Below are 116,669 nucleotides of genomic sequence, written 5' to 3'. Positions count from 1 at the left end.
GCTACCCAAAAGGGCACCCAAATCAGCAGCATGGTTGCGAAAAAAAAAAGGGTTCAGCACGCATAAAGGAAGTGCATCGCGTCTGAAAAGGGGCGTCTGCGACACGTGCACTTGTGCCGTTCGCAAGCAATTCACCCCGGTGTGGCGCGTTTGCAAGAACAATCGCGCAAAAGGGTGGACAGTATCTACGCAAGACGCGCCTTAAATTAAGCATCAATGAAACGGCGGGAAAACCCCACCCGAAGGAGGGTGGCGTCGAAAAATCAAACAAAAGAAACAAGACGGGAGAGGGAAATAAAAACAACCTAACGCAAACTGCAGGCGGTTGGAAGATACAAACAGCAAAAATCCTTAGAAAATGGTGACGTCCCACCCGTAAAACACACACACACACATGCACATGCCCAGGACAAGAGGAAATACGATAACATCACGCCCCGAATCGAAGGGGATCGGTGTCGGTGAGTATGGCCTCGAAGGACGTGCGTGGATTTAAAATCCACTCCCCAGGAAGCGTTTTAATCATGCTCGCGATTGGGCAAAAGGGTTGTGGCAATTTTTTTTTTGGGGGGTGAATAAAAAGAAAAACCACCCCCCAAGAACCGCCAGAGAGGGTAAATGCCATCTCGAGCCTCAGTTTGGTGGCAAGCGTGCAAGGGCTTCTCCACTAGCTTCTACTAATGAACAAAACAAAACAACGTCGCGCGCTCGAGATTAGGCACGCAATCAGCGTCATCCCGCGCGTAATGTCGTCCCACCGTCGGCACCTTCGTTGTAACGTTGTAATTTAGCACAAGACACGCCACAACCGGCCGCAACCGATGAGACAGACGGGTTTTAGGTACAGTTATTGACGCGTTACCGTTGGATGTTTGGCATAGTTGCGCTCGTCTAAACCCCTGGGGGGGAAAGAAGAAATGTTCTTGTTTTAAGCGGCCAGCGATCTTGCCACGCAACCGGTACCAGGGGGCTTTTCCCAGCGCAAAAATCCACCCCGTACGGAATGGTGCCGCCCGAACCGGAATCCGTTAATGTGTGTACCGCGGGTCCGTGGGCATGGCTTTATGCGTTCGTTTTATGCAACAATGCAATGTTCCTGTGCCGGCAGTTGGCATACCCCGGGATCTAGCTGTGGAAGATTGTTCGTCACACAACCGTACGCCGGAAGCTGGCCACCGGAATGTCGTCTTTCTTGCGATCGAACGCAACTTTGGGCTTGATGATCGCGCGCTTCGATCGAAGGATGTCATTGGCGTTTGATGGCGTTCGGTCAGGAACCCAATACGCTGGAGGTTCGATTTCCGTTACGTCGCCCTCGGTTGCCCTCGGTTGCCCTTGTGCTAAGGTTCGATGAAAGATGTGCGAACCCACCCCCAGAATCGGATGGGCTAGCAAAGGGGGTTCGCTAAGTGCGTTGGAGGCTGCAACGGTTGTTTTTATTATCTGCAGATGTAGAAACAGGTTCCATCGTACGGCTGGTAACGGCGTGGGGGAATAAATTTTAAGCTCTCTATCGAGCGGATCAGCGACGGATGACCGAAGCCCTGCCGGAGCCCTGTTATTGCCCGCCATTTATCAGCCTTTTTCCCATCCGGGATTCGTTGATCATTTCTCGATTTCCACGGCGCGGTTGGCGTGTGTTTGGCGTCTTTGGGGCTTAGAGACAGATCGCCCTAATGGTCGTAAGCAAGGGCTGTTGGTTATTAGCGATTTAGGGAAAGGACTCAATGAGAGGGTGTATCGGTGAAGAACAAGACGTAGAAAACATTGCCATTCACCAGCGCCAACGAGCTATAAACGCAGATTTTGATTAAGAGCAAATAAACGCCTAGATGATAAGCTTTTAAATTCAATTTCAATCATGCATTTAAGTGCCGTTTGGTACGGTTTATCACATGGGCAATAATTTCTGCATTCAAGAGATAATTACATATAGCATGAAGCATTGAATAAGGAGCTGATTAAAGAAAAAACTCTTCCAGAATTGAGACATAGCCAGCCGCTGCAAACGTTTATGACGCGTTTAATCACTGAGAGCCCCTCTTTCGACGTGCATTCTCAGGGAGTTCGGTTTTTCTTCGCCCTCTGCGGATAACTTTTCCTTTGAAGTTTGAAGTCCGTTGGTACGCTGACCCGTTCTTAGATACTTTGTGTCGGACATGATCATCACGGAGAGTTCAATTTCTTCGCACTCACAAGAACTGGTTTCGCGAGGACGCGAGAGCATTGCGACACGCCCGGTCTAACCTTAGCTCCCGGACTTCCCAACCGGACGCCCCAATACGGACCTCGAGCCCTTAGAATGTTGCCCGCGGGATGGCAAAAAAAGCGGCCCGATCGATCGATCGATTGACCGCACTCGCTGGTATGCACGCGCACTCGCGCCAGTTGGTGCAATTGCTGCCCAAAGGAAAACGACGACATGTATTATTTATGGTAGGTCCCGCTGGCCAGCGCCCGATATGGGCAGGAATCTGCTATCCTGGCCCTGGTTCGGGACGAGATTTCGCGTATGGCACACCGGTCCCGCCGAGGCAAACTTCTCGGAAGGCAACGCCGCGTGTCGGTCCCGATCGGTCGGGAGCCTGAAATGGCGATTAATTAAAATTATTCCTTATAAATCATCGTCTCCCGTCCGATCGGTGGCTATCGCCCGATCGAAGGCCGCATTGACGCGCGCGCGCGCGCTCGTCCATCAAGGATGCGTCCGTTCGGTTCGCCTTGTGACGACGAGTTGTTTCGAGCCCCGTTCTTGTCCGTGTCGAACGTGTCGGATGAGAAGTACGGGATGCCACCGGGCCGGGGATGTGTCGATTACAAGTGTCCTTCTTCGATCGCACTTGAAGGGCGGCTCGTCGGAGAATGTCACCATCAATGTCGGTTGGGTTGGGGTTTCTTTATCGCATCACATCCATCGGGCGGTCCGATCGGGTCGACGTCGATAAGCTGCGTACGAACCCTTCGTGGAAAGGGTTGCCTGCAGGTGGCATGCAAAAGGACAACCAACCAACCGCTGTCACGCACTTCCGATGCTACCGATTTTGCTACCGTTGATGGTGCAGATAGCGCATGTAAGACATGCTGCAAGCGGCACAAAATGGGCAACGACCGATGTGCGATAAGTTGATGGTGATCGAACTCATTTTCTACCCCCTCCTCTTGGGAAATGACCCCTATTCGCTCTATTTTCATGCCGGGCTGTTCGGGCCCTAGTTTGGAATGGCTTTCCACCGACGGTCACGGGGCATAAATCGGGCAGGTCGTTTGAAAGTCAGACGACCCACGCTCGTTAAGTGGACGAGCGTTTTCAATTAGCTCCGTCAACCGTCGCAGCATCCTTCGGGGTTCGTCGAAAAAGAAATGTACTCACAACCGCGCCAATTCCCATCCGCGTGTTCTGGCCGCAGGTTAGTCAATCGCCATAAATAAGTGAGTGTAAATAATGGCCCAACCGCGGTGGAGCGATCCGTCAGCGGTTGGTTCTTTGCCGGTGTTTTTTTGTTTTCTCCCACTTTCCGAGCATCCTTAGCATAAATGGCTCCACTCCAAACCAGGACGCGGCGACGACGTGCTGCAGCTGCAAGTTCGCTCGGTCCGGCGGTCAATCGTCACCGAGCGCCACGCATTTTCCGACTGACATGGCAATCGTTGTGGCGTGGCGAAGGGCCGGTTAATAGTTTTCACCATTCCACCAGCACCGGTTGGCAGTATTCCTGCTCGTACGCGAGAAGGACAGGCCAGATCGTGAGTACCATGGGGCGAGTTGCGTTCATTAAATAGGCATCATAATTCATTTTCGCCCGGCAGCCTGCACCCGGCCCGGGACTTCTATAATTTAATTTTAATTACACCTAACAAGTGTTTGTATTCGGGACGCTGCATCCACGGGAAGGAACCCGTTGGAGACGGTTGATGACCGTCGGTTGGTTTCAGGAGCTTGCGGTTTGTTCCTGCGATCCACGCGACTGGACGCGACCCTATGAGGGCAATTCGAACGATTGTGATTTTCTCGTTTCATTCCACCAGACGGCAGATGGCTTAGGCGGGATGTTGATCCATTCTAAGTGGATATGATCGGCAGCTTATCGTTTTAAGGCTGGGTTGAGTAACGGCTTCGAAACAGCGAAACAGCGATTGCACTCACATTTACGACCAAGCGCCATAAAATCGCGTTCTATTTATTGCGATTGCAAATCTGCACATACGTGCACCTCAACCACAGGTGGACAGGCATTTTGTGAGGTGAAAGAAAAAAGAAGCTTGTGCTTAGCTTCAACCCACAGCACATCCCCGGTAACGCTGAAAACCTTCCCTAAAGCCCTTCCCAAAGGATGTGCACAGGATTCTTTCGCAGGCCCGCGGGCACCGGGCAGCAACCTGTTCGCGTTCGACCTGGTGAATTTAATAATGAACCATAATGACAGTGCGCCGTTAAGCATTAACGTGCAGCAAAATCGGGCCCTTGCGCGAAGCCGGTTACCCAAGCCGCAACGACACCGCAATCAGTGCACTTATGTTCCGTTCGCACTACGCCGGCCACAGTTGGGTTGGCGAAAAAACTGGTTCCACGGGGCTAAAATTGCCGGTGCTCTCGACCCGGCCCACCGCGGTGGATCATTTTCGCCGTGTTCGCACAACCCGTCACTGAGGACCAGCTCGTCAGTGGCCTGATGCAACATCCCCAGGGAAATGCTTTGGCAGACCGAAGATGGGCAACATCGGACAGCTAAGTGCGGAATACGATCGAATAAATCACTCGCAGAACAATCTGCGAGGCAGTGTTCGTTGAGACTAGGAATGCCATTGCACGGGATGCTTGATGGGTACGGGTTTTTAAAAGGTTTTTTCTTTCTCGAGAAAAGCAGAATCCTGTAGCAAAGAGATGTACTTACCCGCAAGCCAGACGCAAGGCTCCATGTTGCTGCAAACGTGAAACAATCAATTGAATGATGCTGTTATAAAACTTTTAATTCAATACCGATAATTACTTCCACGGGCATACGGCTAAAAGCTCGATCCGTCATCATCATGACCATCGTTGCGCGGGTCGATTAAAGGGCTCGCGCGCGCGCGCGTGAGACAGCGCACAAATTTGAGCCATTTAAAAAGCACCTTTATAAAAACGCTTGTCAACCGGGGTGTGCATAAACCTTCGACCGAACGATGGCGAGGTACATTTATTGTAAAATTGCAACCACTTCAGGGACCGCGTGTTGATAAACGAGCAATTTAATTATCCACCAAACCGGCCGCGAGCGACTGTCACAGGTGTCGGTTGGTTGGGTGGTGACGGCGCTTTTCTCGCAAAAAAAAAGCCCTCTGCTCTGGAAAAAGGCGCTCCGGTCGCTAATTCAAGGTTCTACCAATCAAGGCTTCGCAGGGCTTTTCGTTTCCAACCCCGGGGGGCCTAAAGGGCGCCCCGTTTTGGAGCCTGAAGGGCTGGCGAAGGTCTTCTCGCGCCCGCCTGCTCAAGACCAGTAGCAAGCCGTCCGTCAGCGGGATCTGTCAGCGTTTCTTCGTTCTCTTCTTCTGCTGCTTCCATTTCCATTGGTCGCATGAAAAACTGCCCCGGAATTCTGTCCCCGACACAGCCACGCAAGCACGCACGCAACCACGGCCAACCTGCTGCCCGGCCGAGGTCCTTTCCACCACGGAGGGTTCCTTGGCGTGGTTTCAGGGTTGCGCACACGATCGATCGACTTTCAACAGGCCAGCCCGGGAAGCCCTGGAGCCTGAGCTGAAGCCCGTTACGATGGGGTGACAATTCTTTTTTTTTTTTGCTCCTGCCATTCCGGCCCAGCGACCCGAAGGAAAAGAAAGAAGGACCGTCAAAAGAGCCGTTCGCCGTGCCCGTTCGCCAATCATCGCGGCATGTATTATTAATCAAATCAGTGACGAAGCGGACCGGCAGGAACTGCACCGGTGCAATCGAGTTCTGGAGTCCGCGCACGCTTGGTCCTAGATCTCGGGCCGCATGTTCGATTAATTAAAAGTTCAGTGAATTTATTACCTTTCGCCTGATGTCGATGGTGCTTGGGAAGGATGTTGCGGTGGGAACGGAAGCTGGCGGGAGATTTGTTATCCTGGGCCCACCCCCTGACCCACCCACTCACCCACTCACACACTGCCATGCACACGGGGCGGGAAAACAATTCCATCCCCTACGAAGGCCGCGGTCGAGATGCAGCAGCTCATAATTAAAGCGTATGTACGCGTTGCGTTGCGATGCGTTGAATAATTCATAACCGCCAGCCGGTCGCGGGGAGTAGCGAAAGAAGGAGGCGAATAAAAAAAATGGTGTGCCCCGGGCCAACCTTGCCAAGGGCGTATCCCGTACGTTGGGTGGAAAACATGGCCCGGCATGAGTCTGCAGCAAGCTCAAGTGGCAACCACGGGGAGCATCTATTTATGGTGATGATAATGTTCACTCTGATTACGATCGGCTCTCTCCGGGGGCTCTACAGGAGTCCTGTTTCTGCTATCAGCGCTAGAATCGGTCCGGCACGGTTAAAACGTGCGTTCTTCCTGCTTTGGTGGTGGGTCCCAGCTAATTGCATCACCCAACGTCGTCCGGTCGGTGGAATGATGAGATTCAGCTCCAACAGGATGAAGGCGCGTATCCTGGACCTAATTTAGTTACACCCATTATGTGGGGTTTTGTTTTGAGACCCGAAACGCATCTGGCGGTTGCATTATGAGCCGCGTGCAACCAAGCGATTGCAATTGCACACGATAAATCGTTGTTCATAATGTGTCACCATGCCAGAGCCGTGGGTGGAAAGTGTAATTAAAATACCGCCCGCCACGCGTTGTGGTGATCATTTGCCACCGCTGGGAAAAATAGGCCCAGAATTAGACGCATCCATTCGAGGGGACGAATGCTGACCAATGATTTAGTTTAGGGCCGGGCTTAGCTGCATGAAGCCACTAAACTGAGCTTAGCACCTCGCCGCTGTGGGATGTTAATGAGATTTTCGGATTATTTTCAGATTACACCCATTTCGCGATCCATGAGCTTTTCAATTATTTCCGGGTAAAAGCGCGTCACGATTGATAATCGATTATGTCCAGCAGGCTGGAAATTTGCATCAGTTGCATTGTTAATTTATGTAGCTTGGGTGCAAAATGCATGATTTTTTGGTGCATTTCAATTGTCCTGTTTTCATTTCGCCTATCAGCCAGCCCCATGGCATCCTTCGATGGGTGAACTGTCAATTACGTGAGTAGGTTTCAAAATGTCGGAAAAATAACCCCCATGCACCAGTTTTCCGATTTCTCAACAAATCCGCCATCCACACATTAAGCATCGACTCTCGGACACGGCTCTGTTCAACGGATGCGACGTTTGTCGTAGGAAAGTTTATTTGTGGTTTGTTTTGTTTTGTATGGCTTTAATATAGTTTTGTAATTTGGAAATCACTTTCACTTATAATCGTTACACTCCGTCGCTCTATGTGCCATGCTAGGGTAAAAGAGTCGGTGTTATCTTTGGACTTTTTCACTCTCTCAAACCTTCGTCCTATCTCTCTGCGGTGGTGCCTTGCGATCGAAACACACTCGTAGGGGCTTAAATCCTATTGCTTCCCCGTTGCAGTTAGTGCCGTGCGATGGTACCGATGCTACGCGAACATTCACGCATTCGTTCACCGCCAACCGATGCCGGGATGTGGTTTAGTTTGATTTAAAAGTACTACCAAATACAAATGACGTTACCTTATGACATACGAGGAATAACACATTTAGCAAAAGATGGCTACTGGCTTGCTGAAGTGAAACCAAATGAGAGACTCACTTGTAGATGCGTGTTTAAATTATTGTTTTAGATAAATTTGTGTTTGAAATTTTGAGCTAGATGTGGAACCATCTCGGTACCATTCTTGAAATTATTGATTGAAACTGAGCCTAGATTGCTTATTGGTCTAATGTCTATTTGAAGAGTTAAAAAATTAAAAAAAAAATCAACAACTCACAGCAATGCCCCGTTTCCATCTGTTGCTAAATTAGTTAAACTAAAGCTATAGAAGTTTGGTTTTCTGGTTTTTTTTTCGTTTAACGCAATTCCTCACTCTCGCTTGCTTTTGCTTAATTTCGTTCGCGCTACTTCGCTAGCTCCTTCATCTATCGTATAGTTCATAGAATTGTTTGTAACCGTTGATTTGGCTGAACCTGAATCGGATCATTCGAGTTGGTCTTGAGGCGATCAGGGCTCAGCAATGTTTTGCTATGCTTGCTACTAGGTATGCGATTATATCCACCTCCGTGTTCTTCGGCTGTCCCCCACGCCGGTTCGATAATTGGCAAAGTTAGAGTTCTATTTACCATTTCTTATCATACTTATAGATCCGCCTACGCCTAGGGTTTTGTTCTGTTCTGTTCTGCTGCGTTCGTGTGACGTTTGGGCCTAGTTGCCGCTCTCGGAACTTACGCGTAGGTACAAAAGAAAGCTTAATCTCGACGATAGAACGGAGGGAGCAACAAGGAAAAAGAAAATGTACATTCGGCCACACACACACACACACACACACAGAATTTTCCTCCGCTAGAGTAAACGATGCTACCTTCCTCGTGGGAGCTGTTGGGTTTGGGCAGGCATGGGCGAATAGTATCTAATGTTTCGAACTTCGTGCATGCGTTCGCGTACGAAGCGCCATCTCCCGCTAGAATTCGTAACGTTTCTTCCTTTCAATCCTAATCTACCGTGGATAGTACAGTTGGTCGTTTGGTTCTCGTGTGGTGAAGTTATGTTACTTTCCTCGCGTCTTACTGCAAGCGCAGCCTACTGCAATGTAACCGTTTGATGCTGCATGAGACGCACGGTAACGCTTCGCAAATGCGTTACACGATCGGCTATAGCGTTAGGGGGGGGGGAGGGGGCTTGGCTCAAGAGCGCTGATGTCCGTAAAGTGAGCAGGATGTGATCCGTGGCAGCTCGGACACGGGTACTCGCGTTGGGAACTTGGAAATGAGGCACCTCAGGGCACACGCGAACCGGAAGTGCCCGGTAGTGAATGCTCGCTCACCGGTTAATTATAGCTACTGCTAAAGTAAAACCTAAACCTACAACGGGTCCTACGCTACGGAAATGGCGAACAAAAGGTAAGGTAGCTCGGCGCTCTTTTGCTCGGGACGGTGGCTGAGTGCTGGATGCTTTGTGCTAGAAACGTTCGTCTGTACGACGCCACGAGGTGGAGTGTGGAACAATGGCTACTGCAGCCTCAGGATGCGACGAATCGTCAAACGTCAAACGTCAGACGTTAGGCCGCAGCGTTACTTTGGACGGGAATGGGTACGTGGCTGTCATCGCTTAACGATCGCTAACGGAACCTGTCGGTGTCTGTTCGAGCGCACGTCCTGGACTAACGACCCGGGGGGTAAAGCCGGCCCTTGGGGAGGATCCGAGGGGGCCTCAAAGGACGCTGCGTCCTGTCTTTACCGCCCCACTCGATCACAACGACCTTGGTGATGCTCGTGAACATGCACACCTCACAGTGGAGCCTTAATTCTCAGAGCCGGTCTTTGTCGCGATCGAAGCTCATGGCCTTGAAGATGCCGCCTCGCGAGCGGGAGGCAGATGGGGTTGGTCCTGCCGTGGACGGTGCCCCTCCATTACCCGCCATCCGGCCTCCGAAACGTCGCTGCTGGTTGTGCTGGTCGAGACTGGATGCGCGAGGTCGCCCGAACGCGTCCCGATCCGTGACGTCACTTCCGTCCGTATCCGTGTCGCTGCGCTTCCGGTGGCTACGACGTCGCACCAACCCATCCCCACTCTCCAGCTCGCTCGGAAAATCGGTGCTGATGCTTTCGCGCTTTTTCAGCTCCGCGCGCAACATCCGCACCTCCCAGTCGTTGTGGTGCAGTTCCTCTTCGTCTTCTTCTTCTGCTTCTTCCTCCTCCTCCTCAGCAGCCTCCTCTTCCTCCGCCAACTCTTCCTCTTCCTGCTCCTCCTCCACTTGTTCCTCTTCACCGCGTTCCTCCTCTTCCTGCTCCTCACCGAAGTCCATCCCGTCGTCATCGTCCTCGTCATCATCGTCGTCGATGGCGGCGGGTTTGGAAGTGCGAGAGGAACCGGCTGGTCGCATGAGTCGCCTGGCTTCGTCCTCGTCGTCCTCATCGTCCTCCCCATCCTCACCATCCTCCCCGAACGGATGGTCACTCTCGGATTGGGACCCTGACTGCGAACTAGACGTTGCCTCAATGTTCACGATCACACTGTCTGAGACGATGTTGCCCGTGAGCTCGGAAAAGACGAGATCTCGATACGGACTGCGGATACGATCCGTCGTCGTCGACAAGGACACTGCGGTCGTTGTTGTCGTCGTCGTCGAGAGACGTCGAGGTGGTACTGGGGGTGGAGGTCCACCCGTGGTTGGCAGCATGCGTGGAGGTGAATCCTTGTGATCGAAGCTGTCCTGATCGGTTGATTCGTCCCAGGTCGGGCGATTTCGAAGCTGTCGGTGGCGTGGTGATGTTCGAGGCTTTCGACTGCGTGCCTTCGGTTGTCGTGGCGTGTCCGAGTCGGAGTGTGGTGAGGAGGCAAAGATCGTGTCCAACGAATCACCACGCTGCAGGGAAAAGCATCAAAGTCTTTGCGATCAGTCACTGGGGAGCAAAGAACCATGCACTCAGTCAGCAACTTACCATGAAGGGCAGTTCGTTTGAGGAAGAACCGCTGCTGCCGGATCCAGACGAGCCGGGCTGGTGTTCCTGTTCCGGGGGAAGCTGCACCTGCAGCCCAACCAGACCCTGCTGCTCCGCCTCCAGCTCGAGGATGCGACACTGCAGTTTTGATATGATGTCGTCCCGTTTCTTCACTTCCTGCTCGAGCGTGAAGAACTCGTCCTGAAACTTCACCTGTATCTCCTTCATATGCGTCTGGATGACCTGCTTGATGCCGAGCAGCACCTCGCCAAAGAACTCCTGCTCCTCCAGCGAACCTGCACACCGGGGGTGACATTTACCGGAAGTGGACAACAGCGCCGTGTGTAACGGTCGCAGCAGAAGCAGCGTCCCGAGCGTTTCGCGTGGCCGCAGCGGACGCGTTACGGGCGATTCGAAAGGGTGGAAGGATTAGAGTAGTGGATGACAGAAAGCGGATGGCAGAAATGAAACAAGAAACACTTAATTAGTGCTGGCGCTTCCGTCGATCCGCAAATGGCGGCTAAAGAGCATCCCGTCCGCAAGTAGATCGGGCCATGCTGGATGTCCGCTAGCCGCAGGCCCTCGTCCTGGGCGCCCACCTCAACGGGGTAGTAGCGATAGCACAGGAGGAAGTCTACTTGTGTGGGTGTGCGTGTAAGTGTGTATGCGCGGGTGTGTAGTTGGGTTGCGGTTAGCTTGCGTTACCAGTAGAAACACATTCTTTATCGGGTACTGCGCACCGAAAGAGCCTGTGAGGTTATCGATGGTGTCCTTGCTGGTTGGTGTTCGAGCATGGGGGACCGGAAATCGGTATAATCGAAAGCACAACTGGACCGGATGTTCTCGTGTGCTTCGGGCTAACGAAGTCCTTCGGTTCGGCGGCGCTTGCACTTACTTATCAAAGTGCCAAACTGCAAACAGGCACTCTCTCAGGATGTCGCTTCGCTTCGTCCTTTCGTTCGCTGTCCTCCCTCGTCCGGGTTAAGCCAATCAACGGGCGCTCGGACTCGGTTCGAGTGCGATTGCTTTTGTGCGGAAATTACTCCGTGTCGGTGTGAGCGTTTATGTGTGTGTCTGTGTGTTTGATAGAGTGATAGAACTTGGTGCTAGGGCGAGGCGGGGAGGCTGACGTGCCACCGTGAACGAACATATTTCCGGTGAAACGACACCGATGCGTTACACAAGCACTTGCCACAAGCTCAGTACGGAGGAACGCTGGGAATTGATCTGTTGGGAGCATGCAAATATGGCCATCTATAAAGTGTGCCTTTTTTTCTTCGTAACAAGGCGGTTGCCTGATGCTCGGATCGATTGCGCCACCTCAAGAAGCGCCCGGAAGGTAGGCTTCGAGTAGGCTCATCAATCCGTTGCGAAATGGGAGCAATCCCAGGGAAGCATTTTACGGATGCCAGTATGCACCGGAGCCTGCGGTGCTAATGGGCTGCAACAGCTGGAGTGCCACAAATCTTCACCGGCATCATCACTGAGAGTGGACGATGAGCATAATCACAGACGCAAGCAAAATGGTGCCTAGGCTAATGGCAACAGCATGATTGGCTCGTTTCACAAGTGCCGACGTTGATGGGTCGGAATGTTGGAGATGAAGGAGCGATTTATTGAATGAAATTTCGTGTTGAGAGGCGTACATTCCTGATATTTGCATTAGCATGGGCGAATAGTGTATGCATGCTTTCAATTATGCTTCAGTTGAAAGAATCTCGTAATTGTGTGAACATGTGCAGCGTATTTTCGCTGCGAAATGGGGGTTAGTTTTGTGTATTTTGCTGAATTACACGAGCAAACAAAAGAAAGAAGCTTCCAAAACATTACAGTGCGAGTGTGGCGAAATGAAAACAAACGAAAATCCGAAAAACTGTTGGAAAACTGCTAATCGCTCTGCAGGTGCTCTGCGTGTTGCATACGTTTTAGGCGCAAACGCGATGACCGTTGCTGGGGCGAGCGTTACAAGACGTAACACTCGCGACCGCTCGTTTGCAAGCTTGCACGCAACGTTGCTACCAAACAAGGAAGGATGCTTGGAAGGATGTTTTCAAGATGCCGAAGCGACAATATCCAGTCATCAGAGAGCGTTATTTCACAGACCGCACAGCCCAGCACAACAGTGGGCACAAATGGGATGGTGTAACACAGGACACAACACAAAAGCCACAACAGTAAGGAACGATAGCATTAGGTAACGTACAGACGCAAGGACGCAGGGAAGCCTCCGAACACATGCTGCGGATCGGTTTACGCGCAAAAATCGTCGCCAAACCTACCTTTGATCAGCCTACGCTGGCCAGCCAGTGCCGAAAGGGAGGTCGTCCGGGCAGCCGGATCAGGTTGCTCGTCCACGGGGTCAAGCTCAAGGTCACCGTCAGTGCGCGGATCGTACGGAAAGCCCCGATGCGCGTCACCATTGCTGAGCACGGCCAACGCGTGACAGGACGCCGATGTCCCCGAGGACACCCGGTGCTGTCGGTGCTCCTCATGATGGCGCTCCTCACGATGGAGCACCCGATAGTACCGCTCGTGCTCCTGCTCGACGGTGACGCTGGCGGCACTCGCCAAGTCGGCAAGCATCGGTGGCGGCTGTGGCGTTGGCGACGACGGCGACAAACCCGCCGACGACGCCGGGGACACTGGGCGCGGCACACCCGCAGACCCAGCGTCCGTTTGTGCGCTAAGAAGGGGAAAAAGACTACGTTCTTCAATAGAGTCACACGGGGCGGCACTGCCGGGCGGGCTAGAGAGGGTGTTCCTATGGAAGGTGACGCTCTTGGTGAATTTGCTGTGTCTGGCAACGTACCCTTCGACCGTTTGGGCGCGCATCAGCTTCTTGAGGTCGCGGGTCGGGCGCTGTTCTAGCGCCGCCTTGTCCTCGGACAGCTTCTTCAGTATGCTCTTCAGCTGGCGCCGTTCGAGCGTCTCGTTTGACTCGGGACTAAGCGGAAGCAGACCATGGGAATCGGCCCGACGCCCAGTAGCAGGGTCTTGGCTTCCCTTTGGCCGACCGGCCGTATGCGCCATGCCAGAACCTTCGCTCTGGCTGCGCGTCAGCTGATCGAGCAGGTCGTGCGCGCTGGCGCCACTCGCGGTCGAGTCGGTGCAGTCGAGACTGAGGCTACGCGTTTGAATGGCCGACTCCAGCTCGGCCAGCTTCTGGCGTTCGTTCAGGATCTTCAGCTTCTTGACGAAGGGCAACCCGCAGTACTCGGGCGATAGGTCGTCGATCGAGAGGTAGCGTTTCGGTTCGCTCACCAACCGGATCGGGCGTGGCTTTAGGCGCACCCGGGCCGGAATTCCACTGACGCCGGGCGTCGCCGTCGTTGCCGCCGCCGACGGTCCGGGTTTGCGTGGAAGGCGGCTCCCGCTCGCCACCTCGCTGTCGCTGACCGAAGCCGCTTCACCGGCCGCACAGGATAGTGGCCGGGCTGGTAGGAAGGGCGCTGGCGGTGCACTCGTCGTCGGCGGTGCCGACGAGATCGGTGGCGGCGTCAGCGCGACGAGCGAGCTCAGGTTTAGGTCGGCCGGGATCGATGTCTTGAGCCGGGCGCGTTTCGATTGCTTCAGGATCGGTGACTCCTCCGAGGCGGCATTACTCAGGCTGGTGTAACTTCCGCCCAAACTCACGACTGTGGCCAGTTTCAGCTTCGACCATGGTTTCAGCTGATCGTCTGCCTTCAGGTGACCTAGTGAGCGGATCTTATCCTTCAGTGTTTGCGCCGTCGAAGGACGGGATGACCCGTGGCCAGTCGAGTGTGGTGCTGCTCGGCCCTGCAACAACGCCTGCTTCATGTCGGCAAACTCACGAATCGTCCCAGGAACGGAGGGCGTTTTAGCTTCCGATCCGTGATGCTTCGAGTCCTGATGGTGCAGACTACGGATGCGCTCCTTAAAGGACACTCGCATCGACGGTTTCGCGTGGTGACCCGCTACACCAGACGTGTTGAGGATTGGACTCGGTGGTGCTTTGACCGTGGGTGACGTCGGACTCAGACTCTGCACGATCGACGGTGAACTCGAGGTTTGGTTCGATGTCACTTGCAGCTGTACATCGGCATCGGATCGGATCACAGGACGTGGTGAAGCACAGAGAAGAAAGAAAGCACAGAGTTCGGAGAGTTCGTTATTCGCGGGCTCACATGCCTCGCGCAGTACGTTCGAGTCGCGAATGGGTCGAGTGCGTGCTAGTGGCCTAGAGAGAGAGGGTTAATCTAAGGGACGTCAGGGCGATCAGCAGACTCGATGCACTAATGGCTCGCATTCCCTACGTTGCATTCGGTGCACTTGACTCGCTGGTTTCGAGCCGGAAAGGTGCAGAAAACCTACAGCTTATCAGCGGACGGTGCAGATGTACAGTGCCAAAGGCAAACAGCGTGTTAACGCTCAACTCCTTTCCCAATCAGGAGGAACTCGAGGAGCCACTCGATGAAAACAAAATGTAGAAAAGCCGGCTCCGGCTCCTCACGCGTACGGGATCGTGCAGATGGTCGATGGATGCATACAGAATGGACATCGAAGGGAATTCACACGGGAAGTGTACGCGAGGATACCGGCGCATATCCTTCTTTCTACAAGCTATACAATGGTCTTCCCAGTGACCGACGGCTCGCATGCAATCGAGCTCTAACCGTACACACGTTGTTCTAGTGGGTGTTGGTGTGTGTGGGGGTGTTTTTTTTTACAGCCTGTAGGGATTTACTGTCTAATGTTATTGCAACGGACCATGGGTGCATAGAGCATGCAATTTCCGCCCAGCAACAGGGCCGTTCGTACTACTCGATGTGACCAGGCATGCTAATCCCGTCCCATCGTGCCGGGAATGCATTGTTCTCGACCAGCGGTTCTCTCCCACTCATGGGTGGGTGGGGATTAATCTGCTTCGAGATTGTGAATTGAATGACTAATTTATCCGACGCGACATCGGTGCTGACAAACGAACGATACGTCAACCCGATGCCAGCAATCAAGGGCGAGTTGACTGCAGCTGGTTTGGTAAAGAGTAGTACACATTTAGATACTGCTAAGGGTGGCTTTTCCCTCCCCCAACCCACCCGAGTAAAAGCCACACGAAAGTCATTCAAATCAAGCTTGTGTGAGCCGGGCGAGTAATTGAATTTAGCACAGAGCAACACAGCGCTGGGATGCATTTCCATGACGGCTCAATTGCAGCGTAGCTCGGAGCTTTCCTCTTTGGGGTTTGGGAATCGTTGTGGAATAACAATTTGTACTGAATGCCAATTGAATGCCATTGTTTTGTGCGTGGAGTGAGATGTAAAAACTGGCACTTCAATGGTTCATCAAAACCAAAAACCCCCTCTAAGCTTATCCTTTCTGCCGTCGGACGTAAAACATGAAAGATTAGCTTTTTAAGCTTTCAATTATTCCTTGAGCAACATACACTGGAAAAGTGATCATTTGAAATAAACATAAAATGCACCTTTTAAAATGGCGAAGGTGAGTCCACCCAAACATTGTGCATCCCTCATCATCATGGGCGATCACGTGGAATAGTTATCGTCCTTTTCCATGACCATGTGAGAAGAGAGCTTTCGATGAAAGCTCGTCACAGGTTTGAGAAACAACCGCCCAAAATCGAAATGGGAATAATTATCTTATTAACAAATAGTCACCGTTGCATGTGTGAATGATTCAAAATTATGTAAACACTGCGACACATTTAAAAAATTGAGCTTTTAAAAAGCTTTTGAAAGAGCTTTACGAGCTATTCCTCGACCTATAAGATGCCGCTGCCACTGCCATTCCGCCGGGTGTGAGGGTGTGCTTCCTCTCCTGTGCACCCCTCCTCGCCATCCCTCTCTCATCTTCTGCCCCTCCGGTCCCACTCCGCGCGGCGACATTACCTTCGATTGGCTTTCCTTCGCCAGCCGATCCTCTTTCGCTTTGAGCAATTTCAGTCTTTGCATCAGCGGCAATCCGGCGCCGATCACTTCCGGTTCCGGTTCTTCCTGTATCGATTCCTGTGGTGATATGGCAGAGGTTACGTGAGTATGCGGCGGTGAAATGATTTGTGCAGTCGCCTTCGAGGCTCGTTCTTCGCGATCCTGATTTTTGCGTGTGTTGTTGCAGGGTTGCAGGGTGCGGTCGGATTCGGGTGCAGTTTTTATTGTTGTTGTTGTTGTTGTTGGCAGGATTGTCGTTTCATGTATTGTAGTCGTATATGGCATATTTTTGAATTTATTTTTGCAACATATTTTTGTGAGTTTCGATCGAGTGACAAATTGAGGTGTTGATTCCGTGTGCACAACATCGTGGCCGCGGTGCATTAGCGGATGCATTTTTTATGGTTTTTGTTTATTGCGTTCGTTTGTTCATACGAGGTGGTCATTGCAGTGGGGGTGTTGTATTTTTTTATTTGGTTAAAAACATTTTTTTGTTGGTTTTTTTTTTCGGCAAGGTATACGTGCACATTACACACATAAACAGACACACAAATATATGTATATTTATATAGACATAGACACACACACAACACACAAATCGAGTAAACACATTAAAATTACAAACGTGTACAAACGTGGTACGCGGGTACGTGGAAATAAAAAAGAGAGAAAAGAAGAGAAAAAAAACAACGTTCTAAAAATGCGCTAGTTAAAGGTCGGCAGAGCTAAAGAGGGATATATCATTTGGTTCGGCACTGTACAGCGATGGATCGTGACGTCGTGTCAGAGGATGAATGAGCTGATGAGTCGGATGTAAGGCGCGTGTGTGTATGCGTGTGTGGTTATGCGTGGTGTGGTGACGCGAAACGGGAGCCTCGACATGGCCGCCAAACTACAGCCAAAGGACGCGTGGCCGTGTCCTGTGGCCTGGGCGATCGCGTGTCCACCAAACGCACGGGACAAACAGTGAACAGGGTGGCACACAGCTAGCGAAGCGAACACAACGGGTGAGTGAGTGGGTGGGTTTGGGGCTACGGTAAAGGTACAGCGGGTCCAACAGGACGTACGACAACGGCTCACTACACCGGCCTGGGTTCCGGTGGGTCGGGATGGAACGCTTTCCAAAGAAAGGAAGGAAGAAAGGACGTACGCACGCGCAAAATGGGGGGCTCTAAACGACAATGGAAAAGGTGCGATGGATACCACGGAAGGTGGCTCGAAAAGGCTCGCTAAGCACTAACACACAGCTGCGGGGGAAAACAGGACACGAACTCCTAACGTGGTGATGCCGGGACAACCCAATGATGGCGTCTAGTCAATGCTACCGGATGTGAGAGGCGGATGTGAGACGGCAACTTCAGTGCACGGCCTGCAGCGTGTTGGGTGTGTGTGTGGGGGTGTATGTGAGATAAGGCACGTGAGTCGTGAGCCTCGCGTGAGGCAGTTGTCGATGTTGCTGTTGTTGTTGTTGGTGATGATGATGATGATGATGATGATGAAGTTGATGAGCGTGTTGATGGTACGGATGATGCTAGTGGTGTGGGTGACGATGAAGCCCTGCCAATGGGGGTGAGTTCGTGTGGCACCAAAACGGCACAATCCACTGACTTGTTTCTCCTTGAGCATCCGGAGCCGCTGTAACAATGGCAGGCCGGCACCGATCGGGCTCGGGACCTTGTCGTTGTCCTTGCCCTCGTCTTCCGTGTGGATGTCGTCCGATTTGACACGTGGCATGCGCTTCAGCATCGTCTTGGAGGTTTTGCTGCCCACGCTGCCCCCACTGCCACCGCTACCTCCACCACCCGACCCACCTGGGCCACCGGGGACACTCGCGTTTCCATGCAGCGGTTGCATCTCGATCGACTCGTTGCTGCGCCTAGTCGTGCCCGTCCTACCCGTCGTGAACGGTGAAGAGTGATCAGTGATCAAGCTCATAGTGAGAGAAAGAGAGAGAGAGAGTTTGTGCGTGTACGTACCTGGACTTGCGCAGCACGTTCTTCAGTCCCTTAACATCACTCCTTAGCTTATCTACGATACGTTTTGAGGCACTATTATCACTACTATCACCTTGGGTATTGTGGGTATTTGAGCTACGATCACCGGCGTGTTCCTTCGCGGCGTGCTTGTTGGCGTGCTTCTTGTTGACGCAGCGCACCTCCATCAGTCTTTTCCGACCCAGCGTCTGCAGGATCTCTTGTGCTTCCGGGTAGTCCTTCATCGCGGTCAGCACGTCCTCGCGCGATAGCGAAAACAGCTCCGAGTAGCCGACCGACCGCACGTCGGCCGTCCGTCTGTGTGAAGGAAAATCGTGAAAAACAAACAAATGCAACAGTCAGTCAGAACTCTTGCACTCTGCGCCATCCCGGTGGCCCTCTGTTTCTCACTCACTTGTTCAGTCCGTCTAGGTTGAGGATACCGATCTCACCGAAGAAATCGCCCGCCTTCATCGTGGTCAGCACCTTGCCAGTTTCGCTCAGCACCTCCAGGATGCCGTCCGCGATGATGAACATCTCGCGCGCGACCTCACCCTTCCGACAGATCGAGTCGCCCGGCGTGAAGATGTAGGCCTTCATTTTCAGCACGAGATCGTGCAAAAACTCCGGCTGGCACTCTTGAAATATTGTCACCTTTTTCAGCACGCTCAAATTGACATGTAAGGCCAGTTCGGTTTTCAGCTTGTCCGGCAGCAGCCCGAGTGCGGTGTTGATGTCACCACCGCCCTGTATCCGGCCACGTGACCAGCTGTAATCGTACCACCGGAGCACGCGCCGTTTCATACCGCCGGGGACCTGCGAAGCAGCGCAAAAAAATGTGCCCTCAGTATCGGTTACTTCCCGTACCGGAGTCCTGTTTGTGGGTGTCCTGAAGATTCTCACCTTGTGGTGTCGCATGTACGTCTTTGCCCCGTCCAACAGCCGCTCGAACTCGAGCCGGTTGGCGTTCCGGTTCGTGATGACGTTGCCCACTTGACCGACGATGGTGGCGAAGATGAACACACCGATCAGGTAGCTGACGATGGTGAACACATATCTGAGAGAACCGGGAGAAGGTGAAGCGTTAATCGCGACAAAAGGATCGATGCGAGACCCATTTGGGCGTGTGCAATCAAAGTTTTCGAATATAATCCTCAAACCGCTCGCCATTTTGATTGATATGTCCTGTCGGGGAGTTATGGGTGTTTGCACGAGATCTGAAGGCTGTCAGTGAATCCGCAGAAAAGGGCAGAAATGAAGCAGAACGCAACTCATCGTGATGTAGGTTTGGTTTCGATCTTAGAGCAGACAGTGCTGCGAGAGACAGAGTCCTTCGTTTGACAGCTCACTGGGGTGCGGTGTTTGCTTTGCCGGTGGATTGATATTCGAAAACTTTGATTACCAGTGCGCTCGTAAGGGTCGAATGGTGGAAAATGGCCCCATTACGGCACGGTGTAGGAGCGTCGTGGCTTCTCTCTTTAGTTCTGACAAACTCATCGCGGTTTGCACAAACTTTAACTGCCACTACCGTCGCCAGAAGCGCTCGCGGGATGTTACGGATTCATCAATCAAGGAAACCTTCCCGCCTGCGTTCGCTAATGTCAGATAGAGGAATGCCGGGGTCAGGGATACGGAACAAATCGACGGACAGCCTCCAGAAAACTTTTCAAACGTGTGAACCCATCAACGTGTGAGCGACGACGAATGACGTTGAGTTAGATTCGTGAAACGGTACACGTTGTGGCCACCGCCACGCGAGTCACTGTCACGGTTTGGATTATATTCGAAAACTTGGCGAACGCCCCAAAAGGACGAGCATTGCACAGCCGGGACCAACGAATATGGGGTGTGAAAGAAAAATCCACCCGACAGGCACAAGCGCTCTCGGGGTTAGAGTGGCGTACCCTCGGGCCGAGTTGAACTGCAGCAGTCTGGATTTGAGGCCACGCCTGGGAAGTGATCTTGGGCCGTCCGCCGATTGTGACGGTCTAGGAGTCACGCGAGAGCGAGTTCCACACCGACGAAGGAAGGCAATGAAACGATAGGGATTAAAGAACGGAAAACGGCCTGCGAGGCTGCGGACGGCTGCTCCGAGCCCTTTACTACTCACTCGGCGTTCGTCTCTGGCGTCGGAAGATCACCGATCGTGGTGAGAGTCAGTGTCGACCAGTACAAGCTGCCCAGGTACTTGCGCGTCAGCGTAGCGTAGTCTCCCGGCCGGTACGGATACACCCAGTCACCCTGTGTGAAGAGAACCAGCGTCTTAAATTAGCACCGGGTGCCTTTTTTAACTTGAGCCGCTATGGTCTCCTACCTGAAAGCCTTCCGCCTCGGACAGCAGGAAGTAGAAGCACCCGAACCAGTGCGCTAGGATGAGCAGGATGTGGATGAGGTTGACCACACGCCACAGGTTAGGCCACACGGTGCGGCTCTCCACGATGTAGTAGTACTTGACCGCTCGATACACCTGCCAATGGAGATCGCCCATTGAGGATCACATCCCATCTGGCTGGGGGAGGATGACTTACCTTAAAGAACCTTGGGAATCGCAGCATCGGCTGGCTACCCAACCGAAACTGGAGGATGTCCAGCGGCACTAACGCCGCCAGATCTAGCAGGAACGCGCGCGATCGTAGATAGTGCCCGGCCAGCTTCTTCGAGTCGTACACCTGGAGGGGAGCAAAAACAATTCGCCTGTTAGCTCACGATCGTCGGCCTGAACCCCTTCGCTGTCTAGTGACTCACCATCAGACCTTGCTCCAGGTACCCCGTTCGCAGCTGCACGGCCACGTCGAAGATGAATACTATGTCGGTGAGGCAATCACAGGACAGCCAGAAGCGGCTCGCATTGCTCTGCAGCTCCGGGAAGCTCTGGCGCACGATCAGCGTCCAGAGGTTGTACAGTATGCTGATCGTGACGATCATGAGCCAGTAGAAGTAGAAGTTCTCGTCCGGGTTGACCACGGTGCGAGGGATTTTGGCGAATCGCCGACGCCTCCGGACGGTCTTCTCGGCGTCGGTCGCTCCCTCAGAGCCAGTGTCCTCTACGGTTTCCTGTGGAGGAGCAGAAAAAGGCTCACTGCCGCGAAGGATCCAGCACATGCTGCAAGGCGTTCCTACCTGTGCCTCCGGTATCTGGCGGGTGGAGAAGCGCTTCAGGAAGGAGTCCTCTCGCTTGAGGGGCGGTTTCTTCTGCATGGCAGAGGAAATTTGTACCGTCGTGCGTAGCTTCATCCATCGCTGGTTCGATTTCGTCCTGAAGGGCGATAGGGTTAGGTTTGATTCGTCCACGAGCCACAGAACAGGCCGATGGAGCAGCGCAATGGAAAAGAACGAAAAGGATTCCGAAAGTTAAAACACACTCTGGCAACCGGTTCATGCTCGTCTGCTACAGTAATTTACGCGTTTCATTAGCACACCAACAATACGACGAAAGAAAGAGTAAAAATAGAGAGAGAGAGAGACAGGCAGAAAGAGAAATTGACAGAGAGATAGAGAGAGTCTCGTAACGGTGGATTAATGTGAGGTTCAAATTTCGAGCACACAGGACGACTTAGTTTTCCAATCAGGAATCAGATTGCTTTGTTTTTTTTTTGTTAATTTGGTTGGGTGTAACGATGCAATACGTAGAACTGCAAAAGCTAAACAAACACTCGGAACATAGTGGGTTGGGAAAATGGAAAGAAACAAACGCTAAAGGACACGAGAGACAATGCAAAACGGGGAACGGGCATTTGAGTTGGTTGCTGTTGGTAGTAGTGTTGATGAATCAAGAACATCGAGATCGGAAAGAAGTATAGAATTGCAGGATTGGCTAGCTATGCTGCTACGGAGGTTGCTATTATCTTTAAATTTCTTCTTTTTGTTTTGTTTCTTTTTTGGAGCCGCTAACCAATCTGGAACTCCACAAAGACTACGCTACGGAGGTATGCGAACTGACTGGGAAGGTTGCTGCAACGCCCATCGACAACACAACACAACGTGGGATTCAGGTTGCAGTTGCGGTGCTCACGAGACGATGCACAACACGATAGAGATCAGAACATTCAGGAAGGATAGGCAGGTGAAAGAGAGTGTAGAGAAGATGCTGAGTTGAGGCAAGGATCAAGGATCCAGGCACGTTTGAGTTTTCAACCACTTCCGGCTTGGAGCCCACGCGGTGCATTCTCGATCGGGCTTGTGTTACTGTTTTCCCGCGCCTGAGCGTGTTTGTGAGTGAAAATTTTCGGGTGCTTGTTCTGGATGGCCACAATACGTCCATGTTGGAAGGACGCTTATTTCCACTTGGTTCAACCTATATAACTGCGAGTGTGTTTGTGGTTAAGATGTGTGCTGCAGGCGAGCTAAAAAAACACCGGTTTTCATCACAACACACAGTTGCCGTGAACGGACATCGCACAACATAACAAACATAGTCACAGACACACACACACTGGACAAAAAGGCACAGAGTTGAAGGATAGAACAAGAAGTACGAGTGGACAGCTTAAGAGATTAAGAGCAGTTACTAGGAGTTAGGGAAAAGGTTAGTACGGAAGAACAACGTTTGAAAGGTGAGTAGTTTGTTGAGCAGAACAGAGACGAAACAGAGACGAACGAACGAACGCCAACAAATATAAACGCACAACTTTCCAATCGCAGTCAGGTTGCGCCAATGTGTATTGTTTTATTTTGTGTATATTTGAATGGAACATTGCTAGAGAGAAGACAAATATGGACGTAGAAAATTGTGACTAGTGAAAGCTGCAACAACGCCCGTCGGGCCTGGTAATTTAGCGCCCATTTTAATCGGTTGGCCATTGTTGTAGCTTTCATGAATGCTAGAAAACAGGGTAAAAAACATCACATTGAGTTATTGAATGCTATTCTATCATCTAAAAAAACACACTTGAAGATAACAAATTCTGTATCGAGACTCAATCGGTCCATGGGGGAGAGAGATTTTTGTTTGTCGAATTGTGTTGGTTAAAAGAAGAAAGTAAAGGAAAAAATAAACAACACGTTGGTATTGACGATCTGAATCCGGTGCTTTTGAAGAGAAAAATGTATCACACGATCACTAGCTTTCCTTCCAGCGCAGGTATTTCATCTTCCACCAGCATGGGATGGAAAGAAATATAAAAGAAATAATAAAACTAATATTGCTTGACAAATTGAATTCGAAGTCCAGATTCCTTCATCACCAGCACCTTCAGCGAAGGGCGTGTTTAATGATTAATTAGTTTCCCCTTTAACGACCCGAAAAAAGGGGCACCATTTTTGCAGAAATACGTACGGTACAGAACTCATTCGCCCTTTTGGAAGATCCATGGCAACGAGTTAATGTCAGACACCGGGCTCGCTATCAACCGCATCTGTGATCTCGGCGAGTAGCTCAATGAAATCGGAGGAACCGGTTGATGAACTCGTAATGAGCGGATCAGGTGGCGATGAAGATTTTCTTCTCGTTGCAAACATACCCCCACTCAAGGGTCCGGAGTCCGTCTGATAAAACAATTATCTTTCGCTACGCTTTGGACTGATTGCGACATCGTTAATGAATAATTAAAGTGAACCGGCGGGCAGGCTGGCGTTCCCTTTTGATTGCGGCTCGCCCAAAGTTGACGCTTGCCATTCATTCGTAATGAAGCGTCTTGCTAATAGGCTGAAGTGCTGCCGAACAGTGGCTAGTAGCGATCTGTGCCGATAACACACCACTGTCGGAAGGATTCCGTTCGGTTTAATCAACGAGTTAAATAAATGCCATCACCAGTTCATTCATTAGCAGTTTGAATCGGTTTGAATTTGTCTAAAGTTGAAACCCTAACGCTTCCCTGGATGGCCGTGTGTAGGCGCGCCCTCAGAACCGAGCCAAGTGGCAACGTCCTTGTTTGGATCAAATTAGTCGGAAAAGCCCAAACGTTTCGAGACCACCGGGCACGCAAAAGGTAAAGAAACCGCCCATTCTCTGGGGGATGATTTATTAACGAGCTGCAGATTGCGGTTAACCTTAGCCGCAACCATCCGCATGGCCCTTTGGGGCTTCCTTGAGTTCTCAACTTTAGTTTGAGCGCCCCCAGGCCCGGGTAACGGTGCTGCCCTAGGGCAAGAAAATTAATCTTAAAGTTTGCTCAATGCAACAACGCACCCCGTGGCATCAAAGGAATGGCTTGCGAGGTTTTTTAATCACCGTTAGCGGGCAGCTCGCATTTCTGACACTATTCTCTCGTGATCCAAGAAAGAAAACCCAAATATAACCGATAAGACCAGCCTAGCGGGCGAACGGTAATAGCTTCCACAGCAAAGCGTTCAGTGCCTCAAGCGACGTGAGCTTAATTTCGTACCTTAATGCACGATCTCCAGCGTCCACCGTGGCGCAAAGTGACTTAAACGGTCGCTCGTTCAGCTCGCCAAACGACAAAAATGGCTACAAACCCCAAACATCTTCCTTACACGGGAACAAACCGCAAAAAGAGGAGAAACAAAAAAAAAGCTTGCCACCTCGCGAAACCAGTGGCATATTGAAATTTAATTGCCTCCCCATTCGCTCCTTTTCGCGGTCGAAATTTTGCATGCCGTTATTATGGACGAGCGCGAAAGCGGCCGCGTTCGTGCCCGCGCCAAGACAAATTGGAAAACTTTTCCAATCAGCCAACCAGCGCTATCGGTCGCCATTGTAGCTGGGGCTGCCGTTCGTCACCAGCCGTCGTCCATGTGGTTGGGGTTTTGCACGTTAAATGTCGCACCACATTCGTCAGGGTGGCTGTGGAATTTGACGCGCACTCGATCTTGGCTGGCCCCGGGCGGGATAAATGGTGACATCGATTATTTTAACGTCACTTTCGCGAGCGGAGTTTTTTTAGGATTTGCTTTTCCCAAGCGTTTGTTTAACGAGGCGTGATACATTTTTCTCTTCCGATCGATTCGGCGGTAACGATCGCACCGAATACTGATGATGAGCTCCGGGAAGCGCACAAAGCCGTCAACCGTCACGATCGACTGCGGGTCCTTTGCCGTTCCGAACGTCCTGTGACGCAACCGTCATGCGATCTGCCACCGATAGCCAGATGCCAACCTGCTCGTAACAACCTTTGACCTGGTGAGGACCTGGGTGGAGGATAGGATACGGATAAAGGACGACTGGTGCCGGGTGATGGGACCTGTTCCGGTGTCCGCGTGCGGTGTCGTGGCATTGCGCGATTTCGGTTCAGTCTCGGTCGACGCCGTTAACAGGATCATAAGTTTGAGTTACCACCGGCTAAGCCTATTAGCGCGGCCCACCGGGTACTTAGCAGCTGCGACAGAATGCAGCCACCGGCAGGCGTTTTGCGTAATCCCGAAGGGTTCGAAGGAAGGAAGGCGCGTTGAAGGGACATTTGAGTCACCATGCAGGGTTCGTACCGAGGTTTTTGCCGTTGGCATTCGCTCCCGAGTAGGTCAACCATCCCCGACTGGACCAGCCGGTGTGGTGGTGAGAAAATTCGCGCGTTTCAGGAAAACCGTGGAAATGGGGGGGACGCAAACTGAGGGGATTGGAATTGGTTCGCATATCTCGTTTTGCTTTTGCCGTTAACGCCACGCCACTTCCTTCACAAAAGGATTGTGTCCAACTATTCGTTTGTCGTCCTGTGGTGGTCTACCGCCAAGGTGGTCTAGCGAGGTCTGTTGCAGCTCACGAAAAAGTGCATCTCGTATCAACATACTTACACACTCGCACACACACACACATCTAAACGTACACATACATTCATTCGTACCCACACACACACATAAACGGTGCAGCGATGGCGTGCGTGGTAACTACTCAGGCGTGGAAAGTCGGTTGGTACGAGCCGGGCTAGTTGACTATCGGTGGCGCTACTGCGGGCTAGGTTTCTAGTTCGACTGGAGGTGTTGCTATTGGCCTGGCGTTTGGCGAACCCCGCGGAGCTCGCTCACCATCCTCTTGCGATACGCTATAACATGGTTCAGCACTAAAATGCCGTCGGGTGGTTCTAAGAGAGTGATCAACGTTTATTTATAAGGCGTACAGTTTGAGATTTTATATGCTAATGTTAAAAAAGTATAAAAGTAAATTTGACGTAGCAGTTATACCTCATTTTGCTTCTGATAAACAATATATCGTCTGTATTTTTAAATGATAGAAGAATAAATGAAGAAAGAAAGCTAAACATAACAAAATGTGTGTCCTATAAATAAAACCCAAAACTTGCTCCCTTGATGGGATAGAGAGCTGGTAGATATTTTAAATGAAAAATGCATTTTCTTAAAGCACATATCCTTTGGATTGTAAAAGACCCTGCAGCTGTGTATTAGACAAAGTAAAACAAATTTGCAAACCTGCATTAGCGTATGCATAAATGATGAAAAACTTAACTCAGTTTTGAGAAAATTTAATTGTACGTGTGCGTGTGCATTTTCTCCAACAACGCCATGGAACGCGGGTCGGTTATTAAAGCTAACGATACGAACAGGTACGCAAGGAAGAGACTAAGTAGTATCGGTTAATGGCGCAAGGCAAACCCGAGCAGTCCGGGCAGGTGAAAGACTCCGAGATATAAGAAAAAAAAAAGCAAAAACGAACAATGAAAAAGAAGGTTATGTTTGGCACCGTTCCTCTTAATTTTCCGCAGTGAACAGTAGTAGGCCATGACGGCACGCAGGTTCTTCCAGCTTTGGGCGCCTCGCGTCGTGCCGTTGGAGATGGATTTGTTGAGCTGCTGCTGCTGCTGTTGCTGCTGCTGATGTTGCGAGTGTTGTTGGCTCGACTCCGGACCCATCCCGGCGGGCTCGAACGGATCGAGCGATGAGGACGCCACAGACGGTTGAGACACGCGATGGCGCGTAAGCAACCCACCACCAGAACCGCGCTCTCCAACACTATCGAACGACACCATGCGGTTCAGGCCGCTCGACATGGCGTCGTCATCCCGCAGCGAATAACGCCGACGTTGGCCACGGACGCCCGTGCGGCTACCGGTGCGAGACAACGGATGACGTTGCTGATGGTACTGGTACCAACGGGCCATGGCGTCGTGATCGTGGTCGTTGAAGCTGTGGCTACGGTCAATTGATTGATAGTGGCCTGAAGCGACACCGGCTCCCGAACGCCGGGTTAGGCTGGTGCGGCTGCTGCAACGCTCCGTCGATTGATAGCCGGCTCGCTGGCCGCCGATGACGCTACCATCCGCGCTGCCAGTGCGGGACACCAGAGACGTGCGCACTTCCGGTGGCGAACGCGACACGGCACGGTTGTAACCGACCCGGCTAAGGGCGGGGGTTTGGTTCGGTTTGTGCCAGGATTCGGTTACGATTTGGTCACGTGAAGAGACGGAAGAGGGCAAGATAAAGGGGGTCTATTTACAATAGCGCGCTTTGGGGTGGTTGACAACAACACCGTTTCCGGTTCACATATACAGAGAGAGAGAGAGAGAGGGTGAGAGGGAAAGACAGAGAAGAAGCAACCCAGAGAGACAGAATACAGAAGAGACAGAGAGAGAGGAACAGACACACAAGGGGACAAGGACGCTCCGATGATGAAAGGTCCTTGGTGGAACGCGTGATCGAGCAGGGGGAAACAACAATTAGAACACCCACAATCGAAGGAGGCTCTGGTGGTGTTGCCTTATCGAGGAAGTTGCGCCTGAAGCGCCCTCTACCGGTAGGTGATTCGAATTAATCTTCGTCCTGAAACAGCGCAGACGAAGTAGTCGGCTTCTGGGGGAGAAGGCTTGGTGGTGGTGAAAAAGGACTCGGACGCTGATTCATCATTCGCAAAAGGACCAATTAATTACAACCGGATCGGTGCACGTTTGCTCGACCGAACCATGGTGCGTGTGGAGCTGTGCGTCACCTGTGACCAAATTGGCGAGTCACGTGTTTCGGCTTTACCCGGAGAGGGTAATTTCGTTGCGGGCACAAAATTGGGTCGTTTCGTTTCGATCTCTTCCTCACAGACCAGCTAATAATGACACCGAGGGGCTCGCGATGGGTTCGCTAATGAAGTCATTTGGTGGCTTCAGTGCTGGTCGTATTCGACTCCAATTGGGCCGTGTGTGCGTCGGGTTGTTTGCTGGGTGCATTTTGGGTGGTGCGTATTGTGCCGCTGAAGCATGAGGATAAAAACAAAAAATACGCCACCAAAAGGACGAAATTTGACCGACACTCGCCAGCGGTTCGCGTCGATGCGATGATGACAACACGAGGAACTCCATTCGAACGCTCTGAATACAGTCACACAGTGCTTTTTACCGATCAAGGATTCGGGGCAAGGACTCGCGGAAGTTTGACGAACCTCCAGCTAAGGAGGAGGGGTACGCAGCTTCGGATGAAGGTGTATTGTTTAAATTGGACAATTTCCGCCCTATTCGCGATGGAACCTGGTAGGATGGACGGGCTGGTCGGGCACATCGAAACCGGGACAGCGCGCATCCTGTCCCGAGCCAATCGCAGCGAGGCACTTACCGCTGGCCGGAACCCTTGCTGCCGGATGAAGCCTGGTTGCTCGAATCGTCCTCCTCGTCGCGTGAGGTTGCAATCGAGGCCGTACCGGTGTTGGTCCCCGGGGAAAGTAGCGTCGGGCTGAGCAGGCTGGACGCGTGCTCTCCACCGGGGCCTCCGACGCCACCGCCGGCGGATCCACTTCCGGTGGCACCGTGTCCGGATGTTCCCCCTCCGATCGCACCGAAGGCCGGATTCGGGTGCATCTGCGAGCTGGCGGACGATATGGTCGAACATGTCGGTAGAATAGCCCCTCCGGATGCGGTCCCTGCTGCACTCGGATTCGCCGGGTCCATCTGCCGAAGCGCGCACGTGGGAAAGAAAGAATCAAACAAAATGGCACCGGTTAGATGGGGTGGAATATGCAAAACCGCGTGGATGGCCGGCACCCAGCATCCTGCGCTTGGGCCGGGTTTTAGTGTGACCGCATGTATGCAAAACAGGGCCGGTCTCCATCGTGCGCACGTGACTACTAACTACAACCTGCTGTGGTAAGCGGGACTTAGAATTTTGTGTGTTTTGTGGGTGTATGTGTGTGTGTGTTTTTGTGGCGTTTTTCCGCTCGGATTTATTACCACCAGCAGGCGGTGCCGTGCACATTTCATTCCGAAGCTGAGGGCTGGACCGAAACGGACTCGCGATTCGGCCGTTCATTAGGGAATGCATACAGGGCTGTTAGCGCAGGGATAAGGAATTCGCGTGAAGTTGTAAACGAGCCAAACGAGGGCGGGAAACAAGAAAAAAAAATACCAGCATTTTCTTTCGCGCTAGTTACGAAGCTAGAGTACAATGTTGCGGGAGCACCAAATTCCGTCCGCCTACTGAATGTGCTAACTACGCGGGCGCGTTCACTAGGATAACATAACACAATGGAAAAAGGTTGTTGCGTTTTCGGATAGCTTTTATGTACAGTTTTTTTTTCTCTGGCAGATGCAAATTGGGAAGTGCAGGATGTTTTCAATCGCTACCGGTTCGCGATTGCATGGTGAGGGAGCATTATTTGAAGCATAAACCTTGTGCCGTGTTGTGCAAGAGATACGAGTGGAAAGAATAATGCAACTGTTTAGAAATGTGACTTATAAAACTATCAACATGTTTGCTGTAAAACTACTACATGAAAGCTAGCATTGACAAAAAAGTAACATTAGTTTCAACTCATCGTTTTAGCCATATAAATTCCAGTTAACGGCTCCTATCTGGCAATGGTTTCTTTGATCTCAGTGCCGTTGCTAATGGTAACCGACGCTGAGTATAAGTCGATTAATATTTTCGCCTCAACACCAAAGCACAAAAAGGAACCGCTTTCTGCCGCGAGGAAGACATCATACGATTTTGCTTTGGCCGTGGAAAACCTCGTGGGTGTAGATTTTTATTTATTTTCCCAGGGCTCTCTCACTCTCTCGTGGGTGAACGTTCGCAAAGAATGTGCCCTACCATTCCGCGCACGTTCGTGTCCGTGGGCCCCAAATGTGTGGCAAATCCCTTTTCGCTTGATCCTGCCCAGCGCATCCTTTCTACGGCATGTCCTGGAAAGGGCGGGTGAGTCGGTGGTGGTTCGATTGATTCTATTATTTTCGAATCTTCGGATGCCACTCGAGCCAAACCGATCGATCACTGGGGATTGTCGCCGGGTGGAACAAACAGATGGATGTGAGCATGAATTTCTCGTCTGGACGGGCAGGGACTTAGCCTGTCGGGATTAAATTCCTGCCTGCGGGAATGGATAGGGGAAATCGATTCGAGCAACGGCTTCGCAGGGGTTCATTGAATCCTCGAGTACCGTTTGGTTTGGGCTGGAACCATTATTGCTCGTTCTCGTGGAACCTCTTACAGGGTCGTGCTCGTGGAGCCTGCGAGGTGGCAATGCTTCGCCAACCGTCCTACCCTGAGGACTGCAATGTGCCCGTGCTGGGCGAGGTGAAGCGAAACCGATCACAACCCACGATTTGATGGATGGGAAATCAAATGTCTGCGTATCGGAGGACTGTTCTTTTGGATCGATGATTAAGAGCCAATAGATGGGTTTCGAACACTCGACGTGCTGCGGCAGCACGCATCGGTTGATAATATTATTGGGCTGTTCATCACCACGTGTAGATAGATTTATAAGGTTCTTTTCAACACCCACTAAATGGATGTACTTATTTATGAGCAGAACAAGACTTCGGTTTCAAAATGTTATCATTTGATGAGTGAAAAAGGTTGCTCTTGGATGATGATTACGAAAACATCATAATTTTTCTCTTGTATCGGGCTCGATGCTTGACTATCTTTTGCATATTAGCTGTAACATAAAGAAAGCATTGGAAAAAAAACTGGACAAGCACCTGTTCATGAGAATGCATGCGATTTTAGTAGCGGAATTATGTTAAGCAAAACAGAGTGGCAAATCACCCCGGTTTGTGGCTAGAAGTCCGTTGATGCATTTGTACAATATTAATGTAGATTTTTACAAACGAGATATAACATAAAGCAAAATGAAAGTAGGTGAACGCAATTGAAAATTCAGAGTTGCGAAAGCGAGTGTATTAACAGCGGAGAGATAACAAAAATAAATAAAACATTAAAAATAATCATTCCGAGGAAAGTTTTTGCCCAACTTGCAGCAGTAACGGTTAGGGCAAGAGCATTTGTCACAGAAAAATGATTGCGGAAAGACGAAACAAAGCGCAGTAAGAAGGAAAGCCACCGAGCGGCGTCAGCGGAAGTAAAGAGATTCGTTTTAACGGGAATAAAACGCAAACTGTTGCGAACGCCAAGCAAATACAATATTGAAACGCGATGGAAAGCCACAAGAAAATGGGTTTTATTTGGCATCTCGCATCCCATGCAATTGATGCTGTGCTAACGTACCGTCGTACCGTTTGCCCAAGGAATCCCGTTCAAGATGACCGTCGAGCCTAACACCAGACGGTTACCAACAAACAACACCTCAATGTCAACATTTATCCTGCTGAAGAAATAGAGAAAAAGAAAGTAATGATGAATGCTGTGGGGTTGAATACGGTGAAACGCGAACACGAGTTAAAGTACGTCCCTTAAAAAAGGGGCGAAAACCCGTTGTAGATGATATTGTTGATAAATGTGAGGAAGAAATTCAAACGTTAAAATAACTTTCACTAGAAATCTCGCGAACGAATTGGGTATTTCATTTTCATTAGGATGCCAGTCCTCGAATTTATTTTACCATCGCATTGTTGATATGAAGATGGTAATGGAAATGCTACGAAATGGTAATACACATACGGATAAAATTTTCGAAGATAATAATGCTGTATCGACTATAACAAAATGTTCGAGGGGTTTCAACAACATGCTCTTATCAAGGCAAAATACACGCAAATAGACCTACAAAAGGATACCTTACACAACAAGATCCACTGAAAGTGTGCACATGAGTTAGGAAGCGCTATTAAATTTATTCACCTTACCGAGAAGAGGTGGAAGGATTTAAAAAAAATGCAGAGAACACGTAACCACGCATGCAATAATGTAATTGTGGCAACGCAGATCAATTGAAAAGCTTACCACACGAAGCCAATCACTCGAGTTTTGTCACTTTTCGTTAAATTTTGAAGCAAAATGGGGAACGGAACACAGGTTTGAAGAGCGAGAAAGTTAAGCTTCAGCTGTCGTAAAAATATGGAAGAAAATGTTCCCCAGAAAAATATCCAATCAACGTTCGCCGAAACGAGTAGCGTTGGCGCGCCTAACTTTCATACCAATAGGGAAAAGATAACGAATTTAATAAATCTTTCAAATATTATGCAATTTTGTGGAAGCAAAATTTTTGATTTGTTTGTTCCACTCCTGCAAGAGTATCGCAATTTGTGGCAGAACTTTTCGTTTCATCGCGGCAATTTATTTACTACTTGTTCATATGATTTCCTTCAGCAAGCAACGGGTCTTGAAATATGCATGCGTCTTATCAAAATGTTTGATTTATAATGAATTCCTGGAAATAGAGCCTCACGAAGTAAATCCTGCTAAAGTGGTGTTTCTTTCGCAACTCAAAATGCTCGCTGCCACGAACATGCTACGCTGTTCCTGTTGCAGTTTTCAAGAAGTTATCAGCAGCTAGTGCACGTTTGGGTAAGCTTGACAGGAGAAGTTTTGCTTCCACCTGCTACATTTTGCTGGTGTAGCTGAGCGTTGCGAGTAGCCTCTTATTGGACCGACATAACAGTATCGTTTACACGAAGAGCTCCATTCCGTTCAGCAGGAAGAGTGCAAGAATGGCGCCGCCCGTCAGGTAGTAGCGAGTAGATCATTAACATGATTTCTTGGGGGAATAATTTATGTGGCTCAGTTTTTCTTCCTTCACCCGCGCAAGAAGCGACTCGACATGCTCCGATCGTCAATTTCTATGATATTTTATTCAACGAAGCACCAAACTAAGCTTCGTAACACGGTTCCGTGGAGTACGAGCGTTCGTCTGTATGATACAACTACAGCAACTAATAGAGCAGTTTTCTCCCATGAAACAGCCGCGTGATTGGGAGGAATGCTAGAATAGCAGCCGGGTTTGAAAAAACGCAGCAAATGGCATCCTCTGTTGGGGCCACTGAACGGAGAGGGTCCTCGTGGATCCAATGTCACTTCATATTCTCCCACTAACGAAACGAGCACTCTGGAAGGTGGTTGGAATGGAAAACGAGAAACCTTGAACCTTGGAACGTCGTACTGCAGCAAGGACCATGCCAAAGGTCGTTTCATTCAGGAGCCATATTCAAAGGACGATTGCAACGAATTGTGATTTATTAGCAACGTAAATGGGAACGCATAAGCTACCGAACGAATCCCACGCAGCGAAGAATTCGTCTTACTTGCGGAAATTGTGGTTCAACTTTCCTTTGCATTGATGTCAAGGACATTGTTACGTCACTTGCATCGATAAGCACATCTGGACACAGGTTTGTTGGTAGGAAAAAATGTCTACATAAAGCATTCGTTGCGTGCCTCGGAGGTATGCTCACAGTTTCCCCTTTAATGTGGCAGGATGTGTCCTTTAATAATCAGCTATTTGTTTGTAGACAAATGAAAATCAAAACCTAGATTTATCCACAGCATCGTTTTCATACAATACCCGTCGAATTCGTTCGGACATTGATCTCTGACAGCATGCCAAAGAAAGCTTGAAAGAGAGAGAGAGAGAGATAGAGTGATGTCGGACTGCTTCCTTACGCAGTGCACAAGGAGTGTGTAATCCACTTAACGAATTGTCGGAACGAATTCACCCTCACCAGGACGAGCGGCTCGCAAATGCAGGCGAACTGATGCGGTTCGCACATCGGACAACGACTTTGTCAACATTCGTCGTCCCTTGGCGACGTCCGCCAGTCACAAGTGGATCGTTAGGATTTGGTATTTCCCTCTGCACATTATCGTTTTTCAAGGGCTCCACGGTCCAGCGTTGGACCTTGGCTAGCCGGATGTCGGCACGCGGCGTCACGCAGCTGTCCAGCGTAACGATAAAGCATAGCTCTCGGAGATGATTTGATGGTATCCTTTTTTTGTTGTTCCCGCATCGGGAGAAAAAGCCTCGAGGCTGGATGGGCCGAGGAGGGCTTGTTTGTACGGGGCTGTGGTTTTGTTTTACTCTTTCACCGCTTGCATCAGATTGGCCATAGCAGGAGATGACATGGCATGTGTGTGTTACCATAAAACGTTATGGCATGTATATTGGGAGCTTTTTTGGCCATTCGTCATTTTGCCTTTTTGTGACCTTTCATTATGCGAGGCTCGCTAAGCCGGGTGGATTGGATTTTGTTTACCAATCTGTTCCTCGCAGGCACACTGCTGGGTGCTGCTTTTGGCGAGAAATTCACACCAGACGCACGATAAAAGAACCCGCAAACTGTGGCAGCTTCAATCGTTTTATTTTCTGCTTTCGTGGCCCAAAACCTGTACGTTTTTCAGCGAACAAGCTTGATTGATAAGCCAGCCAACAAGCGGTCTCAGATTTATGGATCTCCCCAACATCCGGTTCAGCTGTTACAATCTATGAATGTTTAATATTCATCACAAAACGAAACCTGTGTTTCCGGATACTAACGAGTGGATGGTTTTGTTGCTAGCAATAAATTTCCATCGGGGGCGGGAAATTTTGGGCTTGTTTAACTACCGTATTAATGGGATTTTCATCCTACAGCAAAAACCTACTTTCCAACGCCTTTCTGGTATGAGTTCATGTAGTTTTAACATTACCTTTTGTTTGGGTTACTTTGGAGCTAAGTAAAATATAGAAACAGCCATTCATCATGAGCGTAATAAGAAAATAGACTCTGGTAACAATATAGAATTTGTGATAAGAAAGAAGGGTGAGGTTCTTATATTGCCAGACCACAGCATGGTACAATGGCGACAAAAATCATGCCTTGTTAAAAGCACGTCGTCGCGGAAAAGGACGGATGCAGTCTGCATCGTCGAGCTAATGACTACTGCAGATCCTGCTGCGCAAGCGTTCAGTTAGCAGATTCTTCTCTCCAGCAACGCTACGGCGCTGATCAAGAAGCTCTTGTAAGTGGAAACCCACGAAAACCGACGTGCATCCGTGGTATCCGTTGGCTGGAGAGTGCTGCCCGCTGTGACCGTGCTAATGCTGACGGCTAGCCAGCGGCGCTAGTCACCGTGTTACTGTTGGTGCGATCATTATTGGCATGATTTATGGCACCGTTGAATCACTCGTGAGACATTGCAGTGGTGTGCTGGCGAAAAGTGTCAGCGGTTACCGGAGAACCGGTGCTAGCGAGCCACTGGCAGATACCTCATATTTAATGTTTCGCGATGGCTAAACTAGACTTTTCTTCTTTGTGCGGGTTGTTGCCATCGTGAAAAGTTTGTGTACGCTCAGCAACGAACGTGTGATAGCAAGGGCTTTATTTTTTATATTGTCATGAACTTCACGAGCTGCTAGTGACAACGGATTGAGCCATTCAATGATTAAACTTGTGCATTGTGGAATCTCCACGCGTTGGATATGCTTCCCTTCGCCGCATGGTTTAGAACATGTTTTCGATAAAATCGAAATAAGCTTCTACGGGTATGGCGTGCTTGTGTCCATGTTAAAGCCTTACTTTCAACTCCCACGAGCGGGCCATGTTGGTGTTGGACAAGTTGAAAAACAAAAACGCAACAGAAGGCCCGGGTGAAGCGAAACTGCGAAAGGCAAATTTATTCCATTTCGGTAAACAGTTGCCCGTGTGAGATGGAAATGGGATCCGAATCATACCGCGGCCGAGTGATCGTTCGACGAAACGTTGTATGGGCAGTACGCTATACGATGTAAGACAAAAGGACTTTGCAAAGAATGCGTTTGTTTGAAGTCTGTAGAAAAACCATGTTCTGTTTGCGATAGACAGCGGATGGGGCCACCAAGTGAGCCATTATTGGGAACACGCTGGTTCATAGCTATTGCGAAGCTATACAGGCAAAATGGCTTTAAAGCCATGTCACACGATACGAAAAATTGAAAAAAGAGAAAGAGAGAGAGAGCTAGAGAAAGAACAAGTAAATATTGATATATATAAAAAGAAGGAGAGGAAGAGTAGAACATGTTTATTCAAGATGGAAGGTTACATCCACGCTGTCATGTCCTTAGAAATAGTAGACACAATGCGTAACCTCGCTCCTGCCATGACAAACCTACCATACCGCTAAATGAAAGGACATACATTGAAGGGTTATGTATCACTCTTGGATAATCTGAAGCAACAAAAAAGTCAGATTGTCATACATGTGGGAGAAAATATTTCACTGAGCCGTTATATTTGCGAAAATATTTCAGCCGTGGCATCTTCCATTTCCTACCGACAGTGCCGAAGCGACATAACAAAACTCGTTCATACGGTTGAGTGCATGAGCCTAACTCATGCAAGCAAATAAGCCGGCGAAACTAAACTCGTCCATGCGCCACGGCACAGCGCGAGTGTGAAGTTGTTCGGTTCGATACGTGCCATCCGGAGCAACTGGTGCGCAACACCGATGACGATGATTTTGTTTGCAAATCTCTGAAAAATCATTGAAAGATGTTATTCGATCTCGAATCACACACAAGCGCGTTAGAACATCGATGCATGTGTTGCCGCCGGGCTTACAAATCCGTGTGTCGAACAAGCGTTGGCTTTCATCGTCCGAGCCGGCGAACACAACGGTCGTAAAATATATCGATTGACCGTTCAATCGATTTTATTGGACTCAGTCCCCAGCGTAGCATAACATGAGCATCGGTTGAACCGGGGCCAAGATGATGCCGTCCGATACGGCAAAGATGGTGAGGTGGCCACCAACAGCTATTTCGTTTCGATTGAATAATGGAGACGCCTGGTGGTTCACTTTCATACGCATGGACACGTGTTGTACTCACTGGTATCATTGTCCGCCGGCTAGCTACTAGCGACTATTTGACAATAGTAACTCGGAAGCTTTGCGGAAAATCATCTAGCTCTTGAATATAGATTATTAGATGTTCACTCGTATGGACGATTCCAGCATTCGCTTACGAATACATTGCTCATTCTATTCGGGAATTTATCATACCAATTCAAGAAGTTTCTCGTCTGTTTTGATAACAGCAATTTGAGCGCACTAAAGTTTATTTCATAATTTTGAATTAATTTGTGATTGTTCACTGGAACCCTCCCGAATAAAATCATTCATGGTTGAGTGGCACAGAGCGAGTGTAATTTTTTAGCGCCCGCATGCGTTGACATGCGATAAGAGAAGCGACATTAGCGATTGATGGGATCGTTAACGTAAAAAAGCATCTACAGGGCGTCGGCATGCTGTGCTGGGTCGTGAGCTTGAAGCTCGTCAAAATAAAACAAACAGCTAATAAACAACAGCCAAACAACAGTCAAATACGCGAATACCGCGTGAGCATCAAAATGTGCGATGTTGTGATAGCTTGATTTTATTACAACCACGCACACATGAACCACATTGCCATCTCGAGCCAAGCGCCCGACATGAATGGCTTGAAAAGGTGAGCACTTTGGAAAATAAATTGATTCTCTTTGAATAGGAGTTTGGGACGGTCTGCGAAAATGTGTGAAGAATACATTCGGTTTGTGGGCTGGATGTGTCTATTTGACTACTGTTTGACGTTCGCCTTTCGGAGAAGGCGTCCTGATCAAATAAGCGCATTTTTAGCAACGTCGTTTAGCCCGCTTCAATTTACATTTGCAAGCATTGGGAAGTGGTTGTTGCTGTTTGTTTAACGAAATTTGTTTAATGCTTCCCAACACTGGTGCGTTTACGTTGCCGTTGTCTATTTACTTCTGCCTAAAGCATAAATTTTATCATTTACTCTATCATTTTAAAGCTTTGGCGTTTGGTAATATTTTCCACAATCGTTGTTCTAACCGTTTCAAATGATGTTAAAAATGCACTTATTACAGACAAAACAGTTAGAAAATAAAATAAATGAACTTTCAGCAAAGTCAATAAAATGTTATTCAGTACTCCGAAATCTAAACAAATGTCAAAATATCCTGAAAATACCATATAATACCATATAATGTTTGTCTGAACCTTATTTTGTTTGAAATATTTCGATCCCGAAAAGCTATGTTTTGTTCACTCTTTAAATCCTCCATTCTCTGAATTATTTAAAAGGTATCTAGTATTTTTACTGACACCATGCTCTACTACCGGGATCTCTTTTTCCAACCAACTGCCAAGCCACCGGCTTCTCAATCCCAATACGTCAGTGGTTCCTGTGGACAGGAGCTTGCTCATCCATCGTTGAGCGGCAGTAGGCAGCATGTTGGTCATGTTGGGAAATTTGTTGTTGGTTAAACTCTTGCAAATTTTACCATCGACATCACTGAAGCCATCCTATCCATCAGCGGTTGCTGGACGGGTTGCGGGATGGTTGTTGTTTTTTTGGAGCATGTTACTGTACCCTGTTTCGACGTTGTGATGGATGTTGCAAAGGAAGAATTTCGTCCTTTTGCCTCGAACCGTTCAATGGTGGCACGTCGGTGCTTCAGTGGGTTAAATTTACTACCCGAACATGCTAGCTGAGGCACGTGAAAGTTAATAATAATATTGCAAACATTTGACAGTTCACTCTTGCGGAAGCTCTTGAATGCGGCTCGTTTCCCTTGCGAACGTTGATTAGAACACGTTCGGTAAAATTATGATAATATACAACATTCAATAGTTTATTTATTTCTCACTCACATTAACGTATGGTTTTCTTTTGGTTTATGGGTTAATTAGACTTGTTTTTAACATCAAAATTGAGCATAGAATCTGTCTTACAGTAGTTTATATAGTTGAATTTTTCCAACCTCGTAAACGTTGTTATTTGTGTTACATTAGTTAGAACAGTCAAAACAATATTTAAAAAAAGACATTACGTAAACAAACCACATATACAGAAACTGTTTCAATTGAGATTTATAAAAACTAAAACTTTATGTAAACAAAACTACCTCTTTTACAGACGTTATGACATATGTTGTGGATTTTGCTACGAGAGATTTACATATTTTAATATGCGAAACGCACGTGAATTTCAGATCCAATCCATTCAATGTGCTTTAACAAAATTTTATTAGTGAGTGTCCCTGCTGTCAGCATGACCTAATATTTAACAGCGTCCTAAATCGGAATATCAATCATCAAAATGGAGCAGCGATGCACGAACCACATAAAACAAGCTCATTACGCTAAAATCGTACGGAACAAAGCTACCGTTCGTTTAATTAACACACAAAATTGCCCATTGATGGTCCATTGGTGCGTGGTCGTGTGGAAGGGCCTCAACATTTAACGTGTCTATGATATGTTAATCGTCAAACTGATTCTGTAGCTCGATTGATCTCCCATTTAGTTATTGACTCGGCAGTGTGCTGGTGTACTTAACAAGTGTATTTTATTCACGGTATGGTATGTGGATAATTTCAACGCAGCGTGGATGATGGAGTAATTCCTAAGCCATACGAGTGTACACACGCTGGTGCAATGTTAAATGAGCAAAAGGTTTAATGGTGAGCACACTGGTGCAGAGTTTTAATGATGAGGCTCACCAAACGCTAATGTTAGCACTGGTGTACCATCGTGAACCGTGTGGAGTTGAAGTTATCGCTCTGAATGAGCGCTTTGGGGTGAGAACGCTGATAACTACGGTTGCGGAAAATATACTCAACAATTACAAGCTCGACATGGGTGCCATAAAAGCGGGATGGACTCAATGGAAGGAAGCTCCTATGTCAAAAACTGCACACGTTCTATCTATCTACCATAGCTAGAGCTAACTTCGTTCAGGTTGATCGACGATCGGAACCGGGAACGTTTGAACGTCTCGATTGGCAGAAAAGCTGCAATACAAGTAGGAAGTAAAACGTACGTACCTTCGGCTCAGAATCGGCCAACAAGTGTTCCAGCTCCTAATTTACTCGAGAGGGTTAGAGGAGTGTGTATGATTAATTCAGGTGGGAATTCTGTAGCACAATCAAAATATATTTTTTCCAGAACAATGGCAAATAGTAAGAGGCAGTGCAATTTATTATAGTAAAGCGCGTCGGTCGAGAGATCTGAATTAGCACATGACAGGAGAGTTTTGAAGAATGTTTTTTTTTTAAATATAAACGTGAGCAGTGGCTAAAAACTTTACGTCACTCTTAAACACACGCTTGGTTTTCGCGCCTCGAGAATCACAGGCTAAATTAACATGGTGACAATAAACTCAAAAAATACAACAAAACTGAAGCTAGACTTCCGTTCGCAAATCATAAAGACACGCGTACTCGACGACGGGCACGAAACGAGAATTCATCGGCAAAGATTTAGATCCGACAGCAAACTAGCCAGCGCTCCATATCGCCTTTACGCTGAAAAGATGGTGAATATCAAAACCTTCCTAGAATTGTTATTCCCTGCCTCCGGCCGAATGGTCACAGTTTTGTGGCACGAACTGAACAACAACGGTATATTTTAAGGAAATGAATCAACATAACCGACAGAACGACATAAATCACCGCCACGCCCCTAGCCGCACTGAAAGCTCACGCTCGGATTGGCGTGGGAGGCGGTTGCTTTTCAGTTGAAGGGAATAAAATCAGTGTGACCCTGGGTTTGGTTTGCAAACTTTCCGCCTGTAATTTGTTCGAGCGACGCGTGCAACGTAGGACGACCGCTAGCAAGTAATTTTTATAACATTTTCCCCACCCATTTCGCCTTCTGAATGGTTCTTTTTTATGCATGTATCAACGTCAATGCATCCGCTCGCCGATGATGGCCGAGAGCCAACGTTCCCGGGCCAACGTTCGTGAATTATGCGTAAGTTGCGCAACGAAACTGACATGGAGCAGGGCTTGCCAGGGCTCCGGAAGCTTTCGCTGAAAGCCACCCCCTCGGCAACGGGTCGTGTATGCCCTTGGGCATTATTTCAACGGGGCTCAAGTCGTCTTCCGTTCAGGGCGGAGGAAGCAGTTTTTTGTTATCATTTCTGGTGATATCAATCGCTTTTATGTGCTACTAGACTGTACATTTCAGTGTGCTTTCTTTCAGAAGTTCAAACACTTCCCGCTGCGTGTGTGAGATACACAAAGGAAGGAAAAAATCATGAGAGGTTTGTATGTGACAAGCATAAACGACCACTTCCGTTTGGCTGGCATTTGTATGAAAAATTGTGAGAGGGGACTTTGTGATTCGAATGGCAACATGGTAGATGTAACCAATTTGGCGATAACAAATCGAATCGAGTTGTTTCCTGCTAGAATACTTCCAAATCGACAGTTCAATAAATCATCGACCGTTTCCTTTCGAAAGGAAGCATATGAATCATAATATTTCAAATAGTTAATGTAGTGCAAGGGGTTGCGTTTTGTATCAAGAAAAATGGGGGAACAAAGCTAAAGCAGATATATTGTCCAAGTAGGGAAAAAACATATCATGGCGACCAAACTGTTAAGCGTGTTCCAAGTAGATGTAGAACATAAGCTATGCTTTCCCTAAGGTGACGGCCATAAACGAAATGTTCTCAGAAAAGGGGCTTGTTTTGTGGAAGGAAAAACATGTTATTGCTAATGAAGCATGGGACATTTTTCCATTCATATTAGGTCGTGGAATTATGTTATTTTGTTTTAAACACATAGAAAAACAAACACTCATTCACAACACTAACAATGAATAACATGAGGATCGGAACAACACGTAACCAACAAATGCGACATCAAACGAAGGTGGAAGAGATTGATAAGAGTTCACAATAATCAAGGATAGCGCCAATCGGAGGGGTGCGTGAGGGTCCATCGATTTAAATTTAGATTGAAAGAACACAAAGTGTAACAGAGGGGGTTGCGATTCGGTGAAAATGGATACATATTGATTCCGGGATGCGAACGGGGTAATAAATATTTGTTCAACCATACCTTCACCTCGCGTATGGTCGAGGGTATGAGAAATTTGATTTTCCGTCTGACCTCCATGGCGTGAAACATGCAGTAGATGCGAGACACAGAGAAACAGACACACAGAGGATACAGAAAAGGAACCCCCTAGAGCACGTTCGCCCGCCCACCCACGGCACGGATGGGCGAACGTCGAAGATCCTTTCTTCGTGCTGTGGCTCGCCGGCACTCTGATGCACACGATGGAGATGATGGTGATGATGGGATTGTCGATCTTGTAACAGTTCTACGATCTGAGACAAAGCGGCGAGGTTTTTTCCTGTTCCTGCCTACTATCGGTAACATTTTCGATTGCACCTCGAACCATCGGACAGTTGTCCACCATTGCTAGACCACTAAACGCCGAGGACTGCTAAAGGCTTGTTCGGTTAGTCCTAGATACGCGCGGCATAAAATAGCTTTACAAAACAAGATGATCCAACAGGGCTCGATCAGGTTGATTTTATGCTTCATGTAGTGCCTTATGATGATCAACCCTTGGTTCGTTGGTTTTTCAGTTACATTGGTGTTTTTTTTTCACACTATTAAGAGCCTACACACGAGGAAAGTAGCAAAATCAATAGCTTTTTTTTTCAATAAGTTTGTAAAACTAGAACGAAAAAATAGAAAAGAGACAGAAAAGAACAGAAGGAAGAGAAAATAAGAATACGACAGAAACGCGCAGGTAAAAAGTACATAAGATGTTTCATTTAAGTCAGCCGAAACGGAAGAAAATGATGAATGGAGGAGTAAGGTCTCTCGACTAGAAATGACCCATTTACATACCTATACGTTGAAACAAGAGAAAAAAGAGAAAGAAAAAGAGAAATATGCAATTAGAGAAGGGTGGAAAATATACTTGAACACGAAACAAATGCTCAAACACACGTACAAACACACACTGGAACGAATTGAAACGGCGGCTCGAACGGGGCAACACGTACAATGAACATGGAGTGTGAGTCGCACAGGGTACAATGAACAGGGTTGTCCTACGTCCTAGGGGGAAAGCTAAGAAGCAAACGTTGTCAAACCGTGTAGCAGTATGTACAGTGGCGCAATAAAACGCGACAAGATGGTTCTTGCTTTATTTTGCTTCCGGAATTGTTTCATGCCGTAGAAAGGATGGTAAGCTTCCAGCGCTTGCTGCGTTGATGAAGCGCAGGGATGGCCGCTGCCAGCGTGGATATAGTTACAAAACGAAAGGCTGCGTCCTTTTGCATCTTTTTCGTTTTGTGGAAAGCCGTGGTTCGGAGCAGATTGGGGGCAAGGTTTTCACAATGGACTACGGAATTACGATACAGGTGGCAACAGCACAAGGAAAGGCACACAAGCCGGCAACAACCGCGAGGAATGAACGAAGGGAAAAAGAAAACAGTTAACGACAAATTAATTCCATTACGGGGAATGAATATATTCAGCAAATGGTAAATACAACTAAGGGCCCACAAAATTGCACCGGTGAGACGGCTCAACCTTCTCCAAAGGGGATATAACCATTAAATCTGAAAAATGGCGTCTAGCAGAGTTTTCTGGGGGTTGTTTTTGGTTCTACCTGTGTATTCAATGCGCCCAGCATCGAGTTTTACGCAGACCGGTGAGGTTGGTACAAAAATGCCTATTAAATAGTTGCCTCCAACACACGCTTAATGGGAAACCAAGGGAACAAAATCACCCATTTGGCCTTGCCATTGCCGGAATTAGCAATTAAGCAACCTTCACCTTATGCCATGACCACCAGTAATCCGGCCGCTGAAATGGAAGGGTCGTATTGAGCTGTTTCGGGATTAATTTATCATCGGTATTGGCGGATACCGGTGACAAACAAAATTGGCCGAAGATTAAAACCATCATTAGAAGGGATTCTTTTATGCTCATTCCCATTAAATATGAACGTACAGAAAATGAGTATAAATAACATAAGATCGGACTTTGAAAATGAATATAAATTACATTCGATCGAGTTGTGGCCTGTTGTTCGGCTATAGCTACTGTACGTTCCAGGCATTTTATGATGCGGTTTACTTATAAAATTAGTCTCCCTAATTAGTTGATACGGCTCAGCCAGTTAAATAACAAACATCCTGCATCTCAAGGTTTCCTCATAAAGGTACATATTTACAAAGTACTACGAATGGACACGTATAAGGTTTTTTACATAATTCGCAAAAGTCTATTAAAAGTCCTAGGTGTCCTATTCGCAAGGTGACACTCGGAAAATCGTAAAGTGTAACATTGTACGCGCACAATCCAAACAAAAACAAATCGCATCGGGATGACATTTTTCACAGAACTGTCGGGTCTCCACCGAACACAAGGTCACGGAACTATTCTAACGTTCCCCGTGGCTATTGCGTAACTTGTCTGGGACGGTCCGGGTTGCTACTCGGAGCGAGTGAAATGCAAATGTGATGAAAATTTAATCTTCTTTACCAGATTGTGTAACCATAAGTGAAGCCGAAACCGTACGGAAAGTGGACGCATGTGTCGGAGACGATATCTCTCGATTGCTCTTGTCAGGGAGGAGCGCCAGGGGAGACAGGGCAGGATCAGTGCCAGAGAAAATGGCAAAACAACACCATAAACTTTGTTGCCTCATGGGTCCCCTGGAGCCCGTTTTGAGCTCTTGTCTTGAGCGAGGATGAGAATTTTTTCTCCTCTAGAATCCATCCTTTGAAAACACCCCAATTGAAGATGGGCTTCGGCGGCATGACAAGGATTTAAGACTCTCGGAAGGGCAGTGTAGTAGTTTTTAGAGTCAATATCCGTTCACGCACAGGGCGATTTATCGTGCGATAAAAAAGTATTTTCGTCTGCAAATAGACGCCGTTTGTGAGCGAATATTTTCATGTTTATCTGAAGAAACGCAAAATAAATTTGCTTTGAATATGACCAGGACCATGAACAGGCCATCACGTATCGGGATAATTTATTATTTAATTTAACGAAAATTAATCATCGCGCTCAATCAAATGGATGTCAATCTCAATTAATTTAGAAGAATTATATTATGTCGTTTTATTCCATGCTTGTGTTATAAATGGAAAACAAATAACGCTTTTCCAAATCGAATTCAGTGATTTTCTGATTCACCAGGATTTATTTCATCAAGCTACATATTTCGCTTCAAGCTTCATATGTCGGTAAAAAGAAGTAAAAAAGCTCCCCAACAAATAGCTAAAGCAAACCGAAAGAATAAAGGCAAACACTTCCAGTCGATGAGTTTTTATTATGTGGGCTGAACCCGCCAACTTGAGAGATGTGTCTCTTGTTTTTTAGTGCTTGTTATGTGAATCTCGGATACGGACGGTATCTCTTCCAGTATCTCCGGTGCCTACGGGTAGTTTTGTGGTGGCGTAACCTGTGGGAACAACTGAAAGGATAAAAGTAAAGCCAGCGAACGACCGACCGGGTGCCCTTATCACGATTTCAGTGAAACACAAGATTTCAAGTGAAACACAAACGAAAAGCGAGAATCATTTTTCCCTTCCGTTCTACTCTTCCGTTTCTTTGTGTGACGTATGTTCGGTTACACCATGTCGGCCTTTCGGGGTGTCTTACTCGCTCATCAGGATGTTCGAAGTGGCAGTAACACTCAAAGACAACCGTCAGTGACAAAAGCGAAATGAGTCGGCGAACTTTGGCAGCACTCGGCATGGAAATTAATTATCGTGCCCGGTGAGTTCTGAGGAAGTGTTTCAATATTTCTTCAGGTATGGTGAAGCGCGAAAAATGTGAAAACTTTTTGTTTCGAAACATAACAAAGCCACAAACAAATCGTAGCTCCGTATCGTGGAATGGCTCTTCAAGCGCTGATTATACCGAAATGTTAGCAGCGTTGCCATTTGAAACATTAATTAACTCACGGAGCAGCAGTCTATACCGGCAACATCATTATCTTGAATCATAAAATCGATGCTAATTTCACACTCTCATGGGTCCCTCCGTCTACGTTCCCTAGGGGGCGATAAAATTTGCACAGTTCATTGAATAAGCGGTGTAAAAATCTCCTTTCGCTTAACTCAACCGTTCCAAACGATTGACCATTGATTTGGGGGCGATTTCATTTTGTTATCAGATTTTCACGGTAAGCCTCACCAGGGTGAAGGGGTCTAGGACAAAACGCCTGGCTGGGAAAGAGTGGAAATGTTGTTTTTGTTTTTATAGCACAATATTTCAATTTATTAGGTGCAACTCTTGAGATCATCATAAATATATCTGATTTATATGGTTACTGAAATACGTTCTTCGTCTTTTGGCTATGGTATTTGGAGAATTTTCTTATAATCACCATAAAATAGCAGCACCAGCGGTGCCTATATTAGCCAGTGATGCATTTCAAAATTCGGGATTGTTTTTTTTTCCTATTACTCGACATATTTAACATAACAACTTTCCAAACGGTCTTAAATGATTTGGAACGGAGGCGTGTGCGTCGTTTATGCAAATTTGTTCAGCGACGAATAGTCTTCCACTGCTGCTCGATGTGTCCGGACTTTTTTCTTCTACAACGCAATTGTTAATGGTTGTGTGCGTACTCTTTTCCCATGCCACCTCACTTCCGTAATGTTCAGCATCGTTTTTTGGTTTGTCGCTAAAGGAAAACTGTGCTCGCCTGTCTGGAAAAAGTTTTCCGGGAGCACCATCGGTTACACTTGTAATCGCAGCACGTGGTGTCAACGAATTTTGTGTTTGCATCTGTTTCGAATACAAAGATTCGTAAATGTCCTTCGTGCCGAGTCCTTAACGATGTAGGTACAGCAAAGTGAACAATAACAAAAAGAGTGGCATTAATAATTGAACACTCGTGAAATGGTTGTCGGTAAAATATTAATGACGGAAATAATTCAAACATTTCTGGAAATCCTCGCTGCTCGAAGCAACACTGTTAAGTAGTTGATGTCGTAGGCAGCAATAAATTGATAATGGGAGCAGAAAGAACGCCGTGACCTGAATGTTGCATAATTTTATAACATTAATTAAAGCTAGCGTCTTTTGTCTCGAGAGAGTTTGGCACGCTCCAATTTATGAGCTTCGAAAAGTCTCCAAACGAAATTTCATTTCACCTGCTTCGGTCGTGAGCAGTTCGTTGATTCTTAACCGTCCACGGAGCACGGCGAGATAGGTAAATAATGAGCATATTATCTCGAGCCGCAGTAATAATGCCCATTCAAATACATCGCGCGGAAGAGCGAACAAAAGGCTAGTGATTACGAAGAAGTTGCCGAACTGTACATGCGGGATGGACAAGTTTTTTCGCTCTCTTTTGCTGAATCGATTATTATGCCACCGGTAGCTTTCGGAATAACTTTGTAGGGCAGAGATGCCGCGAATCCTGATCCATCCACCCGGCTACCCATCCACGCGGTTGGCAGGGACAGTCGTGATGATAATGAAATATCTACCAAAGACTTGATCCGCTAAACTTATTACGATTGCATGTGTTCGCGTGCAATTAACAGCGTAAGTGCCAAGGATGGCTAAACTGTGGGAGTGTTGAGGAGGCCCACGGAAACGTTTCTCCGTTCTCAACTTTAGCCATTAGAGTCAGCTCATAAGCCGTGCGATTCGTAGGGCTGGCAATCACAATACGGAAACCATGTTGTCGCCTAGCAACGCGTGGGAAGCGATCGCAGCAAGCACAATCCGCAACGTGGTTGCTCGGCACGTGCGGATATGATGTGATAAAGCCAGTCTTAGAAGGGATTTCGGGATCCACAAAAGACCTCTCGTATCCCGCAGTAAACAAACGCTAGCTCGTTGGACTCCGCCGCGTGAAGTGGGCCCGTTGGCAGCTATTTGTCATTGTGCTGGCCCTGGCGTTTCATTACCGAACGCGAAGGACATCAAATATTTGCGAGAAAAAAAAACTCTCCCACAAACACATACACGCGCAACATGAAAAGGTCCGTGTGACCTATTAGCGAAACGAATGACGGCATCCGGTAGGTCACCTTCGTCCAGGACGGTGATAAATTCACGTACGGTAGCTAAATTGGATGACACTTGAGGGATAGAGCAAACAAAAACAGTTTACCATTTTGCCCTAGGTTTCCACCACCTGAGCCCGTCTCGTCACGGGCTGTTCCACGCGAGACGCAACAGACATTTGCGCGTGTCAGAGTCAACGGGAGGCATCAAGCCACCGGACGAGCAGACGGGCTTCCAAGGACAGAATTTCCCGGACAACCGGCCCGAAGAAGGAGGACGTGAACTTGTGCGAAGAAGCAAGTGGGGCTCATGCTCGGCGAAAACAAACGGCCCAGGTGCCGTGTCTTGCTGGGTGTCGCCGTGGGAACGACGGTCGAGCTGCGAAATCTAAAGAAATGGCTCGAATAAGGGCTCCCGGAAAGAGTGCCGGAAAGGACTGGCAAATCTAATTTGGCGTGAAGATAGCTGGGCGTCCGCTCACTTGCTGGGTCGACCCGGAGGAAACACGCAGCGATGGCGGAAACGCTAAGAATACTCTCACATAGCTCTCGTAGCGTGGCGTATCAACGCCCGGTGTATGTATGCATACATTCAGGCGCAATGGGCCAGTTCCGGTCGGCGTTCCGGCGTTGACGCAAGGGAGGTTGATGAGGCAGCAGTTTACGCTCACGGACGCTGCTTCGGTTTCGGTAGTTATTTTTAGTCGACTGAACATGCTTTAGCACTTGCTGATCCTTACCGAACGCAGCTTCCCGTGTGTTGGAAGGTGCCAAGCGGTATAGGGACATTTATTGGGCTTAAAGTGAATTTCTATGCCACCCGTTTTATTGACTGCGGGAGCGAGTCGCCACCGATGGGATAGACAGTGCGGGGCTCTCGTGCATGTACGAGAAAATCTATGCCTGAACGAGCCTTTTGCGGGTCTCGTTACAACGCTACAACAGTTGAAGCGTTCGCTTTTTTATTGCAGGTTAATTTTGATCGCTCGTTACGAGCCTCGTTTCGGTCAATTCTTCGAATGTATCACAACGCCTCTCGTGTTCGCGTCTAGAATTGAATTCAAGTTTGATGGACCCTTAGAATGCACGACCAAGAACATCTCGCACTAAACTACCAGCAAAAGGGCGCTTTTTAACGTGATCATGAACGATAAAAGCAGGAGCATTGATACGAATTTGTAACGAGCACATCCGTTTTTCTTCATCATCCAACCAATCCATTGACTCGGAAAAGAATGTCAAATAAATCGTCCCGTGAGACGAGCAACATCGAAAGGGCGTTGGTTATCCGTTTTGTTTCACTAGGAAGATTCAATCGATCGGCTGCTCGATGGTCAATCATTACATTCTATCAATCCTCCGTGAAAGCGCTCTTCCATCCCCAACAATACTATAGGGGTAGCTTTTGGGAAAAAAAGGAAAGCAAAATTCGTTCTCTCTTGCTCTGCTCGCTCCTTCCACAGCTGGTTTTCCCCACTTCAAATCCTGACGCGTCTCGTGGACGGGTGAGTGGACGGAAATGCCTACCGGATGTCGGTTCCGTTTTCGTTTAGCTCTTCTTGTGTGCGAAAACGCTGTGATCCGGTTAGCGACTGAGAATGATGGGGAAAACCTTGGAGCAGTTAATCGATAAACGCACCAGGACACCGCTCTTTGGGTTCGTAGTTAATAAACGTATTAAATAACAGTTTGGCAGTTTCATCAAATCGTGATGATTATTCACAAACGATGTAGTAAGCGTGAGTGTATTTAATTTCTCGCTTTCATCAACGGAAGCATTACGGGTTAGTGTATCAGTCAGTAAATCGGACCTATTCGATTGCTATCATGTGTGAGTATATTTAGAAGAAATGGTTGGCGATGGTTTGTTGCTGAATGCTTTAAGGGAAAAGGATTCGAGGGAATATTTTTTGATGCGGTATTTGCTTTGGTGAAAGCATGCAAATTTATCGCATATGCTTATCCGGCAGAGGAAGCGAATCTCACTCATCCAATAAACCGTTCACATCTCCAAAGGACACATCACCAAAGCATCAGCGATGGTTCAGAAGATGTTTTATTGCATTTCGGTGTTTCCGCACGAAATGTATACGCGTTCAAATCTCAAATCTTGAGTGCAGCCAACGACGTTCGTCGTCATGATAAGAGTTTGTTTTCCGGACGCAAGGCATGCATAGTCGTGGTAGACTATTGATGTCAATCTGAGAGGAAATGGCTGCCAAGCAACGTCACGTAGGCGTCCTAAGCTCTGTGGACTTCCGCTCCAGAAAAGCCTCAAATTGTCCTCGAATGGTTTGTGAGCTACTTCAAACAAAAACGATGAATGCGGTGATGCGGTACTACAACATGTATTTTGAATTGTTTTGATTGTTCAGTGAAATTGTCTGATGAAATTAAAAATTAGCAGCCGCCGTAAGCCGGCATACGGTTTTAATTACAAAACCGAATAGTTTACGATAAACAGGAAGCCACACTTTGCAGCAGCTAGGATACGCATACTCTAAAGATAGTTCAGATAGACAAGGTAATTCATGATGAAATGTTTGGAATGCCTCCAAAGTGGCGAGATACGACAATTCTGTGATACACATAGTTTAACTACTCGGATAGCGTTCTGGGAAATACGAGGATATCATTGTAAACTGTCGTGTACAGGATGCGTACAATTTGTGTACAGAAGTTGCCATGAAAAGCGGTGCTTTGTTGAGGATCACATAAACAGCAAAAAGTGCAAACACAAACAGGATATGATGGGAATCTCGTGTGTGTTAAGAACTAGAACTAAAAGGTATTATGTTTAAATGGAAATTCATAACACATCGCAAGCACGGCTAGCAGTTGTGCAAACTCTTCGTTGCAGTGCTTGAATATGCGAGACTTGTTCGGTTTTTTTATTACTTGTCTTGTAACACGCCATTTTTTGTTTGACTCGGCTTTTCCCTGGCCTTTCCCACACACTTACTGAAAACAGTGACGACGAGGTCGGAGCCGAGCTGGAAGCGGCCGCCGTACTTCCGTAGTTGAACTGTGTCTGATAGCTACTGCTGGAGAGGATCTTCTTGTGTGCTGATGCATGGGCTCGATAGGCACTGACACTTAGTTTCATTGTGTATGGCACGGGCCAGGACGCGGACTGGCCGCCGGGAACTAGGAACACATACGCACACTTACACACACACACACTCGCGGCCCGTTCACGCACAAAGCTCGGCACCTTCGCTCGTAGCACTTGAGCGTTTTTGTTACTTTTTTTCTTTACTTTTTCAACTTCGCTTCACACTTGCGAGCTTGCAACCCTCTCGAACGCACGTCTCGAGGATTTTCTGCTTCCGCGGGTTAACAGCGAACAAAAACCCCGGCACTTTTCGCGCCGAGTAGCACACTTTCATTCTTGTTTTGCATGCCTGTTCCTCGCGGCTCGAGATGGAAGAAGCACAAAACACGGTTCCACTGTGACGGACGCGTACGGTAAAGGCGAATTGTTTCAAAGCTTGGGACCACCACGAAACGCACTCACACACAGAATCCTTGGGGCGAAGGTCACTCGCTTGCCAGTCGCGGCTCACGTTCCGATCACCTGTACAAGGTGCCCCATCCGGTACTGGTTGCAAGAGCAATGGGATGAGCTGGCAATGGGTGTGCATCGTCTCAGCCGCACGCTAGGCGCAGCACTCCGTGAAGCCATCGTCATCATCATCATCATTATCATCAGCAGCAGCAGCACGGTGATCGAGGACGACGATGTCGGACCGATTGTCGCCATTTTTCCATGGTCGCCGTGGTGCTACATCTCCATCGATGTCCTGCCTGCCATGGCCACTCGTCGCTAGTAGAGAGGAGAGTTGAAAAAGAAAAGAAAAACACGCACACAATCACAGATGATGTAATCGAAAAAGTGAGCTGACCAAACAAAACCATAATAATCATAAGAACTGGGCCAGCTGGGAGGATCTCATGGACGGGCGAAGGATATTTTTTTGGTGAGCAAAAATATATTTCGCAAACCCTGCTTTCTGTCAGCGGCTGATCGTTTCGCGTCGCTGATTCGTTGGGCCATGATTAATGAAATTATTAATGCCTCGCCGTGAGCAGCTAGAAACACAAACAACGCGGTCGTTCACGCGGGGCAGAATAATTACGATGATGGATGGTGCCGGAAGGGCCTTTTTTTATTAATTCAATTTTCACCCGAAAGGCATTCATCGATAACGGGTTATCTCTCGTCGTGGTTGGAGAGGGATTAACAGTGAAAATGTCATTTTCCGTAACGTGCGCTGGCGAGATTTTCCCGCGGGTATTCTCAGAATCGCACGATCGCAATCAACCCGTCGATAAAAGTGATAAGCTTACAAACGCACGCCCAACCACACCCCAGCGAATACGCTCTCACGTGATGGGGCAAAAATTAAACCACCAGCTTGAGATCACTCAAAAGGTAATTTACCAGTGGGATTATGGCTTCATTCGATTTACGACGATCCAGCCCGGCCACGGCTCCATTTCCTGCCCCATTTTCGGCCACCACTGAAATGAGCACGCAAGGGAGGTGCATAAATCAAGTATAAATAATCACCGCAGGCCGACTGCTAACTCCCACTGGTCCGGTTCGATGGGTTTAAATAGAAAACAAAAAAACCCAGAAAGTTTTCCCGTGTGTGGGGCCTTTTCAAGGGGACCTGTTAATCGATTGATTGCGTGAGTTATCCCTATCGTGTGAGCTAACGGCTGCGGATGAATGTACTGGTGGTGCCATTTTCTTCGATGCCCTTCCAACACACACGCCCAATAATTATGTGTGTGTTTTTTTATCCTCAGTTGACCTGCAAGAATGGAAGAGTCCTAGGAAAGCCTCCGGCCATTTGAAGCAGTAGCTTGATGGGTTTCAATTCAAAAACGTTCTACTGTGTCTCCCGGTGGCCGAAGCAGCATCATCCATTGGCACCCTTATAGAAAGCAGCTGGGAAGCTTCCCGAAGATTGATGGTGTGCGAATGGTTTTGACAGCCGCAATTCGGCGTCCACCGGGAGGATTATGGCTTTCTTTTATCTGTGCCGTTGTGTTGATCCTCGAATGGATTCCGGTATCCTGTGAGGGCGCCTGGTGAAGTCGATCGTCAGTAGAAACCGATCCGATCATTAAGTACCACCGGGAGTGTTTTCAATGGCGGAACGTTTCGTGAGCCGCAAAAGAAAAAACTGGAAAAGAACACCCGCCCCGGTGTGTTCCTATGAAACTCAATTCGAGGGCTTATTTTCCATTTTTTCTTTTCCCTAGTGTATTTTGGATGTGCGGCTCGTGGCGTGCAAAATGGCATTGATGATTCAGTTCCATTTTTTTTGGGTAAACTCTGGTCATAGCTGCTTGTAATGTCTTTATTATTCCTCAAATGGCACGCTGTAAAAAAGCCATGATGATGTTATTCAAATATGACACCGAAAACAAGCCTATTATGGGTTTCTTTTTTCCATTCGCCTGGCGTTGAGCGAGCGGAAGCGTTCTTCGATACCATAGTGCTAATGATATTATGAGATAACGCATTACCACTCATCATCTTCATCACCGTAATGAATGCTATTGAATTGTCACAGTGAGGGGCGATTTTAAGCCCCCTAATGACTGGCAAGGAAAGCCAGCGGAAGATGTTCAGAACAGTGATAAATGAATGGATACTTTCGAGACGTTAGTTATCAAATTTATCCTAGAGGAGAGATGAATGTGTTTGTAACAAAAGTTTGTGCGCTTCATGTCATTGAAACCAATAAAAATGTATATGTTCGTAAAATAAAACCTGACCACCAGCAGTAAGCAGTTGAGAATAAGACGTCATGATTTAATCAAAGATATCAACCGTTATGAGTCGCTATGGTATATCAAAAACTTGCCCAAATAGAATGACGTTTTTTATCGCCTTCACCGGGAAACTTTCTTGCTTGCGATGGTCCATTCGACCTCAAAGCGTATCCGAACGGTGAAGGATGCTACAAACATTTCGGTGCTCAATCAAACCCGATCACATCAAATACATATTGACGTGCGCGGCGATTTCGTTCCGTTTGCCCAGCAAAGTTACAAATAAGAATTGTTGCCTTCTTTCTCGTTCAGCCACTTCAGCCTTATCAGTTCACCGTCAGGCTTCTGGGTGGCAGGAAAAGTTTCGCAGCGCTTGAGCGCCACGGCAACGCCAACGGGCGGATCTGACCTACACGTCCGGCCAGGTTGACCGCTTTCCCGATCGAACTTCCAATGAGCTGTCCGGCAATGCGAATCTGTCACAGCCGGTTCTGGTTCACGAAATGCGCACATTTTCCGCCCTGTTTACCGAAGCTCTGTGCAAAGCGACTCCACACTGACTGGATGGATAGCGTCATACATGCGCAAATGGCAAACAAGCGCCCTCGAACAACCTCGAAAGCGCCCATCCCAGTCGATGTCATTTCGGTGGGACACGTTATTGATGTGCGTCGTCGTGTGTCTATGGGGTGGTTTCTTTTTGTGTGTGTGTGCCCTGCTTTGAAATCATCCCATTTCCGCCCCGACCGGCTAACCGGTTGAGTTATGTACAATCGTTCGTCCTTCGCACGGACGGGTCGATGCAATCGCCACCCATATTTTCTACCAACGCTGCTCCCTGGCGCTGGAGGTGCTTACATTTTTTGTACTTTTGCTCGCTCCCTTCAACATTCAGCTCAATCCACCGGTTGGTTAGTGACGGCGTGATGGCGAACTTCGAAATTGAACCCCAACAAAAGCCGGGTCCCGACGGCGAAAAAGGCGGAGCGCGGTTCCGTGGTCACTGGCCCCGTTAATAATGAAACAATAATCATCCGCACCGGTGTGTCGTTAGCTGCCCTTTTCGCGCTTAAACGCGAAGCGAGACTACCCCGAGAAATGGCGCCAGAGTGCACGCGCAAGTGCGAAAGCCAAACAGAAAGCTCCACTGGCCACTCCGACGGTAGCAGTGGGAAAACAAATGCAATTTCCGAAAGTCGCAGCCCTCTCGAGTGGGTCCTTTCTGAGGGGAGCGTGGCATTGGTGGCGTTGGGTTTGCGTCGTTTCACGTGGCATTTCGTGTCCGTTTCGATCTGATTCGGTTGTTTGCCCGCTTGAGAGCGTGCTCTGGCTGGCCACAGGATGGGATCCTACTGCTGGCACTGATTTCGGCGGCGCAATCATGCGTGTCGAATAAAAATACAACATTACAGACCAACCCTCGTGGGTGGAGGCCAAACACGAAGGACGAAGGACGAAGGACGAGGGCGCTATCTAGCGGTGGCAGCTAGGAGACGGTCACTTTTTTACGATTCTTGAACTCACCGTAGCTCAAATACCGATAGAGTTCAACGGCGAAGGGAAGGAGAATCGTATTACTCCAACCAACAGTGCGCAACAACGGAGCCATTCGGTGGATACTTTAATGGCGGCGCGGACGGGTTTCCTATCAAAATAGGACGCCACATTAACGGGAACGGGTGGGCATGAAATGCGGCGAAAAAAAAATAGAAACAGTCCTGAAAATCCATCCAGTCATTTCCGTTTCATTCCCGATTGCCTTACGTGCGTGTTAAAATACACTCGAAGCAGGGTGCTATCTTTACGCGCTGCGGAGTAGTGGCCGGAAGCAGCGTGGGAGCGATTTTCCCTTTCCCGTTCGCTTATCGCCCCGGAATGAATGCCACTGCGCATCGGAATGGTGGTGTTTGGCCGGAAGACGAACATTACGCATCCTTTATTAACGAATCAAATTAACAGCCAAATTTCCTGTCGCGCTAAGCCTGTGCCTTTTGAAAGGAAGCCTTATGTTTCGGAGCATGAGTGTGTGCAAAATGAAGGCATCATTTCATGTTCTGGTAAAAAAATATGCGTATTTCAGGACTACCTAGCACGAACGATCCTGTAGTTATCCTTTTGCACGATGCGTTCACGCTGACCAACGACCATTCGCGAGCTGTACCGAACGGGACAACGAAGCAGAAAATCCACCGCTAATTGGGAAAATCTGCAGGAGGTTTAATTAAGAAACTTTCTCTTGTTTCCAGCGAGTGGTACCATGCTTCAATTTTCTTTGCCAGAGTTTGAGTGTATTTGGTTCAAGAGCGGCTATCAGAATGCACACATTTTGCTGTAAACAGAAATTTTCCTAGAATGTTTTGTTTGTATGATTTGTGAGAAATACTTTTTTGTCGTGCGAAATTGTTTTTTGTAGAATAGGCTACGAAATGAAAAAAATATCAGTTAGATGTGAAGCACAGATGGATGCTGAAAGGAAACACAATGGAGGGACCATCGTAATTGATGTACATTTCTTTTCACTAGAGGCATATTTTTGATCAAAAGTACACAGTTCTTCATGCCATAAGCTGTTATTAACAATTTTATTGCGATACTACATCTATCGCGTTCTTTATTGCTATTTAAATTGTTTTGTTCTTTGTGGAGTAGATCTCAACAAATTGTGTACGCAAATGATCAAAAATATTTACCCGGTTGTGTAAATGAAGGTAGAACTAATGTTGATAAGAATAGCAAAGCATATTATATCGTAATCATAATTTCATATGTTTGTAAGTTTGCTGTTTGGTTCATATAGGAAATAAAGTGCAAACACATTTTATTTACAACTTCAAAGTTAAATCCACAAATCCACAGAAATATTGATGACTCTTGCCCCAAAATGATGACCTTCACCTGCATTTATTGTACAGCTCGTCCAAACAACGTTTTCTCTCTACTTTTCATTTCACTTTATTGACGAAATGATACCGGTAACAACCATTCAATGTTTCTTTTTGATGATTATAGCGTTCACAATCTTCGGAATTTGATCGGAAATTAAAGCAAAGTGCCGCTCTTAATTTTTTTTACGGATCTGACATCGGTCTCTTCAAAGCCGCTAATAAAACGACACTCAACCACCATGCAAATGATGAAGGGAAATAAAACTCCACAACAACAACCAGCTTCCTTGCAGGTCGGCTCTGCAACTTTCACTTTGCAGAAGCGTGTCGTTCGTTTTGGAACGTCGTGCATCGTTAAAACACAATTTCTCCAAGTTCTCGCCGACGATTCGGCTGGTCAGCCCGGCCAGTCAGTTGCCATCAATTCTACAATGCGGTCGAGGTGCACGTACTGTCTGACGATGCTGGCGTTATGCAGCGGGCTGGTGTCTCGGTTGGAGGCCAATCCTCGTCTGAGGGACGAATTCGTCTGGGGAAACCGAGACGAACAGGTGGACCGCATTTGTCTCTCACAGTCCGTCGTCATCGAACCAACCTGGGAGGCGTTCTTTAGTTTCTTCCAGCCAGTTACGAGGCTCGTTTCATTCATCCCTCCGAAGGTAAGCTTTGTTGCAAAAGCCGTACTCGCAAAATAATAAGCAAATTATCGTTGAATACGGACGTACGTATACACGTTTGCCTTTCCCTTTCGACCAGTCCGATCAGGTGGTGCGTTACATTCGCGTCTGGACGGATGCACCGTGGCATCGGTTCCGGGCCGAGCTGGTTCATGGCGGAGTAGGCACCAAGGCACCAGCTGCCACCATAATTCAGCTGAGCCGTCACTGGATGCTGTTTGCCAATGTTGTGATCTACTGCGCTACTTAGTTTGCGAATGAATAACCAAACAGCACAAGCTGACAAAATACACACCGTAATTATGTAGTTCATGTATTATTCAGTCCAATTTATCGAAAGAACAACATTCCTAAGCGTATTCTTTTGAACAAGTTCGAAACTCCTACGGAGAAAATTTTTATTCTCTTTTGGATGTCAACCTATTGATACCTGCGTCATGAAACAAAGAAGGTCATATCGGAGAAACGTGGCACACAAACTGATGAAATTCGATCTATGTGAAATTTAAAACAAAAAGGTATGTACGTCTCGTGCCGTGGATCATACGCAATGGTTCATTGGAATCAATTAGATTACCGAGCTAGAATTACGCGGAAGGTTCGGATGGGTGATCAATTTCATATTAAATTCGTTCCAATCAGAAAGGTTCTTGAACAGAACACCTCTTGAAACAAAATCCTTCTCATCGTGCTGGATTTGTATTACATTAAATTCGCCCAATTTTGAATAGCGCATCTGAAATGGCGAGGGTATCGTTGGGTTCTCGTGTGCGGGTCTGTTTATTTTGGCTTATCACCTAGCACGCTTCGTTCTCCTTATTGGTTCTGAGAAACAAAAATCTACTATATGAAAAATTCCAATCTTATTAACTGGTACACAGAAAAGGTGTATCTCGAAACTCTCTCCGTAGCATGGTTAAGTAAGAAAACGACCGAATAACATCACACTCTCTGGACTCCGCTAGCATGAGCGAGCAACACTAACAAACAACCCTTTTTCCTTAACGAATTTGTAACATTGCAAATCTGCTACCAAAGCAAATAAATAAAGCAATGTGCATGAGAAGATCAACCGATGATAAGAAAACGTGAAAATAGAATTTTCCGGCACAAGCAATATTGCAGTACGGAAATGGTCAGAATGGTTCGACTCAATATGGCATATGGCGCCGAAAGAATTTCAATAACGAAGAGGTTCTGCAAATATTCTACGAAAGCTGATTAGTGTCAGTTGATCCACAAGCCCTCCGGGATGGGACAGTTTACGTCAGATCCCGGTCCACAATAGAGCTGACATTGAAACCCGAGCTTGAAGTGACATTTATTAAAGTTTGTGTTATGTACGAAAAGCCAAAGGCTGGCAAGAGTTTTCGTAGAATGAGGTTTGAGAGTAAGAAAAGGATTGCAATTGCAATACAATACATTTTAACGTCCGAATTATTTTACTTGCATTTTTCAATGATTGATTTGTGATTTAAAGCACACATGTTGCGCTTTATCTGCAATAGGCGGAACTGTGTCAGTTATTATCTAATCCTACGAGATAGGACCAAAAACACGTTAAAGTTCTACTCAATTTATAGCCCGAGATGTTTGCCCAGTTGCATGCCCTTCTTTCTTTTCCATGCCTCACAACTAACATTGTCAAACGTTGAGCGAAGATTCAAAGTCAAAATTTCAAATACCCAAATTAGATTTACCAAACCGTCGTACAGCATAACATCTAGTCCAATTTAGGTCACTACAACGGTCCGAAAAAGGACATTCTAAGGGGAACGAGGCTCGGTTTACATAACAAATTTACCGAACCAAGGGGCGGGTGTGACAAATTGTTCCGGCAGTGAAATTCACGGCTCCAAAAACTTTCCCCCTTTCAGCGTTCGATTTCGATTTCAACTCCGGGTTGAAATCGGGCAGCTACGATTCGGTGGCCTAATAAAATTATCATCCCTAAGGCAGGTTCCTCCCGGAAGTAGCCGACACCGTCCAGAAGGTTATCTTTTTTACGATCCGGAAGGGATTTTCCTGGATTTTCAGTTTGTATTTGAATCATATTAAGCGTTACCGCGTATTGTTATTCTAACACAATAATAATATTCCATCCTCGGGCAACCTAAGCGGAAAGTGGTGTGGCACAGTACACGCCTTTCACAAATTTGCTTCCTTTTGACAGCATAAATATTCAAAATGGCCTTTTTATCTCTCGTGTCCGGTCGTAAGCGAAGCAGCTTCCGTTCCGGAGGCAGCAAGTTCCGGTTCGGGTGGGTGGCTTTGAAGGCGCATTCCGTCGACTGCCAAAAGTCCCGACCAGCAGAAGCTCGACCATGCTCACCGCCAAAGACGCTGAGATTTGCGGAGCCTAAGCGTCCACGGTGAACTTGGTTAATCGATTGAGGAAAGGGAGTCAAATTGAGGCGATTACTCACCCACGGTTGCGTTTTGTGGTCAGAGGGCATTTCGCGCGGTTGGTAGCATTTTTCCCAAGTGAATTTAGTGCCACTGGCCGTTGGTTTCCGTGCGAACACTCCCGTCCGGGGAGGGTCATCAGCAAGCAAATGGCCAAATAACTCCCAAGGCTGGCAAACCAAGAGTAGGGCAAACCGGTCATCAAATCTGATGCTCTACGCCCTCATCCCTATTCGATGGTGGTTTATGGGGCCGGGATGAGGGCCATTATCAGACGAATGCGCGGGCGTCTCGAGAGCGAACATTTATCGTTAAGGTCAAACGCCCGTTGTGACATGCGATTCATCTCGCTCGTCTTGCTCGACAAACGCATTTTTATATATCAAAAACATTCTTCACGAATATTCATCGAAATGAGTGAGAGAAAGAGAGAGAGAGAGAGAGAGAGAGAACGACAGACAGAATGGAAGAGATATAGAGATAATAAGGACGAATGAGAATGAGGAGAACAGCTTTTCCGAATCCACGTCCTCAACTGAGACGTTTTGGTGGCTTCCAACGCAATAAAGCTTCTTCGTCCTGGTGGACGATTCCAGACAACGTATCGGAACGGTTTCCATTTTGCTCCCGGTTACAGGCTAAGTTTCGTGTTTGATTTCATTCCTTTCCGGTGCTCAACGATCCATGCCGCGTGCTTGATGTCTTACGCACATCTTTTCGCGCTATTGTCGATGCCAGGCGATGAGTTCGCCGGAAAGTAGGTCAGAAGATCGTTTGAACTTTTGCGGAAGTGTTCCTGCCACGGTTAAAAGTTGTAAATTCACGCACTTGCTTTCGTGTTTCTCGCCTTCATCTGCAAACCGACGCGTTGGTTCGTTGTTGTAATGGAATGTACGAAGCTCGCGGACCACCCAGCGTGGAAGATGGCGGGAACAAACATCATTTCAAATTTGCCCAGCACGAGACAGCTTGCACGGTACGCTTGTTTGTAGCTTATTCAATTTGCTCGTCCCTGTTAAACATGTACGGTTACTTTTTCGCTCATGAAAGGATTTTCTGCGAATTCTCTGCTCCGTAGCTAGCTTCATCAAATAAAATAAGGAGTGGTAAAAAATATCAAACGACAGTAGAGAACATGTTTTATCTTTCTGCCCGTCATAATTTGCGCATTTTTACTTCTTGGTAGAGGGTGGAGCGTACCACGCAGCTGCGCATATCTTGTCTACTGTGGAGCTATTGAGCTTTTTTAACGCTTAACTTAAATCCAGAAGGATCTGAATAGCTCATAAAATGTACAAAGTTAGCACGTGATTGTAACAAACCTAATCTGATTTGTTTTTCATAAGTATCCATCGAAAAGAACGATCTAATTTCAGTGAATTTAATAATCAACTTACCGCGATTAGAGGAGATACATTGACAAATTTATTGATAAAAAGATGTTGTATTTTAACAATATTGTCTACTGTATCTAGGTGTTCAGAAAACAATTATATCAATAACAAATATCATCCAATCTCTCCATTCTTGCTTCCTCTTACGTTTGTGTGTAATAATTGAGGAATAGCTCTATATGTACAGTATTGCTTATTTTTTTAAATTTTGTTCAGTTTTCATGGCATCCTTGAATCGGAAATCATCATGATAATGCTTTGTGAACTCACTTTTCTTGGTAATTGTGAGTCAGTGTGATAAAAAATGTAATTCAGAAATAATAATACGCCAACGATGAACAACAGGAAAACTCTACTTAGTGGGTTACAAATACATTCTAATCATGGAATGTATGAGCCTGCCATAATTATGCATGAATGTTCGCTACCAAATTGAATGATTCACTGCAGACGAAAAATACCAGGCTTTAGCAAATTGTGTATGCATGCTTCCGTTTTCGTGCTTTCAGATTTGTCGATTCAACTGGTTGGAATACGTTGGTTGCAAATTTAACCACAAACGCACGACCGCACTACCGCGGAATAATAATATCCATCCATCGGAGCAAATCCCACAACCCTCGGGTTGCTTTGGCAGCAATGTTCGCATAATATGTAAAATTATTAACCCTCCCACAGGCTTTCATTCGCGTGATACCAAGTATTCAGACGAAATGGTGAAATGTGATATGAAAATAATTTTTGAATCATTCTTCAGTGCTTCATTATACGGAATTTCATTATTAATTTGCCAAATGTGGATGCTTTCCTAACATGAAACCGATGTAACCAACAATTTGTTTGGTTTTGTACGAATAGATTGAGTTATTTTTCATCCAATTGAAATTTTAGTGTTTTGTTTTCAAAGCATCTAAGCCATATACCATCAAAATAGACACAGAACGTATGTTTTGTTGTAAAAATGGCAACAGAGCTGTTTCAACTTGCTCAGCTATTTTTCATCAAGCATTATGGAATAAATACGAGAACTAAAATATCAATGAAATTAAATTTGATTTAAAGAGTTTAACAGTTATGTTCCAGCAATCACTTACATAGCAGATGCCTAAAACTCGATGTGTGTAGCGAAAAAATCAATCTTACATTGTGCCTGCAAGAAACAAACCACTGTTGAAACGCGTAAACGAAATTAAAAGTAAAACACCTTGTAAAATCCTGAGTGCAAAAAACACACCGCAAGCACCGACTTCAACAACTTTCTTTCACTTTTGCACTATTGAAAAGTTCTACGAACAAGGCACTGAATAGTATTGCAGAAAACTAATTTCTGTCAGTGCTTTTAGGAGAAACATTCACGTTCAATAGATGACTAGAAGTGGAAGCAAACAAATTCCTGTGGCTAGACACGACGTAGCAAAGCGTAAGCTAAGAGCAATCGTTGCTGTATTGGGCGGAAATGGATTTCGTTAATTCACAGCTCGGTAACTATTAGGAATTCAGAGCTAAGAACATGTTAGAATGATCCACATCCGAACTTCTAGGAGAGTGAATGACTGCAATTGGAATGAAATGTATACTTAAAAGAGAAGAACAAAAAAATCATTCTTCTGAATACATACGCCACGCGATACCTATCGTTATTTTGATATTTATTACGATATAATTTATTCAACAACTGCTTGGAGAATCATAATTTTGCTATGGAGCATGTTTAATATCCGGTTGCCTTCGACAGTTTAATCGTCTGGTAAAATCAATAATGGTGAAAAAATGTACATTTCATTATATCGGGCTTATTTTTTCTCTTCTCACACCAAAGAGAACATCACGGAAATGAAAAGTAATAGCGCCATGAAGTTGCTACCTTGGGGAGCCCACAGGTTATCGAAGCGGCTCTTATGGCGGGTAATATCACTAATCTTCATTTTAAGCCACACAAAGAACTGCAAAGGTAAGGAGATCCGCCTGTATGATAATCGGGGCCATACTGGCCAGACGCTTCGAGAAGAAGAGCTTTCTCTCGTGAGCAGCGAGTCAGCGCTCAGTGGAAGTGGAACGAATTCCAAAAATAAACAGCTGCTGATTTCAGCTGCTTTCGGTGACTTCCCTGATTGTGCAGAAAAATGAATTTTATTACATATATTCCTATTACCTTGCACACTGAGACAAGGAAAAAAGCAACGACAACTTCTGTTGCTGTCGAGATTGTATGAAGGCCAAGAATAGTTTGATTTATTTAATATGTTAAAAGAATGTTGCTAAAGATAATGCTAGAGCTCATCGCAGTTTGAAATGGCTAACTACCTGATTTGGTAAAAGTTATGTCCTTGACAACCTAGTGTGCTGTATGTCAGACGGATAATAGTAAGAGCATTTGATTTTAAATGCAATTTTCAAATCTATGACATTTGCTTGTAAAACTTTCACAAAGCTTTAATGTGGCCGATGTTGATTTAGTAAACGACACATTTATTTCCATCTGCAGCAATGGTAGAAATCTAGATGTAGAGCTCTGGAATATTTATCAGATGTTCAGGTTTTGATTCATTACGCTGAGATTGTGCCTTCTTAGTCACGACACCAGATGGCTCATACGTGCTTGGAATGGCATAACAGAAAATGAGCTTCACCGTGAGCATTGCAAGTGCCGAATAAGGTGTGCAAATCATTCCAAGCCTAACTGACGCCACACATATGATAGGCGAAAGCATAGGATACGTTAATGTGTTTTTTCTAGTAACGATTACTCATTTTAGTAGGTGATCAAATATTCCCATAGACTTGGTAATTGTTCGTTTTATTTCAAACGGTCGATTACCGTAATGAACAACGAAGTAATGGTTTTAAATGGACATGCCTGATAATTAGAATAGACAAAAGGTTTTCCCACGTGTCCTTTTTGTGCAAAACCCTCACGTTCGTTGCGGCCCAGGACAACTGTGATTGTGTATTTGGCACTGCCAAAGCGTAACGAAAAGTGGAGAGAATCAAATTCACACGTTTCCGCATAGGAAGGGATAATGAAATCATCCCAAATCCTTATTTCCTAGCGGTCTCTCCTTCGCCTAGCACAGTTGTCCTCCCAGGTCGGCGCTTCTCGTTAGGAGTGTGTTGTAATCAGATTTGCTTTATTAACCATACGTTCGGCGGACGAGTGCCGGTCAACCAAAAACGTTCCCCATACGAAGGGTATGTCCTCCAGAGCTGGTACTTCCGCCCGCCAGCGTAATGGGCATCCATTGTCGAGATTAGATAAGTAATGTCCTCTGACAAGGGCCATTGGTGCTTATGGTGTACCATTGTCACATGCAAAGCCGTGGAGAGACAGGGCTTCAAATTGATTCTCATTACATTTCCGTACCGCTTTTCCCGTTGGGAAGGGATTCGCGGAAACCTTCTTTGTGTGTATCTTTCTCTGTGTGTGTATCTTTCTCTCTTTGCCATGGGCAAAATGGGAAGCTGGAAGTTTGTCCTCGATGATAAAAAAGAAAGTATTAATTTATCTTTCCTGTGTGCCTGGCGTTGCTTAGCAAATGAAGCCCCAAAGGGATGAAAGCAAGATAGCACGTTGCTTGTGCGAACATAAAATCGCACTCACGATGAAGCAACAGATACCATATTAAAAGAACATCGCGAACTACAAAAGAAACATGCTCATTTCCAGCAATTGTTGTCACCCAACAGTGGGTTCAAATCTCGTTGAATTTGGCTTTATTAAATTGAACAATCGTCATTTTAAATTTAGCTTTTGATCGTTAAACTCACCGTTGGAATCTGGAAATCGTGACTACTTCTCACCGGCCAAGAAGAGATAGCAATGTAATAACACACGTCATAATGCCAACAAACAACCAGCCACTACCCCTTGCGACGATTTTCCACCGCCATCAGCAAATCGACTCATCGAACGGCAGTTGGCAAACAGCGAGAAAGCCTTTTGATTGATACCGCGCGGAAATGTGCCATTGCTCGCACACGAGTCAGCTAAAGCGCGACGTCGTTTCCCCGGAAATCATTATATCACACGCCATCACCACAGAGTGGTGAATAAATTATGCATTTCGCTCACATCAAGCCCTCGCGGGTAGACTGGTTGCCATGGGCAACACGGGTGTCGTTTCCTGGATACCACAAATTCCGTCGCAACTTTTCCATCTGATGCTTCGTTTTCGTCCAGTGCCAGCTACGGATGCAGCGCACGGATCGAACCGGCGAAACCTATAACAACGGTTCGCGTTTACGCTTGTCCCATGCTTACGGCCTCCGGGACATCAATCGGATGAGACGAGCGCAGGGTCATCACTGTGTGAACGGGCCTGCTCGTTGAAAGCTTCCGAAACAGCGGCGCCTTGGTGCGTCCGGTCGACACAACGCGGGACCGTTGTAACATGAGCAACAATGGATAGGCTGTGCCAGCCTACACGGGGGAAGGCAACAAAAAAAAAACACCCACACATCTTTGGTTGTTGCTTCGTGCAAAGCTCCCGCCGGTCGTCGTCTGCCGAGAGCGGACGGTGGGCGCAATAATGGATGGTGAAAAATCATATTCATCCCACGGCTAAATCATATTCCAATCTCGCACCACTTGAGCCTCCCCCCGAGCAACCCGGGTATGGTGGCGTGGGCGGCAGTGAATGGTGGGGGTGATTTCAGGACCGCATAGCCCTCGAAAGCGGACGGATTTGTCTTGAGCGAGCGCCGGCGAGGATTTTCCCGGAGCCGAAAAGTAGACCACGCCATAATGGTCGTCACTTGAGTGCGATATATAGATGGCACATATTTTATGCTACCACTTTTATCCCCCGTCTCCGTCACAGTCGTCGGCTGTCGGTGGTGGACAGAGTGGAGCGATGAAAAATCATAAGCATCGGCCCCCCCAGGCTTCGGTCGCGCCGATCCGAACGATGGCATAAATTTATTGAGCCTTAATGGCGGTGGCTCGGCCCGGTCGCTATTTGCTGCTCCGTTCGAGCGTGGATGCTAGAACCGCGGGTGGAATGGAATTTGAGGGATTTAGCCTGGTTCCGTGGGTGGTGGGATGATGGGTGTGTGCGTGATTCGATTCCACTTGATGGGTTGCGATGGCAGCCGAAGTGAGCTCACCATGGCAGTTTATGGTTTGTTTTAACAATACCGTGTACAACTTGAAGAAGTATTGTTTAAACTAACGATTATGCTTGATGTAAAGGGTACACGAACCGTATCATAATAAACGAAACCCGGAAAATGGTTGTAACATGAAGTATGGAACAGTGGTGTTGACATACGATAGAATTTCATGCGACCCAATCGATGAAACAAACAATGCGTTGGGGGTTTTCCATGGCGGCTAATAGAAACCAAGGATTAAAGGCTCTTAAATCCTTTAATTTAATCCTTGCTCAATCTCTGCACGAGGAAAACAATTGTTATGAGCAAATGGATGCGAATCAGCTTACAATTGCAATCGTGTTTGTTGACAGTGCTGTAAAAACCACAAGCTTGTCCGTAAAAGGGATTGATATTTGAGAGAACAACTACTCTACGGTACACACGGAGGTCGCTGAAGCGGAATTGAAAATCTCTTGAATACTGAATACCTTCTAAAATAAATACAAATCAATGTAAGAAACAATCGTAATGCTCTAAACTACAAGCAAAGAAAGATAAATCAAATTGTTCCTTGAAGCGTAGCAAATTACACGAGCCAGACGTATTTATCGGTGGATTGCAACGGTTTTATGAACGAGTTGCATGATCGAGTGCACTTACGATAGCCCGGAGGCTAGTTTAAACTGCTTGGTAGTTTTGTAAAAATGGAAGACCATTGAAATGGAAGACCATTTCAAAAAATACTGAATCGCTGAATAGATACGGAACGGGATCGAAGAAACACTCGATACCAGTTGAAATGAAATCTGTTCCCACGCCCGCCCCGAAGTGATTCCACATCCGGTTGTTTTACAGGCCCTTTCATTACAACCCAGTCAAGATGGGCGAGCTCTGCGTCATGTTAAGGTTTCATTTCGATCTGTTTTTTTTTTACTCCTGAAATAGCGAAAAAGCTGCAATTGACCGCATTTTTTTTTGCAAATCTGCCAGAGCCGTTGACCAAATCGTTGCACCGCAATGAAAAGGCTATTCATCATGCGCCAAACCGTTGATTTCTCATCGACGCCTTGCTATCCGAGGACGAACTTCACACCCACAGATGCGGTTTATTTCCGGAACGTTTGCCAGCTATGCCTGGAAAACCGAGTGGATTGCAAAAGTGAAGAGCAAAAACATGGGCGGCCTCGATGGGCACGGTTAGCGCCATCGCGGCTGGCCAAGTCGGGTCATCTCGGAAAGGGCCGTTAGTGCCCTTGATTTTAGCGCTCTTCAGTGCACCGTAGATGGTGGCGCCTGGCGCTTCCCACGTTAGATAAACATGATTGATGATCTAGCGACTAGCGTCTCACGAGTAAATTCCGAAGATATCATAGAACGGACCACATGCAGAAGAGGAAGTGGATGCTGGAAACGAGTGATGGATCTCGTCTCATTCCGAGCTCTTTCCAGTGGAATTTGTTGATTTCCTATCCATCGATTTTTTTTTATATACCCATTTTTTGTATTCCTCGATCGCGCTCTAATTTATCTGCAAGCTACACTGTATGTCGCGTTGATGAAATAACGTTCATACTATTTTTGAAGGTTACAGATTATCCGAAATGTTTAGATAATAACGGTTGTAAATATTACATTAAGTCAGTGAGGCTAGGCGTTTTTTTTGAATAGATAATAATTTATGTAGAATGGATTTGAAAGTTATAAATTTTCATCGTCCGATAATGCAAAATAAACTTAAAACAAACTTTGCATATCCCTACGTTGAAAGGAATTTAAAAATCTAGAGCGATTTTCCTTCAATCAGTAATGCTTTGCTTATTCGTCTTTAAAACGCCCCGGTGCAAGCATCCATTCTATTCAGCCAATTGTGGCGTAAATTTTAAAGTGCTTTTTTATTTCTTGGAACTTCCAAGGCCACCAAAAACAGAACAGAACGGAATCAGCATGCATCGTTGACAGAAATAAACCAACCTTCAATTGCGCATCACAAGTGAAACAAAGTGTTTGCTTCTTCCGAGTGATTCGTCAGCTCTCATTGCTCAACAAAAGCGGCTCTGACAACGCCTTTGCTTCCGTTCCGTTAAATGGCCATCATGGGAACCACCATCAAAGCAAAACGATTCCCATTACTGAACTGTTGGTATTGCTCCGGTTCGTTTCGTTGCACCATCGACGAGAAAGTCGTCATTTTCTCACATTCGTATCCTTCGGCACACTATCTTCCCAGCGAAGCCACACTGAACACATACGACCCCGTCAATGTTAGTGGGCTATGCACCCTTGCAATTAGTTCGTTTGACACATTTTCCGCTCGGACGTGCACCCTTCTCGGTAGAATTAATTAATTAGTGCTATTGTTACCGCTGGCGGCGGCAGATAAAGAGCAGGATACCGAAAAAAGGACATCGTCCCGATGCTCCAAGCCAGAAGGCGTCACAAGAAAGCGCAATGGACGGTGTGCGAGCGCACGGAAGGATACGGGAACGAACGAACCGTTTATCTTTCCTATCGTTGCCTCGCCTCGACTCACTCCTATCCGTGCAGCTGACACATAATGACGTACTCCCGTAGGTGATGTAAACGACATGGGAAGAATGCTGATGAGATGGGCCACTGATCTAGCACGGCCTTTCGGTCAGGTTGCTTCAATCCCAGGCGTAGCGTTGTTCAGCTTCAAAGGTTTCCGGTTCGGTTTTTTTTTCGATCACTTGCCATATGGTAATGTTCCTTCAGCTTTCAATATTTTCTTTTTTTTTCGGCCTGGCTGCAACTTCTAAACTACTTTTCAGTGGTTATCGTTGCAAATATTTCGTGATGTGGAAAAGTTTAAAAAATGCCCTGCAATGCAATGAATTTAAGCAGGGATGCTTTGCATTACCACCATTTTACTCGAATAACTGCAGCTTTATCGTGTCACCTTGTCGTGATAAAAGGACATTAACCAGAGAAGGGATGGAAAATAATCCGCTTGAATAATGCACTCTCACCTCTGGGAAGCTTCGTAGCTCTATCGTTCTGCTGGATAGGAACCGAGCGACTTTCTATTCTTCGCTTCCACTTTTGCCGCTGTATGTACCTACTCCTTGATACCTTCGCACCCGGTGTATAGCCCCACGAGCAATGCATAAGTGCAGCGTTAATGAGGTGTTCTGACACTGGTAAGTGAAGGCAGTGCAAAATTGCACTAGGGTGCTTCAAATCAAGAGCCCACCATCGTCGTCGGGATGGTGCAAAATGGTTGACCTTTTAATGATAGACAAAGCATGCTGCTCGATGAGCGCGTCCGACATCGGAGGTCGATGGTGAATGTCTGCATCTCGGGTTGCGTTTTGTGCGACATGCGCTAAGGGCGCTGAATGGGCTACATTCTGCATCCTTTAAGCTTCTCCTGTGGCGCATGAATGGCCGGTGTTAAATAGATTGTGAAAGAACAGAGGTACTGAATTCAACGGAAGCAAAATTCACTTCCTTTAGAGCGTTGGAGCTTGGAGATAAATCACACAAGTTAATTATGCCATGTGAAAGCAACCAGCTGCAAAAGTTTTAGCAATGTTGCTCCATCAAAATAGAGACCCTTCATGAGGGAATGCATGCTGACAGAAGTCGATGACGATGTCGGGAGCTTCCTTATGCAAAGTACGAGTGTGACTTGATACACTATTAATTCACCTCGTCAAAGTTTGGAACATCTGTCAGATTGACAGCTAACACGGCCACAAGTTGATCCATCGAATCAATACGCACCCGACACCCGACTGACAAACGTGGCTTGTCACCAAATTCGACACGATACGCCGTAACTTTCGTCAAAATGTGTCGAAACAGGCGACGTTCGAACAGCGTCTGCTCCCATGGAAGCTGTTTTCACCAGCCACAAAGCATGTGTGAAAACTTGCCCGAAAAGCTCATCTCATCATCGCCGTCGGGAAGAAGCTACACGCGTGTTTGCTCGGTGCTATGTCACAAGAGCTTCCATGCTGTGGTTGTCCTTTAAACATAAAAACCGCTCTCAATCGAATCTGGTCCGTTTTTGTCGAGCCTTCAAGCGGGAAACAGTAAATCGCTGCGTTGTTACTCACGGCACTCCATCAATCAGGGCGTAATCGTCGTCAGAAAAATTGATTGAACATCCCGCACTCAATTTCCCCCGATGTCGCAATGTTTAACATTTGAATTCCACGTCGGCAGAAAAATCCTGCATACGCAATCGTACGCGTCGTGCCACGCACTAACGCGGTTTTCGAAATATCGCACCCAGCCGAGCATCCGGGGCTGAAATAGTGATTGATTTTCGACGAGTTTGCTGCCATCATGCACGTCACCACGTCCCTAGGGCGGGCCCCATTAGCCGGAGGAAGTTTTTCCGGTACGAAAAAATATTGCGCGCAAGGAGACAAACGCCAGCAGCTTGCCAAGCTCTCTCTTGCCAGTCTGGCTCCTTGAACCAGCAGCCACCATTGTCACACTCGAGGCACACTGTTTTCGACACCGTCGATAGGCATGAGTGATGGTTGCCGCGTTTGCAAACAGCCCCGGGAAACATCATCACTCGGTAACGGCAATACTGATGGCGTACCGGTGGCTTCTCCCGAGATCCCGTCAACGGCCCGGTGTTAGCTCCTTGCGCGAATCCACCCCAAACCGGGTGGAGACCGTTCCGGTGTCGAAGCACGACTAAATTATGCTAACGAGCTGTTAATCCTGACCTTGCCGGTATCCGGCGCCTACAGACCGGGCTTCGGTTTACGGTTCCACACGGGATGAGGGTGCGAACGAAAATGAGCGCCAAGGAAAATGGCCGAGAGCGCTCGGTTTATCGACCGTGCTGAACGGAGAGACAGAACCCCAAGGGGTGCCCGATCACCGCCACCGCCATTACGGGATAAAAAGGGGTGTTAATAGATTTAAGCAAATAAAGAAAACGAAAACAAAATCATGCGCTTGGGCCAGGAAATAAAAACATGACACGCGGGGATTACGGGGCGTAATCGTTCGTGTTTAATGAATATTGAAGCTGCATCGTGCCGACACGGATTGGTTAATTTAAACTTTATCCATCTAATAAAGCTGTGAGCTTGTATTTTTCGTTTGCAATCAAGATGCGACTCAAGAGGCTACTTGCGGATTTTTCTCTCTTTTAATTTATCCTACACGAACTTTAATTGATGGAAGCTGACACTACGCTTGGAAAACTATCGCACCCGGGTCGAATCATTCTGACAAATTGATCACATTCGACTTTACGGTCAACCACTGTGCCGATGCCGCCGGTGCCACAAAACATCAAAATCTCACCCCCAACAGCACTCATGTGGTCATGTGTGCCATTTGGTTCCTAATGAACTTTACGTTTCATTACGGCAGCAAATGGTACCACCTCGCATGTGGTGCGACCGTCGTCGAAGGGTCGTTCTCCGGGTGAATTTAATGACCTGCCCAATGCTCTTGCCGTCCGGTCGAGCTGCCGGGAAAAGAAAATTGATTTCAAGTCGCGGGGCATTCACTCCGGGAGCGTTCGTTTTATTTCTTTCGAATCGGTTTTATTGTTCCGTTATTGATCAGTGAATTATTCCAGGGGTTGTTAAACTTTTCCCTGCTCGAGACAGTTTGTAACGAGTGCCCATGGTGATCGTTACAAGCAATTTACTTTACAATTCCATCAATTCAGCTTTTCGCATTTGAATATCATGGCCCGGGAGGTCTACCTTGCGTTATGTGCACGCTTTTGAAAAAGCCAGATGTGAATTTAAAAAATGCTAGGTTTTACGTAACAAAGCTTTGTGGGTCGAAATACATCGAACGCATCGAACGTTACATCACAGGATGTTACCGGGTCTATTACCGGGAAACATTGGGGTCGGTAGGAGGCCACTATCGACCAACCGAAAGCTGCCACCTTTTGTTCCTTTTTTTGCCAACTTCCCGAAAGCTTCCCATTTTTTCTTCATCCCACTGAAAACTCAATCCCTTGCTGGCAGAACGGGTAGCGAATTCAATTTCCATCGACGTGTCCTTCGGGGATGGCAGTAAGCTTGCTGGATAGCCGTCCGATCGAAGTGGAACTATCTGCCACAGTAGCCGAACGGATGCTTGACCCCGAAATCAGGTCAACGGTGCGGCAGTTGCCCTTCCTGCTCTGGTTGGGCCCTCGAAGCCCTCTTCTAGGCAGTTTGCCAAAGTTTTCCCATGGCTTGGCGCGTACTTGATCCAATATTTTCCTTCCGCCCATCCGATGGAACAAGTGGCAATAATGCTGATGTATTCATAAAACATTACTGCATCCTCCCACTGCGTCGCGGGGTACTAGCCGATGTGCTCAAGGTTAGCCGAATTGCATTTTGTTCTTCGTCAGCGTTTCGATTGCAGTTTTATACGGCTCGTTTTCGAGTGCTAACGAGCAATCAAGCTGCCAAAAGCTATTCTTACTCCATACAAACATGCACCGTTTTCTATTCTACGTTATGTCGCTGCAAGGCACTGGTCTGATCTTTGCGTTTACTTCTGCCGAATGAGTAGACTAGAGATCGTTTGTTGGGTTAGATGAATTTCATAAAATGTCTGCTAGTAAAAGTTATTTATGTATACGGTCTGGCATGAACACTTGACCCATCTGTATATAGAACATTCTGAGAGGATCGTCTCTCATAAAAATCTGTCCAACAACCACGAACGACAGATTTATGTTCTGAAATGTTGTGCATAAAGCTCTTATTGGTTCATTCATTTTCGAGGAATTGCAGTTTGTTGGTGTCTCTGATGTTACGCTAGAAAATCCCCCAAAAGACCACCAAACACGTAAAGCGCATCAGTGCGATTTATCGCAAAAAAGGTGAGCACCGGGATAGCCAATTGAACGGGATGCGTCCAACCATGGTCGGTAAAGGTATTTGCACCTTTACGTTAAGACAGAACATTGTCCATATCAAAGCGGCCTATGTGGCCATGGTTATAATGTAGCAGCACACTAGGATGCTTGGATTGTAACATCACTTTCGTGCGCAGGAAGTCGGTAAATGGAATGCAAACAGGCAGCTGAGCCAAAATGTCTGACGTTGAAGGAACATCCTTTGCAGAACACTAAACACGATTCGTTCGGTGCTCTTTCGGGAAACTTCTCATGATGTATCCAGGACATCAGATACTTGTTTTCATTAGAATCGTCTTTATACTCGTCGTATAAAATATACGTTACGGTACCAATATTAGTTTATTTCATCGCGTACTGAAAATCGTCAAAATTACATGCACACAAATGGTTGTATTCCCGTTGCGGAAGGAGTAAAATTAGATTTAATTTCAAAAGACTTTGTGTGTGCATTTTCCGGCTTCTATGTCCATCAGTCCACTTGCAGCTCAACTCCTCCGAGGATACACCCCGCGAAATGCATACCTTTCAACGAAGTTTATCTTTTACGCTCGCGTCACGTAATTCTACCGGAACTTAGTAAGCTTGGAGGAACGTCCACAACCCTCCGAGGGTGATAATTTATTGCCCGGCGACGCGACGTTTTGCATTCAGGACAAGTTTTTTTTTGACTTGATAAGTCGAGGTGCACAAAGTAAACACAAACTAGCTGTGTTGCTTGAAGTTTTCTCTCTCTTCAGATCTTCTCCAGCTACCTCTCGTGGGGATTAATTTCATTGTCACGAAGTGATTAAAGCGATATTACATTAGCAAGTCGATATTACCGTTCCACGAACTTATCGACGCAAGTTTATCGGAAACGGGTGTATTGTAAATAATGGAGTTAAGGCGGGAGTGGCACGTGCAATTTCTCAACGCTCCCGTCTCCAGTTCGGGAAAATTGTCTCCGCCCTTTTCCGTGATACGGCTTCGGTGCCGTATGCGCTGAACCGATGGTGGCACTTGCTGCTGTCGGCGCCTCCCAGCCTGCCTGGGCAGGAACTGAATTAAGTAGATAAAGTTAACGTTGTGGGAGGATGCAGCCGAGATGAAACGGGCAGAAATACTTTGCATTCTTCCATTATTTCATTCCGCCAATTTGAGGTTAATGACGACCGCCAGATAATGCTCTTGGCCCTGCTACCGGTTGCTGTGTGCGCGTATGGTGCGTGGTCGTGGTGGTGCCGGTCGATGCTCATTCGTTCGCACTACTGGTTTCAAGGAAGCAAACGAACGTCGGAAGCAATCGTGAAGCCAACGTCACGCAAATGCCGCAAGGACAACGTACATCGATATAATGGTGTCATGAAGTGCCTTAGCTACCGATAAAGCGAAAACGTTGAAGATAACTGTTATTTTCTTCTCGTGAACGCTACTTTGATTGTTGCTTGAAATAATTTTCATCATTTACATGAGCAGCTTTTATAAATTTCTAGTACAAACCATTCATTTGTTGCGCTTCTGGATTCTCAGTCGTCCGTACGCTGAGAGTACGATCAATATGTTATCATAATTTTCATTTCGATCGGTTGTTTTATTTGTTCGGTTTGCTTAAAAATTTATATCTTAAATATATACTTTTTGCAGACGATATCGATCTGCAAGATGCTGTTCTGAGTACGAATTGTTTTGAGTGGACTATTTTTACTCCCACTTGAATGCGGAACGATTCAGAGCGATATGCAGGCCACTAAGACCAACATTAAATTTCAAAAATCGAATCATACAAATGATTCAACACTAGAGGACCATCTCAACTGCACGATTGCTCAGTGCACCAACCAGCTCGCACAACACTGGCTGTGACGAAGGATGCAGAAACTTTCCTCCCCAAATGGTTGGCCGAAGAATGGCTCTATCCATGATTGATGCACAATTCTGCTTGGCTAAGAAATCGATCCAAAGTGCTTCCAACCCCATCTCGGACAATCTTGCAAAACTTCGCAATGTGGAAGTGAATGTTTAAAAGACATTGTGGCGTAGGAAGGCCAGGCAGCTGCTCACCATCGGGAAACGCTCCCACGTTTTTACTCCTTTTTTCTATTTTTTTCAATTTTTTTTATTCTTCTTGAACTCTCCCCGTCCAAGGACCAAGGACTGACTGCACACTCGGTAGCAATCTGGTCCGATTAGCGGCACACTTTATCAGCTACATCGATTACTTTTCCGTCCAATAGAAACCGCGCTCTCGTGCACTTGAGAGCGGCTATGGAAAGGTTTCGGTGAGGCATAAATTTTCTCCGCACTGAAAGAACCGAGCGTTAAGGTTGGGTGAAAATTACATTGAAAACGCGGGTCAGATGCCTGGTTTCGGAACTTGGTTTGGGGCTATTAATTTGTTCTCGTTTGTTCAACTACTTTATGGTAATGGTGCCATTTATGCGCAGCTTGTCCGCTCTGTAAAGTCTCCAATTTATTGCAGAACAATTGAAAGGTTCGCAGCTTGATCATATAAAAATCATACAATGAATTTGTGTCGGATGAAGGTAGCTGATATTTTGTGTTCCATGCGCTGGAATCAAATTTAATTTAATTTGAGCCGGCATTTATCAAGCTACATAATTGAGTCGGTGCGAATTGTGCGCACAATCGCAGGCCGTAATTAATTGGCTGTACTATTTCAATCAACACTTGCATCACTCTTCGAACCGTCGATCTGGTCTGGTTGCCTCGGGCACGTCATCGACGGGTACTATCCTGTCGCTTTTTCGCTCTGTTGGGCGGCAATATGACATTCACTCAACTATGCGGTAGGCCGCCTCTGCGACTTCGACAGCTGACTCACAATTTAATAATTTCGCAGAATCGCTTCCCACCAAACCGCGAGGACGCTCCCACGGACGAACGTTTGCCGTGACATTCCAGCTGTCCGTCAGCAATGTTGTCGCCCTGGCGCTAATTGCATGCAAACACGGGTTATCCCCGGGCGTGGGCAGAAACCGAACAAGCCGAACACGTGAATTACCGAAATTCCTCGTTCGCTTCCGTCCGTCTTCGATCGCACCGTGTACGTGTTGCTGTTTGCCATTTACATTAACGCCCGTGGCCTTTACTCAAGCGCAGTATTCCTTGCCCGCTTGGCCAGCAAATTTCCCATTGCCAACGCGCGCCACGGAAAGGGTCGCGCCGGAAAAGCCGTACGTCGGAGAGCTGCACGATCTTTGCGCTCGGAAAAGGCAGGATTTAGCTGTGGGTAAATGTAAAATGTATGTTCGCTACTAATGGATTTCTGTCGACGGTTGGGATTCGCGGGATCCTTCATCTGTGCTGCTGTCCAGATGCAATCGGGTGCGGTTTGCATCGATCGACCCGGCGATACCCGCGAGCATTCCGTGAGGGCACGGAGCACTTACTTTCGGTAGGGACAATTTTTGATAGAAGAAATGTTTGCCTTACTGACGCTAGTCTGAAGTTGTTTGGATTTTTTTTCCGATACCAAATACGTGCCCCAGATAGCAAACCAGTCGACTGTGGCAAGAGGTTGAGAATGATGTGGATTACAAAGTAGCCGTTATTGAGCTGAAAGTAAACCCCATCTCAAGATTTCCACCGGCGATTGGAGAATTGGAGAGCGATTCTACCCACACATATACACGTGGAGTCTTGGTGATGTCGTGCTATTGAAAAATGCAATTTCCCATGCTTCTTTTGTGCTGCGATAGGGCCGAGAGCGGAATTGGATATTCCATCCAAAAGCACCTTACCGGTCGCTGAGTAAGGTGCTTTTTCCGAAATCGCTGCACCATCGGTAAGTATCTGATCTGTGATCGTTGCCACGGAGCGGCATGTGTTGAACGAAATCGTACACTTGCATCTTCCGATCGATGTGAGGGTTTTATTTGGCCTCATTTTTAATGCGATATCCCGCGACCTGCGTCAGGATGAGTGATTAGCAGTCATATCCCCCTTCGTTCGCAACGAGTTCACATTTCGAGTCCGCCCTCGGATCGAATATCGAGTTCCCGCCGATCGCCTGCCATTGCATCTCAAGTTCACACGCTATAAATATCCCCATTACGCGTATGTTTGACCGTGTTGGCAGAATAAACTAAGTCCACTGTGGTGTCCGCCGAGCGTGACACACGCTGGCAGGCAAACGGTCCGGTCTGGGATGGTTGAAATTATTTTTATCTATCGCCTCTATTCAATTATCCAAAATAGCGACCTTGGCCTCTACCCCAACCGGTATTGAGGTAGAGGGGTTTGTTACTTATGTGGTTTGAATTATTTTTTTTATTTTCCATCAACGTCTGACTGCATTTCAACCAGCTCCGAGAGCAGCTGTAAGCGGATGAGCGGAAAGTTTTCCCGAAACAAAAACTCCATACCCGCCTAACCGTTCGTTTCATTTGCATGATTGATGGAGCGTGCAAAAGCGATGAAAATTCAATCGTGCATGTCCCACCATTCGTGTGTGTGTGCATATTGGTGTCGATGACGATCTGGTAGCGGGTTGGAGAAAAAAAAGCAAAATTGTTTTAATACCCAAAAAAAGGCCAGTCGCGTTATCGCTTGAAGTGAAGCTGGGAAAACAATACCGGGCACGCGGGATTTGGATCGATTGCTTTTAAGTTAATGCATGTTTCCAGGCGCCTCCTAACACCCCACTGGAATGGAGCGACCGGCGCCATAGACACGAAGGATTTAAGTCAAAAATTGGTACGAGTCAGTATGTGTGTGCACGAGTGGTGGCTAAATTTAGCATCCTTTCTCGGTCGAGTTGCAAACTCGGCTGAACAAACGCCGAGGCAGACACTCATCTGCGGACGGTTTCGATGTTTACGACCCGATTTGATGAGATTTGCCATTAGTTTTTGAGAATCAATTAGCACCGCTTGGGCAGGAAAATTTATATCCCCCACGGGGGTGTCGACTACTGGTTGCGATCGGGAGGGATGAATTTAATTCGATTTGCCATCATGCCCTATTAATCCTCTCACGGCGAAGCGTACCCGCTTATATATGGGAGGGCACTTAACGGATGTGTTTCAGCAACTTTGCGTTACAAAACAATATAACACGGGCCACATGCTTTATTGTTGGGCAAGTAGGGTATGGTTCCAGGAAATTTCAAAATTTTATCAACTTTCGCTGCATAACGAGCGAGTTTTTGATGGTAGGATTACATTTGTGTTTTTTTTTCTAGCTAAAACTTTTACCTACGCTTTGTTTTCATACCAGCCAGTTAAGCCAGAAACAAATCTTCTACATTAGCTCAAAACACACACACACACACATGCTCCAAATTAATTACGATTGTGTAACCTTCCACACGGGATGATAACAAAATATCGTCATCCAGCGCTTTGCAGAACCCATACGGACAGCTTTTGGCTTTTGTTTCAAAACAGTACCATTCATCACGACCGTCATGCCTTATCTTCATTCTTATCCGGTTCCAGCAGGAGCTGGGGGCACTGTATTTCGAAATATGAAAAACATTTCAAAATCTGTTCGTTCTCGGTGCCTTTGTTTGAATAGGTACGAACAACGTAAGTAGCCGCATCTCCATTTTCTGTCCCCAACCGAATAGATGGCGGAAATTTACTTTACCGAGTGACATTGACCCCCCGAACCAACTGTTGTGCGTATGGCCGGTTCGTTGACCTTTCGTTTTGGTTTGTGTTCTTTTCGGTCATATACGATAGGACCTTCTGCGAGACGCAACCGAAGCCTCGCGTAAAAGTCGGTCGCACACGTTGGGTGTGGGCCGCTTGCGCGAGACACAGACCCCTACCCACCATAATCCCATATTCAATTAAAACTTCATCCTTTTGTCCTTGCTCCGGCCCGCGGGCTGTGCACGAAAGTTTGCTCCGGATGTGCGCTTTCTGGCGGTCGACTTAGGTCGTTGCGTGTGGCTAACATTCCGGAAGGTTTTGTACCGCACGGGGGTCGACGAAATTACGCCGCTCGGACGACTTTGCTGGGAAGGATACTGCTTCTGATGCCGGCACACGCGCCAATGTGAACTGGGTGAAGTGTCAACCCGTTTGATAGCACTCGTGCGGTTCAAACTTTTCCGACCACCGCACGATAGCGGCTGTTGGCTTTTGTACGTGGAGTGTGGGGTACTGGGCGCCTCCATCGCTCCACGTGGGTCGCCGGCGTTGATGGTCGCTACCAGCTGTGCCAGAGCCGTATGACAAAAGGTCCGAATTTGTTTCAATGTTTTTCTCACCCTTCGCTTCCCGTGCTTTTCCTCGCATCCTACGGCCTAGACGAGTGTCTGCAAACGACGTGGGTATATTTCGGAATGAAAAATAAGCACTGGCTTATTATTTAATTAATTCGAACAAATCGTATCCTATCTCGATCCTTCGCACAGCGGCTCGATTGAACGTGGCAGAGTTTAATTATTTTCAACCACACGTCTTATGCTCCATAATCTGTACGTTTCAAATCCTGCGGTTTCAACTCTGCTCGCTGGAGCCCAGCCTAACCTTCAACGTGTGTTGCTTCCCACATTGCCGATTCGTGGTCCGTACTTGACTGAACACGTAGGCAACATAAATCATGGATTTTGACTGGCCGACCGCCTGGTGGTGAGCATAACGATCACTTTTCCATATTCCACACCATGTACCGGATGCGAAACCAAGAAGCGCAAGAATGTTGATTTCTTTTACCCTACCAAAAACAAACCAAAATCAAACATTTTTAACTTATCGTGCCCTTCACGACCGAGTATACGCAAGGGAATATGAACCTCTATAAAGCTACACGTGCTTTCATTACTTTGGTTAATAAACCACTATTACCGGAACGCGAGAAATTAACCAGCTTAATTTTGTTCTCGCTCACATGGCGTTAACCACCGCCAGCAGTCTTTATATAGGTTTGTTTGTCGACGGCCCGGTCATGTAACGGAAGGCCACGCAAAAAGTCGTTCGCTGTGATCGGGGCGTATGAGTAATGTTGGAGCGATGGTTAAGATCCACTCGGTTTTAGTGCAGTTTTATGTCCAAGCGTGTGTGCAAGTATGTACCGCGTGCCGGAGCACTTCGGCGAACCTAAAAACAAACACATCATTTGCGTCCGGGCTGGCTGCCGGCTCCAACTCCAGTCCCAGGGGCCATGCCAATGCCGTGACCTCGAGTTCGCGGAAGAAATTATTCCACTGTCGACACTAGCGTTCGCATACGCATCGCAGCATAACCGTTTCCGCTGTCACCTCCGAAACCAGCGCTTCATTAACCGCACCGGGTGGAATGTGTTACTCGTCGATTCGGCCATCCTTGGCTATAATCATATTTTGGAAAGCGACTCTCAACCGCGCATAAACATCGATGCAAATGAGGCCTTGAAGCGTGTGGGAGAAGCAAAAAAGAAAATCATCAACAAAATCGTTGCCAAATAGCTGCGGCTGGTGCCTCGTTCACACGTTCCGTCATTTTCTCAGCTGTCGTTGAGCGTTTTTCCGCGGGCCAATGCGAGACTGTATAAATCGGAACATTGTTTCTATTACGACTCCCGGACTAGGCCCGCGGCTCGGTATCACCCATGGGTGCGCCATCTTCCACCATCGGCCCACTACGTCTCCAGGTCGTCCTGTTCCACCCATCATCGCCATCGCTCCCGTGGGCGATAGGCCAAGGGCGATGGTTGTGCGAAAACTAGAAACTGCCTTCCGCCCTGTGTACGTGTTTGTTTATTTGCGCTGGAAAGGCTAGACAAACACAAACCGCGGGCTGCGGTTTCGGGCGTGCATATCGTTCGACACCGTTCGATGTGGCGATGGCAGTTGCGAAAACAGTTTGCATTTGATTACGCCTTCTAAGCTAGGCCGTCGGTAAGTTCCGGCGCGTGGAAAGAACTTCATTTAGTTGCGCGAAACATCATATTACGCCGAACCTGCGCTTCGTAGGGTTATTGTGTTCGCTCTTCATGTAAGTGCTGCGAATCGGTCGAATTCCGAACGCTAGCGGGATAACCGCCACCAGCGATAAGGAGCTAGACGCAGGACACGCCATACACATACACGCGTGCATGAGATTATGCTAATCCTCCTACGATGTACCGCTGCCACAGTGAACGCCGACCGTACCAATAAATTAGTTCCAACTCCACGTAGCGCTTATTTTGCGTCGCATCTGCCGAACGAATGATTTAAAATATTCCATCTCGTAGCGCGTATCGGTTGATTGGATTTAATTGCTGGCTATCCAATTTCGCCGCAAACACTGCACCACCCTTCGAACCCGACCTCTCTCTACTGGTTCCTCTGTTTCCGTGCAACCATCGCACTACAAAAAAAAACAAGTCGCTTCGAGAGCAAGCGGCTCAACCACCGCCACCATTGCAGTCGGTGACCACCATTTGTACAACGGAGTGGCCTGGATTGTGCGGTAAATTGAATCGCTAATTAAAATTTAATTATTATCAGTTCATCGCCTACCATTGGCGATGGTTGATTGCAGTATGGAGTGGCCCTTCCAGATACCACGGTGCGCACAATGCCCGATCGTTTGCTCTCGCACTGGTGGAAGATAATTTATAAAGCTTGTTTGTGTTTCGCATATCATTGATTCGGATTTGTGGAATGTCTCGTCAATTATGAGGGTAATGGAAATCATTACGCTACACGATCTAGCCTTAGAATCTGGCGAACGGTTTGTGTTTTTGCGACCAAAATCCGATTAGCGCGAATGTATTCGCGAAGTTTCGTAAAGCTAACGATGGATTACGGGACGCAATTTGCATTGAAGTTCATGTTTTCGTTAACTTTATCCCTCGAGGTCCTTGTATTCCACAATCTAATAAGCAGTAATGATCCACCTGCTGGATCTCTTTCGTGGTGCAATGGTTTGTTGAAGCCATCGCTCTGGGCATTAAAACAACAAAAAACAGTTCCTCAAAATGGGTCATGTATATATTTCCCTTTTGCTTTTGGCTAGAAGATACTGAATTAATTAATTCGTAGTACAGTAGCATGTTGAAATGATTTTTAATCTATTAAAATATATTTGGATGTGATCAAAATTTATCAATTACATGTTTATTGGAACTTGAATCATCAGTTTCCAGCTAACATCGTTCGTGAAGAAAGCTGCTAATAGTATGCGCTAGCTGTGCAGAAGGAGCTTTTTTCTTAGACCCAACTGAATCTGAATAATTCTATGCGTATAACATGACTTTTTAAGTGTTCGGTTAGCGTAATGAGTAAATGAAGTAGCAGATTCTTTACAACTGCACGCAATACCATCTATATGAATAAGCAAAGTAATTTTTCCCAGACTAAATTCGATAAATCTTTCACGATCAATGAAATAAATGAACTATTTGGCCGATGTAGTAACCGATACAAAGTAAACACGCTTTTAAGGCACGTTTTACCCTTCATTCAAAATTAATTAATTAAACAATAATCACTTTGTTTGTGCGAGTCTGGCCGAGTTTTCATTCCTTCTTTCCATCGGTTTGGTCACGTGCGAAGGAAAGTCCGGAGAAATCTTACGGTCTATACTCACATCGAATGCGTAGAAATGAATGATTGCTCAAAACTGATTTTTGGAAGGTACACAAAGAGAAAAACAAATATACTCTACGCCTAGTAAAATAACGAGGATTTCTCAAAATATACCAAGCAATATGCCATCAGCAAGACAAAATCGCTACCTCGACGAGAGCTCAACAAATACCCGATTTTGGGTTCCTTCAAATTAAAACGCCTTTCCACGTGTTGGGATCATTTTTTGTTCAACTCCGCAACAACCACCTACATCTCCTATAGAGGAGCAGTCTTGTAAAAATGCGAAAATTAATTACCCTCTCGGAAAGATATTTAGCAGCATTCTCGACAAGCAACCATTTTAGGCCATGAGCCAGAGGGTGTTCTTTAAAAATGCAAACGCCCATTACAAGCGAAATGCTGCAGGAGCGTTTCTGGGATAAGCCTAATGTAAAATGTACTCAAGCTATGTGTTTTCAATTTTCCGTTCGAGATAAACTTTTGCTTGCTTCTTTCAGAAACAGGGAGCTTAACGACGATGTGGCTGCTGTAAAGGTAATTCGACAACGTTTGGTTTGCACATTGTTGCCTTACCTGTTTCTACAATGAGTGCCGACTGACACTGTATGGGCTCACTATGTAAAAGAAAAAGAAAAATATTAATTAATGTTTGCACTCCAAGAACTTAGTCAAAGTGCGTGTAGTTCTACTATCAAAAAATACTGTAAAAAAGTTGTTAAAACTTTTACGCAACGTCATATTGTGGTCATAGATAATCTAACATACTAGTATCGCATTTTCCTTTATCATATTTTACCTGCCTGGAAGCACATTATAAGTACAAAATAAACCTGCTTGATTGAAAACTTCCGGACACTCTCGTAGATCCAACCATCCGTAATGGTGGAAAATTCCAGAAGCCTTTGTTTCGTTACCTCCATAACAACCGTGAACAATCCAAAGTTTCAAAATGAGCTGTTTAACATCCATTTTTATGTACGACCGACGAAGGGGTGGATTGTTGCTCTCAACCCGTAGAGTCTACTCTGCCGTAGCCGTAAAAGGATTAAAGATTTAAAGCTAACCCTGCGCAAAACGAAACGCTCTCCGACGGAAATGGAAATGGAAAATCACCTTACTGACAGCTGTCAAATTTGAACGGTCGTTGCAAGCACCCTGCAGTAGGCACTTCAAAGTTATTTCATTTTGAGACGAATTCCAGCCCTTGAGCTTGGACTCCGCTAAATGGATCTATGAGAATCTTTGGCATTTCTCGCCGCCACGCTGTTCGGTGGTCTGTAGACGCTAAAAAAAATGCGGGAAAAGAGAAAAAATGCACCACATTCTTCAGGCTGTCACAAATCAGGATCAACGTGCCATTGGCCAAACCCGCGCCGGTAAGGGATGGTGTAACTGATTTTCTTTATTTTTTTTATTACCAGACGCAGAAACATCCCGAGTGCGGTAGCTGTTATCTAGGTCCAATTTTTGCTTCCAGCGTTCGAGCCTTTTCATTTGCTTCCCGCTGACATCGACATCGCAAGAAGGGGAGCTACGAACCGAAAATCCCAAAAATTACATCCCTGCGCGTAATGTACCTTCAATTATGCTTTTTTCTTGTATAATAAACCTTATTATGCTCCCTTGTTCCTATGCTAAGTAAACTTTCCTCCGTCTCAGCGTCTTTTTAGTGTACGTTCTCTTTTTTTTCTTTTTCTTGTCAGCTAATGAAGGGTCTTGCCGGATTCCATGAAATAAGTACATCTTTTTTTCTACGCCTCCTTTACCACGCCATTAAGTTTGTCACCTAGCCAAAAGTTGGTCTCTTTCACTCTCGCTTTCATACCCGCCCTCTCGCTTCTTCTCTCCATATTAAAAGGCGATTCCACCGCCACTGCCAAAGGATTTGGGCCAGAATTCGTTTTCATTTCTTTATGCAAGCATCTTCCACCCAGCGCCGCTACGCAAACATCGATGACACAGGATACATTATTCATTCGGTAGGAAGTGCCCCAAAGGTTAATAAGGTTATTGATTAAAAGATAAAAATAATCTTCGATAAGTACAGTGCTAAGCGCGTCCACCTACACACGTCCCAGCCGCTGGCTAATGGTCAGGGCCTGCTGCCATCGGTCAGCGGAAAGATAAAAATTGGTAGGTAAACTGAAACGTAAAAAGGTTCAAATGTTTGCATCGTGCCGTGTTACCTAACCTAATTATATGGAGAAAAATGAAAGGCTGCTCAAGCCTCGCTCGCTGCAGGACCGCCCACTGCTTGGATATCTTCCGCGGCTGTTGAACAAGCAGGCATGAACGAAAAAAAAGTAAAATGCATGTTCTCATGCTGACATTGATTTGACTTTCAGCAGCATCGGTAGATGGGACAAAAAAAGGCGAAAGCGAGGCTGCAAAATCTTCCCGACATTCCCGCTCAGTGATCAAACCGTATCAGGTTCGACTTCGATTAATCGTACGTCATGTCAGGAATATAAAAATATAAAACCAGCCCAACGGAAGTATTTTTAGTTATTTCACTCTCGGCTTAGCCCTTCGTTAGCGTTCCGTTTCCTTCATTAACCGATCGATATCGAGAACCGCCTTTCCGTTGGGAAAGCGAACCCTATAATTTTCAGCCCCTGCGTATGGCCATCCAGCGTCGAGGTCGCATTACTAATCAATCGATCCTAACGATCCGGAAATGGGAGGAAATTTTAATTTAACTTATTATTCTTCAAGCACATTGGTGGCACAAGAAAACTTTCCACACGTAAAGGTTTCAACGCACCGCGCGTACAGGATACCCTGAGGAAAGTGGCACATATTATCATGCGATCAGCATCAGCGTTTTGCTTTTGAATATTTCAGCAACGTGTATGACACCAGGTGAAACTGTGGGATCCAACTTTGCTGTTGCTAGCCAGTACTACAGTTTATGAGCGTTGAAGGAAGAGAAAAGTCTGAAACGTGTCGGAAAAAGTGAAAAGTTTTTAATTAACTACCACAGCACTAGCCAGGATGAATTGACGGAGGGCGGGACTGCATATAGAAACTGATTTGCGGTTTAAAGCTCTTTGCCGTTGCTCGGTTTTTACAGAAAGAAATTATAAATGACGCTTATCGCATTCACAGAGCCAGAATATAGACGATAGTTGCATGATATTGATTTTTCGTATAAACCAGACTGCAAACATTTTAATAATAAATCAATCCTATAGAATCTCGGATAAATTTCATATGCAATCGTAAGACCATTCATTGCCCGAAAACAATATTTGAACTCTTGCTCTTTTCAGCAGTGGGCTACATACAAACATAACCTAAATCAAGCGAATACAAACGTCCTTTTTTGTCCATTGGGCCATCTGTGCCAGAACAATACGGTAAGTTTTTCTTCACCATGGATCGGTCTTTTGCTCGCACCAAATTTTCGGTTGGGGTGCCGAGGAATAAAAATACGTTAAACACCTATTTCAACGTCAGCTTATAAAATATGATGAAATAATCAACGCCAAACCGCCCATTTTCGAGGTTCATGGAGTGGAGCACGAACCGTACTCTCGCCGGCAGACCAGGAACGTAATCTCGGTTGACCAGGTGCCCCAATTCATCCGGTCTGACCTTCAAACGGTTTGGTTTACTTTCCTGTGCGACCGAACCTATGGAGCCGGCTATGGCCCAAACTATGCGACGCTTATACCGAAGCGAGGGAAAAGCATAATACATCTCCAGAAAGCGTGTTGCCTTTTTATCGGGTCGATACATAGCACGAAAAATGTAGCAGTTGGTATATCAATCAGGATCAGGAAACGATGGAAAGCAGATGAAAAAGCGACAGGTTTCGCACAGGGGTTCGCAAACAGGTGCTAATATCCGCCCCGTGGAATTCATCGTACTGTGCCTGATGACATTGGAAGCATGATTAGACGAACAATCGTTTTCCGCACGTACCGCGTGGTACAGATGAAGGCCATGATGTACGGCTGACCGTGGTCGGGTAAAATGAGCTACGCGATGAGCGCATCCGTGCGGAAAATGGCACACACAAGTGGGGCAATGAAAAAGCCACAAACGTGACGTACGCTCGGTGGGAATAAAATGAACGCTCTGGACGACTAAGACCCGTATGTGCAGCCAAGAAGCCGCTAGCCGACGGTGGCACATGCAACAAACGAAGGTCCGTCGAGGAAGATCCTATCAAACACAACCAAATGAGCAACACATCGGACACGTTGTCGGGCTAACGGTCGTCACAGCGTCATTCGAAAGTGAGGCTTACAAGGACCGTCACGAAATCGATGTTGTCTGATCTGATTTCACGGACATGGGGTGAGTTTGTCAACGGTTGTGTTCCAGCACGACTAGCGAGCGTAAATATGATAATTACCACTTCACAGATTGCGTGCAAAATGGGACAGTAATAAGCCCTGTGGGAAATCATAAACGCTATGAATATTGTGAGCATTTTTGAATTCATGGCTGTGCTGCGAATGTATCACAGTTTAATGATGGTGCCTTCAAATTTCTCTGGGGAATTAATAAGCATAATTTGATCATAGATTTCTTTCTCTATTTCGAAAGTATACCCACAGCATATGACAGTCCAACGAAGCAATGTCGAAAAATATTTTTGGTAATCAGCAAACTTCCTTAATTATCAAAACTGGCTTCTTTATTGAGGATTCATTGGTCGTTTTCTTTCATTAAAACATGTTTGCGCTTGCTGGTGGAAAGTAAATTTCCCCTCGTTAACACTTCCCTGTAAATTTGATTTGTTCGTGTAATAAAGTCACAGCCTTCCCAATTCCTGGCACACCCGGTGAATGGAGATTATTATTGCTTAAGTGCTTTTACCGTCAAATCACGGCTAATATAGGCCCCGTCTCCGGTCTTTAAGGTTCCGATTGAACGACCGCTTTTCCACCGCCAGGGTGATTGCACGTTACTATCGCACTCTCTCGCTAGCTCAGGGCCGACATTCAATGGTGGGCCTGATGATTCAAGCCCTAACGATGCCTCACGAGGGAGATAATATTTTCGCCCCCATGCTCGCTAAGCTTTCCACCGTTTACCAAGGACGCCCACTTTTGACGGCTTTATCGTTGGGCCAGCGTTGGTTCGCCACTCTTCGCCGATCTCACTACTGCTCGGCAAAATCCCTGCCAAAAAGATAGATGATAAGGTGGTGCTGCTTCATAATTTTAAATATATTCCCTTTTTTACGCGATCGAAGAGGGCACGAGCTCGAGCACGCCGTTCTAAGGGGAGTGAAAAAAATTGCAAAAAAATGGCACAAAAAGTATGCGTTTGCGTGGAGAAGAAGCGGAAAATGGTAAGGCATAATGAAATTATAGTACCAAGAAGTACCGAGCCCGCGGGCTCCGACTCCAAGCTGATGTTTAATTCATTCCCATCCCTTCGGGTGGGTGAAGCTCCAGTTTGCTTTCCTTCTCCGGTAGCTTCTCCGGCGCTTGTGCCAGCTTCTGGTGTCAATGCGAGGCTATCGATATCATCTAACCGCTGTTGTGGTTTCTCTGTGTTTGGTTAGCGAAAACTTTTGCAGTCATACCAAATTGAATTCGAGCCTGCCTGCAATTAGTGGTTTTTCGGACCACGCGAAGGACCCAACGAACGGTTGCCAACGCAATTCAAAACCATGCCGACAATGCACGATAATCGGAAGGTTTCCATTATCGCCGCTCCTCATTGTATTAATTTTGTGAAAATGAGAGCAAACTTTCGCATCAACAGCGCCTTTAACTTATGAATATCCAGTAGCTATGAAGCGCACCGAAAGAAAGGTTTGCTTGTGATGCAGATTGAATTTGCTGTTCAGTAAACTGATAATGTACACAAACCACACAAGCCCGAAGGAAAACTCAGCCCAAACAGATCGGATGCGCATTTTTTACCATTTTTGTGAGCATCAACGATGGTGTTTCGATCATTGTTATTGTCTTTTGAAGCTTCTGGATAGGATTTGTGGCAGCTTTTGATGTGTGCCAAAGTCCACAGCGCTTTAGTTGCCGTGTGGCTCGGTCGCATGTTGACCAACTCAACCAACATACACCTCACAGGCATACAACCGATCGATGCTCACTATGTGCCGAAAGCCCTCTGGGCATTGGTTACGGCCATGGCAACGAAGCGCCCGTTTGTGGCCATACCTGCTAAGCATCTTTGCAGGTTCTCGGTATCAACGTGTATACCTTCGCGTAGGATCAAGCGTAGGTCTGCCTTCTAGCTAGGAAACCTAATTCTCTGCATATTTGGGATCACGTACAAAAATCCAACTTTCGGTCAAATTGACAACGAAGTAAACGTGAAAGCTTCTTCAGATTGACGTAATTTACACTCTGTGGATCAAAACCATATTTTTTATGTTGCATAGCTGCGACTTCGCTTTGAGTACTATTATGAAATCCCAAAAAAAGCATTAACAGCTAAAAAATCTGGAAGGTCACAGTTTGTGAACAGAACATTACAGTTTGTGAGAGCTTACTGGATTCTACCAAAGGATCATCCCAGATGATATTTTCAATAATTGCGTCATTCGAAACATAAACCAAGCAAAATAATACAAGCTAGAACTGTTTGCCCATCACGAACAGATTATCATTTGATAACATTTGCAAACGAACGATTCGTCCCCCTGCGGGCCGGTTTCCTTACACGCCTATTTACTTCCGGCCTGGATGCTGCACCGCGCGGTATGAGCACTACGCTTCCTGGGAAAACCGTCCGCCTTTCCACCGAGCTATCGATTGCTTCTGATTCGCTTAATCTGGTCTGAGCCGGAACAGCGCAGATAATGATGGAATCAGGCGGAAAAGGTAGCGATATCAATCGGAAGGAACAGGGTTTTCCATAATCATTACGTTATTGATTTTATTACTTCTCCCGGTCCTGGCAGAATTTTCCGCTGCAAGCCCCAGGAATCAAACCACACACACACACGCGCGCGCACACACACATAATTCTATCCTCAATTTTCCCCGCCATCGGTTGGTTTCGATCACTCGTTGCCATCGTGTGCGAAAGAATGGCAAAGCGTGAAGTGAAAAGCGCCTTCCCGCATGAGAGCAGATGCGAAAGGCATCTGTATTACACCGGAACCGGGAAGCGGCCTCTTGCTCTCACCCGCGGTATAATGTTGGTCCCGGAATGTGCACGAAAAAATTGTAATATAATCAACGGCACAGCAAGGAAAAACATCCCGCAGCTCGGCCGAAGACTACCGATGGAGGGGCCAATCGCCAGGAAGAACACGAGGCGATCGATCGAAAGCGCAAAATTAGGCATGGCATGGCGAACCGATCGATCGGGAGAAAGTTTGCCGTGTTTGTTCGCGTGCGATTTAGTTTCGTCGTATGCAGTAAGTTATTCCGGACCGAATCTGAATCCGGGGTTCGAATACGTCGGCTGAATATTTTGACGGCGTCTAGCCGACGTTTTGTAAACGGTTTCCAGCAGGCGGTTTGTTCCGATCCTTTAATCTTCGCCATACCGATTTGGCATGTTCAAACGGGTTCAAGAAAACTATATCGTTGCCACCGACAGCTTTAGCGTAAACACGCCGTCAAACTGTTATAGGCACCTAGTGGAGATCGTGCCGAGGGCGTTGGATGCGATTAAATGATAGCTCAAATGCAGCCATGCGGATTGGTGCAGATATATTCGCGTTTCAACACCGAATCTGTCGGCGAATGTAATGTGTAGTGTTTGAATTATGTCTGTTCTTTTTTATGCTGTTGCTGTTCCTTCATTTAGATATGCAAATTAAATTCGCGCGAAATAAAGAATTCCCGCAATAGTCCTTCCTTTTGTACCTTTAAATTAATGTACATTGATCAAGGCAAGTTTTTTACCACCCAAAAAACCCTTCTTAAGCATTCAATGCGTGCAGCTTTTCCCGAAAAGAAAGCTGTGGTGGATCACTTTCCTTGGCAGTGTTCGGGCTATTCATTTCAAAACGAGGCTCTCTAGCCTGCAGAAACCTTTCCAATTAGATGACATTTTTTCGCATCCTTCCAGCGTCAGCCGAGTTTCTTCGGGTGGGTCGATAACGCACGGCTTCTCGTGCCTCGATTCTTTTGTAGAACCTTCTTTTATTTGCATCTTCTCCGTTACCCATTATTCGAAGCCACCGTACACCGTCGGTGAATTTATCCACGCAACCAAACGTTCCACCGGTGGAACCCAAACGATGCGAAACGCCGCTACCCAGCCGAGGTAACGTAATTGAAATGGATGTCTCGAAGTGATTAATGCGATTAACATAATTGCGTAGAAATAGCGCGGCTTCGACTTAATTGTGAATCTCCAAGTAGCGGGAAAGCTACCGGGCATTTGGAAGGCGTGGTTGCCAGGGGTTTTCACCAACCAAAAATCATTATCCACGGCTACGGATCGGGTGTTTCAGTCCAGTAAAATGCCACCCACTGGATGGGCCACTCCGGTGCAGTAGTTGGAGTAGCCGCTGCCTTCAGTACACACTTGCACGTCTGTCAGTTTCAAAGGCCATTCGATCTGGATTATTTCGCGCTCTCAGCAACATCAACAACAACACTGCCGCCGTTCGACTTTGGCGGCTGGGTGAGATCAGGTTGATGATTTACGATGCTGCACAGCATCCCTCGCAACCGGCTCCCACGCCGGTGACTTGTGCGAGTTTGGTTGTAGTTTGTGGTTCCGAAATATAAAACCAGACACGCTAATCGCCAGCAGCAAAGCAAACTCACTAGACAAACAAACACTAACCTGGTGGAACTGAATCCACCCTCACCCAAAATAAGGGGGTGTATTATTGTTCGCGTATGCGTTCGCGTGTGTGCACTACATCGAGTTCGAAGGGGGCCGCGTCTTTTACTACTGTATCCTTTTATGATATCGAATATCCCATCTTGAAGATGAAAGAAAACTCTGCAGTTGTTTATGGTGAATCATAATTCGGCCAAAGGTCGCGCACGAACGAACGCGAACCAGATTTAATGCGAATGGTACGCGTTGTTGAAAGATAGGGTGTTATTACACTATGCGCAAACTTGTGCGATAAACACGATGTGAGTAGGTAGATTCTACGGTCAAACGATAATGCGAAAATCAGGCACGTTAACAGCAAATTAATCATCAGTGATACATTCTCGATTCGGCTTATTTCCCTCTGATTTCATAGCTGGCCAACCCGAGGAGAAAGCAAATCACCAGAACTAATTGTAAATTATGTAAAACAACACGCTTACATAAGCACACGGGTCAGCTGGAAAATCAATCAATATTTTGAAACCCGAGCGCAGGGTTCTAGCTTGGCAATTTTCCCATCCACTGACAAGCGTGGAAGTGAGAAAAAAAATGGAACGAATAAATCAGAAAGCTATTAGCCAAACAAATAGCATCCTCGAAATGGGTATAACCAGTGGTGTGCGATTGACGGCATGCAACAGCAACCAGGCGCACGCTTACAATATTCATAAACTTGCTCTTTTCCTGTGTCCTTCCGCAATCGGGCCAACAGAGACCGCATATGCTCAACTGTTGAGCATGGCTCGCTTTCCGGGCCCACAGGAAGTACCCCTGGAACCCCGATCCATTGCAGGCCGAGTGCAGTTGAACGGCGTCCTTTTGTTACCCGGGTCAATTACATATCGATTTCCGCCTTATTCTGACCACCTCAGACATCAACACACTTGCATTTCTTCTGCTTCAGTGCGCCTTCCGAGTCCCCGACGGGTCGGGTGTAACGAAGACGGTCAGTGGGGCAGATGAAAGGGATGGGAGCAGGGAAAGAAAAGAAAAAACAAGAAAAACCCTCCCACGTAACAGCGTGTTTCCTCCGTAAGCGTGCACCAGCTGATGTCGGCAGCATAAAACTAGCGACTTCATTGCAATTTCACATCCGCCTGAAACACTCGCCGACTCCGACCGGCTGACAGCTCCCTCGAGGCTGCTAATGGATTATTGTTAATCTCTCACCGAATCCCTGCAGAGACGAATGCATCGCCGGGGAGAAGCCGGCTCTCTAGAGTGTTTCAAAAGCACCCAAAAGTAGGCAGGGAATGAAGCACCAATTCCATGTCACACGGGCACAGGTCTGCTGCTTGTTTCGAGCACAACCGCACCTTCGACGTCACTTCGAGCGCTAATCCAATTTAACGTTCCTTCGCGTGCAACGGAATGGCCCGGCGACACCTTCCAGCAACGCCAACAACCTTATCGAGTTACGGCACAAGCGCTCAGGTGAGGCTGAACCGCGTGAATGACAACAATCGAACGGAGCCAACACGACGAACCGCAGCTGACGGTCACTGGAATGCGGAAGTTGACTTTTCAAACGGTTCCGATCACTCGCATCCCGTGTATGTGAATCGCTAAAAAACGGGAAAATTATACGCACTGTCACCGTCTGTCAGAAAGATCGCAAGATCACGCACCATACGATGAGAGCGTACACCAATTCACAGTCTTGCGCATTGATTTGCAATTGCAAAAGGAATAGTCTGGTCAGTCAGGTCTTTTGCATGGAATGAAGCATAATCATGCGCACCCGCGGTCGTTGGTCACTGGCTTTGAACGGTTGTGGTCGAAAATCTCAAAAACGTCACCAAATTCCTTGGCCCACACCAACAAGGATCCCATGTGCTCGACAAGGAAACACCAGAATCGCAAGGACACGAGTCAATGTGCAGCAGAGATCGGTGGCATGAGGACAACCTCGAATGGAGCCCCAATAATTGCCGCTAATTTAATTTATGAGCGCAACCATACACACATTCCCTCATGCAGTTACAGCCACACATGCACTCTCCCAAACACACAAACGCACTCGAAGTGTGGGAGCTATTTTTAATAAAAATCGACGACAACGGACACGCATAATAGTAGGACACATTTGGAGCAGGAAATTTTTTATGACAACAGCGACACAGCACAACACCACAAAAATGGTCATCTAATGCGATCGTAGCGTAGGAGGAGTACGTGAAATTCGATACCGATACGATTCACTCTTCACGCTGGTGCGTTCACTGATCGATTTTGCAAACGGTACAAACGATCTACCCTCATCTATTTGGCCCGATTCGCCTGTCCCGATCGAGTCCCCCGGTGGTGATTCACTGCACGATCATAGTCGATACTCGAGTTGACACATTTGCCCTGTTCAACTAAGGTACTCGCCATTTGAGACACCATTTGGGTGCGATCAGGTCTCGCCGTAGCAAAAAAAAACACACCATTCGAACACGAAACAAACTTGCATACGATACTCACTTACTTGCGCGAGCCGATCTCGTTTTCCCGGAGCCTTAGCAAGCCACTTGTTCACTCACTTCCGCTGGCATTAGCCAGCACGAGCATCGGACCATGGATCGATTTTTCCTCGCCTCGTGGTACAAGGTGTTGGCGAATGTGTCGCTTAGAGCGCAACTTCGAATCCGTTTCGTTTGAAATTCTTCACCCAAGCAGCATTTAATGCCTGCAATCCGTTTCCAGGCGCTAAAGCCTCTCGCGTTCACACGGCTAACGTGAAATGTACTCACTGGACGCACGTCCTTCGCACGTACACTGCAAACGCCCCTCTTGACGCACTGATCCCCGTCCCGGTCGATCGGACACCGTGGTTTTCTCCAGCGGCAGACCCGGTTACTTGACGGCATCGAATTTGGCACAGAACTGAACCGTGCAAGATGTCCTCGGCCTCGTGACACGGCCACTCGTCGGGGTACCGACCGAACGGACCGAATTTTGCCGGAACAGTTGCGCCTCGTACGCCGACTCACCGTGGCGGTGGTGAATTTAGCCGAGAACAGAACCTCCATTGTCGGCGCACACGAATCGCTCGGAACGCTTGACGGTTTCCCGCCAGCTGCAATTGGGAGCGTGACACGTTGGGGTCGCAATTTGAATTGGAACGTGTTCGGGCAGAACTCGGACAGCTCCATCTAGACGAGCATGAAGATATCCTTCTGAAGAGCGTTATCATGGTGGAGACTGGAAATGGCAGGCGCGGTTTTGAGAATAAAAAATATGTCAATTGACAATAGCTAAACCGGTGTCATGCTCAAAATCCTACAAACTTTTGCGAATAGTTTAAGTTCGGGTGTTTTCGTAACACTTTGCATCATATTTAGAAAGATTTTCACTAAAGAGCGAATATTTGCAGTTCTCATGCGCTTAATGACTTTCATTTGCCTAGACATGAAAGTATTGCCGAAAATGCACCTATCATGCTGCGAGCTACATACGACACGAATATCACCTTTCCCGTTGCTAGTGGGACACAAAGTTTCCGTAACTTGCAAAATGTCCACTTGATATGGGAATAAGTTTTGTGATCATCTCCCCAGACGACCCATGTGGTTGCATGGCTGTACAAACCGAAGAAACTTAGCCCAGTGCATGCAAAACTTTTCGCAATTGAATCAAAGCGCTCCGTTTCCGGAAGGAAGCCGAAAGTTGTCCCTAGCTGCAATTAGGCTGTGGTGGACTTTCTGCCGCAACGAACATGCCGAGGGAGTGATGATGGAATACATTACAGCTTTTTTCCTGCTTTTCAAACCAGACGGTTGATGAAAATTGTTGTCTGAAATTTCTTGACACACTGCCATCGGGCACCGGTTCCGTTCGGACACCCACAAAGCCGGACAATGGCCACTACGGGAGTCGCCATGGTGGACGCTGGAAGCGAAAGTTTTGTGCTCATCTATGGGCTGGTGCATGAAAGAGTGCACCCGTGGCGAGGTGTGAAAATTGCACGGCCCCGTCATAAATACTGGCAAGTGAAAAACTTAATTTACTTCCGCTTTTGGCAACCGGCCCACAGCCGGAAATGTGCTGAGGCGAACGATGGGATTGTTTTTCCGCCACACAACGACGTCAAATGGAGAGGATAATCGAAATGGGGCTTGATCTAATTTATTTCCTCGCCCACCGCAAACCAACGACAGCCCAATCGGGTAGGTGTATCGATATCGAAGTTTTTCGAAACGTGCGCGCATTTGGTTGGAACCAGAACCGTGCTCAACCGGCTCGCCTATTCCGCACGGAAAGCGGGTCGACATTTTTTGTACTGAAACCTCCCTAGTCCCACCCGTTCCATGCCCATGTCTCGTTTATGTTTTGATATTTCGCGAACTGCTGGCTCCGTTCCAAACGATTTGGGTGTTAAAACGGCGCAGAAAAGACACGAGTTTCCGCCGAATTTCCCTGCAGGCACGTTCAGCGCTTGGAGTCGGGAAAACGAAACATACCACTATCTGCGGTCGGCACGGAGCGTGAGACGATGTCTTACACTCCGACACTTAAGGGCGGTTGTTCAGCTGTGCGGGAGTAAAATAAACATCCTGCCGGTTTCACTTTTGCAGCTTCGCAATAAGCCAGGGCCAGAGGAAAAACTCACCTAAACAAGTCCATCTAGCTGAACCGGTACACAGCTGGACTTTTATCAGTGTCACCGAGTTTCAGACGCGCCTGGTAGTCGCTTTTCAGTGCAAACGAACATGATACCAATTGGTGGGACGATAAAAATCAATTTGCGAAAAAACTATATTAATCGGTCTAATGCATTCGCTTTTCTTCATGGCACTGTGACTAATTCAACTCAACGCCTTCTCGCACTGTTTAATCTAATTAAGTGTTGGACTTTCTGTACTATAAACCTTATTCTGTGAAATAAAAACACCATTTGTTTCCATTCATTCAAAAAACAAAACGTTAATTATTACGTGCTTTTATGTTTATTTTTCGTAAGTAAATCAATCAAGAATCAAGCTCAAAGAGTAATCGGACAGCTTATGTAATGTTTGTGGCATCTTTTCAAATAACTGGTGAACCGGTTCAGATCCCATGTCTGGTAGTTTTGCCATCAAATTTACGTAGAAATGTCGATTTAAATTTACAAGGAAAACTCTCTCACTTCATTATTTCTAATGATCACACCTTACCTTCACCATGCACGCAGAAGCCCTAAATTCCTAAAACTGCCAATCAAAATCACAGTCAAAGGGTGTCAAGACAAAATTAATTTTCTTGCTTCGCTATCACGACGCCCGTCCGGATATACCTAGTAAATGACTATTTTTGTAAGCAATCAATCTTACCCTCAAATTCTCTCAAAACAGCTAAGCTTGCATATTCGACATTTTGCTGACCCTTTACCAAATTTATACTAATTGACACATTTGCCAGTTTCGTTAAGAGCGAATGATTAATTACTTGCCGACGTGGAACTCTTTTAGCTTGTCCATATAAAAGTAGCAAATCCTACGCAATCTTTGAATGTAGTTTATTACGCACAGATAAAACCATAAGCAAGTTAAAGTGGTTTGCCTTATATTCATGACTGCAGCGATTTACATATATTTTGGATTGCATCCTATGTACACGCTCGAACCAAAATTCACATCCTGAAGACATCATACTAAGCTAAAATACGAACAGTAGAAAAAGTAGGAAGAAAGAGAAATGGTAATTTTTCGCACAATATGCTCATGGCAGTGGAAAGCTCGGGCACCAAGCAGAGACTTGAAAGTGCAAAAGAAAAACGATCCCAGCTATGTGTGACGGTTGATAAATGCAGCGGAAGATCGCAGCGCAATGTTCCGCCAACGATGAAGAGAGCCGCGCGGAAGCCGTAATATCTAGGACATATTTATGATTCACTTCCATTGCTCGAGCGTTTTCGACCATCCTGGAGACGCTTGAAGAAACAGAACCGAAACAAACGATCCTGAAGCTCGGAGCACTCCGTGGGCTTTTGCGATGATGGAGAAACGTACGCGCCGGGTTTTACCCGAAGATTTATACCGTGTAAAGCAAAGTGGCCCGATCAGAATCCGAGCACACGAGAAGCACGAAAGAAATGGTGAAGCGATGGTTTAAAATCATGCCCCACCACCCCCAGGAAATGGGTGGTAACGTGGAAGAAGGTCACTCGTTGTCCCCCGGGATAAATAATGACGTGGACTTTCCAGAGAGTTTCATCTGGGCGCAGGAAGTTCCAAAAAAGGACGTCTTAGGAACGACTGAAGGTAGCATGTGCTCGTTTTCCCATCGCCGAGTGGGAGGAAGAGTGCAACGGATTTGCTCGGTGCATAATTTTTGCGTTGTCAACGAACCGGCAAGTATGTGAGCCACTCCTAATCTTGTAGCAGATTGGTCGAGTGATTGTTCGTTTGATTTATTTTTTGTTCAACTGAATCTGACTGCAATCACCGAATCGTGACTAATTAAAAATGAATAAACGCATCATGAATCCTTCCAAATTGCAACACTTAGCGTGTAAATCCTATCTTTTGCTAATGAGAGCTTTCCCTCAGTCTTACACTGAGATGACATTCTGTCTAGCGCACTATTTCCGTTTCGACGTCAATCCAATGGCTCGTTTTCACGAAACAGTTCCTTGAATGCTTCCCTGAGATAGTGGAAAACTTTCTAGAAAACACTCCCCCGAGGGAAAGCAGTATTTTTATTCCGTTTCGACTCTTCAGTGAGAAAAAATACATCACTCACACACGCACTTCCGGCCATGGGTTGGCACCCGGCCAGAGGAATTTTCGCATCCACAAAGTTTCGCTCCTTAGAGGGAAGTTTTGCTCTCCCCTTTAAATGTACAAGAAAGCCACAAGCGAACCGGCGTCGGAAAGCTTTGACGACAGTTTTGCGGTTTCCGGAAATTCCACACACACTTCGCCGTGTGCCCTTGGGCGGATGTTTACGTTGAGTTAAGGTATTTATATGGGCGTACCATTGAGGGCGTACGTAGGGCCGTGCTGTAACCGAAAGCCACATTTTCCTATTTCCGACGCGAGTGTTGTTGAATTTTCAATGCTTCAGCTCCGGTTCATCTTCGTTTCCTTTTGCCGATGCGAACTCGAACCATCGAAGTTTGTTGTTTCTAAGTGCAAAAACTAATCCCCTCCAGAAACCCGCGCCAGCCACATCTGGCAGTAACGGAGAGAGATAAATGAAGGAGCGTTCCTCATTGGAGCGATTCGTCGAGTGCAGTTTTTCCACCGCTTTTCCATCACCGTCATCATCGGGGCTGCTCCATGGTGCAAATTGTGTCAGCGGAAGCTCGAAGAATGAAAGGATAAAATTCGAAACATCACCCTCGGAGGATGGCTTGGGCAAATGCTCGTAAATCACACTTTTTTTCATCACGGGACCATCCCCGCTCATCACCATGGCAAAATCGGTGCAAAATGTCCACAACAGTACCAACTTGAAACAAAACTAAAACGAACTGATGCAATAGAGAATGAGAGAGAGAGAGAGAAAGCAAAACGGGACAGATATACTTATCAGCAGTAATTAATTTGCACTCCGCTTTGCGCGCGCCACCAATTCGCCGAGAACAGGGTAAGTGAAAATTCAAGCACAAATACAACAACTTTTATGAATATTTATCAGTCGGATGAAGGATCGGATAGACGGATTGCAGACGACCGGAAGGACGTGCAACGAAAGGCTTTGATGGAAACGAATATTCGGAGGGATGATTAATGCGCGGATATAGTAATGGTTCTAGGACTATGATAAACGTATTGCCTTTTCATTCTGATATGTTTCTGTTGTCACTCCGTTAGCCTTAAAGGCCTGCTTTAATGTGCCTTGATCTACTTCTTTGATAATTTAGACGATGGTTCAAGTAACAAAAATCCATTTCGAATGTAATCATCTGATGACAACACAGAAATATAGGAAGCAGAGGTCATTCAATCATTGAGATGCATCCAATAATGGAGATTAAAACAGTTTAAGTAGAAGCTGTTTGAGTAGTGTTGTTTTACTATAGTCACAAAATTCCATGCAGTAATTAACTAATTTAGTCCTTGTTCTGTCGTTAATCGAAGCGCAAGTTGAGTTCATACCCGATGATCTCATTATATAGTAACGAAAACCACTTGGTTCTATTAGATATGGGTCAACCGCCTCTCCAAACGATGACCACAATTGAAGTTTCCTTCGATAGCTGAGAATGTGGCCGCTCCTGTTTTCCGCCGCCCAAATTCGAGAGCTGCACCACATGCCGATAATGATTCGAATTCAATTGCAGTGATATGCCGACCGTGCCCTCGAGGACCTTTCAATCAAATCCACCAATCATCTGCAAACGCTCCTCGCCACACAGCCTGGTCAGCCCGGTTGCGGCAGGAAGTATCATTAAGAATTAATGGTTCGCCACGATGTAAGCGCCTCGTCATCGGACAATCTCTCCCACTCCTTAGGTGCGCTAACGAGCATCCTCGTCCTCCCATCGATGACCGGCAAATAAACCGAAAATCGAGGAACAAAATTAAAAGCGAAATGCACATATTCACCCCATTCTTTCCGTCATCGTTGTCGTCGTCCTCCCGATCCGAAAAGCGCGATCTCGTTTTCAATCTCTGTCACCATGGCATTCCTCGGCCTGCTTGGGGCCATTTTTCATCAATTGTGCCCGGGTTTCCGCACGATGCCACTAGTGCATTTATCGATCGCTAGCGAGGTCGATCGTTCCAGGCATGGAATGTTTCGGGCTGGCACAAAAAAATAATTCCAACGTGAATCCCTTTTTCACGTGATTGAAACGAAACAAAACGGCGAAATGCTTCGGGTCAGGGTCGGTCAGCCCAGGAGGAACGAAAGCAATCAATCAGCGGATGCATCAAGCATAGGAGGGAAGTTTTACGGTTTTCGAAAAAAAATCTGACCGAACCCATTTTGTGCTTTCCGCTCGAATGTCCTCGGACGCGGGATCCATGTATTGTTTCGACGCATCTCGGAGAGATTTTGTCGTAGTTAGGAAAAAAAGCGACACATTTATCATACCCACACAAGGTACCGGGGAGCGGTGGTTTTGCCTGCCGATGGAATTTTTTGCTCGTCTTCACATTGCCTAATGCACGTGATGCCATCCGAGAAAAAGTAGCGGGGTTTTTGTTTCGTTCGCCTTACAATCTGACCGAGTTTGGGGTGATAGGCTCTGTTTTGTGTCCACGGGATTGCTAGTGGGACGACGGGTGATATCTCCATCTGTAGCCAATGGAGAGAATGAACGACACACCTGCCGTCAAACGATGACATCTTCGATTACGGCCTCTCGATAACGCTTGCGTCCGGCACACACCGTTCATTATCACGTCATCACGGGCAAAAACTGTGATCATAGCAGACGAGACAGAGAGATGAAGAGACACAGGGATGGAGAGAAAGAGAAAGGGCTTTACAAAAATGAATGCAACTGATAAGCGTCGATCGAAATGCGTCTCCCAGATAAGCAGGCAGCATGGCGAAACGAATGAAGCGTGCTGCATTTATCGATTTATTACACATCGAGTTCATGAAAAAAACACACCGATTATTCGCATTCAATAGGACGCATTGTTTTGACTTGAGGACGAGTTTAATTGGGTCCGGAAGAGGAGTCGTAAAAGCGCGAGCTCTTATTTGAAGTATCGCTGGACTTTGACTTAGTCGCACCCTGAAAAAATCTCGCAAGTTCATCGATTAAACACGACGATCAAAAACTCATCGCTTAAAATAGACTAATGCAAAACAAAACACACGCAGTTCTTAACCTTGAAGCGGCACATTCCATCCAGAAGTTCATGGTGGCACAACAGACTGATCCCCAATTTCGCTAGACCCAAAAACCTACGTCACGATCACAAACGAGCACACTTGTTGGGCACTTGGGACACAGATAATTCCATTGCGTCATTGCACACGTCTCACGAGAGGCTGGAGTTGGCTGCAAAAGAAGAAGTACGTTGGCTTTATCTCCAGGCTGTGAAAGCGCAATGGCGCGTACGTCAGGATGAGGTCTGTGACGACGTCCGGGCATCCCGGGATGACGTCGATGATTCCGTGTTACCTACCGGCGTTCAACTGGACGTTTCTAACAGAAAGCGAAAGCGCATTCGATCGACGATGCCGAGTGACGCAAGAGATTCCATCTTGAACGAGCTCGCATTAGTGTTCTGGAGACCTAGAGCTAGTGGAGTACTAACGCTACATGAAGAGGTTAATTTTCCAACCATTCAAGAGGCTCGATCAAACATTCCGTTACTTTGTTGTTAGATCGGAAGATGATTAAGGGGTTAATTTGTAATTCAAATAAAGATTCTCTAGATTACCAATCCAAAGGTTATCATTACAGGAGCCTTTCGTACGTTACGGGCTAATAGTAACATTACAATAATTATATCCCTTTCTAATCTTCATAAGCACTACAAAGTCAGTGTTTCAATATTTGGATGTCGGATAAATCCATTTCGAAATAAACCATCGTAGTAGCCTGGCCTGAATAGATGAAGAATCCTTGAATGTTACGCTATTTATATCATGGGCAGTACTTCTAATGAAGAGGATATTTTTCAATATCACTTGTTACAATGAAAACACATTTCAAGGACGTTAACTACTCAACATGTTAGTTACGGCTCCGTTTGTACAACCCCCGCAAAAATGAGCTATTTATTTGCTTTTCTTTCATGATTTCGCTGTCCATTCGGGTTGCAACCTTCCCATACATTTCTCAGCGGCAAACAAAACAACCACACGGATTAAGTAATTACAAGCACGAGGAGCGTGTATGTAATTCACGAGGATTTTCCCATCGGTCAAGGATTACCGCAAAAGTATTCCCGACGATCGAGTGGGTAAATCGCTGCACACGTCGTCCATTCAACGGCTGTTGGGCCCTTTCTCGACCATCCATGAAACGTGTCTTGAGTGTGCCCAATCGCAACGCGAATGTAAAGCTTTAAATACACAGCTCTCCCGGCCACGCGAGGTATTATGCATTCCGTGCAGTGGGCCGGTGAAGGGATCGGCCTCTCCGGATGCAGTAAACATCCCCGACCCGGTACCAGCGGGTGGCGAATTCCGGGATCAAGTGCCGGGATCACGGTGGAACTAACTCGAAGCCATTCGATCGTAGGGGTTTGCTCACTTTTTTTCTCAGCAAAACAAGCAGGAACAACAAAAAAATGGATTGATAACACCACCCTGGCGGACGGAAAAACAGCACACTCGAAGCCACTCCTGCCCGCGGCCGGTAAACAAACTATTGCAGATAGCCCGATAGTTACTTGATCGAGGCCTTGTTTACGCCGTCCGGTCCGGGTTGCTTTCGAAACGATCGATCGGTGCAATTTCTTGGAGGCGATGCAAACAAACCATTTGACCCTGATCATTATAGCAAGCATCGAGAGGATCCTTCGCCTCGGCCGGCAACAAGACCCGATCGGGCTAGACAAGATCGTTCGGGAAGCCCCATCCAGTCCCAGAAATTCATCACTCTGGAGGATCAGTACACAAATTCGTGTAAATGAGCTTGTGTATGAAGTGTGTACTTAAACAACGGATCGAAATTAAACGCGAAACATTCCTCAAGCTCAAGTTGCTATTTACCGACCGTCTAATCTTAGAATTCCGCAATGCTCGAATTACGTGATTGATTTGGTTCCGCTTCTACCGACTATCAGATAGCCATGCGCAATGTTATGTGATGACCGTTACACTTATGAGCCAAATTCGTTCGTACATTCGGCACAAACATAGATTAAAAGCGTTCCATGAGGGCTGCATGCATCGTATCAAACGCACAGGATCGTCTGGGGCACAAACGTACGCAACCGTGTACATGCTCTGTGTTGACGCGCGCATCGTTGTCTCGAAAGAAATTAAACAAAAATATCTTTTCAACGCGCAAACAACACCAATCACCATATACAGTCAACATGTTGTCGCGCAAGCCCACCAGACAGACAACCCATGTTGTCATGTGATCTCATTCCGCTCTACAACATGCGTTGCTTTCGAAGCGATCAACAGAAAAAAAGTCCTCCCATTTTCTGCTTCTATCGGTGCTATTCCTCTCTCTCTCGCGCGCGTGCGTGCGCACACACACGCGTTCTCTTCACCTCATTAAGCGAAATTGTTTCAAAACAATAACAAACCGTCGGCACCATCGGTGATCCCCTTCCCGTGTGTCTTCCCGTCAGTTCCTCCACGCGGAAAGATCGACGAACGCAAACGTGGTGCGCGTATTTTTGTCAGTTTCACGCCCAACCTAAGAGACTGCCAAAGGGAAGCAGCAGGGAAGCAGGGTGGCGCTTTTCAAAGCTGACGCGACCGCGGATGGTGGCTTGCGTCAGCCGCAGGAGGAACGACGATTCGACCCTGGCCAAGCGAACCAATCACGTGCGTCCAACATCGAGACAAGCCTCCAACGCTTCAACTCAGGCACCGACCGGTTGTTGTGTGGCTTGTGCTAACTCCTTTCCTCCCAGCAAACCAAACGTCCTCGTGGGTGCCCACGATCACCCTCGTCCCATCAGCTTGCCTATCAGCTGTTTCGCGTGCCAATCGTGCTACCAACACAGACACACACTCACCGCGAGTGGCCTTTGCGATCTCGCGCTTCGATTTAGCGCGCCTGGCAACAGTGAGCTCGGTATTCGCGTATTGCATGGCTCCCCGTCACCGAGCAACTCTTGGTCCTTATCTGCCGCGCGTTTCTGTCGCTCGCGAATCAGCGCCACCAAGACTGTGCCAATCACACGACCACCGTTGGCAGCTGCCGGTCAATCAACACCCGGGCCCCGGTTTACGCAGGGGCCCGTCCAGTATGGCGTCCGTTTGACGTTCCGTTTGGTTGCTCTTTGGGCGGCGTGATAAGGACGCATCCCGGTGGCTTGTAAACACACGTACATCGGATGCTCCAGGGCCCGGTTCCAGTGTCCCATTGTGACCGATCAACGACCACCTCAAGGCCTTGGAAGAATCTTGCACGCGTGGTGTACAACCACGCTGGCTTAATAGGCCAACCACGCTGGACCAAAGGTCACGTACCACTGTCGCCCTTTGCGCCGAGTAGGGCAGCTAAAACTGAAAGCGAAACCGTCCCTCGACGGCCCTTTGGGTGCGCTCGAGGAAGCCGGTTCGATCCGGAATGGGTTCTCGGATCGTACCGTATTCTCGACTAACCGGTACCGCTAGAAACTAGCGCACGCACGCAGTGGCTGCGAGCTGGCGTGTCCTCAAAACACCAGCTGTCCGACACGGTGTTGGCTGCTGGCAGTGAGCAAAGTCCAAGCACCGCCCTCGAGACGGGCTAGATCTTGCACGGGAAGGCCCACTCTGTGTTGTCAGTGGAGTTCGGGACTGATGTAATTTCTAGCGATTATTTGCATCACTCTGTGCCAGGCGCAAAGCCAGGCAGTCAACAGTCAAGGACTTGCTTCAACGGGCTCGTGCGTGATGCTGAGGGAAAGAGAAATGTCCAAGTTCACGCGGGCTACGCGTTAAAGGGATGTAAGTAAGCCAGCTACCGGTTTCAGTAGGCCGGGAGGACCGGTACAAGAATGGTGAACCTAAACGGGAACAAGTTTCAATATTAGCCAGCGTAGCCAGTAGAATAGCGTATGATCATGATCGTTTCTTCGACCCACGCTGATCGGCCAGCAACACACCTCAACACGAGCGCGTTATAATTAGCGAATGACATTTTTTTGTGATGCGATGTGGGAAAAAAAGAAGGAGAAACACGATCCAGGACATCTTGCAGGCTGGCGCCAACGCTACACATCGTCCGTTCGGATACGGACCAATGGCTGCGTGGCGTGATCGCTAAGGAAGCTTTCGCCTCTTCGGAAGGTGCGTGTGATGCACCCACCAAAAACCCGCACGTTCGAAAAACGAGTTTCCGGAACCTGTTTCGTAGCCAGTCCGGTCAATGTCAGTTTTGTTTTGAACCATCTCTGGACGGTGCCAAACACGCACTTCGCAACTCATTTGGCATCAAAACAAAACGTCTGATCGACGCTGTTGCTAACCGGGCCGATTGGAGCCTTTGGCCTTTTTATTTTCACCGCGTACTATCGGCACACACTCACACACGGGGCTGGTGTTGTTGGTGTTTTTCAGCTACGCGCTATCTGCCATCGAAATCACTCCACGCAAGTGGGCTCGTCCAGACACGCAAAAGTGGGGGGTTGTTTTTTTGGGGTGAATTGTGGCTGATCCGCGTGGAGGTTTGTCCAAAACAAATGCAAAAAAACGCGCCCCTACTCTCGGTTGCTTGAACTCGCTGTCGTGCGGGCTGGTGGGTTGGTTTGTTTTGATTGAACCGTCGTCCAGTGGATCCTCTCGCATCTCGCGCCTTGTCCGCTTATCACCAACCCACCCTGCCGGATGACTTGCTGGATTTGGCCAAAAATTCGCCGGCGGCCTCGCTGCGGAAACGCGCAAACGGAGCGGTCGGAAACCCCAATTAGACCTTGCTTGCAAGACCTAGTTCTGCAAAAGGCGTTCGCTCCCGAACATCCCGCGGGCTGATAACCGGCCCGGCGAGCTGTTGATAGCAGCAGCAGCAGCTCTCGGGGCCAACGCTAGAGGTTGATCCGTCGATTAGCGGCCGGACGGTTCGACGAGGGCCACGGGGGCGAGGTTTGTTTTGAATCGACTCGCTGTTTGGTGTTGCCAAGCGTTCGACTATCATGTCACTGTTAGGGACAAAAAAACAGTTCATTTTGTTCCCCGAAAATACATGTCCCACAAAAGTTCACTGGCTGACTCTGTCTGGGCGGCTGAAATCATGCATCCAATGTCTGATCGCGGTTTAGCTCGCTTATGCTACTCCACTGAACTCTCCCACTAAACGATCAACTTGCATACCGTCAATTATATTTTAGGGTGACCTACTTTGATGCTAACTCCCGTGAAACAGAGATGGAAACATATCTTAGTTCCTCCATGAGGTATCGCCATTCGCCCTCAACTGGCTATGGAACGGGCTGCGTCACAAATTTGGGACAATTTTCGGTTGTGACGATGTGAGTCGAATGATTCAGACCTCCAGACAACGATCCCTCTAGGTCCCTCGTTGACGAATGAAACCAATTTTCAACAAAAGTCCGGAACAAGATTTCCAGGAGGATTGTGACCAAACTGCATCTACCATTGGTGCATCACACCATCCCTTTCGATCATTCTTTCGCCTCTCTCTCTCTCTTTTTCTCCTTGCCTTGAGATCAGAGTGTCATCTTATTTCGGGGGCTTTGTTGAGTCTGTGTGCATTAGGCGCCAAACTCAACAATGAAAACCTATTGACGATGGCCTAGAAATTATGAGCGTGTCTCACAAAGTAACACATGTGGTGCCTGGTGCAGGAAAAGTGCGGGAACGTACGTAATGGTCACCCGTACGTCGTTAACGGTGATCGTAGTCAAAGGTACACAACACTGAACAGACCTGGACGCTTCGAACATCGATCTGTACCACCGGTCGGGCAGGTACACGTCCCACAACAAGGCCTGTGTTGTAACGATCTTTCTTTTTCACGTACTCTAGCAGGCTCTAGCGTACCGGGAGGTTTTCAAAATGTGTGTTTAATTTACTTTGTTTGTTCTGCTCATTTGTTTAATTTGTTTCTACCTTTACAGAAAATAGTTTTAAAAAATACGTTAACAATTAACTCGAGTACCACCCTGCATGGATTTTTGCAATGCAGCTAGCTGTCGAAATGATTTTGTGTGTAAAATTTGCCCATTTTCAGAATGTTTGAACACCCCGAGTTGAAAGGTTTTTTTATATCGTAGCTCTTAGTGTGAAAACGATTAGCTAGGCTGAAATGCGAAAAGTAACACCTTGCGAAGAGTTAGGTGTTAATCTTGAAACCGTCAAAAAGTTATACATGATTAGAAAAGAGCCACTCAGGGACAATCGACGTCGAACGGAAACCACAATCGAATCAAACCACAATTTGAGTGATATCGTGCTGATATTCCCTCACCGGAAAATGGCCAATTCAAACGCACACATTTCCATCGGCTTCATGGCAATCGCCGTTCGATTGTGCACACCGCTGGAAGCCAATCAAGGCTCACAAAGCGTCCGAATGTGCTGATCGTCTAAGTTGCATCATAACAAACGCCCACGGCTCGACCAAAGCAAAGGGCACTTCATCGCATGGTAGACCAAACAATTGGCACCGGCCCTGAACCGACTGAGCCTTGCTGCTGGCAGCCCGTCGAAGGCATGTCGCCAAAACGCAGTTAACCCACCTTGGAACTTTAGACCCAGCGGTTGTCGGATTCGAGACCCAGCTAGGTACAGGCTCGCGCCCAAGGGCTACACACCCCTTTCGGGTGGATTGAACCGGTTACGTCTAGTGGCAGGCGTCCACATCAGCCCGTAAGAGTGACAGAAACAGCATCACAACCCACCCAAGGAACGGCAATACCGTGGACAGCGTCCTCGAACGAAAGGGCTCAAATTCAATCCTTCCTTCGTCCTTGTGGCAACTCAACGAAGGAGCCTCCTGTCTCATCGAAGGCATCGAAGGGAATTCCAAGGCCAACTCGGACTTAAAGCGCTTCGCAATCGGATGGAAACAACGTGCCCGACGAGTGTTCTAGGCTCGATAAGACAGTGGCCCAGCCCAGGAAGAGCCACCCGGTGAAGGCCAAAAGAGCAGAAGCTTCGAGTGTATGTTGGGCGCGAAACTTGGTTCGCGACAAACCACCCCCCACCCCCTTTGCCTCCCTTCCTTCCCTCACGAGACACATATCTCTCTCCCACCCCACCACCCGAATGTGACGTCACACATCATAACAAGACCAACAGGTCACCGTCGGCGATGGGGGTAGGGTGGGTGTGTGAGGAAATGGCGCGTACCTCCAAACCACTTGAGCTCACCGGCCAATCAGCAACGGGCAAAGCTTGGTCCGTCTCGCTTCCACCCGCACCACTCCAGCTCGAAAGCCCCTTTTCGTCCTGGAAAGGCGGCCGTTTCGACAGGCCAACAACGGCCGGCGTGGCCCGTGGCAACCTTATCGGTGTCCGGGTCGGTGGGGCAGAGCGGGACCCACTCACACACACGGGAGGCAGGTTCTATTTTCGCTCGCACGCCATCCCTTTCTGGCGCGCGCGAAAACCACCAACCACCCTGCGACCAACCCCTATCGCAAGCGAGCGTCCCTACCCGGCCCAAGGGTAGCACCCGGGACCGTGCAGCGCGGTGCGAATATAAGAAGGCCCAGCTCGGTAGGTAGCAGCATCAGTTCGCCAGAACCAATCCAATTCAGAAGATGAAAACAAGCTAGTTTTCCAATCTAACGCTAGCGAGCATTTTAGAAGCTATTTTAAAGAAGAAGAAAAAAACCAAACACAACCAAAACGAGCATCTCTAAGCTGTAGAGCTCTTACCCAGTTAGACAAGAAGTTACTTCTTAGTACGTCGCGTTTACGCTTAAGCTAGTTAAGTTAGTTGAAGTTGAATTTTTACCAGTGCAAGAGAGAAAGTGTGAGAAAGTGAACGTTGGAACGTGTGGAGCGATAACGCAAGTAAGCGAAAGATTTGCTAAGGTACATTCCTTCGTCGTGACGTCCTGCGTTAACACCTGAACCAACGCCAAAATGCCTCAAGTCATCGAGCAGTACACACCGTAAGTACCTAGCTCCTTTTGCAGACACCTTGCACCTTCCTGGAACACACTTGCTCGCTCACCCCGTCACGTTCGCTTGCATCCGGACTGGAATCCGGACTCGTGTATCGTGTTACAAGATTTCAGACCGTGGGTGTGTGCCTTCGGTCCTCTGATAAGCCACCGGTGCGCTTATCGGTCTCCGTAAGGCGAGCCCTTGTGTCCTTGAGGACCCCCGATCGGGCTCCGGTGAACCTTTGCACTTTGACATTCCCTTCCGAAGGGTCGGGGTGTTTGTTTGTCACCCGCAAGGGCTGTCCGGCAGCTCTCGGGACGATTATCAGCGCCCTGGACGAAGGGCTACGTCAGAGTGAGATGTTGCTTTTGCCTTCGTCAGATGGCTGCCAGGCGGTGCGCAGGCAGCTGATAACTGCGACGGAATGTATGTGTATAAAAGCGGCGCACCGTGCCAGGATCGGTTCAGTTACCGCCCGTGCAACCGTGTGCGCCGAGCCCTTTTTCCAAACAATAACGAGCCGCGCTAGAATCAAGCCTCGCTTAAACACAGCCTCCCAGCCCAGTACTCCAATGAGCATAGTGTGTTCCAGTGCAGTGTTCTGCTGGAAACATTACCCGACGTCTCGGATCAGCGATCGCTAACGGAAACCTCTCGTTTTCGTCCTTTTCTTCCTTCCGGTTGGCTCGCTTTGTGATCTTCCGCTTTCACGATGGTGAAACTGTTCGCTCTGCTCAGGCTCCCGACCACCCTGGGATGCAGCCCGAAGCTGAAGACGCTGCCCAAGAACCTGTACAACCATCTGCGCGGTTTCCCGGTCGTCAACGGTGAAGCCTCGCTGCTGTCGGACAAGGTGCGCCGATTTGTCGAGGAGTCAGCCGCCATGTGCCAACCTGACCGGATCCACATCGTCGACGGTAGCGAGAGCGAAAGCAACACCTTGCTGAAGACGCTGCACAGCCAGGGTACGATCAAGCCTCTGCCGAAGTACGACAACTGCTGGTTGGCCCGCACCAACCCAGCTGATGTGGCTCGTGTCGAATCGAAGACGTTCATCTGCACGGACCGACCGGAGCAGACCATTCCGACACCGAAACCGGGTGTAGCTGGTTCCCTGGGCAATTGGATCGCGCCTGCCGACTATGATCGTGCGATCATGACCCGGTTCCCGGGTTGCATGAAGGGCCGCACTATGTTTGTGGTGCCGTTCTCGATGGGTCCGATTGCGTCGCCGCTCTCGAAGATCGGCATTGAGATCACGGATTCTGCCTATGTCGTGTGCTCCATGCGCATCATGACCCGAATGGGCTCTGAAGTGCTGGACAAGCTGTCTGACAACTCGGTAAGTGGTGTTTTCCCGGGAGCTTTCCCAAGCGTAGTAGCTCTCGAACGCACAACTAACGAGTCGCTTTGTTCCGTTTCCATTTCCAGGACTTCATCCGGTGTCTGCACTCGGTCGGAACGCCAGCCAGCGGCAAAGTGGCCGTACCGGCGTGGCCCTGTGATCCGGAGCGCACCATTATCCTGCACAAGCCCGCCAGCAACGAGATCGTTTCGTACGGTTCCGGATACGGTGGCAACTCGCTGCTCGGCAAGAAGTGCTTTGCCCTGCGCATCGGCAGTACTATCGCCAAGCGTGAGGGTTGGCTTGCGGAACACATGCTGATCCTGGGCATCACGGATCCGAACGGTGTGAAGAAGTACATCGCGGCCGCGTTCCCTTCTGCGTGCGGCAAAACGAATCTCGCCATGATGAACCCAACCCTGCCCGGATACAAGATCGAGTGTGTCGGGGATGACATCGCCTGGATGAAGTTCGATTCGAAGGGTCAGCTGCGTGCGATCAACCCTGAGAACGGTTTCTTCGGTGTTGCGCCTGGCACCTCGACTGAGACGAACCCCAACGCCATGGAGACGATCTACAAGAACACGATCTTCACGAATGTAGCCTCAACATCTGACGGTGGTGTGTTCTGGGAGGGCATGGAGAAGGAAGTGTCCTCGGACGTCGAGATCACGGACTGGCTGGGCAACCCCTGGAAGCTGGGTGAGTCGAAGACTCCTGCAGCACATCCCAACTCCCGCTTCTGCGCTCCGGCCAGCCAGTGCCCGATCATCGATCCGGCCTGGGAGGACTCCGAGGGTGTCCCGATTTCGGCCATCTTGTTTGGAGGCCGACGTCCTCAGGGCGTGCCGCTGGTATACGAGGCTAACTCGTGGGCACATGGAGTCTTCGTTGGATCGGCCATGCGCAGTGAAAGCACTGCCGCTGCGGAACACAAGGGCAAGGTCATCATGAACGACCCGTTCGCGATGCGACCGTTCTTTGGGTATAACTTTGGCGATTACCTGCGACACTGGCTGAGCATGGAGGAGCGTGCTAATGCCGCTGGTGGCCACGCGCCGAAGATCTTCCACGTGAACTGGTTCCGTAAGGATGCCAACGGCAAGTTCCTGTGGCCCGGATTTGGCGAGAACAGCCGTGTGCTCGAGTGGATCCTGCACCGCATCGACGATGCCGACTGCTACCGGGATACGGCCATTGGTCGTGTGCCGACGGAAGGTGCCCTCAACCTGGATGGTCTGAGTGGTCCAGTGAACGAGCGCGAACTGTTCTCGATCCCGAAGGACTTCTGGCTGCGGGAGGTCGACGAGATCAAGCAGTACTATGACAATCAGCTGCCGCAGGATCTGCCCCAGGAGATCGCCTCCGAGCTGGAGCAGTTGAAGGGGCGCATCGAGAAGATGTAAGGCGTGCTCCGGAAGGAGCGAAAGGACAACAGCAAGGACCACAGTACGCACTGCTCCGCAAAAGGAGCGAAGAGATTAGGCCAAGCTTGCCACGCAGCTCAGGGTTTATTGACCATGGGGTCGTGTGGCAGCTCGCCAGCACCAGATAGGGACCGAAGCAAAACGCCAGGAGCCTTAAGTGTAGATATTTTGTATTTGTATTAAGCCCGTGTAAGGCATATATTGTAATAATTCCCCTAGAGTAAGTATTGTGATAGTCGTGGGAGAAAACAAACCTGAAAGGGACTTGCGGTTTTACGAAAACACAAACTCCCTCAATCTGCTAATATGGAGCAAACCTAATGTACTAAGAAAATCAACAATAAAAAAACAATGTAATTTATAAATGATTGTCTTTTGTCATCAACAACCGCTGTTACACATCTCGAAATGAGCGTTACATCGAAACAATCAAACGATTGTTTTATTGGCGAGTTCCTGTTGTTGTTTACCGCGATTTCCACGGTCAATGCCACTACCGTCAATCAATAATATAGTTGGCTTAAATTGTGTCAAGGAAGAAATCTTAGCATTCGTCCGCACTCTATAAGCGCACAAATAAAAACAAAAACCGATAAGCTTTCTCTGTCTCTTCTTCCCTCTTTCTCTCTCTTTCTATTCCTACAGCGATTAGAAGATCGCCTTTGAAAATATTATCAGCCTTTTAGTCACAGCTATAGATAACAAATTTCGATGTTGCTCGCTTAGTCAAGGGCCTTGAAAAATTATACTCAATCCCTAATTGAACGAATTTGGAACGATTTTCAATGAATCCTCTCATATGACTCATACTAATCTAGCTTGATTTCGATTTCAAATGCAATTTTTGCAATAACATACTTTGAACCAGCTTGTACACATGTTGAGGATTACTATAATACTATTTGATTTTGATTTGATTTGAATTTGATGTGAATATTCCAACATCAAAGTGGCGCTACAAATCTATGTTCAACGAGGCATTTTATTTCACCATAATACGTTTGTCCATATTGATGGTTAAATTGTTAGATAACTCCTATCAAATAGACAAACTTATTATATAAAACTATTAAATTTATGCTGCTATTAAAATGGTTCCTTCTTCAATACAATTCTTTGTTATAATTCAGTTTGTGGAACGAATTGAAAATAAAATAAAAAGTTTCTGTAAACGTATTTTGCAGATTTGATAAGAATAATATATAACTTCAACTGTTTTTCGAGATATTTTACCACAGTTAATGAGAATAAAAATTTTAAGTTAAATTAATTTTATATTTGAAAATATGCACGAAAAAAGCCTTATGTTCTATGCATCTTGGGAAACAATCGTATGACAGTTGTTGCAACGGAGAAGAAACGCTTCAAAAACGCTTGATAGTCAGCTTTCATATTTTCAAATAAAAAACCGCCTGCTTGCGTGCGTGCAGCATCTTGCTGTGCGTATAAAATGTGATTAAGATATAAAGTTAACTGCGGTGTAGTTTGTAGGGATTTGTTTTATAGGTAGAATCAAATCATTTGCTATTTTCCACGGAGGGTTTTGCTGTAATTAATTAAGATTTTGGTCGATCTCAGTAAGTCACGCTGTTCAACGGTAGCTCATTCAAGGACATTCCAGTGTTTGAACATTTGCATAGCACGCGAACGAACTATTCCTCAAGCTGTGAAAAGTGCATTTGGTGATTCAAAAACAACGGTAGCAATGATGGAAACGCCGGGCAAGAAACGCAAGAGAAACGCAGAAACGAACCCGTTTCTAAACTTTTCCGAGCAAACGTTCAGTATTCCTTCTTCGACCCCAATTCATAACCGTGAGATTGATGGCAGTGCATTCGAAAACCCTTCGTTCCGTATGTCGAATAAGGAAAACTATAACATGTTTTCTGACTCCTGCATGGAGATTAAATCTATTGCCGACCTTGCTGGATCCATGCCTTGCAAGCGTCCGATGGCAGCCGTGAATGAGGCCAACCCATTCGAAGTGATACGCAAACCACCGAAGAAAAAGAAGAAGCAGCTGCACTCGAGCACGGTTACGCTGGAGGACAGTTGCTTCGAGAATCCTGGATTGAATCTGGCCGCAGCCGAAAAGCAACCGGTGAACAATCCGTTCGAGGTGCCTCGGGATGGCGATGAATGTAAGCGAAAAGAGGCTGAAGAACAAAGTCGCTGCTTCGTGAACAATGCACTTAACATACGCGGTGCAGATGGCATCGAACGGTTCAACCCGTTCGAGATTGTGCGCCCGAAAGAACCAGCTCCGGAGCCACCTGTACGGGATATGCCCGTCCCGGAGCTGGCGGGTATCGAGAACCCAGCGCTAGAGATGCCAGCCTATGCGATTGCTGTTCCCTTTACACCGTCGTTGAAGCATCGCATAAATTTCCAGGACATCACACCGAATGTCCTAACACCCTGCCGTATGCTTGCCAATATGGTCGTATGCAGCCCTGATCCGAGTAAGAAGGGATCAGTTGCAGGTACGGGATTTGCCGGAGATATGAACAACAAAAACGCGACCGTCACTCTGGCAAAGAGACGCTCCCTTTCGGTCATTAGTGAGGAGTCGGACATTGGCGAAAAACTGGACTGCTATCAGCTGGAGCTAGAAAATAGCATTAATGAGGCGAGGGCTCGAAAGCAACGACAAGGCGAAACAACTCCGCTTACTTTCAGTGGAACCGGTCATCGTCGTCGATCAGTTCGACGTAGCCTGATCGATATTAAACATATTAGCAACCTTTCTCAGAAGCTACACGAGATGGAGGACGAAGACAACGGGATTAAGGAGCTAGCGAGTGATACACCGGCGTTGGAGGAAAACGAAGAAGATAAAGAAAACAAGCAACCCTCATTGGATGAAGAGATGATCATTCAGAATGAAGGAAAAATCAAAGAGAAGCATGAATCGGAGAATAACGAAATGCCAGTGAATGAGACTGAACCGCACCGAAACCAAATGACTTTCACCATTACCAAAGAAACGACTGTTCTCCGGGAGGAGGTCCGTATCGACGTCTCGAACCCGGATGTGCAGTTTGAGGAGGTGGATGATTTCGAGGACGAAGAACAGGACGTGGAGCTGATGCATAACCCAGCCCCATTCCAGCGTGCTTACCGTAAGAAGGAACCACTGGGCGTTCGATCAATGGAGGAGCTTCCGTCGGTAGAGTTTAAACGCCCTCCGACTACATATCATGATGGTCGCGGAAATGCTCCAGTAAAGTCGCACAAAGTACGAGATGCAATTCGCCGGAGCTTCCGTCGATTGATCCCAAAAGGCCATTCAGATGAGGCTAAAGAAATGGAAGAAAATCACCCACATTCCAATGATCGCGAGGGACACGGACTGATTTCCAGCATTCGACACAGCCTCCGACGTCGTCCACCAAAGGCACAACCAGATGTTCAATCTTGTGAGGATGAGAATAAGAACCAGACTTCAGGCGAATCCCCGTTAGAGATGTCGATCATAGCCGAACAACCGAGGGCGATATTTCGACAGCCATCGCTGGATCAATACAAACCGATCGTTGCCGCTCCGTCAGGCGGTGAGACACTTCGCAACAGCCTGCGTCGTTCGACGAAGGATATTCGAAAGCAGATGATGAAGTCGGTGTTCCGTAAACAATCTGGAGAGTTGGATGGCGATCATGGTCAACACGTGGGCCAACTGATTTAAGCGATTAAGGATTGTTAAAAGATACCTTTTTTTGAGGAGAAATTACCATATTGTACACTTAATATTATACCAAGCTCAAACCAGTATCGAACTATTATACTCGTACAAATCCAAGCTATTCTTAGGGCTGCACCAACGAATACCTCGTTTGGATGGCTTTGTTGAAACTAATGCGTTGTACTTCATGCACGATATCCTTATTGTTTGCTTTTTTTTTCAATCAATATTTCATTTCTATAGTGTATTTAATATTAAAACGCACCAAAAAGTTTGTTTTTTTCTTAATATTATAGTAATTTATGTAACACTAGATATGATGTCATTAATGTTCATTTCGTAAATTATCGCACAACTGGTTTATGAGTTTTACATCACATTATATTCAAACAATGTTATAATTACTTATTACAACAAATAAATTGCTCGGTTAAAATGTCAAATTATCGTGAGATAATTTTTGTTTCGTGTATTCTTTGAAACATTTTACTTGTTAAATCTACGGGTGATTTCCTTCCTGTGGTTGGGTATATGTTATTTCACTGAATGTTCCCGGTAAGTTTGGTTGCTGCCACAGCTCGTTTCTTATGTAAATTGTTGTATTTTGATGCTCAACCTTGTCAGTGTGTCTGCTGAAACATAAGCATCCAAAACAAGGACACGACACGGATACCAAACATCTAGTCTACCGATTCGGTATCCTGTAATATCCTTCCAGGTTTGGTATGCAATCAAATTTCGATGCAATATTGGTACGTTCCCGAAAAAAGAGTTCAAACAATGCCAGGATTGGAAGACTTCATCGGAAAAGACACCGCAAAAAGCGGTGACAAAATAAACCAAGTTAAGAGGCTTTTGACTGGCATT

General features: G+C 47.2%; 4 protein-coding genes across 4 annotated transcripts; 3 read left to right on the top strand and 1 right to left on the bottom strand.

The window, feature by feature from the left end:
* Positions 1 to 9,503: 9,503 nt before the first annotated feature.
* Positions 9,504 to 51,891, bottom strand: LOC128722228 (uncharacterized). Its single transcript, XM_053816083.1, has 19 exons — positions 51,289 to 51,891; positions 40,357 to 40,392; positions 31,850 to 31,949; positions 28,961 to 29,292; positions 27,115 to 27,763; positions 21,638 to 21,775; positions 21,263 to 21,571; positions 21,046 to 21,186; positions 20,832 to 20,984; positions 20,628 to 20,758; positions 20,422 to 20,505; positions 19,421 to 19,574; positions 18,933 to 19,333; positions 18,521 to 18,835; positions 18,153 to 18,435; positions 16,506 to 16,706; positions 12,918 to 14,688; positions 10,639 to 10,934; positions 9,504 to 10,562 (listed from the first exon to the last, which is right to left on the bottom strand). Exons 1-19 carry the CDS (start codon positions 51,399 to 51,401, stop codon positions 9,504 to 9,506), a joined length of 6,666 nt encoding a protein of 2,221 aa, XP_053672058.1. The 5' UTR covers positions 51,402 to 51,891.
* A 5,571-nt stretch (positions 51,892 to 57,462) lies between these two features.
* Positions 57,463 to 57,928, top strand: LOC128721485 (uncharacterized). Its single transcript, XM_053815245.1, has 2 exons — positions 57,463 to 57,660; positions 57,758 to 57,928. Exons 1-2 carry the CDS (start codon positions 57,463 to 57,465, stop codon positions 57,926 to 57,928), a joined length of 369 nt encoding a protein of 122 aa, XP_053671220.1.
* A 51,396-nt stretch (positions 57,929 to 109,324) lies between these two features.
* LOC128730405 (phosphoenolpyruvate carboxykinase [GTP]) lies at positions 109,325 to 112,469 on the top strand. The gene is made up of 3 exons (XM_053823451.1): positions 109,325 to 109,353; positions 110,087 to 110,690; positions 110,780 to 112,469. The coding sequence occupies exons 1-3, from the start codon at positions 109,325 to 109,327 to the stop codon at positions 112,097 to 112,099; spliced, it is 1,953 nt and encodes a 650-aa protein (XP_053679426.1). The 3' UTR covers positions 112,100 to 112,469.
* A 1,356-nt stretch (positions 112,470 to 113,825) lies between these two features.
* On the top strand, positions 113,826 to 115,805 carry LOC128721475 (uncharacterized). The gene is made up of 2 exons (XM_053815235.1): positions 113,826 to 115,002; positions 115,069 to 115,805. Exons 1-2 carry the CDS (start codon positions 113,826 to 113,828, stop codon positions 115,803 to 115,805), a joined length of 1,914 nt encoding a protein of 637 aa, XP_053671210.1.
* Positions 115,806 to 116,669: the final 864 nt, after the last annotated feature.

Source organism: Anopheles nili, chromosome 2 (genome assembly GCF_943737925.1).
Source record: "Anopheles nili chromosome 2, idAnoNiliSN_F5_01, whole genome shotgun sequence".
In the NCBI taxonomy this organism is placed as follows: domain Eukaryota; kingdom Metazoa; phylum Arthropoda; class Insecta; order Diptera; family Culicidae; genus Anopheles; species Anopheles nili.
This window is presented reverse-complemented; position numbering and strand designations above follow the sequence as displayed.

What these genes read in the sequence shown, in the direction of transcription:
- LOC128730405 (XM_053823451.1), top strand. Translation starts at nt 109,325, where the DNA reads ATGCCTCAAGTCATCGAGCAGTACACACC. An exon ending in GTCATCGAGCAGTACACACC is followed by an intron (nt 109,354 to 110,086) that starts GTAAGTACCTAG and finishes CGCTCTGCTCAG; the next exon opens with GCTCCCGACCACCCTGGGAT. An exon ending in ACAAGCTGTCTGACAACTCG is followed by an intron (nt 110,691 to 110,779) that starts GTAAGTGGTGTT and finishes TTCCATTTCCAG; the next exon opens with GACTTCATCCGGTGTCTGCA.
- LOC128721485 (XM_053815245.1), top strand. Translation starts at nt 57,463, where the DNA reads ATGCTGGCGTTATGCAGCGGGCTGGTGTCTCGGTTGGAGGCCAATCCT. An exon ending in TTTCATTCATCCCTCCGAAG is followed by an intron (nt 57,661 to 57,757) that starts GTAAGCTTTGTT and finishes CCTTTCGACCAG; the next exon opens with TCCGATCAGGTGGTGCGTTA.
- LOC128722228 (XM_053816083.1), bottom strand. Translation starts at nt 51,401, where the DNA reads ATGCATCAGCACACAAGAAGATCCTCTCCAGCAGTAGCTATCAGACAC. An exon ending in TGGCCGATTCTGAGCCGAAG is followed by an intron (nt 31,950 to 40,356) that starts GTACGTACGTTT and finishes CTATTTCTTCAG; the next exon opens with CAGGATAAATGTTGACATTG. An exon ending in GTTCACTGCGGAAAATTAAG is followed by an intron (nt 21,776 to 27,114) that starts AGGAACGGTGCC and finishes CTATCGCCCTTC; the next exon opens with AGGACGAAATCGAACCAGCG.
- LOC128721475 (XM_053815235.1), top strand. Translation starts at nt 113,826, where the DNA reads ATGATGGAAACGCCGGGCAAGAAACGCAAGAGAAACGCAGAAACGAAC. An exon ending in TGAAGAGATGATCATTCAGA is followed by an intron (nt 115,003 to 115,068) that starts ATGAAGGAAAAA and finishes ATGAGACTGAAC; the next exon opens with CGCACCGAAACCAAATGACT.